Source organism: Elephas maximus, chromosome 17, assembly GCF_024166365.1.
Source record: "Elephas maximus indicus isolate mEleMax1 chromosome 17, mEleMax1 primary haplotype, whole genome shotgun sequence".
Classification (NCBI taxonomy): Eukaryota; Metazoa; Chordata; class Mammalia; order Proboscidea; family Elephantidae; genus Elephas; species Elephas maximus.
In genome coordinates, this window is record NC_064835.1 from 12091557 (window position 1) to 12233686 (window position 142130).

The 142130-nt window shown below is 52.3% G+C and overlaps 1 protein-coding gene and 1 pseudogene across 1 annotated transcript; both read right to left on the reverse strand.

The window, feature by feature from the left end:
• Window positions 1-32347: 32347 nt before the first annotated feature.
• NECTIN1 (nectin cell adhesion molecule 1) lies at window positions 32348-112137 on the reverse strand. Its single transcript, XM_049856930.1, has 6 exons — window positions 111613-112137; window positions 49413-49763; window positions 48583-48885; window positions 48050-48167; window positions 46433-46584; window positions 32348-36748 (listed from the first exon to the last, which is right to left on the reverse strand). The coding sequence occupies exons 1-6, from the start codon at window positions 111689-111691 to the stop codon at window positions 36201-36203; spliced, it is 1551 nt and encodes a 516-aa protein (XP_049712887.1). The 5' UTR covers window positions 111692-112137; the 3' UTR covers window positions 32348-36200.
• On the reverse strand, window positions 103059-107488 carry LOC126060708 (40S ribosomal protein SA-like; annotated as a pseudogene).
• Window positions 112138-142130: the final 29993 nt, after the last annotated feature.

The window sequence follows — 142130 nt, forward strand, 5'->3', positions numbered from 1 at the left end:
TGCTGAGTTTCGGGAAGCTGGGGGTAGGGGCTTTGAAATGGCCACTATAACTTGGAGAAGCCCAGGTCCAGGGAACAAGCTACAGATGGAGCTGTGTGGAGTTGCTCCTTTGGGGCCCAGAACTGGGGGTGTTCAGAATTCCGCCCTTACTCCCTGCACTTAAGCTGTCCGCTCCGTATCTTCCCATCCCTGGGTGACTTTGTGACAGCAGTAATGTTAAGAGCGACCGTTTACTGAGCACCTGCTATATGACAGGCATATCAGTTGCTGTCAAGTGGACTCGGACTGGTGGCAGTGCCGTGTGTCAGAGAACAACTGTGCACCACAAGGCTTTCAATGGCTGTGACCTTTTGGAAGCAGTCAGCCAGGCCTTTTTGCCAAAGTGTCTCTGGGTGGACTCCAACCTCCAACCTTTTGGTTAACAGCTGAGCATTTTAACCATTTATACCTCTAGGGACTCCTTCCTTTCAGGCAGAGCACTAGATATTTTACCTACATTTTCTTCTTTAATCCACTCAACAATCTTCTAAGGCAGACTTAAAAATGAAACAGACTCGTTGCTGCTGAGTCGATTCTGACTCATGGTGACCTTGTGTGTTGCAGAGGAGAACTGCTCTGTAGGATTTTCAAGGCTCTGGCCTTTCAGAGGCAGATCACCAGCCTTCCCCATTAGTAGTCAAGTGCTTGACTATTCACACCACCCAGGGAACCCTGGTGGTGTAGTGGCAGGTACTATGGCTGCTGGCCAAAAGGTCGGCAGTTCAAATCCACCAGGTGCTCCTTGGAAACTCCATGGGGCAGTTCCGCTCTGTCCTATAAGGTTGCTATGTGTTGGAGTTGACTCGACAGCAATGGGTTTGGTTTTTTTTTTTTTAGGGACTCCAAAGGAGACAACATTGTTGTTAGGTGCCCTCGAGTAAATTTTCGACTCATAGCAACCACATGTGACAGTAGAACTGCTCCACAGGGTTTTCTTGGCTGCAATCTTTACAGAAGCAGATCACCAAGCCTTTCTCTCACGGAGCCACTGGATGGGTTTCAACCACCGGCCTTTCGGTTAGCAGCCAAGGGCTTAACATTTGTGCCATCAGGGCTCCTGAGGTAAATAATAATACCCGCTGCCTTTTTGTTGATTCTGACTCACAGCAGCTCTAGCGGACAGAGTAGAATTGCCCCATAGGGTTTCCAAGGCTGTAATCTTTAAGGAGGCAGACTGCCACATCTTTCTCCCACAGAGCACCTAGTAGGTTCGAACCACCGACCTTTCGGTTAGCAGCCAAGCTCTTAACCACTGTGTCATCAGGGCTCCTCGAGGTAGATAATAGTCCCATTTAAAACATCTGGTAAGTATGGGTCACAGAGGCTCAGTGACTTGCCTGAGGTCACACAACCAGTAAGGGGCTGGCTGTATCAGGTTTCTAGTCAGTTCTTTTAATCCGAAATGCAGGGAGCCTTCCACCAAACACAGTGGCCTTTCCAGTGCCTGTGCTCTGGTTGAGAATATGCTTACAGTCCGGTGGGGGGGGGGGGGGGGTGCTCCTGGCAGAGCCTGATCTTTGATGGGGGAGTCCAACTTTGATCTCCTTTTGAAGTCCTGGCCTCTGGAATTGCCAACTTCAATGGGGAGAGTGCTAGGGAAGGGGTGGTGGGGGTGGCGGGGGTGGGTGGGGGGGTAGGGAGGAGATGAAAGGGCAGAAGCCAGAATGGGAGAGAGAAGGCGGGTGTACAGCGGGGTGGAACAGATGTGTGAATGAGAACAGGGAAGCAGGGCAGCTGGTGTGAGGGAGAGTGAGGGGCTGGTGGAAAAGGAGCTGGGGCCAATGGAAGAGACGGGAAAAAGTGCTGAGTGTGCCCTGGAGGGTGGGGGGCGAGGAGGTGTGGGAGAGACAGGCCTGGGGGAAACGGCAGGCCTGTGGGGCCCGGCTTCCAGCCTCTTCTGCTCAGAAATCTGGGCCCTGGGGTAAGCCTGCCCCTGGAATCCCCTCAGCCTTACTCCTCCCTCCCTCCCCCCAAGGCAGACTCTCTCCCTGGCTTGCTCTTCCAGGGCTGGTTGTTGGTGTCTCAGGGTCCAGTGGCACCGACACCTTTCTGGCCAAGGCCTCCTTGGAGGCTTCAAACAGCCTGAAGGGTGGGGGTGGGGCGGGATGGGAGACCAGGCACTCACATCTGGGACTCTCTGAGGACCCTGGACTTGGCCCGCACCCCAGTCCAGGAGGCAAGGTGAAGGGATGAGGGAAGGGGTCTGCCGAGTGGTCTGCACCTGCTCCTGTCTGACATCCATGTTCCTCCGCTGGGGCTGGACTAGCCCTAAGCATGCGAAAACACCCGGTGGGAACGGGCTGGCAGGCTGGGGCCGGGCTAATTCCCTGCCTCCCTCCTCCCGCACCAGACTGGAGTGCTGTGGGGCGGGCCCTCTCCAGCTCCCACTGAGCTCCAGGTGGAGCCCTACCCAGCCCCACCCCCACCCCACCCCTGTGCTTGCTTGGTGCCCTGCCCCTCAAGCCCCCAGGCTTCTGGCATCCGGTCCTTGCAGCTTCTCCCCAGTCCTGGGCACCCTGGCCTAGCACCTTCCAGATCCTGGACCCAAACACAGGCCTCCCTGGGCCCCAGGATGGCATCTCCTAGATCTGCTACAGATAGGAAGGTTTGCAAGGCGGGGGAGGAGTCCTGTGAAAGGCGAGGAGGGAGGCAGCAGAGCCCCTCCCTTCCTTGGATGTCTGCCAGGGGGGCCCAGGATGACACCCATCCCAACTCCGTGTACTTCAGACAGCCTGGGAGTGTACTTCAGACAGCCTGGGAGGGCTTCCAAATTAGAGTTTATGAGATTAAGGCTTTTTTTCTGGACCCCCAGCCTGGCTCCTCTACTCCAAGCCCGACACCCTCTTCCTGCTGGGCCTCCAGGGCCCAGACCTCACAAGAAGGCTGTGCAGTAGTTGGGCAGGCTCCCCCTGGCTTACTGGGCTGAGGAGTGAGGCACTGGAGCGAGCCTGTCAGCCAGCCCCTTCCTCATGCCCACAGCACTCCTCACCTCCAAGGTGAAGGGCAGGTCGGAGTCAGGAGACAGCCTGGGTTCCAGGCCAGGCTATCTGGTCACTGGCTGGGTGACCTTGGGGGAGTCTCTGTGTCCCATGGGCCTTTGGTTCCTCCACACCTAACAGGGGTTGGAGGCTCAGATGAAACTCTCTTAGTAGAAGTGGTTGGGGATGACAGGTTTCAGAGTCCACGAGGTTGCTGAAATGCAGTGGTGGTGGAGAGCAAGCGTGGGATGCAGGTGGGCACAGAGTCCTGGCCCTTCTCAGGTCCAGGGGCCTGACGCTCCGCTGGTGCCATGGGGCAGCCCCTGGGGGTCCTCCCATCTACACCAGCCCTCATGGGCCCTGTGGGGCTTTTTTTGTACTCTAAAACTAATTAAATGCTTTAGCAGCTGTCTCCCATGGCTGGCTGTACCTTCTCCATCCTGCCTTTTCTCTATACTTCCCCCCCCTGCTCCCGAACCAGCTCAGGCCCAAGAGCTTTGATATCAGACCCCTCATCTGTACCCGGAGGGGTGGACCCTATGGCCTGAGTGGCTGGCCCCATCATTCCTGACTCTGACTTGGAGGGTTTGTAGCTTTATTTAACCCTTTGGAAGCTCACAGTTTTGCGAGACTCCTCTGATCTCACCCTCCTTGAGTCAACACCTGTATTCTCTGCTCTGTGGCTTCCATACAGCTTGAATTATCTTCCAGGAACCCAGCCTGCAGAGAGAACCCTGCTCACCACCCCTGCAGAGCCGGCCAGGTCTCCTTTCAGTCCTGGGGCTTAGGGGCCCTGAGCCATCCACTCTAGTGGCCCTAAGGGCTTAACACCGAGCCCTCAGCACAATGCCTGGACAGAGCAAACGTTCAATAAAGATCTACTGAGTTAAAACCTCTTAAGTCAAGGAGGGCCAAGTGGAAGTGTGGTGTAGCAGCCTGGGCTTTTGGGGCTCCTTGGTATTAAGAAGATGAAGTGGAGCTCCCAGGTGTCAGGTGGGGTAAGGTAGCTTGTGGGGAGAGGCGTATGCCCATTGGGAGCCATGGAAGCACAAATGAGGACTGTCAGAGCAAGAAGATGCCCTAGAGATCACTGGGCCATTTCACAAACGGAGAAAACTGAGGTTCAGGTATTAAGTTGGTGGCAGAAGTGGGATGACTTTCCAGATCTCTTGCCTCCTGGTCCAGGTTCCTTCTCTGAACCTGCCTAGCCCCTGCCCTCCTCCCTTACCCTTTCCATTGCCGTGGCCCCCCAGCTCCACATCCTTCCAAGCCTCAATGCATTTGGGGTACATGCACTGCCAGGACAGGGGAGGAGGGGAGCAGGCAGAACAGGAGGTAGCGGGCAAGGTGTACCTGTAGTCCAGAAGCAGGGAGTGTGTCTAGGGGGTCATGTGTTGGGGAGGCTCAACTGGATGGTGGCATATTCCACAACCTCTCCTGGCCCCAGCACGGTGGTCCGTGGCCCTGGCGTGGGTTCCAGGGCTGAGGTGTCCAGTTCTGTGTAGTGGACATCAGTGTCCTTTAGGCTAGAGCCCTAGAGATGAATCAGAGTGGAGAGATGGCAGGAGGGGTTTGGGGGTAATGTGCAGAGCAGATAAGGACCGGGATGCAGCACACCAGGGTGAGGGGTTAGGATGAGATGGGGAGGTGTGGGGATGACGTGGGTGCATGAGGGAGAAAAGGGAACCATAGGGGGTTGCCGGGCGGTGGGGGGTGAGGTGCGGGGAGAAGAGAAAGAACCAACCAATCAGTGACAACAGAGGAAACAGGTTTGGAAAAGGTGTTTACAAAAATTGGCTGTAAGCATTCATATGCTCTGCTAAGCTCTGTCTCCTTGGGCCACTGGGGGCCTAGGCCTGGGGTGGGCAGAGGCAGGGTGGGTCCCACTTCTGGCTCCTATGTACTTGGTTCCCAGAAGTTACTTAGGCCAAATTTCCCATTTTGCAGAAGGAAGAAACAGGTCTAGAGAGGGGAGGTGACTTGCCTGGGGCCACAGCAGAAGTTGTTAGAAAAGCAGAAGTGGCATAAAATGGAACTCAGAGTCTAGAATGTGACCTTTAGGCTGACAGGCAGATCAGCCTCCCCACAGAGCAGGGGCTGAGGAGAGGTGGGCTGTACGGGACCAGGAGGGCAGGAGAGAGGGCTGTTGGAGGCAGACTGCCATAGGACCTGGGCTGTTACCCTCTTTTAGCCCTTGACGGGGTCACCTGGGCTGCAGGGAAGGCCAAGTGTCCTGATTTCGGTTGCCCTCCAGCAACGCCCATCTCGTGCCCATCAGCGACTGCAGGCAGGGACACATCCCAGGGCTAAGATTGGAGCAATTAACTCCTGATTTCTCAGAAGTGAAAATCACACTCTGACACCTTCTCCTCACTCAACCCCCAGTGCCTGGGGATGAGGATGGGGGTGGGGGTGGAGGAAATGCCTCTTTTCCAGAAGGAAGGAACGCTGGGGAGGACATTATGGGTACAGGAGACCAGACGTAGAAGGAAGGAAAAGGAGGCTGGAGGAAGTCTAAGTTCCAGCCCACAAGCCTGAGGGTCCATAGGGAAGGCAGAGGGGTGGGGATGGGGGGTTGAGGCATGCAGAGCAGTGCGAGTAGCAGCTGCTGAGAGGAAAGGACCCCCAGGAGGCAGCCCAGCCTTGCTTTGTCTTTGAGGGCTCTAGAGTTTGGGAAGAGTGGCTGCCACTATGGAATGGCATGAAGACCATCCTGTGGAGGCAGGGGGATGGATGCATTAACAGTGTCCTCATTCCACACACCAATGGTGTGGTAGGACCTAATGCCTCCATTTATTGTTCTTCCAATCATCAAGAGGATGCCTGGGAACAGGTGCTTCAGATGCATGGGAGGTCAGGAGGGTCCTTGGGCTGCCCAGACCCCACAGGTTCCCACTGAGGCTGCATGCTGGTAGACCATCAGTGTCCAGATAACTTTTCCACATAGGCCTTCCCAATCTGAGAGCCATCTGTTTCAAGTAACTTGGTTCTGACCCTCAGGGAGGCCAAGGAGATTGGGGAGTAGTGGCAAAAGGTGGTTTGGGAACATCTTGCCCAGGTATATGGAGGGGAGTTCTCTAGTTCATTCTATAAGTTGCCAGGGTGGGGGGCTGTCCAGAGATCACTGGGTACTTTGCCTTCAGCCTTAATAGCCATCTGTCTTGAAGATGGCAAGAGAGCAGTGACTTGAGACTCCTGCTTGAAGTGGGGGATGGCTTGGAGATGGGTCGGGTAGCCAGCACTTTGTAGACCAGGTGTAACCCACTTACCACAACTCCCAGTGACCCAATAGGGAATTACGTTCTTCCCGTCCCCCAATCCTGGGCTCTATGGGGCAGAAGATTCTGTTGAACTGTACGTTAGGCCTGCCAGCAGGGAAGAAGATGAGCTACTACCTTGGCAGGGGCAATTCACCCTGATCAGCAGGAGGAGGTCGGGCTGAGGGTTGGGAGAAATATGTGTAGAACTCAGGTGATCTACTTGGGTGTCTCGTCCATTTTAACTGTGAATGGACACGTGCAGCAACCTTGGCTTGAGAGTGGTCTGATTATCAAGGGTCAGAGCACCAGGTAAACTACCAAGACTGGCTGCGATGATAGCTGAAGATGAGGGACTATAGAATGGACAGGGAAAGGAGAAGATGAGCACCAGTTGTGGCTTTAAGACCAACTGAAGCAACAGGGCCTGCAGTTCAGTCCACTAGCCAACCCTTCTAAGTCTCTCCTCAGTAAGAGAGGTCCACCAGAGTTGTGGAGGAGCTGCTCCCTGAGCCTGGTTGAAGAAGAAGATCCACGTGGGGCAGGCACTGCTCTCTCCTGCTGTGAGGAGCACAGTTAATGGACAGCCCCAGCTGCCACCCCTCTGGGTCTACCACACCTTGTACAGAGCCCACACCTTCCCCAGGCTGCTCCCAGACAAGGACTGAGCGTGACAGTTCTGCTCAGTGGAATGCGGGACTTCTCTAAGAGGCAACAGTGGCTCAAGGACTCCTCAGTGGCCTGGGGAAAACTTTTAGAACTGAGCTGTAGGCTGAGACTCTTCCTTTTCAACCCTCCTTCCTTCCCCAGGTATCAGACCTATTACTGCTCCCTCCTATAGCCTTCACAGGGGTTTTCCCCCAGTGACTGACTTACTTCTTGGAGGACCTAAACTGACACAATAGCTTCAGAACTCCATCCCTCCAAAGGCCACTGTGTTCAGTCTTTTGCTGATAGCCTGTGCTGTCTGTCCTCACAAGGCTGAGGAGTTGGGAGCCCCTGTGCTTAAAAGTAAGGCAATGTCTCCTCCTTTTTCCTCTTCAAGACATCTACTTTGGACCCTCTGGAAGCCCTCTCTGAGATCTAGCCTAGATCCACCTGGCTGTCCAAATGGTACCTGCCACCAGAATTGACTTCCAGGCCAGAAAACTTGGCAGAGACGGAGGGGAGTGCCATGACCTTAGTTAGTGTTCTTGGGTGTGGGTGCAGCATGGGTCTGGCCCATCCACTTAGGCTGGGTACACTGAGCTTGGAGGAGCTTCTAGTTGTTGGCCACTGCCAGCTGCCTGTAGCCTTCCTGCCCCCTCCAGAGCCCTGCCACAGTGAACAGTGCTTGCTCGCTGCCTGGCTCCCTCTCATTCCTTGTTGGGAAGGAGAATTGATGACAACATCAATAATGTGACTTATACACAAACTGCACTGCCAACAAACCTGAGTGTTGGGAATAAATCCTTTCCTGGCCCAGTAATTACTCTGTAAGCCAAAAGGAATTACACTTTTTTTTGGCAACAACACCAGAGCCTCCCCTGGACGCCAGAGTTTCCTTTCTTCTGATTCCCGCCCTCTGGTGACCTCCACACACCACCCCTACAGCTATTCTTACACAGGGTGCCCTAGTGACTTGGCCCCTGAGTTCAGGACAGAGTGGTGCCCTAGTAACTTGGCCCCTGAGTTCAGGACTGAGTGCCATGCTCTCCTGGCCCTAATCAGCTAGCCCTCCTGCCCATGGCTGGTGGGTAGAGGTAGGCTCATTCTGCTCTTTGTCCGTAGTGGCTCTTGTTGTTCCCGAGACAAGACAAGCTCATTTGGGGTTTCTGTCAATCTACATAAGTAGAGCCTGGGGAGAGAAGGCTGTTAGGGAGAAGAAAGGGCTGGAGCTATGTGCTTTTACACTGAGGAGGGAGGGTTGGAGTGTGTATGGGGAGGGGAGCTGAGGAGGTGGTGAATGGCCTGGAGCTGGAGCTGCCAGGCTTGTCCTGGCTCCTTCTGGGGCCCCCAGGGAGGGCTGTGCATGCCAGGCCGAGGGGGCAGCAGTCAGAGCAGGAGGAGAAGTCGTTAGTGGGGATTAGGGCCAGCTGCAGCTGTCCCGTTACATCACTGTGATTTTTATGCTGAGCCTGGGCCACTCTACAGAGAATCCCACTGGAGTCTTCCACAACTTTCCAAATTGCTAATATCCATCATCCTACCTTACTGTCAGTGCCTCCTGCCCTCAGGTAGGAAGGAGAATGGTACAGGGGCTGCCCAGCTGCTGTCTGTGGAATGGGCTTTGCGTCCACAGTGAGTTCCAACTCACTTTCAAGTCTCTAGGTTGGTTGAAGAATAACAAATAACTGGTGGCCTTCTTGCCCCCTGGATAGAATCAGATAGTAGGAGGCTAGGCTGATCTTCTGGGCTCAGCACCCTGGAAAAGGAATGCTACCTCCCTGGGGGGCAGGATTTGGCAACTCCAGATGGGCCCATGTTGACATATCCAGCCAAGAGGGAGGACGGCTGTGCTGTGGAGACAAAGCCTATTTTTCCCACTAATGCCAGGAGAAGGTGTGTTATCTTTGGGCCCAGGTGGTCTTGCCTGGGTCTCTGGGCTGGTACCACATGGGTGCCGCCCCCATGTCTGATGAAAGGAATGGGCTATGGGTAGAGGTGGCAGCCATTCAAACGGACGCTGGCCCTCTAGGCGGCTGGGCGTGGGGCCAGGAGGAGGGGCTGTGGCTGGCTTTCTGGTGGTCTTTGGCAGGACTGGGGACTGGGATGCCAGGAACAGATCTGGGGAGTGGGACTTGGGGAGGGAGACCTGGGCATCAGGTGGGGCTCAGCCTTACTGGAAATGCCACCCATCCTCACTGGTCTGTCCATTGTCCAATACCTCCTTTGAACTGAAGACCCACAGTAGCACAGCAATGAAGGGCGGGGCCTCCTCTCTCCTTCCCCTCAGCCTCCCCTTGCTGGGTCCCTCTGGCCTCTGTGCACCCTCCCTGCTCTTGTCTTCTCATCCTCCTTTGTCCTCTTTCCCTCTAAAGCAGCTGGGCACATGGCCAGGCTGGGTGGCCTGGATTGGGGACACTGTCCTGAAGGTTCAGTCATCCTTACCAAGGGGAGGTAGGAGAGGGAGGCACCCAGGTCATAGTAGGGGGTCTGCAGGGGTAGCTTCTGCAATTCCCAGTCTTCCTGCTGCAGCTGCTGCTTCCTTGGATCCAGGTGGAGAATCTGCAAGAGAAGGAGGTGAGCGGCTGCTTGGACTTTTCCATGCCCCCCATTCCAGGCAGCCTTCTTGGACCCCCAGCTTGATTGGGATTCTCCTAGTATTCACCACACTGGTGGCTCTCTGGGAAGGCTCAAATGCAGCCTGACCCTTTAGCTTTGCCAGCTCTGCCAGTGGTCAGCACTGGGCCAGCCACCCCAGAGATGCTCAATGGTGTGATTTTTTTTTTTTTAATGAATGAATGGGCTGAGGTGGAGAAAGAAATTCCCCTGGGGGCACTGGGTGGGGAGGGTCCTAGTTTGTCATTTTCCAGAATGGGGGCATCAAGGAAGCCTGGACCTAGGCCTCTACCTTGGACCTGGCCTTGTGGGAACTGGCCAGGGCTAGGGGTGTGCTGGGTGCTGTTCAGGGACCCATGGAGGTGGGAGGGCCCTGTCTTCAGGTTAAGCTTCCTCCCTGGGGCCATCTCCCGTTTTTTTTCTCCCCAGTTTGCAGTCTAGGGACCTTGTGCTCTGCTGTACCAGACACACCTGGATGTCCTCAGGTGCAAGGTGGCTCTGTCTGTCCGGAGGAGGCTCCAGCTTCTGGGAGGGGGTCGGGTCAGTCCTGGGGGAAGAGGATGGCAGTTACTGGGTCCCTGAGCCCCACGCAGTATGACAGCCTCCTGAGTGGCCAGAACCTGGGATGTGGAGACTCAGCAAAAACGGGTGGAGGCTGAGAGGGCCCCCCTCTTCTTTTCCAGGTATTTTTTTTCTATCCCCAGCCCAGCCCAGCTCCCCCTCCCTCTAGCCTGGGTCTCAGGCTTCCTAGAGTGAAAAAAAAAGAAGGACAGAGGGAAATCTAGGCCATGCCCAGCAGGGCCTCATCCAGGACCAGGACTATGTGAGGCCAGTGAGGCCTCAGGTGCGAGGTTTAAGGGGCACCAAAAACCTTGGCAATCAAGATAAATGATATTTCAATGCAATATTAAAAAAAAATTAAAATTCATGCAAAAAAAAAATCTGCCATAAACAAATTTTTAAATAAAGACAGTGTCAGTTCCTTGTCGAGCCGCACTGGAACCTGAGGCAAACGGAAAAATCAGTAATACTGACCCTGTCTTTACTTAAAATTTTGATTTTAAGCACTCTTAAGGTTTTTTTTTAAGGGTTCACTATTCCTGCAGAAAGAGTTCAAGCCCCTCCCACCTCACAGGGGCAGGAGGAGCCAGTGAGGCCCTGGGAGAAGACCTAGGAGGGCCCTGAGGCTTTGACAAGCCAGGCATTTCGGGCGTGTTCCTGTTGGGGAGCCTGTGGGCAGGAGCAGAGGAGGGGATGTGGGGGTGGGCAGAGGGATAGGCTTGTCCACACTCACCAGTCACTGCCTATCTCTAGTCCGTTCTTCTGCCGCTGGTGATACAAAAAAAAGACAGCAAGGGTCACGCCAAGGATGAGGGCCACAGCAACAGTGCTGCCCAAGATCCTGGCTGCACTTTCAGGGCCCTCCTGGGGAAGGGGCTTTTCTGGAACCAAGACCGAGGCAGAAAATCAGAGAGAAGGACACACAGGCAGATTGATAGATACAGCCAGGGAGAAGTTGGGTCAGAGAGGTGGCAGAAAAGCGAGAGCATGAGACCCTGTGTCAGTGTCCTCAACACCCCTCTCTCACCTCTCCATCACGCTCCAGCTTTGGGAGAGGCTGTCCCTGTTAGGGTAGGTCAGACCCTCACACTGGCTCCCTCAGGCCTTGTGGTCCCAAACCCTGGTCTGATGCCAGGGTCTGGGACTCGGAGGCAGGGGTGGGGTGGGGAGGTGGGGTACAACTGGGGGGGGATGGGGAACACTGGGCAGGAGGAGGGGTGCTCAGAGATGGGTGTCCCCACCCCTCTATGCCATGTCTAGTCCTACAGGGAAGATTCCTGTCGAGGAGTTTAATTTCCTTCTCCTCCCTACCCAATTAAATAAGCAAATGAACTAATTGGTGCTTTGCCCTCCTGGCTCTGGAAAGAGGCTGAGGATCAGAGAAGAGGAAGATGGGAACTGCAAGAGTGGAATGCGGGCGGAGGGCTCCTCAGGGAACCACGTCTCTCCCGCAGGGATAGCACACAGCCTAAGGGGAGGAGGGGCTGTGAGCCCTCTGTCCTGACCCACTGTCCCTGGCCACAGGAGCCTTCGCCCCATGGGAGCGAAGTGGGGCTGGGGTGTCCAGCAGCCCCTCTCCTTTTTTAAAGCCTTATGGTGGGGCATTCTACTTGCTTTCTCTAGGCCTCGGAAACAAAAGGACCTGAGAGGCTGCGAGGGCTTGTGGAGCTATTTCTCCATCTGAGCAGGAACCCCTGTCCTGCCCCTGCAGACAGGAACACTACAGGCTGCTGCGACTGAGCCTGCAGCCAGGGGTCCACGCTGCTTGCTGGCTGCCCTGCTGGCCCGGGCTTTGCTCGAGCTTGGACGGTGCAGACCCTTTGTTGCCCTCCCCCTGCTGGGCTCCACTTCTCACCTCTGACCCTTATAACACCCAGGGAGGAAGGGACCAGGGACCGAGCTGAAAATCACATCTAGCCCTTTTCCTTCCCTCCCCACAGCCATATTATATATACTTAAACACGTAGAGCACCTGAATAGAGATGCTCAGTTGCAGTTTGCAGTAAACATCATGGAGCCAACTTCCTAACAGCGGGATTGACAAGCGCCGGCCTCTCTCTCAGGTCCGTCCTGGTGCCCTAGAGGAGGGGATGTCTGGCAGAGACCTCAGCCAAGCCTGGCTCCCAGTGAGTCTAGTGCCCCTCTCTGGTCCCAGCCTCTCTGCAAAGCTCTGGCCCTGCATCCATCCACGGGTCCCCAGCTGGTTGCTGGCGGGCTGTGTCCCTGGGGAGGGTGGTGTCTGGCGGGAGGGGCCTGAGTGGACTCCAGGGCCTGAGCTCTGTGTATATCACGTTGTTGCCGTTGAGTCAACTCATGGTGACTCCAGGGACAACGGTGCAAAATGCTGCCTGGTCCCATGCCACTCCCACGATCAGTTGCGGATGGAACCATTGTGATCCATAGGGCTTTTCACTGGCTGATTTTTCAGAAGTAGATTGCCAGGCCTTTCTCCCTAGTCTGTCTCAGTCTGGAAGCTTCTTTGAAACCCACTCAGCCTCGTAGCATCACTCAAGCCTCCACTCAGGGACAGGTGGTGGCTGTGCTCGAGGTGCATTGTCTGAGGATTGCGTGGAAGGTGAGAATTCTACCTCTGAACTGCCGCTGCCCCATGTATATCAGAGGGACTCCTCCTTGGACCCTCTACCCCAGCATTGTCTCTCTTTCCTCGTTTCTCAGACCTCTGGGGCTGGAATACTGCAATCAGTTAAGCAAACCTTATTCCTTTTTCTCTAAGCCTTTGCACCTACCATAACTTTCTTTAGCAAAATCCATTGAGTGTGTGCTGTGCTCCAGGCACTGTTCTGGGCACTGGGCAACAGTGATGCCTAAGGCACACTCCTTATTCTCCTTGCTTCTACCTCCTGAACAGCTTTCCAGTATGGCTGCTTCCCCTCCTCTCCAGTCCTCACCCTGGTCCACGCCACCATCATCACCATCGCTGCCGCAGCAGTCCACTTAGCCTCCCTGACTCCAGTCTTGTCCTCTCCAAGCCCTTCTTCACCCTTGAGCCCGAGTGATCTTTTTCAAATAGAAATTTGATCAGGCCATGTTCCTCCTCAAAATCCTCCACGAGCTCCTTGGGGGCCCTCAGTGAAATGCCCAAGCTCCAAGGCTTATGAGTTCATTCGATACCCGGCCCCTGCTCATTCTGGAGGCAGTGTCTCAACAAGTTCCCCTGCCTGCCCTGCCGCAGCCGGCCTGGACCACTTGCAGGTCCCTGAGAGTGGGTCCCTGGTTCCTCTCATCTGCAGGTTTTAGTAGGAGCTGCTGTCTCTGCAAGGGTCTCCTTCCTACACCATCTTCGCCAGGCCAACCCATCCTCCAGATTTAAGCTAGACACGCTTCCTCCAGGGAGCCCTCCCTACCTCCTCTATTGGCACCATGAGAAAAGATTTAATGTCTTTGCTCTAGACTGCAAGTTCATGTCTGACTTGCTTGTCTCTGTCTCCCTAGCCCCTGCCGTGGCACGGTGCTGAGTATGCAGGAAGTACACAATAAGCATTTGATGAGTGAATGAATGTGGAATGGACAGTTCTGGTAGAGGGTTCCCCTGTCCCCTGGAATCTCACCTTCCACCAGGGGGTGCTCTCACCTCGAGTCCCCAGACCTCAGAGTTGGAAGCTGGGGGCTCTGTTTCTCTATAAAGGCTTGGATACAACCCAAACCTATATCCCCGCTTCCTCTCGGCACAGCTGAGGCAGGCTGGCATTTTCGAAGGACTGGGGGAGGGGAGCCGTAGGGGACTGAACAAAGAAGCACAGCGCACATACCCTGTCTGGCTCACGGAGTTGGAGTTCAGGTTTCTCTCCTGCCACAGCCAACTTTGGCTAGGCGGGCCCGGCCCACGTGGGATCCACCCGGGGGGAAAAGAAGGTTTCAGGACAAAGGGCTGGGACTCAGCGCCTGCCTAACTCCCTACTTCCAGAAGCTCTCTCTCAAGGGCTTCCACCCAGCACACCCGAGGGTCTTGGGGGCCATTTTAGCAAGAGAGGGAGGCAGCTGTCCTTATAAGGGGTGGTTAAGCCCTTGGCTACAAACCAAAATGTTGGCAGTTCCAACCCACTAGCCGCTAGAAGTGGTAGACTGCTTCTGTAAAGATTATAGCCTTGGAAACCCTATGAGGCAGTTCTACTATGTTGTTAGTGTCTCTGTGAGTCAGAATTGACTCGATGACAATGAGCTTTAAAAAAAAAAAATACATTGCTCTTGGGTGGTGCAAACAGTTAATGTGCTCGGTTGCTAACCAAAAGGTTGACAGTTTGACTCCATCAGGAGGAGCCTTGGAAGAAAGGCCTGGTGATCCACTTCCAAAAAAATCAGCCCATTGAAAACCTGATGGAGTACAGTTCTGTTCTGACACACACGGGGTCTGCATGAGTCAGAAACGGCTCCACGGCACTGGTTTTTATATCATCCTTACAGCAAAAATGATTATATGTGACAAATGAGTGGTGGATGCACCCACGTGGCATTAGGTTAACCCTCTCTGGTTTTGCTCACCTCAAACTCCCCTTTCTCCATGTCCCACCCCTTCTCTGCACAAATATAAGTGCGAGTTGCCTTGGAGCCCCCGGGCCCTGCCTAGTCCACCTGGAGGTCCCATCCTAGTGAAGGAAACACTGTTGTTGTTGTGTGCCGTTGGTTCCAACTCACGGTGACTCTAGTGGAGGGAAAATGAGAAAGGGGACCAGACAAGGGAAGGAAAGACACATGAGAAAGAGGAGGAAGTGGCTTTGAGCCTGAGGCTTGCCAGGCACTGCACTAGGTGCCTCTGCTGATCCCCTGGGACCCGTTTGAGCCTCACAGGGAGATGCAAAGTTAGATAATGCTATCCTCATGAGCGAAGTGAGACTCAGAGGTTAGGTCACCAGGCTAGTTGATGGCAGAGCAGGCCCTGGAGCCCGTGTCTGTGTGCTTTCTCTGCCTCATGCTGCTGGGTCCCTCATGGAACCCCCCGTCCTTACCTCTCATCCCTTACCAGACACATCCCTAATCTACCTCTTCCCCCCTCCTCCTGCTCGGAGTTGGGGGCTCCTGATTGCTTTGTCTCTGAGGCTCCCCTTGACAGCTGTGAGGAGAGGGCCTGGCGCTAGCCCCAGCTGGAGCCCCGGTGTCAAGCCCCCAGCTACTCTCTGGTTTCACCGTGACGAATCTCTTCCCCCAAGTCCCAGCTTCACAGGCTATAGAGCAGGACCAGTCACCTGCAGGGGGAGCTGCAGGGACTATGGGCATCTCCTCTCCCCTTGCCTGGACATGGACATGTTCCTCTCCTTCCCGAGTTCAGCCCATACAGGAGGGACCAACCTAGAGGCTGGAATTGGAGGCTGTCATAGAGATCTTTCCTTGGCCTGATGCAGCCAGTGCCTGCCTGGCCAGCCTCACTCAGACTCAGCCTGCACCCAGGTTGTATGGCTCAGAAGCCTGACCCCTGGTCTATAGCATGAGGGAACCCTGGGCTGCCAGAAAGCTAGGCCCCTCCCAGAGCCCTCTGCCTGGATGGGCTCCTGGCCTGGGCTGGGCTGCACTTTAGCCCTAGCCTGCCCTGGTGGGTCCCTTGTTGTAAAAAACCACTTTGGTCACAGAATTTGCTCTGGTTCTGAACTCATTTGGGGCTCATCTTGCAGTAACCTTCTTCAGACCTCCTGGGTGGAAGTCAGAGGCAGAGGCTCCCGGCTCTGTAGCCCTGGGCTCTTTTCTCTTTTGCTCCTGGCTTCCCTTCCATTTGCCTGGAGCAAATGTAAATTATGTAAAGTGTTTAGTATAGTATGTGGCACGTAGTTAATATGTCATAAACGGTTGCTGTTTTTGTTATTAGCTACTCAATAAACAGAAATTGATGGTGGTGATGAAGGTGATGATGATGGTGGTGGTGGTAGTGATGATGGTGATGATGTTGGTACTTCCTCCCTCCCTGGGAGCTTGGCTTCTGCACTTAAGCTAGCACTCTGGGTCAAATTGTACCTGTGTCCACATTACAATAATATCTATTGTATCTTACACGTGCTTTTACTCAAATTATCTCATTTGATCCCCACCCCCGTTTGCCTTTGTTAACAGATGAGTAACTGTAGAGTCAGAGAGAATTAGTGAAACGCACAAAGTCATCAGCTCACTGATGCATGTTAGAGCCCTTAGCAGTGTCTGATACATAGTCAGTGTTTAGAAAGCAATAGTTCTAACAGGGCTTGTTTCTTAGGCAACTCTGCCAGGAAGTTGGGGCTGGGACCCGCTACTCTAATCCTGCCTTTTGGCCCCTCCCACTCCTGCCCTTAGCTTCTCCAAGTCCCTTAATCTTTACCGTCTGAAACCCCAACTTGTCTAGGCCAGAGTGGGCCTCAGGACAAGGGGGCAGGGCATTCTAGTGTGTGAGTGCTTGTGTGTGACCATGATACCCCTCCAAGAGGGTTGAGGGCCGTCACTTCCAACTTTGTGCACATGTTCCCTCTACCTGGAATGTGGTTTCCAATGTCACCATGCCTTCCCACCCAACCCTTCACACCTTGGGTTGTAATTAGGAGAAAAAAAGGGAATATGACTGACACTAACTTTCCCAGACACAAGCCCCTCACCACGGGGCTTATTCTTGGCGCCCCCTCCAAGGTCAGGCCCAGCTGGAGAGAGTTACTGGGATTTCACGCACATTCCTGGTAGGAGAGGGGCTGTCTCCCTGTTGGGGACTCTGCCAGGCAGGAGCTGAACCTCAGGCCTCTGGGAGGGGGGAGGGGGACGATGGGGGAACCAGGAACCTCCCAGCCAGTTGGGGCAAGGGTGGGGTGCATGGGGGAAACCTTTAGTCCAAACCACATTCTGTGGGCCAGCCTTACTCTCTCCTGGTGGGCACTCCCACCAATCCTACTGGGTGCCCTCGTCCCTCTCCAGCTCCTTCTAGCTCTTTCCTCCCCATCTCCTCAAGAAGCACTGCTTTGAAGGAGGGAAAGAAGCACCAAATACGAGAAGGTGTGTAATGTGGTGGGAAGAACAATGGCCTGGATTCTCCACTTTTTAGCAATGAGATTTAACTGTTCCAATCCTCAGTTTTCTCGGCTGTGAGATGGAGAAACGGTAGAAATAATTGAGACAACGCATGTGAGGTGCCTGGCACAGAGCGGCCCCTTAAATGGTAGCAACAGCAGCAGTGGCAGTCCTTAGAGTTATTAGAAGTCCCAGTGTCGGTAGGAGAGGGACGTTCTCCCTCATTTGCCTGAGTGGTGGTGGGGCCCACACTTCCACATGAATCCAGATTCTTCCAGCACCAGTCGGATTCTCCCCTTCTCCCCTGTTGCTGCCCCCTTGAGCCACTGTCCAGCACCCAGCAGGAGAGTTGGGCAGAGCAAGGAGCCTGAGACTCCGTTCTTGCAGAAACCAAACATGACTGACTTCTGGTCAGTGTCACCCTAGGAGCCAGGTTCTAGGGTCCCAGAGTCCCTGGGTGGAGCAAACAATTAACACACTAAGCCGGAGCTCTGGGTCTAAGATAATGTGTGTGTTGGGGTGGGGGGAGGGCGGAGGGTTGAGGCCTATTACTCTGGAGGGAGCTGAAAACTCAAGGTTGGCTGGCATGAAGAAACCTGGGGCTTTTTGGGCAACTGTGAGAAAGCACAAAGGAACTTCAGGACCTGAACACGTCTGGGGAGGTGTTGAGGAATGGGGTGGTTTAATTCTGGCAAGTTCCATGGGCAGCACCATGGGAAGCCTCGGAGAGAAGGTTTGATTAATTTGTTTTCCCCTCTCAAGTTGAGGGCAAACAATTTGAGAAAAAAATGGGGACAGCTGGCCTGTGGCTCTTCTTGGGAGAAAAGCTGGAAGAGGTCTGATCTGGACTAGAACTGGGCGTGGGACTAGGCGGGAACGGGGTGTGTGTGGAGGTGATATTTACTGTGCGCGGGCATGTGCTTTGCGTCTCTCTTGCCTCCCACTGCATCCGCAGAAGTAGGCGTTATTGCCTCCATTTCACAAGATGTAAGTGGAGGTTCAGGGAAGTTAAACTTGCCCTAAGTCACCAGGCTAATAAGAGACAGAGTTGGTGACTGAGCCTAGGCCTGTATAACGCTAAAACTGGTGCCTGCAATGTTTGCTTCGAGATTCCAGAACGCTATCTCAACTGGGGAAAACCTGGCAGCACAGTGGTTAAGAGTTTGGCTGCTAACCCAAAGGTCAGCAGTTCAAATCCCACCAGGCGCTCCTTGGAAACTCTATGGGGCAGTTCTGCTCTGTCCTATAGGGTTACTATGAGTCAGTCAGAATAGACTTGATGGCAATGGGTATCTCAAATGGGGAGTCCCTGGGTGGTACAAACGGTTAAGTGGTCTACCACTAACCAAAAGGTTGGTGGTTGGAACCCATGCAGAGGCACCTCAGAAGAAAGGCCTGGCAACTTACTTCCAAAAAACTAGCCATTGAAAATCCTATGGAGCACAGTTTTACTCGGACACAATGGGGTCTCCATGAGTCGGAATCGACTCCACAGCAGCTGGTTTGGTTTTGATTTTTTTTATCTCAAATGGGACCACACATTGTTCAATGCATTTAGTAATCTGTAAGCCAACGTAAAAATTCAAGCCATGGTGGTGTTTTGTTTCTTTTTAACGGGAATTCAGTGCAAACAGCACTGGGCTTGGAGTCATAAGCTGGATCCAAGTTATGAGTCACCTGTGTGACTTTGGGTGAGGCATCGCTGAGCCTCAGGGTGATTATCACTAAATAGGGTTAGGAAGACCTGCCTTGCTCAGCCCCCAGGTGGTTGGAAGATCCTAGGATGCTGAGGTCCCTGTCCTGCAGCCCAAGGGTCCTGGTCTAGTCTAGTTGATTCTTGCCTCTAACACATCCCCAGGTCTGTGTATTCTACACATTTTCCAGGTCCCTTTCATTTTACAAAGTCATCTCCGATACCATCTTTTCCAGGAAATCGTTCCCATGAGCCTCGCCTCCCTCTGATGACTTTACTTGATAACAAATGTGGTTCCCACAAGCTCAGTTTGTATCCGCCTGGGGCGCTTGCTGCGTTGTGGGTGTACTGAAGCTCATCTGTGACCCAGGATCCCCCAGGGGTTAGGGTGCTGCAGCCCTCTTCCCCTGGATCTCCTGCCGTATGGCCCTGCTGTCAGCACACGACTCTGCCCTTTAGATTCTCTCTACAGTGGGAGGAGGGAACGTTGGTGTTTCAGTGTCAGAATTCTTGCCTTTCTTTCGGGAGACAGGATCGGCCAATGCGCTCATAAGCAGCCACCACCCGTCTGTCAGTGGAGGTTTGCTATGTGGTGAACAGGTTTCAGAGGAGCTTCCAGACTAAAGACAGACTAGAAAAATCAGCCAATGAAAACTCTATGGATCGCAACAGTCAGATTTGAAAATGATCATGGAGATGGCACAGAATTGGGCAGCATTTCCTTCCGTTGAACATGGAGTCGCCATTAATTGGGAAGGACCTGATGACAGCTAACAACAACAAACAGTAGGGGGCAGTGGTCAGAGTGATTGGAGGCAGGAGGCATGGTCCCTGAAGCCAGATCGCCTGCGTTCGAAGCCCAGCTCCCCCTGGCTAACTCTGCGACCTTAGGCAACTCTGTTCATTTCCCTGGGTCCTGGGAGACAATGGTAGTGATGGTTTCTACCTTCTAGGGTTGAGGTGAGGGTTTAATTTTGTGAAGTACTTAGAACAGTGCATGGCACTTAGTGAGTGATATTATATGCCTTAACTATTACTAAGATATCTTGAGTCACTTTGTCACTTCCAAACATTATATAAATGTAAAGAGTTCTTACTGTTGTTAGTCCCCTGGGACTCGATTTCCCCATTTGAGGGCTGGGAAAAATGATCTCTGAGGCTCCATCTGGTTCTAACCATCTGTAATTCCGAAACAGGCAGTTAGAGCTCTTGCTTGGCACCTGCATGTGTTGAGCTGTGGGCACAGGAGAAGAGAGGATGGGCGGGAGCCCCCATGGGCCCAGTTTTGGAAGGGAGAACCTGATCTCTGGGAAGTGATGGCAGAAAACACCCCAGAGGAAGCAGTGGTTGTTGGTGGGGCAAACGTTACCAATCAGAGAGGACCTGGGCATCATCTTTATCCCAGAGTCTGTATCAACCATGGGGGCTCCAGTTCCATAGGGACCTGAGGATGTCCCTGAAAGGGCCACATGTGAAGGTCCTACACTTTCACTGATTAAAACCCTAAATCTCTCTAGGGTGAACAGATCCTTTTCTGGAGGATGCTCTGGAGACATGTATCAGGCACACTCTTTCTTGGGGCTCCAGCCTCCCCATTGGCACTCCTTTAGTGGGCTGGGAGAGGAGACACGTGGAGCCCACATCTACCATGCCTTCCCTGGGGAGACCCTTCTGTCAGCTGTTTGTTTTGTTAGCAGGGTGGGTCCTTCCTTCTCTGCAGGGGAGGGCCAAGCAGGGTGCTCTCCCCAGTGTAGAGGTGGGGTGGTGAGAATGGCTGACAGAGGGCTGCTGTCCACCTTCCCCACACGCCCACTGCTGCTGCTGCTAACTAGACTCCACTGGAAGCTGCCAGGCACTATCACCCAGGCACCAGGTCTCAGGATCAATTGTGGTAGATAAAGGAGATGGAGTGAAGTTGGTGATCCATCACTGTCAGGACTGGCCGAGGAGGCTTCATGGACCCACCACCACATCCTGCTCAGTGTCTGGCCACTCTGTTTCCGGAGCAGCTCAGGAGAGACCAACCAGCTCCCCCTCCCATCTCCCAGGCCCTTTGTTCCCTGTGTAGGGAGGGGCTATGCCCCAGGCCTTCAGTCATGGAGTCAGAGGGGCAAAGGGCATACTAAAATATCACCTAGTGCAAAGTGGCCAAGCTGGAGGCACAGACCAGACCCCCCGCCACCCGGATCCCAGTCCAGGGCCCTTTCCAGTACATTGGCCTGCCTCTCCTCCTGCCGTCCAGCCTAGACCACCTGCCTGCCCCCTCCAAAACAGTGCAGTCATCAGTGAAGGCTGGATTTGGGTGTAGCTCTCTGCTCCCTGCCCTTCTTGTGAAACTGCTGTGCTCTGCTAGGGATCAATCCTGGAAGCAGAGGAAGGCGTCCCAGCTCACCGCTCCTGGTGTGGTCACCCATGACACCTCAACACCTCACCCAGCCACAGGGCAGTGTTCCGTGTTGGGAGTCGGGATTCCTGTTTGCTAATTGCTAATGCTTCCCTCCTTCCTGCTCATCTGGGGTCCCTGAGGGCGCACACCGCCCCTCCTCCTCTGGCTCTACCCATCCTGCCCTCCTCCCCGGTGCCTCCTAGACCTGTGGGACCACAGCTTGGCTGGATGGACTGCATGCCAGTGTTTCCTGTCTCCAGAGCTCCAGGGAATGTATGACTATGATTTTTCAAACTTTTTTTAAAGTGTACCGATTACCAGTCGCCATGGAATTGACTCTGGCTCACGGTGTCCCCATATGTGTAAGAGTGGAACTGTGCTCCGTAAGGTTTTCAATGGCTGATTTTTTGGGAAATAGATTGCCAAGCTTTTCTTCTGAGGCTCCTCTGGGTGGCCTCGAACCTCCAACCTTTCAGTTAGCAGCCAAACACCTTAACCACTTGCATGGCCATGTCCTTTTAAAGTGTAGGACCCTTATAAAAACCAAAAATCTCTGATACTCATATGAAAATTGCTCATCATCATTAGTCATCAGGGAAATGCAAATCAAAATCACGAGATACCACTACACCCCTGTCAGAGTAGCTATAACTAAAATGACAGATGATACCAAGTGTGGGCAAGGAAGTGGTGCGATTAGAACACTCATGCCCTGCTGGTGGGAACATAAATTGGCACAACCACTTCAGAAAACTGTCTGGCTGTATCTCCTAACCCTAATTCCACTCCTAGGTATATACTCAACAGAAATGAGTGCTTATGTGCTCCAAAGTCACACACAAGAAGACTTGTGGCAGCTTTGTTCATAATTGCTCCAAACTGGAAACCACCCACATAACCCTGAGAACTCCATTGAGGCATGTCTACACAATGGAATATTACACAGCAATGAAAAAAGAATCCCTGTGGATGAATCTCACACACCCAATACTAAGTGAAAGAAGTCAGACTCCAAAGAGTATACTTTATATGGTTCTATTTATGTGAAGTTCCAAAAGGGGGTGCTAGCTGGAAGAGTATGAGTGTACCTTCTGTGTCTTGATCTGGGGGGTGGTGATAGGAGTGTATACATATAGAGCTCCATTTTTAGGATTTGCGCACTTTGCTGTTTGTATAGAATTCCCCGGGTGGTGCCAAAGGTTCACATGCTTAGCTGCTAACTGAAAGGTTGGAGGTTCAAGTCCACCCAGAGGCACCTTGAAAGAAAGGCTTGACTGTCTGTTCTGAAAAACCAGCCATTGAAAACCCTATGGAACTCAGTTCTGTTCTGATGCACGTAGGGCCGCCGTGAGCTGGAGTTGACTTCATGGCAGATGGTTTGGTTTTTATTTATTTTTTACTGTTTATATGGTATTCCTCAATCGAACCGTTAAAAAACTAAAATCTAACAAAATACCAAAACCTTACCCAGAATTCTGGAAAGTAAAACAGACAAAAGCTGAGCCCCTGCCTTTGGCTCCCTACCTAAGGTGACTCTTGGGGCATCTCTGTGGATGAAACTTTGGAGGACATGCTGAAAGCCTTTGCCCATGGCCTCATGTTCCTGCAGCTGGCCCCAGTCCTAGTACCTTGAACGGACACATTCCAGGTCCTCCATGCATGTGCCCCTACCCCCAGCTGAGGGGTTGCAGTGTGAGGAGATGCAAACCAAGGAGGAAGAAACTGGGGGATGGTGGTCACCACACAGCCAGGAAGGCACAGCACAGGGGTACCACCAAGAGCTTGGTAAGTGTCCTAATTCCTGATACCCTTTCCATGGCAGTCTCAGTTTCTGTGGGGCAGTTTGCTCCTTAGAGTAGATGCACAGTGGTGAGAATAGTAAGAGATAATACTATCCTAGCTCAACTTGACTGAGCACCACTCTGTTCCAGGCATTGTGCTAAGTACTACAAAGAGCCGATTCTCCTTTAATCCTCACAACAGCCCTCTGTGGTAGGCGCCACTATTATCTGCTTTACAAATAGCTGTCTCTATATTCGAACTATCTTTATTCGCCCCAGCAGTCTGTTCACATAGATTAAGAAATAAAGCCCAGAGAAGGCAAGCAACTCACCTAAAGCCTACACAGCTGGCAAGTGGTGGAACTAGGGATTGAATCAAGGTCAATCTGACTTCAAAACTCTGCCTCTCTCCTCTCACCAGGCATTCAATAAATGTCTGCTGTGAACTGAACTGGTGATAGAATCAGCATCTAAAAGGACTGCAAGAGGCTGAAATGCTGACCCCCTGATCATTAAGATGAAACAGCAGAGATAAATGAAAAGCACCGCATTTAGGGGGGAAAACAGCTGCTTTTCAGGTACAGAGTGAGGGAGGCTTACTTAGAGGTAGCACATGTGAAAAAACCCAGAGGTTTACTTGCCCAATCCATCCATCATCCATCCTGCCACCCACCCACCCACCCTCCCACCCATCCATCCATCCATCCATCCACCCCTCTCTTCGTCCACAAATTTAACCACCAGGATTGATCCCTCTCCATTCCATGCCACCACTATGAGATCAGCTAGGTTGGCTGTGTCCATGGTGTAAGAGGATGTAGGGCCAGGCTCAGGGAGGACAAGAAGATAGCCTCCTCACATTTCCTGCTGGTCAGATCAGTTCCAGGAACAGTATTTCATCCCCGGTTCTCACAGTGGGAGGAAGCTGGTAATATGCTTCTTTCAGAAACAGCTGGGGGGATTGTCCGCTGGAGTGTCTGTGCTGTGGTGGGCATTGTGATAATATTTTCCCACAGCTGCTGGTCAACTAAACCAAAACTTGAACCCAGGTTTGCCTGACTCCAAAGCACAAGCTCCTAACAGCTATATTGCTAAGTGGCATGTTAACTTTAGCAGGTTGTTGTTGTTGTTAGGTGCTGTCGAGTTGGTTCCAACTCATAGCCACCCTATGTACAACCGAACAAAACACTGCCCGGTCTGGCACCATCCTCACAATCATTCCTATGTTTGAGCCCATTGTTGCAGCCACTGTGTCAGTCCAGCTCATCAAGGGTCTTCCTCTTCTTTGCTGACCCTCTACTTATCAAGCATGCTGTCCTTCTCCAGGGACTGGTCCCTCCTGATAATACATCCGAAGTACATAGGACGAAGTCTTGCCATCCTCACTTCTAAGGAGCATCCTGGCTGTACTTCTTCCAAAACAGATTTGTTCGTTCTTCTGGCAGTCCATGGTAGATTCAATATTCTTCACCAACACCATAATTCAAGGCATCAGTTCTTCTTTGGTCTTTCTTATTCATTGCCCAGCTTTTGCATGCATATGAGGTGATTGAAAATATCATGGCTTTTCAATCATGGGTCATATGCACCTTAGTCCTCAAAGTGATATCTTTGCTTTTTAACACTTTAAAGAGGTTCTTTTGCAGCAGATTTGCCCAATGCATGTTGTTGTTAGGTGCCGTTGAGTCAGCTTCGACTCATAGCAACCCTATGCACAACAGAACGAAACACTGCCTGGTCCTGAGCCATCCTTACAATTGTTGTTATGCTTGAGCTCATTGTTGCAGCCACTGTGTCAATCCACCTCCTTGAAGGTCTTCCTTTCTGCTGACTCTGTACTCTGTCAAGCATAACGTCCTTCTCCAGGGACTGATCCCTCCTGACAACATGTCCAAAGTATATAAGATGCAGTCTCACCAGCCTTGCCTCTAAGGAGCATTCTGGCTATACTTCTCCTAAGACGGATTTGTTCGTTCTTTTGGCAGTCCATGGTGCATTCAATATTCTTTGCCAACACCACAATTCAAAGTCATCAATTCTTCTTCGGTCTTCCTTATTCATTGTCCAGCTTTCACATGCATATGATGCGATTGAAAATACCATAGCTTGGGTCAGGCGCACCTTAGTCTTCAAGGTGACATCTTTGCTCTTCAACACTTTCAAGAGGTCCTTTGCAGCAGATTTACCCAATGCAATGTGCTTTTTGATTTCTTGACTGCTGTTTCCATGGCTGTTGACTGCGGATCCAAGTAAAATGAAATCCTTGACAACTTCAATCTTTTCTCCATTTATCATGATGTTGCTCATTGGTCCAGTTGTGAGGATTTTTGTTTTCTTTATGTTGAGGTGCAATCCATACTGAAGGCTGTGGTCTTTGATCTTCATTAGTAAGTGCTTCAAGTCCTCTTCACTTTCAGCAAGCAAGGTTGTGTCATCTGCATAATGCAGGTTGTTAATGAGTCTTCCTCCAATCCTGATGCCCCGTTCTTCTTCATATAGTCCAGCTTCTCAGATTATTTGCTCAGCATACAGATTGAATAGGTATGGTGAAAGAATACAACCCTGACGCACACCTTTCCTGACTTCAAGCCAATCAGTATCCCCTTGTTCTGTCCAAACAACTGCCTCTCGATCTATGTAAAGGTTCCTCATGAGCACAATTAAGTGTTCTGGAATTCCCATTCTTCGCAACGTTATCCATAATTTATTATGATCCACACAGTCAAATGCCTTTGCATAGTCAATACAACACAGGTAAACATCCTTCTGGTATTCTCTGCTTTCAGCCAGGATCCATCTGACATCAGCAATGATATCCCTGGTTCCACGTCCTCTTCTGAAACCGGCCTGAATTGCTGGCAGTTCCCTGTCGATACACTGCTGCAGCCATTTTTGAATGATCTTCCACAAAATTTTGCTTGCTTGTGATATTAATGATATTGTTCTATAATTTCCACATTCTGTTGAATCACCTTTCTTGGGAATAGGCATAAATATAGATCTTTTCCAGTCAGTTGGCCAGGAAGCTGCCTTCCATATTTCTCGGCATAGATGAGTGAGCACCTCCAGCGCTGCATCTGTTTGTTGAAACATCTCAGTTGATATTCCATCAATTCCTGGAGCCTTGTGTTTCACTAAAGCCTTCAGAGCAGCTTGGACTTCTTCCTCCAGTACCATCGGTTCCTGATCACATGCTACCTCTTGAAATGGTTGAACATCGACTAATTCTTTTTGGTATAACGACTCTGTGTATTCCTTCCATCTTCTTTTGATGGTTCCTGCATTGTTTAATATTTTCCCCATAGAATCCTTCACTATTGCAACACAAGGCTTGAAATTTTTCTTCAGTTCTTTCAGCTTGAGAAACGCCGAGTGTGTTCTTCCCTTTTGGTTTTCCATTTCCAGCTCTTCACGCATGTCATTATAATACTTTGTCTTCTCGAGACGCCCTTTGAAATCTTCTGTTCAGTTCTTTTACTTCATGCATTCTTCCTTTTGCTTTAGCAGCTCGATGTTCGAGAGCAACTTTCAGAGTCTCCTCTGACATCCATCTTGGTCTTTTCTTTCTTTCCTGTCTTTTCAATGACCTCTTGCTTTCTTCATCTATGATGTCCTTGATGTCATTCCACAACTCCTCTGGTCTTCGGTCACTAGTGTTCAATGCTTCAAATCTATTCTTCAGATGGCCTCTAAATTCAGGTGGGATATACTCAAGGTCATATTTTGGCTTTCGTGGACTTGCTCTGATTTTCTCCAGTTTCAGCTTGAACTTGCATATGAGCAATTGATGGTCTGTTCCACAGTGGGCCCCTGGCCTTGTTCTGACTGATGATATCGAGGTTTTCCATTGTCTCTTTCCACAGATGTAGTCAGTCTGATTTCTGTGTGTTCCATCTGGTGAGGTCCATGTGTATAGTTGCCGTTTATGTAGGTGAAAGAAATATTTGCAATGAAGAAGTCGTTGCTCTTGCAAAATTCTATCATTTGATCTCCGGCATTATTTCTATCTCCAAGGCCATATTTTCCAACTACTGATCCTTCTTCTTTGTTTCCAGCTTTCACATTCCAATCACCAGTAATTATCAATGTATCTTGATTGCATGTTCGATCAATTTGAGACTGCAGCAGCTGATAAAAATCTTCTATTTCTTCATCTTTGGCCCTAGTGGTTGGTGCGTTAATTTGAATAATAGTCGTATTAACTGGTCTTCCCTGTAGGCATATTGATATTATCCTATCACTGACAGCGTTGTACTTCAGGGTAGATCTTGAAACGTTCTTTTTGATGATGAATGCAACACCATTCCTCTTTGAATTATCATTCCCAGAATAGGAGACCATTTGATTGTCCGATTCAAAATGGCCAATACCAGTCCATTTCGGCTCACTAATGCCTAGGATGTTGACATTTAGCCCAACGCATACATCATTTGATTTCTTGACTGGTGGTTCCATGGGCATTGATTATGGATCCAAGTAAAATGAAATCCTTGACAACTTCAGTATTTTCTCTTTATCACGACGCTGCTTATTGGTCAGGCTGTGAGGATTTCTGTTGTCTTTATGTTAAGGTGTAATTCATACTGAAGGCTGTAGTCTTTGGTCTTCATTGGTAAGTGCTTCAAGTCCTCTTCACTTTCAGCAAGCAAGGTTGTGTCATCTGCATAATGCAGGTTGTTAATGAGTCTTCCTCCAATCCTGCTGCCCGTTCTTTATCATATACTCCAGCTATTTCAATTATTTGCTCAGCATACTGATTGAATAGGTATAATGAAAGGATATGACCCTGAGGCACACCTTTCCTGATTTTAAACCACACAGCATCCACTTGTTCTGTCCGAATGACTGCCTCTTGGTCTGTGTACAGGTTCTGCATGAGAACAATTAAGTGTTTCGGAATTCCCATTCTTGGCAATGTTATCCATAATTTGTTATGATCCACACAGTTGAATGCCTTTGTCTAGTCAATAAAACACAGGTAAACATCTTTTTAGTATTCTCTGCTTTCAACCAACATCTGACATCAGCAACGATATCCCTTATTCTGCCTATTCATCACTTGAATTTCTGGCATTTCCTGTTGATGTGCTCCTGCAACCATTTTTGAATTATCTTCAGCAAAATTTTACTTGTGTGTGATACTAATGATAACTCTAGCATAAAACCAAAGAACGTGTTTTCGTCGAGTCTATTCTGACTCATATCGACCCTGTAGGACAGAGTAAAATTGCCCCACAGGGTTTCCAAAGAGTGGCTGGTGGATTCGAACTGCCAACCTTTTGGTTAATAGCTGAGTTCTTAACCACTGCACCACCAGGGCTCCAACTCTAGCATACCAAAAACCCATTGCCATCAAGTCTATTCCGAGTCATAGTGATCATACAGGACAGAGTAGAACTGCCCCATAGGGTTTCCAGGGAGACGCTGGTGGATTAGAAAGGCTGACCTTTTGGTTAAGAGCCGATCTCCTAACCACTGTGCCACCAGAGCTCCAACTCTAGCACAGGGTTCCAAAAAAAAAAAAAACAAACCTGTTTTCATCTAGCTGACTCTGTTTCATAGCAACCCTATAGGACAGAGTAGAACTGTCCCATAGGGTTTCCAAAGCTGTAATCTTCATGGAAGCAGACTGCCACATCTCTCTCCAGTAGAGTGGCTGGTTCGTTGGAACCGCCGGCCTGTCAGTCAGCAGCTGAGTGCTTAACCACTATGCCACCAGGATTCCTTAGCTAGGGTTAAGTGTATGAAAACAAGATTTGGTGAGTATGTGTAATGATCTCCAAATAGCTGAACAACTGTTTTGGGAAGAGAGTTTGTCTAGCCATGTCTAGGGAAATGCCTAGACCAATGGGTGAAATGTAAAAACACCCAAAACCCAAACCCATTGCCCTTGAGTCGATCCTGACTCATAAAGACCCTAAAGGACAGAGTAGAACTGCCCCATAGGGTTTCCAAAGAGCAGCTGGTGGGTTCGAACTGCTGACCTTCTGGTTACCAGTCATAGCTCTTAACCACTACACCGCCAGGGTTTTGGGGTAAAACGTAGAGGAGGGAAATTTTGCCTGAAGATAAGAGAATGATGGTAGGGCTTTAGCTCCAGAGGAGTTGGTGGTGGGGATAAAGAATGGGACAGCAGCCCCCATGCAGGAGGAGCTGGCTGGCTCTGCCATCATACATGTAAACCAAGGGAGGAAATAGGGTCTGTGGGGCGCCACAGAAGCCAGAAGCAAGGCAGAGTCCAAAGATTGCACCCCAGAAGTGTCTGGCATGGGGCCAGGTGTAGAGGGAATTCAAGGAGCCGGGTCTCAATGGTGTTCTCCTCAGGGTTTCAGAGGCCTTTCCTCCTCCAACTTTTCCCATTCCCCTCCACGTTTTCCAGGAAGTCTTCCTCAATGAGCCCCACATGACTCTGATGGCTCCACCCAACAAGTGGGCTCCTGCAAACCCAGTTAAAACCCCAATGGGGATTCTTGCTGCTCTGTGGGTGAACTGAACCACTATCAGGTTTAGTATCACCCCAGGCCTTAGGCAGGCCCCACTCCTTCCCCTCCATCCCTTCCCCCTCCATCCCTTCCCCCTCCCCCTGTTCTCAGGTCATGGCCCTACCCTTGAGCACATCAAGGGCAAGTTTTCTAACGGTCTGGTTGGCAAAACCTTACTTTTCCCTCTAGGCTTCTCCTCTCCCTGCCCAAAATGAGAGTGCCGGCCTAGGGTGGTCTCTATGGGTCCTTTTAGACAACCTACCTTAAAATGTTCTATTATCAAATTTGCCTGGAATACTTTAATACTTTTTTAAAAAAATGTAATTATTTTATTGTGGTAAAAAACAACAAAAAGTTTGCCATTTTAACCATTTTTAAGTGTGCGGTTTAGCAACATTATTTTCACCATATTGTGCAACTACCACCACTATCCATTTCCCAAAGTTTTACATCACCCCAAACAGAAACTCAGTGCCCCTTCAGCACTAACTCCCATTTCCTCCCCTCCCCAGAATCTGGCAACCATGAATAAACTTTGCTCTCTACGCACTTACCTATCCCAGGTATTTCATGTAAGTGGGATCATACAATATTTGTCCTTTTGTCTTGGACTTTTTTCACTCTGGATAATGTTTTCAAGGTTCATCCATGTTGTAGCATGTATCAGCATTTCACTTCTATTTATGGCTGAATAATACTCCATTCCATGTATATACCATATTTTGTTTATTCATGGATATATATGGGTTGTTTCCACCTTTTGGCTGCTGTGAATAATGCTGCAATGAGCATTGATATACAAGTATCTGTTTGAATCCCTGCTTTCAAGTCTTGTGGGTATATACCTAGGAGTGGAATTGCTGGGTACTTGGGGGAAAGCCTGGTGGCATAGTGGTTAAGTGCTACAGGTGCTCACCAAAGAGTCAGCAGTTTGAATCTGCCAGGCGCTCCTCGGAAACTGTATGGGGCAGTTCTACTCTGTCCTACAGGGTCGCTATGAGTCGGAATCGACTCGACAGCCCTGGGTTTGGTTTTTTTAGTTTTGGGAATACTCTTAACTGACCCCTGTCTGGTGAGCTCCTATACACATCCTTCAAGGCCCAGCTGACGTACTGCTTCATCTGCCAAGTCCTGAAGGCCCTCCTAAACAAAATTAGTCACTCCCAAGCTGTGCTACTGCAGCCCTTTACCCACACCTCTGCTACGGCCTGTGGCCAGCATGGTATTGGCTGTTTTGGAATCTGGGGCTCCTAGGGGCTCTGTGGTCCTCGAAGGCAGGGACAGTGTGTGGGACTATCACAGTATTACCAGCTCTGAGCACAGTGCCTGGCCCAGGGTGGCTAAAAATAGAATCTAAATGAATGAATAAATGAATGATTGCATGAGTAAATGAATCCCTCAATTCATCAAGTTTACCTCCTTAGTCATGTGCACCCAGAAGAGGGTAGCACAAGGGGAGACAGCCAGGATGTCAGCAAGGGGAGGTGAGGCATCCCGGCACGTGGGCCTGGGTGAGGGCTTGGGACTGCCTTCTCCAGCCCAAAGCTCCGCCCAGAGAGGCTTTGGCTGGGACTAATTGGCCTGCCCTCCTCCCTCCACCAGAGAAAGTCGTGGCTAATTTGCTAGAACGCTCTAGTTAAATGCCAATTAGGACGCTCTGTCCACTGCACTCTTCCAATATATTAATAACGTACTTAAGCGTTTATTGCCTGCATGAATTAAAAATTAACTTAAACGGACAGCCTGGAAAACTGAGGAAGTGACCGCTTAAACGAGCAATTTGCATCTAATTCGAATACCAACCTCTAAACACAGCCCCGGTCTAGCCTGTGGGTTGGTTTGTCCTGTCAGTGGCAGGCCCAAGCCAGCTGCTAACAGCTGTGGCCTTCTCCCTGCTCCCGCCCCTCCATCCTGTCCCAATCCTAGGCCTGAAAAAAAAGGCACCTTGCCCCAGAAGGGCAGGAGAGCTTTCTGCTAAGCAGCCCCCTTGGCTTCCAGCCTCCCTACCCCCTTCCCCAGGGGTCTGTGGTATGGATTTCAGTGAAAAGAGATGCTAGCGGGGGCGACTGGGAAGGGGCAGCCACTGAACCCCCTGCCACTCCCACCCCCGGGATCAATTTGTCCTGCATTCCAGCCCAGGAGATGAGAAGCAGATGGTGCTGATGTGGGGAGGGGGGCATAACCGAGGGACAGTGAGACCCTCCCTCCAGCCAGCCCCCTGGAGAGAGATGGGGGGAGGATCTCAGAGAGAGCTTGCCAGGGGCGGGGGCCGAAGCATACTAGAAAAATAAGATGAAAGGATAAAGCTCCCACTCTTCTGTCCCCAGGGATCTGTCTAACACGACAAGTGTGACACTGCTGGTTTTCTTCTCCAAACACCACAGGAGGGGACTTGGAGGGGGGGTGGCAGACAGCAGGGTGTGGGGTGACAAGGGGAGTCAGGGAGGAGACTGAGAAGGACCTCAGCTCTGAGCTCCAGGAGAGTAGGGACACCTTCCCAGCCAGGCACAGTGCCCTGCCCCCACTCTTGTTCCACAGCCTTTTCCTCTTCTCTGCCTTTTCCCAACTCAGCCCTCTCTTCCTTGAAGCCCTCCCTGACTGCCTGCAGACACCAACAAAGATATCTCCATCCATGTCTCCCTATTGGTGTAGAAGGGGCTCAGGGGCAGCCTCTGAGCTGTGAGTGGTCTCAGGTGGGGCGCCCCGTTCTCCCTCGGGGCTCCTGCAAGATGGTGGCATGGGGTTCTTTGTCACTGTCAGAGCCATGGGACCTGACACAGAGGCGCAGGGACCCTTCCCTTCATGGTCCTGCTGTGAGGGCTCTGCCCATCGTAGCCAGCTTTACCTGTCCCAGTCCTCAGTGCCATGGAGAAGCGCCACAGCTGGGGAATGACAGGCATGACACGCAGGTTTGTTTTAAACACTTTATTTATAAAAAAGTACATTTTTTCCTCAGTACATCTTTAACCCAGAATCTTTTTTATACAAGTAAAAGGGGGCGATGCAAACACCCCTTGGGTCAGAACCAGGAGAATCTGCTGGGCAGGCCCCAGGACCAAAGACAAAACCATGACGAAGAAACTGAAGCAAAGGGTCACACTCAGAGGTGAGGACTGGCAGCTTCTCCTTGATTTTGTTTCCATTTATACAAAAAGGGATCCCCTTCCTCACAGCAGCGTCAGAAAGGCAGCAGCACCTGTGCGGGAGGGCCTCCTCTGGCCTTTCGATCAGGGCAGTGGCAGCAAGGCCCAGGGGCCCTCAGTGTGGGCACAGCAGAGGCCTGCTTCCCTTGCATTCCTGGCACGCATCCCTGGCACGGGGTGGTTGTGTGCCTGCACGCGGCCACAGCAGGTCTCCCTTAGGTGTGGGGGGTCTGGGAGGGGGTTACTGTTGGCAGTCAGGCTTTGACAATCTCTTGCCTGGACCCCTGGAGGTCTTGGGCCCCTCTCCTGCACCGTTAGCTCAGGCGAGCTGCCCACATTCACGTGGTCCTCGCCTATGCCTAACACAATTCCCGATTCCTCTGCTCTGAGGATGGCAGAGGAATTATTGTACAAGTGACTTGGGTACATGGGGGGTGGCTGGCAGAGGGGGTGCATGGCCCAGGGAAGCAGCCTGAGCACTGGGGCATCAAGGGTTCTCCTCAAGGGCTTTCAGCAGGATCAAGCCTGTCCCTATGTACGTGTGTGTCTGCGCAGGCCGCGCTCCGTCTGCATGTGCCGGGCTTGTACAGGGTGACTGTGCCCGGGTCTGTCTCAGTGTGTGCCCACTGTGTGCAGAGGTGCATGTGAGGGGCTGCCTCTGCTGGTGTGTGAGTATGGACTCATGCTGCCGCTTCCAGATCCTTCTGGAAAAAGGGGACTCGGATGGTCCCGTTACACTTTACAACAGTATCAAAATTTGTCAGGAAACAGGGGTATGGGCCGAGGGGGGCAGGGGCAGGGGCAGGGGCAGGGACAGGGAGGGCAACAAGAGGCAGGATAACAACTGAGGAGGCCTTGGCACAACTAGTACCAAGTTCACCTCATTTCCAGCAGAGGCAGAAGCTCAGCTCGTGCTGTGGGCACGGAGGAGAAGCCATGTGTCCTCATCTCTCTGCCAGGCCAGGCTTCCCCTTCGCTGCTCGGTAGGCCTCTGGCTGTATCTGTGGGCCCAGCAGCAGTGTCCATCCTCCTATGAACTTGGGGCACAAAAAACCCCATCTCTCTAGGCCCAAGTGCCAACCCTACCCTGTGCCCACCTGCAGCCCAGGGTAGCAGCTGTCTGGGGTGCGGATGCTGCTGCTAGGCTCCTCGGGAGGCAGGAGCTACCAGCACAGCCTATTCTATGTGAGCCCCGCAATTTGTGCTTTGCTTGAGGGGTGGGTGAGGAGGTGCTTAAGGGGGACTCAGTGCTTTGGCTGGGCCCGGGGGCCTCCTAAGTCCGTCATATAATTAGGAGTAGGGATGGCAGTGCAGGATAAGGAAGGGGAGACACAGAAGGAGAAGTCCTTTCAGTCTCTTGGTTTCAAGGGGATATGGAGGGCCTCTATCAGGCAGGCCCCTGAGACTGCCTCCTGCCTGGAGGCAAGGGACCAAGCACAAGGACCAGAAGAAGTGACATGAGGTGGTATGCAGCAGTGATGTAACATGGAAAAGGTCCTTTGCCCTAGGAAGGGGGCACTAATACTGTTGGGAGAAGCAGCCCAGGGGGTTCTCTGGATCCAGCTCCTCCACTTCCCTCTGCCCTGTGGCTAGAAAGACTCCAGAATTTTCTCCCCCAACTCTAACCCAACCAGTACCCCCAATGCCAAGAGGGGAGAGCCACCCCGGGGCTGGCATGGCTTCTGACTTCTGCTACTTGGCTACTGGGCGGCCTGGTTGGGGCTAGGGCAATGGGAGCTGGGCAAGGGTGGCCCAGCAGGTGGGACCAGAGTTGCTAGGGCAGAGATAGAGCTGGCTGGGGTTCAAATAGCAGCACCAGGGAGGGAGGAGTAGGGTGGGAGGCTGGGCAGCTCCCTTGGGAAGCCTATGGTAGGGCAAGGCAGTGCCCGTGGGGCACAAAGTGTTCTGCCTTCCTCTCCCCCAACACTTGCCATCCCACAGAGCTCTTGATGCTCTGGGCTGAGTTAACTGGAATCCTAGTAACAGGCATGAGAGGGTCCTTGGAGCCTGCCTCTCCCATCCCAGGGGTCTTCCCCACTAATATGCCTGTCTAGAGTGCTGGGGGGACCTGGTGGGCAGATGGAGGAATGGAGGCACTTTGAGCTGAGGGTACAGAAAGGGCTAGGAGGCAGCCTTCCTCCATTGTACAGATGGGAGGCCCGAGTCATGGGTGACTGACAGGGTACCCAATATCCCATCCAAGGAAGGGAGTCTGCATTAAAAGGGAGAGCTTCTCCAAGGTCCTCCCCTTTATCCCAGAATGGGGACCAGGGGCATCCGTGCAGAGAATGGACTGTGGGTGAGTAGAAGGTTCTGACTCAGGATCCCTGGCTTCCCCTGCCCTTGCACCTTCTGGTAAGCCCATGACATCTTCTACATTGGCCTGTGTGTGAGAGGCGTTAGTCTGTTATCATCGGAGCCTATCAGACTGCCTCTGAAGGCTGCCAGAGAGGTTCTCCCCTGTGGCTCCCCTCTCTGTGACACCTCTTCCTCTCCGTCTCCTGGAGGTCCTTGCCTTTTGCGGTCCCAGTCCTTACTCCCCTCTTCCCCAGGAGAATCAAGAGTTTTAGCACTTGATAAACAAGGGAGAAATTCTAGAAACTTTTGTGCTGTGAGAGGCAGTTTTGGACCAGATCTGAGATCCTACAGCAGAGGCACCAGGGGGCCTAATCTCAGCTGCCCTAGAAGCTTCTACCAGCTGCCCCCATTCTCAGCTGGGAAGGGGGAAGAGGTGGTGAGAGAGGCTGAGCCTTGGCCAGTGTCAGCCTGGGTAAGGCATGTGACCTCAGGGGAGGGCAGGGCAGCCACAAGTGGGGTGTGCATGTCTGTATGTGTGTGTGTGGTGAAGGCAGATAGGAAGTGCAGGGAGAACACACTCTGCAGTCCCACTATGTATGGGGGCAGGTTGGGGGGGCAGTGAAAAATGAGGGACACAACAGAGCTGGCTCAACTGAACTTTCTGTAGGCCAATGAGGAAAAAAATGTAAACCCAAGCTCACCAGCAAACACACCGCCCAAAGACCCGAGTGGAGGCCTCAACTTGATTCACTTAGCAAAGGAGACTCCCCTGGGTGCTTTGGAGAAGCCACACCCCCACCCCCACCTCTGGGGAACAATAGCTGTCTAGACAAGGGGTCCAACCTTGTCTGTGACAGCATGTGGTGGGGGCACAGTTCCCTCTCCCTGGGGAAGGAGGAGCAGCATCTGGGGGCAGGGCGGGGGTTTCCCTCCTGGAGCCCCTTTCGCCTTCCACCCCCAATGAAGAGAACACAAACAAATTCCAGTGTTGGGGGGCGGGGAGGGCTGGCTCCCCAAACCCTGGAGGGACGCCCAGGAACACAAGAGGAGAACGGGGCTCCCTGCACAGAGGGCAGGCGGGTGGCGACAGTAAAGGAGAGGTACAGCAACACCAAAGCCACAGGCGAACACAACACCATGGGGAAGGGCCTGGAGGGGGAGGAAATAAAAAACAAAGCCAAGTCCTGTCTGCCCTGGCCTCCCCTTGCTCCCCAGGAGTTTGGGGCTGGCTCTGGACAGCTTGGTGAGTCTGTTGAACTCTCGAGGAGTGGGCTGTGGGGGGCGGGCAGGGGGCGTGCGGGTGGAGGCTGGGGAGAAGTGGGTGCAGACAAGAGGCTCTGGGGAGGGGGCTACACGTACCACTCCTTCTTGGAAATGAAAGACCCGTCATTCTGAGAAACCATGTTCTCAGCCAAGTCCAGCTGCTCAGGGTCATACTGGTAGCCCAGAGTCCGGTCCCCATAGCCGTCCTGACGGGCTTCTGCCTCATCCACTGTGTAGTAGGGCCGTTTGGCATCCTCGTCGTATTTCGGGTGGGGGCCGCCCACCTTGCGCTCGCCCCCACCCCCGCCCTCCTCCTCCTCTTCCTCCTCGTAGCTGCTGCCCCCCAGCGGGCCGACCTTCTTCTCGTCATCCGAGTCATCCGGGTACTGCAGGTTCTGGGCCATGGGTGGGTGGTGCTGGGGGATGCCCGCCTTGCTGTAGCCGTTGCCGTACACGTGCTTCTTGGTGCTGTAGTCGCCTTTGAAGGTGTGGCGGCGCCTGCGCAGGGCGACCACGATCCCGCCGACCACAATCAGCACCAGCAGGACGCTCCCCGCCACGCCCCCGATGATGGCTGTGGGCACAGGCCCGGTGCGCCGCCCGTGTTCGGGAGGAGACGGGGTGTAGGGGAATTCTGGATGAGGAAAAGAGGTGGAGGGGGACAGAGTCAGTGTCTGCTTCTGGGGTAGGCGGCAGGAAGGCAGGGGAGGGAAAGGCCAGGAACCGGGCAGGTGGTGTGAAGACAGGCTATGAGCAGGCACCCCAGGTCTGAGCAGCTCCATACCAGAAGCCCTGGGTACCCCACCCCTCCAGGAACCCCACCGGACTGCGGCATTGGTAGTTGGAGCGAGAGACAGGCGAGAAGAGAGAGGCGAAGATAGTTTTCCACCCCGACTTTCTCCCTGGATGCGTGCCAGCTAGGCTCAGCCCACCAGGGGTCCAGGAGGGACATATGCCAGTGCTGCCCGGCGCCATGCCCTGCATAACACTGCAGCTTATGAATCGTCCCAGCATCCTTGGAGGTAGGCATGCCACCAACTTCATTTAATGAGGACTTGAGGTTTAGAGAGGTTAAGTAACTCGCCCAAGGCCACACGTCCAATGAGGCAGAGCTGGCTGTCTTGCATGTATTCACCGCTGTGCCCCCCAAATTGGCTTTAGTTTCTGGCTTCCTAGAGTCAGTTCAAACCTGGAGGCTGGGTGCTCTACACCTGATTTTGTCTGCCCCCTCGGCACAGGGAGAAGAATGGGTTCCCAGGTACTGGCCCAGCAAGCAGGTGTGCCATAAGCGCCAATCAGATGCCAAGAAATGAGGGCTGTGTGTGGTCTGGCCCTGCAAGGCAAAGTGGGGCCAGGGATGCTGCCTGCAGAAAACACCCAGCATCGGGGGGTGCAGGCAGAGCAGGCAGGGCAGAAAGGGGGAGTGAAGGCTTATGTGCACCCAGCAAAGACAGCATACACAAGTACACGTAGGAGGGCAAGGTAGGGGCTCACAGCCTGGTCATTGTGTGATGAATGTATGTGTACAAATATGTGTACACTGACGACAGAGTGGAGCCAAGAAGGCAGGAAAGGTGAAAAAGAAGTGAAAGGAAGCAGGTGGGAAGGCAGAGAAAGCTGGGTGGGCAATTTTCTTTGCTAGTGGGTCTGGCCAGAGTACTGTTCTGGCCTGAGAAGGTGGGTGAAACCATGCCAGAGGCCAAAGGGGTCCTGAGGCAAAGCTAGGGGAGGCGGTTCCCAGCACCACCACAGGGTGGCACCGGAGACCATGGCTGGCCTTGGAGGCCAGGTCAGCGGGTTGTCAGGGCAAGCCCAGAAGGCTGATCTGGGCTTCTCCCCCCTCCTCTCTTTAGGCCAAGGTAAAAGGGTTAGTTGGGGCATATGTTCCGGCCCCTAGGAGCCTGTTCCCGCCAGCTCATTCCTGTCTCAGCATCACTCACTCCACCAGAATCCAGCTCCTCCTAGGAGCCCATCCCTCCTCCCAGCGGTGGAGCCAGCGTGTGTGTGTGTGTGTGTGTGTGTGTGTGTGTCTGTCTGTCTGTCTGTCTCTGTGTGTGTCTGTGTGTGTGCCTCATCTGCAGCAGGCAGGGGCTGGGTAGAGATTCTAGAAGAGAAGAGGAAAGGCCTCCCTGGAGTTCAGGCTGGAAGTGCTAATGCCTCTAAAACCCTGGGGCCCAATTTGTCCAAGGTCACAAGGCTGAGTTGGGACCACCCAGATACTCTGTGCCTGGCCTCTCCACATGCAGGAGTTGGCAAGAGAGAAACACAACCACTGAAGACTCGGCTCCCCAGTTGTCATCCATGTGTCCTCAGTGCAGGTCACTGAGTCCTGAATCGGCTCCTTGGAACCTCAAGTCTCTCCTGGCTCATCAGGTCCCCATCTGTTTACCGTCTGTAATAGGGCTGCACACCTGCTCCCCATGGGGTGGGAGCCGCCTTCTCAAGGGTTGTTCCAGAGGCAGCTGGCAGGAACCTAGCCTCTTCTGCACTTTTACCCTGCCTGCCCCCTCTTCAGTTCTTGCTTCAAATCTGAATCATCTCTCCTCTTTACACCTGCCTTCATCCATCCATCCAATCAGCAAACATGTACTGAGCATATTATGCCAATCATAGCCTGAGGACCCAAATGCCACTCTTAAAGACAAATCATCGTGCAAACATCAAGGGAATGGGCAGTGAAGTGCCATAGCAGTGAAGAGGAAGAACACTGTGATCTGGAGTTGGAAAAGGCTTCTGGGAGGAGAGGTGAGTGAAGCCAAGCCTTGAAGGATGGCAAGGACTTGGAGAGGCCAAAAGAACAACAAAGGTGGCCAGGTGGAGGGAACCAGCCTTTCTTTTCTGAAATGTTTCCCCTGCCATCCAAGACAAGGATTTCTTGGTCGTTGGCTTTCATCTCAGTGTTGTCTCTGGACACATTGCTGGGCTTGCTTGGTGCTCTAGTTGCCTCATTAGGGGCCCTGTCTCTAGGCTTTCAGCCTTTACCCTAGGCTGTCTTTCTTAGTGACAGATCTGGTCTCAGTTTCATGAGCTACCTTTATCACCGAGTCTCCAAAGCATCTCAGGTTTGGATTCTTACCCAAATCTGGGACTTTATGTCTAAAGGCCTCATGGAGAGCATTTCCCAAATTGTGGCCTATGGAACCTCAAGCCATTGGTTCAGAGGATCAACAAAAATGTTAGGGTCAAGTACATTTGGGAACTGTTGGTTTCAACACAGCCTCAGAGCCCTTAGTCAGCTCATGCACACTGAACCTGTGAAAGGGACATGCAAGATGCAGTCTCCCAACTGCTTTGAGCATGAGCCCCACTCCCTGTCCTGTCTCCAGGACCACCTTACATGACAAATATTCAGGGGTACTCTGAAAAGCTCTTCTCTAGCTCATCCTCATTTGGAATTCTCACCACCACCTCAAAACCCATCTGTTCTGACCTGCTTCACTATCTTCTCTCTAAACCTTCCCGTTCAACACCACAGCTCCCCTGTTTCCACCAGTGACTGACACCAACTCAGTCTTCCAACTCAGACTCTCGTTTAACTCTTCCTTCTTCATCTTCTGGGTCAAAATCTGCTAAGTTTTGCTAACTCTTCATATTCAATATCTCATTGCTTTATGCCTAGTTTCACAGTTGTAATAGATTCCTGAATCTCCCACCTTCATTTGGCCTCTGACCCTGCTCCCCCCCTTAGTCATCCCATTTACAGTGACCAGGTTAATTTTCACTATGTAGACACTGCTACTGCCTTTGACCATCAATGACTCCTCACTGCCTGTTGGACCAGGCCAGTATGGCTTTCAAAGCTTCCCATCAGACAACTTGAACTTGAGCTCTGCCAGCTCGCTTTCCCTGCTATCGAAGTTCATTCCTTATTGCCTTTGCTTACGCTCTTCACCTTGCCAAGAATGCCTTTCCTCTTGCCCCTTGCCTATGCCAATTCTTCAGTCCCTTCTTCACACAGCCTCCAGCTCACACGTATCTTTTTAGATTTTGTTTTCATACTAATGGTCTGCACCTCTTAATGGTTTAAGCAACTGTCAATACTATTCCATCAATCATATACTGATGTATTACAGCAAAGCCTGTGATAAGAATAAAAAAAAAAAACACAAATGCAAACTAGGATCTACCATGATTGGATTTGCCCCTTCTGCCCATTTTCAAATGGGGGCAGGTGAAAGTTCTTGCCTTCCACAGGAATGATGAGAGGGGTTTAGAAGTGGCAGCCTCATGACCATTTCGGATGGACTCAATTCACTGTGTTGTAGTTGTGTACAATAGAAGTCCCACTATATTTACTTTTGTGCTTTTTGTGGCAGCAGAGACCAAATGAAAATTAATGCTGTCCTATGACTGGAATGAGTATTTTGGATGCCACCAATAACAGCATGGTAGAGTTTATTACCTGTTTCACCCATATGGCTTGTGTTCCAAACTACCCTGTACATTTTAGTTCAAAACGAATCTAGAACCCATCTCCATTACTACCACCCTGGTCCAAGCTACCATCATCTGAATTATTACAAATCAGCCTAACTGGCTTCCCTGGTTCCCCTCTTTTCTTCTATAGCCTGTTTTCAATACAAAGAGATCCTGTTAAAATATAAGTCACATCACATCGCATCTCTGCTCAGAGCCCTCCAATGGCTCTCCCTGTTTCACTCAGAGTAAAAGCCCACATCTGTAGAGCTTAAAATATACTCCATGACCTATTGCCCCTGTCCCCACCTCTGACCTCATCTCCTGCTTTTCTCCTGGCTCCCTCCACTCCAAGCACACTTCCACCTCAGGGCCTTTGCACTGGCTGCCCCTCCCCCTGTAGATGGTTCCCCAGGTGTCCCCTGTCTCACTCCCTCACTTCCTTCAGGATTTGACTCAAATGTCATGGAGACTTTCCCTGACTACCCTGTTTAAAATGGCAGCTGGTGACACCCCCCCTTACCCTGCTCTTCTCTTCTCCATAGCACTTATTACCTTTAAAATTACTGCATGATTTTTAAAACATACTTTATCTATTGTTTGTCTGCCCCCCTGTGCTAAAATGTAAGCTACAAAAGGACAGGAACTTTGTTTTGTTCCTTGTTGTATTCCAAGCACCTAGGTTGCCTGGCACATGGCAGGAATTCAAGAACTATTTGTTGGATAAAAGAACAAATTCTATAAAGACAAGGCTGTGTCTTAGAGGGGAGCCCTGTTCTATGCAGAACAAGTATTCAGGAGACACTCAATAAATGGAACACATAGGTGAAACCAAGAACAACCCCATTTCCCTGGAGCTGGTGATTGCAGGACTAGAGCGGGGGCTTGAGGCCAGATTAGACCGCGTCTCTTTCACTCCGGGCCCTGCTGTTTAACTTTTTAAAAAGTCTTAAGGATGTTCACTCTTCCCTGGGGATCTTTCAGGACCAAAGGGAACCCTGGTATGTTTTGGGTACTTTAAAGGCAGGCCTGTTGAGAGGCAGAAGAATGACTAAGATGACCTTCTGGCCTTGTAGACTTCGGAGTAAGGATGCTAAGTGTAGGCTTGAAAGAAAGTAGGTATGGGGGCCTGATTTATTCACAGACAGAGGGGGCTGTTGGTGTGGGATGGAGCATTCTCCCTTACCCCTCCACCCCACTAGCTGTCACATTCAGCCAGTAGTTCCTGTCTCTGTGCCAGGAGTGGAGCCTCAGAGCCGCAGCTGGGAGAAGAGCTGGGTAGTGGGGTCCTTGGCACTGCTGGCAGGAGCCCAGCCTGGCTCCTGTCTCTGAAGGGTTGCAGCCTCCCCTCTGGGATTCCAGGCTGGTCAGGGCCATGGGGCAGAGGGGGCTCTGTATTCCTTGGGATCTTGGCTCTCTGATGGAGGTTGGTGGGCTGGTGCAGGGCTTTGCAAGGATCTGAGGTGGAGTTGAAGGGTTAGGGTGTAAAGTCTCAACCTAGGAACGGCAGCTTTGGGGTCAAGAGAACGTTTGAGCTTGCTTCCAAAACCAATCCCTGGCGCTTCCCTCAAGCAGGAAATGCTCAGGCATCCAAGGATCAGGCTGGGAGCTGTGAGAACTACACCTCCCAGTGTGCAGTGTGGCTAGGCGATGGAGACAGTGGGAAGGCATGAGGTCAAACCCTGGAAGCCCTCTCCTTGGCTGTTCTGCAGCTGCAGCAGCTGTGCTTGGCGTCAGACCATCGGGGGAGGGCAGGGCCTCCTCAGGCTGGGGGAGAACAGAATCCTCCCTGAGGCACAGCTGTAGCTGTGCTTTTGGACTCACCACACTCTCATTTGCCTGTTAGAAGGGCACACTCACCCACAGCACAGCTGCAGGCTCCTGTTTGCACACTTGGTCCTGTTTACACGCTTAGAGGCACGCACACTCTCAGGCTAACATATCTCTTCCAGAGGGATGCTGTCCTTGAAAGGCCCACCACAACAGACCCTGTCACCTTCCCTCCAGTGAGAACAGACGGGTCCTGAGGCTTCACTGGGAAATGGGCAACAGGTCAGACACCCTACGTCCCAGTGCCTCCCGGCCCTGCTTCTGTGGGGCCTGCGGGTGGTGGGAGGCTGGGTCCTAGCCAGGGAGGCCTGGATGCACTTCTCTTGACACCCTCAGTCTCAGACATAGATGCTGCCTCATTTGGCCTCTTTAGTCTGGTCAAGGCCAACCCCTGGGTATCCCTCTTTTCGTGACTTCCCCCACCCTGCACAAGAAAGAAGCTCCACTGGTTTGTTTTGTGACCTGGGCCAAACTACTTCTCAGTATCAAGGCTGTTGAAATGGTTTTTTTGGAGAGCCCTGGGCACCTTGGAAATATAAACCTGAATTCCATGGGGTTTGTCTCCCCTCTCCTCTTGTCCCCACAGCCTGGGCCTGGATCACTTGCTGTGACAGCCCGGGATGGTCTCTCAGTGTCTGGTTGGGCCCTTTTTACCCACACAGCCTCACGATTGCTCTTCTTTGCTAAAAACCCTTTAGAGGCTCTCCTTTGCCCACAGAACAAATGCTACGCTCCTTATATGGCTGCCCACTCGGCTCTAGCCATCTTCCTTCCACGTGGTTCCCTGCCTGGGAACCCCAACCTTCCATCTTTGCCCCCTCACTCATCTTTGTGGGAAGAACTCAAGTGCCTCCTCCTCTAAAGCTGGCCTGGATCCTCTCAGCCAGAGCAAAGCCTGCTGCCCCCACCCTGCCCGGTGTTCGTGCTGGCTCAGGAGGCTGAGAACTCGGCCCTGGTGTCCACCTGTACCATCTGTATGGTGCTTTGGAGCGAGCCCAGGGGCCTGGAGAAGTCGGAGCCAAAGTGCGTCTGTGCACTGGAGTGGTTGGCTCTGCACACTGCCCCGCTCAGCTGTTTGTTTCTTATGTGAGGGCCTGCTGCACCCCATCTCTGCCTCTGCCCTAGTTGCTCTTCATTTCCCTCCTCGAATATGCCCAGGGCAAACCTATTACCCGAATGGATGGCCAGAATGAAAAATTAAATTTCCACTTATCCTTCTCGCTCATGCATTCCCTGCGGATGAAGGGGGCTTGGAGCTCAGGACATGGCCGTGCCCCATGGGGTGGGCCCCCCCCAGAGAATGTGGCGGGCACTAGCCCACGTGGGATGAAGGCTTATGAGCTTGGCTGCTGCTCAGAAATTGCCTGTAAGCACAGAACAAACAGCCCTGAGGAGAACTCAGCTGGCTGAGTCCTCCTGAGGGGGCTGGGAGACCCTCCCTTGGGAGGGCAGCTAACAACTCTGGGCCCATCAATGAGTCAGTGAGAGCTAGGCTTCTTTGGCTCCTCCCTACCTAGGCTGTCAACAAAGTCACCCCATTAAAAGGCGCTTCTAACCACCCAGAGTATGTGTGTCTTTGATTACCACCCCATCCCACCCCTGCCTTCAAGGAGCCCAGGAGGGGATTTTTACCCCTTTCCCAGCGTGGGCCCTCGGCGGCCCCTGGGCCATCTGCTCTCCTGCTCGCACCACTATCGTGATGTCGGCTGCAGGCACCGCGGCACATCCTACCACCTGGCCCTGACCACAGGCACTGCCGAGGAGACAGCCCTCCCCACAGCTGGCTTCTCTTCCTCCTTCTGTTCTCTGTCACCTGAGCTGGGGAACTGCCCCCTTCCCTTTCTCCCTCCTGGATCTGGTGTGACTCCCTGATGAGCTGCCCTGCACTCACCGCTGTCCTGTATCCTCCTGATCTTTGGGGAAGGGAGATCCTGGCTCTCCTGCCCCAGCCCTGCCTCTGGGCAGCATGACAGCCCCATAAACCTGGCAGGGCCTATGCCCATCCTCTCATGCTGGGAGTCGGATGAACAGGAGAAAGTTGCTCTTGGGTTTCTAGGTCTCCTCCCTGATTTCCCATCGGTAGTTCCCTAGAGAGCGTCAGTGACAGAGGGGGATGTGTGCTGGTGTTGGTGGTCCACCTTTAAAAAAAAACCAAACCAAACCCCATAGGGCTTCCAAGGAATGCCTGGTGGATTCGAACTGCTGACCTTTTGGTTAGCAGCCATAGCTCTTAACCACTATGACACCAGGGTTTCCTGTCCACCATTAGGGGGATGGTATCACCGTGCAGCGGGAGGGCTCACTACGTGCTAAGCAGTGAATAGGTATTTCGTGTACATATGTTCTTGCACGATCACAAGAAGCCTGAGATAAGTATAATTATCTTCAGATTACGGGTTAGGAAGCTGAGGCTCAGAGAGGTGAAGGGCCTGCTCAAGGCCACACAGCTAGACAAACCAATTTGTGCACACACTCAGGCCAAGTCTATGCCGGCTGTGTTGTGACACTGCCTCCCTGTGGGGCGATCAGACTCTCTTCTGACTTCTCCTAATAGGACAACTGCCCCGCCCTGCCCTCCTCACCCGCATCTGCCTCCTGACCCCAGTGTCAGAGCTCAGGCCCCTGTGAGGCTCTTGCTTGAGTTTCACTCAAACTTCCTTCAGGAAGGGAGAAGTGTGCGATTCTACCCCCTAACAACCGCTTGCCAACCTGTGGGAACCCCCAAACCCCAGCCCGGGGGAGGGGCTGCTCAGTTTTATCCAGGCCCCAAGCCTGACACTTCCACTCCCTTAAATAGTCCCAGAGCCAAGGGCAGGGAGGCAAATAAAGCAGCAAGTGACTCCCCCCAGGCGAGACAGGTGACAGAGTGGCCCTGAGGACAGGTAGGCGCAGCCCCTGGACAGCTTTGGGCTGCTCTTTCTGTAGCTATGCCTTGAATGTACCCACAAACAAGACAGTCTCAGTGCTAACGAATCCCCCAGGCTTGCCCAAGCCCTGCGGTTGGAGCCTGGTAACCACCACCCAAGTTCTTGTACCCTTGAGCCCGACCAACACCTCCCTGAGGTCAGCCCCTGTGCATTACAGGGACCCTCCGATGTTCCTTCCTGTCCTCAGCACCACGATGGCACTTCCTGTTCTCGGAGGCTCTTTCGGTCCCTTTTTCACTCTGCATGTCACTCCGTGTGACCATGTTCAAGTCATTCTCTCTTCTGGTTGTGAAGTTGTGGTCGCAGTTACCCCTCTATTGGTCTGTTTTGATCCTGCCATTAGTAGTAATGATAATGATAGAGGTCATGATCCTAATAACAGAGCACCAGCCATTCACTGACAGGCAGGTATGTGCTAGGTATGTGACCTATATTCTGTATAATTTTGACAACAACCCTTCAAGACAGGTCATGTCATGCCCACGGTGCAGAAGGGGGCTTGTGCAGGGTCACCTGTGTCTGACACGGAAGCCCACGCTCCTTTCACATGCCTCGTGAAGTCTCTTCCCGGGATATCCCAGCCCTCGTTCTCCCTATGCCTTGAAATCAGGTGATGGAACTTGCTCGTCTGTGCTGACAGGGAGAAAGATGCTGGGAAAACAGCAGTTCAGGCACCATGACTTTGGGCTCTGTCCTTGCTTTCCCCCCAGCATCCCTGCTTCAGGTAAGCCTTACAATCTGGCCCATGCAGGGTTCCTGAACCCCAAGTGCAGACCTTAGAGAGAAGGGACTCCCCATGCAAACCCACACATGCCAAGCCACCCTCAGGTGGTGCTTTCTGTTGACAGATCATGGCTAGGCTCCACCCCCCGAACAGCACTGCCACACACAGCAATGACTTCCTCCCCTCCTTCTGACTGGGGGGCGCCCTGACTGTCTTGCCCATGCCTTAAACACACAGAGCCTTAAATGGAGAAAAGAGAAAAGCAACGCCAAGGCCTGCCAATGGCCAGCACTCAAGGGAGAAACAGAGAAGCAGAAAGAGAAGAAATAAACTTCCTGCAACAACACTACCCAAAGGTAGGGGCCCAGGCAGCGGAGGAACCAGTGGGTGGGAAGAGACAGGGAAGGGTGCAGCTTCCTACCTGTGATATTGACCTCCACCTGGCCCGAGCGTGTGCCAATGGGGTTGGTGGCCTCGCAGATGTAGGTCCCTGCCAGGCTATAGTTGATGGGACCCCTGAAGAAGAGGGTTCTGTTCTGGGCCTCCACGCCCTTGGGGAGAGAACCATTCAGCCTGCAGGGACCGGGGGACACGGCACAGGGTTATTGCCTTGGCCCTTCTACCTGGGTGTGGCTCCCAGGATCAGTGTGCCCACCTCCCTCAGGGGAATCTCCATCCTCTCCAGCCCTAGGAAACCTCCCTTGTGTCCCCTACTTGGCTACAAGCCCACCAGCCCTTGCTGAGGTAATAAGTAGGGTCTTTTTGGAAGGAGGAAAAGCAATAACAAATATAATAATCCCTTCCATGTGGTAGTTTCATATTATTTGGTGTTTTCACATGTGGTCATTATAACACTGAAATGTAGGCAGGACAGGTAGGGACTGGTCCCACTTAACAGATGAGGAAGCTGAGATTCAAGGCCCAGGACACACAGCTAGCAAGTGGCAGAACTGGAGCTTTCGCCAGATCACTGGACTCCTGGCTCAGTGTTCTTTCTGCCACTCAGGGTGCTGGTTGTTGGCCCTTGGACTGGTGCTGGGCTAAATGCATAAGAATCTTCTGAGTAGCTGGTTAACGATGCAGATGCCTGGGTCCCAACGACAGAGCTACTGAACCAGAACCTTCGAGCCAAGGCCTGGGAATCTGTATTTTAACAAGGTACTTGGGCAACAGACTGTGTTTAGTAACGGTTGTGTTCCACCTCACTATCTGGATTCTCGCTGGGGCTATTGCAGACTTTTTCACATGGGGAGCGTCCTGGGAGTTTCCTTAGGACAGGGCACCTTCTTCCTTCCTCCTGCTCCCCAGTGCCGCAAAGCTATTACACTGCTCAATGAGCAGGCCCTCGGTCCACAGCACTGAAATTGGCAAGCAGGCCCTGCCCATTGCATCCTTGGAAGCAGATTGGGTCCGGGAAGTAGAAAATAATAGGCAGGGTGGGCTAGTGCCCTCTACTTCCTCGAAAAAGAGTGTAGATGCATCCTAGGCAGCCACTTTCTGGCCACCATGTCGACCTTCTTCCTGGTTTCCCCCTATATGTTCCCCCGACTCTTCTCTGGGGAGAACTTGGCCCAGGCCATCAGAGCTGGCTGGAGGGGAGACAGGACTCTCTGAGGGCCAGGCTCAGAGACATGAATCCAAGGGTGGGCTGATGGGAGGTGGGGAGAACACTCCATGAGCGCATATATCTGGGCTGACTGCTTCCCCCTCCCCGAGAATCTGGGGGTGCTGAAGAGAATAGGAACAAAGAGAGATCTGGGATGTTCCAGAAAGCCAGCTTCCCTGGGGACACCTCGATAAAAATAAATACTGGGGGCTGGGGTGGGAGTGACTCAGGCTGAATCACCAAACGGAATGGATACAATTCTTTATTAGGGAGAGGAAGAGTGGCAGATCACGAGGGAACCCCCTCTGGCACCCACCGACCCTGCTATGTCAGACACGGGGGTGTGGGTAGGGGGTCTCACATGCACCCAGACCCTGCCAAGGGCTCCTGAGGTGGGTGGCTGGGTCTCACTGTGACCTGTGTGGCACTCACGTGGTCCAGTGGTACTCAGTGGCTGGGGGGTTGGCATCTGCTCTGCACGTGAGCTTCACATCCATCCGCTGCAGGTACCAGTTCCCATCAAACCCCTCAATGGTCACCTCAGGCTCATCTGTGGGGCAAGGGATGAGGATGTTTGAAGAGGGTGAGGACAGGAGAACAGGGCTTAGAGGGAGGGGGACTCTGAGGAGGAACAGATGGAAGGAAGCAGGGACGTGGAAACAATCAGGAAGAGTGAGAGGGAGGGGGAGGGAAGGGAAGCTCAGAGCAGAAGTGAGAACAAGAAAGGAGGAGAGAAAGAATGAGGAAAGGGAGGAGACCCGGGAAGAGCATAGGGGCATTTCAGGGAAGAAGAGTGTAAGGTGGGCAATAGGGGTAGAGAAGGAAGGGAGGAGAGAGCCGCAGGAGAGGAATGCAAAGGAGGAGGGGAGGAATGACAGGGTGGGTGGAGGGAAGAAAGACACACGGTGGGAAAGGATGGGGGCACCCCCCCAGGGACCCGCCCAGCTGGCTTCTTGCCCGCTCACACTGCACGTTGAGGGTGAGGCTCTCCCTGAAGCGGTCCATGTGGTAGTTGACAATGCAGGCCAGCGACTGCTGGTGGGCTTCCCGGCTGGGCACCAGGCGGTAACGGCTGATGACAGTCACTGTGCCGTTGGGGTTCCGGATCTCCTGGTACTCAGCCTCGCCCTTTAGCCGCGTTTCCCAGGTCACCACACTGGGAGGCTTCCCATTGGCCGAGGTGCAGGTGGCCACCAGGACCTTGTGCTCTTGCCCCTTCTTGGCTCGAAGCATTGCCTGGGTGCCCTCGATCCAGTTGGTGGGTTTGGCTGTGGGGAACCAGACAGAGCCATGGGACCAGCTCTACTGCCCTCTAGGCCACCTTGGCCAACCCTGTCTCTCAGCTGTGCTTCACCAAAGCTTCTTCCCAGAAATTCTCACAGGGAATTCTTCATGTCTAACCTGTCCTTCCAGCTCTACTATTTGTATCCCCTTTTGTCAAACAGGTCTTCTTGGCGTGCTCACGCCATCGTTTGCTGTGGCTCCTTTCCTTACATTGGTGTCTGATGCCTCTGCCTGCTTCCTGGCTACACACAAAGTGCCCCATGCATGGAGGGCTCCAACCTGAATACTGATCCTCTGCTTTGTCCAGACCCCAACTCCTGGTGAGCTGTGACTAGAAGGGACTGGAAGCACCATGCCTGGAACTATGGAACCATGCCTACCTAAGGAGAATGTTTGGGGCCAGCAAGGCACACGCTGAAATGGCCAAGCCCCCCATTGCTAGAGAACACAGTGGACTCTCACGTGGGCTGCTGGCCCAAGGGTCCATCCTAAGGGGTTCAGGCCAGCTTACCCATGACAGTGAGATTGAGCTGGCTCTCACGATTGCCCTTCGGGAAGGTGGCAAACTCGCAGATGTAGACACCCTCGTCCTCCAGCTCCAGGCGGGAGAGGCGGATGGTACCATCAGTGAAAGAGGGCTGCAGGAATTGCACACGTTTTTGGTAGGGAGGCAGCACGGAGATACCCAAGGCTGGATTGTAGATGGCCACGTTCTGCTTGGAGCCATTAGTGGCCTTCTGCCATGTGACCTGGGTGATCTTCACACTGGGCAGTGGGTTGGCAAAGCTGCAGTGCAGGACCACGTCGGTGCCAATGAAGCCGTACATGGAGTCGTTCACCTGGACCACCTGGGTGTGTGCACCTGGATGGGCAGACAGGAGGGAACGGTCAGCACAGGTATAGTCCCCACCCCCAGCTTCCTGTGCTCTTTTCTTTTACAGCAGTCATTATTCTTTTTATTCTCCTTATAAAAATAGTAATTGCCTGTTGTAAAAAATGTAGACACTCTGGGCAATAATGAAAAATACTGAGAGGAAATGACAACAACCCATGATCCCACCACTCTGAAATAGCACTAATAATCTTGTAGGCTCTTCCCTTTTTTTGCTCACTCTATACAATCATCCCCCCACTCATCTGTCAGGTTGTCAGCAGCCTGTATGTTTCTATGATGCTGGAAGCCCTGCCACTGGTATTTCAAATACCAGCCGGGTCACCGTGGTGAACAGGTGTCAGCAGAGCTTCTGGGCTAAGACAAACTAGGAAGAAAGGCCTGGCGATCTGCTTCTGAAAATCAACCAACGAAAGCCGTGTTGTCTGATACGGTGCTGGAAGCTGAGCTGCCTAGGTTGGAAGGCACTACACAACAGCGGCAACAAAGAAGTCAAGAATACCAGTGACCGTGGAGATGGTGCAGGAATGGGCAACGATTTACTCTGTTGTACGTAAAGTTGCCGTGAGCTGGAGCTGACTCATGGCAACTAATAATGAAAACATATAACCATCTAGTTTTTTTTTTTTTTCCACAAAATCATAATCGTACTATGTACACTGTTTCATAAGCTGCTTCCTCGTTGGTGCTATGTTATAAATGTTTCTCCATGTCAGCAAACACATACCCACAGCCTCGTTTGGAATGAGTACGGGTGCTTTTCAAGTAGAGCCAGCCTGGGGTTTGGGGCCTGCTTTACCTCTCTGGGCCTCAGTGCCCTCATCTGATAAATGGGGGAGATAAGCAGTCCTCTCTGCCTCACCAGGCTGCTGGGGGAACCAAAAGGCCTAATGGATAAGAAAGTATGTCAGGAGGCAGAAAGCTCTGGGTGGGGGACAGGCCCACGGTGACAGTTATTATGGCCATTCCCACTATATTCCTGTGACCCCCGGGAGGTGCATGGGCTTGGACCCTCTTACCCAGCCAGGCAGGGAGAAGAAGGTGCTGCACAAAGCTTGGCCTTTGCTGACTCCCCACCAGCCTTCACAATCAAGTCTAAATGCCTTAACTCTCGCCCATCTGGGCCCTGCCTTTTTGTCCACATCTCCCCATACACCCTGTTTTCCAACCATGTCAGCCTATCCCCAGAGCATCTCATGTTCCTGTGTTTCCTTCCTCCCTCCACCGCTCTTCCCATTTATTTAAACACCACTTTCTGAGTAACTGTATTCCAGGTCCTATTCTAGGTACCTGGGTCAGATCAATGAATAACTCAGTCCTGGCCCCTAAGGAGCACAGAGCCTGTTGGGGCAGCACTTCTGGGTTCTTTCTGTACTCTGAGCCTAGTAGGCTCCTTCTCCATCTGCGGATATCCCACTTAGTCGCACCTCCTTCGGGAAGCTTCCCCAACCCTTCCAGCCGTCTCTTTTACCTCCCACCCCGCCACCTCTATTCTGGCTCTTTTCTGCCTTGGATGTGGTTGTTTACAGGTCTGACTTCCCCACCAGTGCAGGGTCTGTGTTTTTTCCTTCTCTGGAGCCTCAGTGCCCAGCACATCTGGCACACAATAGGCGTTCAGTAAATATTTGCTGCCAGACAAATTGCAATGGAAAAGCCAAGAGAGTATTTGCAAGAAGGAGGAAGTGGTCAGTGGCACTGAGTAAATGAATGAATGAATTCCCTCCAGTCTCCCCATCAGCTGTCTTATTCCATCTAGAAGGTCTTTTGTTTGAGCTCCCAAGGGCCTGAGCTTCCTGAACTTAGCTCAGCTCCCTAACTTGAGGCAGCCACCCTGGCAGTAGGCTCTGCCTTCCAGCACAGTCTTCCAGCTCTGTCCTGGCGAGCTCACCCCAGAGCTCTGGGAGCTTCCCGCAAGCTGTGTCCTTGGCCACGCATTTGGACAATGCATGTCCTTGCATCCTTACTTCACCCTCCCAGTTTGTTGAGCACCATCAATCATATCAATAATGCCAGGCCCTGTACTGACCTCGAGGCAAGAGAGTGGCCTAAATGGCCCCCAAAGGGAGCCTGGTATTAGAATGGGACTTGGGCTCACACTCGCCTTCTCTAAGTGATGGCAGTCTGGTAGCAGGGCAGGCTGCTCAGAGGACTTCAAAGCCCGGGGTCAGTGAGTCCCCCAGGAAGGCACAGGCCTGGTCTGTTCTGGTCACTGGTAGTCGCTGTGCCCAGCACGCAGTAGGAACTCAATGCTTGCTGAATAAATATATCTTTGCCCCACTGAGCCAGTCCCTGGCTATACTCTGAAAGCTTTCCACCTGTCCCCAATGCTCCGCCTTATCTACACCTGTTCACATCCACACAAGCTGGCCAGGGCGCCATCTGACATCTCCACGTGCAGGGTGCAGCTGGCTGGGAGGGGTACAGTGGAAGAAGCCCCCCCTGGCAGTCACGAGAGCTGGTTTCTAGACTGGCTCCACTTTAGCTTGCCCAACACCAAGGAAGGGACTCTGGCCAGTCGCTTCCCCTTTCTGAGTCCCATTCTCCTTCTCTCTCAAATGAGCAGGCTGGACATCCCGGTCTCACTGGGCACTTCTGCTCTAACTGTCCAAGTTCCTGACTGCAGCCCAGCTGTGCCCCACCCCAGATACAATCCCATGGTGAGGTCAGTGGGCCAGACAGCCCAGCACTCTTGGTGACTGGCCAGTGGTGAACAGCTAACCCTAGGTCCCCCCTAGCAGGATAAACGGGTGCTCTCTGCCCCTCTGCAAACCTGCTGGAGGCTGCCCGGGGCTGAGATAATGTGGGTATAATTGGGGAACTTTCGACACACAAAGCCAAAACAGGAAAAGCCAGTTGGGAGGGCTTGGGCCACAGGTGAGAGTGGGGTGGGGGAAGGGTGTGGGTTCCCAGGAGCCATTTGGGGTTGGTGCCAGGCACGGTGGGCCTATGGCAGGACATGGCCCACCAGGCCCACTGGGACCCCATCTCCTTCCCTTATGCCCTGGCAGGTATGGGGACAGGCAGGGCTCATCATCTGGCTCACAGACCAATAACCCATTTGCTGCATCTTCACCAGCGACCTCACCCTCAGAGCATCAGTGCCAGGAGGGGAGATTGCTGAGAGCAGCCTGGTGTGGGGCGGCGGGGGAGGGGTGCTTTTCCCAGCTGCAAGGACTGAGGCACCCCAAAGGCCCCTCCCATCTACCAGTCCTCATCCGGTCAGCCACCCGTGTCTGCTTTAAGGTTGAGGCTGCTCTCTCTCCAGGGTGACCTCCTCATGCCCTCCCAGAAGCGACCCCACGGCGGCAGTGAGGAAAGTGGCTGGTGTCCCCCCTCACTTTGCAAAAAGTGGGTGGCCCCTGGCTCCTAGCCTTTTGCCCCAGTGATGGGCAGAGCAGACAGCTGGGAGGACCTGTAAGCAGTAGGCCTGGACTCACTCCTGCTGTTTCCCTCTGCCCATGGCTGACTGTGTTAGCAGGGCCAGGGGAGGTGGGCCTGGGGGTGGGCATAGGGAGCTCTTGGAGTATGGGACTTGGGGTCCTTGAGAGTGGGGATCCCAGAGTTCTGGAGCTTGGGGGGGTCTGGGAAGACTGGCAAGGCCTGAAGACCCACTCTGTCCCCACTTCCAGGCCTAGGGTCCTGGAACCCAGGCCTGGGCCTGGTCTGGATGCAGAATGGGGAGAATGTCCCTAGTTCTTTAGAGGGTAGATTGAAAGGCTTTCAGAAGGGGCTGGGTGGGGGGAAGAACCCAGGAACAGGGCCCTCCCTGGTGTAGGAAGGGGTGGAGTGTGCCCCCTCTTGTAAGCCTTTATCTGGAAGGTCTAGGAAAAGGACCAGGATTGAGAGAGGTCTGCTCCAGGGTGGGCAGCAGGGGAGGAGGCCCCTCAGACTACACAGCTCCTCTACACAGTCCCTCTCCATCCACCACTTCTGCCCTGATAACCCCAAGACTGACATTTGTGCCTCCCCCGCATTGCTTGAGCTCCTCTTACCCTCTAAGGGCTGTGCGATCACCATCCCCTTCACAAAGCATAATGGGGTTTTTAGAGTCAGACAGTGTGGCTTTGCATTCCACCTCTGCCCTCAGTAGCTAATGACTTAACCCTTCTGTGCCTCAGTTTGTACACCTGTAAGATGGGCATAGGTATACCTAGCCCATAAAATTTCTGAGGACTAAATGAGTAAATACATGTGAAACTTGAGAGAACAGCATTTAACACCAGTTAAATGCTCCATAAATGTTAGTTGCTATCATCATCGTCACCTTTTATCTAAGAAAGAGTGGGCTTCCCTTCTTGGAACTTCATTCAGCAAGTATTAATTGAGCACCTACCATGTACTAGGGGTCCCTGGGTAGTGCCAATGGTTTTGGGCTTGGCTGCTAACTGAAAGGTTGGAGGTTCAAGTCCACCCAAAAGCTCCTTGGAAGAAAGGCCTGGAGATCTACTTTTGAAAAAAATCAGTCATTGAAAACCCTATGGAGCACAGTTCCACTCCGATACACATGGGGTCGCCATGAGTCACAAATGACGTGACAGCAACTGATTTTTTGTTGTTGTTATTTTTAGCAGGTACTGGGAGTTCCTATGTCCCCCTCTTCCAGGAAGCCCTTGCTGACTCTCATCCCTTCCTACTCAGCTGATACTTTTGATACCCCAGCCTCAAACAGCATCTCACAGTAACCTCTGGCCTTCTATTTCCTGGCCTGTGTGTCGTGTCTATTTCCAGCTGGACATGCTGTACTGCCCGTAACAGATTGCAAGTCCCCTGTGGGAGTGGAATAGAGCAGGCTTGGCCTTGTTGTGGGGTTACCTTGTCACACCCAATGCTGGCAGGGTTCAAGGCTTGCAGAGCGCCCTGCCGACTCCCCAGGCAGCTAGGGTTGGTCCACAGAAGGCACCGTCTCTCCTCCCCCAGGCCCCTCGGACATGGGAAGCAAAGGCTGTCCCAGATGTGGGAACTGGGACCACTAAAATGGGAGCACATTGGAGCCCAATGGACCAGACAATCCATCATTTTGCAGAGGAGGAGACCAGGGTCCAGAGCATGGGCATCACTTGCCCAGGGACACAGACCAGCAGCACCCAGCCTTGGGCTCCTCTCGCCTGCCTCATAAACAGAATCGGGCTCTCCATCTAACTCCCCAGGGCCTTGTGCTGGGTGGGTCCCTCGAATGTAATCTCTCAGTGCCCATTGTCCCTTTTGAGAAATGGCATGAATACCAGTTACTATACTGTGGCCCCACTCCCACAGGCCATCCTGCACTGGGCTTGGTGCAGTGCACTTGGGCTCAGCATGTGGGTGGGTCAAGCGGCTGGGGGTCATGAATTGGCCCCAGCTAAGCCCAGTGACTGCAGCTCAGTGTTGCTGTCCCCAGTCTGTCTGTCTCTAGGGGAGAGTGGCTAGGTGCCAGGTGGTGGGTCAGAAACAGGGACCTTTGGAAGCCCAGGTGAGGGGGCGCCTACAGGAGGCTGCTAAGTATGAGCAGGAAGGGGCCAGAGTGGTGGGAGAGTGAAGGGTGGAGGCACCCATGGGAACCTGAGCCCTGGGCAGGGGGTTCTTGCATCCCAGGGGTATGAAGAGAATGAGGCTCTTTTCCTGACCTCAGGAACTGCCTATATTCTCCCTGACCACCCTCTGAGCTCCAGGGTCTAGGACCCAGGGCCCTAGACCCTGTGCTCAAGTGCCTCAGTTTCCCTACATGTGCTTGGGTTGGGTGGTTCAGGCTGCCTGGGTTCCCAGAAGTGCTGAGCCAGCAAGACAGGCGTCAGGCCAGCCCCCCCGAGACGTCATGGACCTGCAAAAGCCCAACTCAGCAACAAAACACAAAGGCTCTTCAGTTGTGGCAGACAAACCTGCTCCCAAGGCCCTGCCCACCTGCCCTGCCCACCATCGAGCTAATCCGCCAGCCAGTGCCACAGGTTCCCACGCAGTGGGGTGTGGCAGAGTGTGGGGGACATGCTGCTCCCCTCAGACCTACCCGGAGCATTTTCTCTTCCTGCCCCTCTAAACCTCAGACCCTTCTCTCCCCAGACAAGCAGGCTGGGTGGGACTGGGCACGTGTGGGTGGGTGAAAGGGTGCACCCAAGTGAGGTGAAGGGGCTCCAGGGATTTCTGGCAGGGGGTTCTTTCATCCCAGGGATGACCCCAGGCACTGACCACCCTCCGAGCTCCAGGGTGGCCTGCCTATGTGGTGTGGACCACCTTTTGCTCTGTCCTGGCTGTGCCAGCCCTTGCTCCTTCCCTCTTTCCTCACACCCTGCCTGGGTGTCCTCGGGCTGGGGGCTGCAGTGGCAGGGTTGGTCTGGAATAAAGTGGAACCACATCAGGAAGTGTGTGCATGGGTGGGGGGGAAGGGGCACTGGGCTCCCCAACAAGGGCCTCTCCAAAACCAACATCCTCTGGGATCCATCTCTAGGGCTTTCCAGGGATGTGCCCCAAACCTCCCAGGAACTGGCAGAAAGGAGCAGGACGTCCGGTGAGAAACCGGCTAAGTGGTAAGTGGGAATGACTCATCCCCTGGGGGGCCTCTAGCCGAAACTCTGCTGACTCAGCGTAGTGACTGAAAGGTTAGAGCCCCCCCCCTCCAGGCACAGCCACTTCCCCATGGCAACTCCCAGGGCTGGCTGGCTCCTCACTTTCTGGTGCCAAGGCCAGATCCACCTGGGAGGAAGAGGGTGAGATCAGGAGGGAATCCCCTTGCTAGGGTCCCCCGCTGTGGAAAGGTTTTGCTAAGTGGTGTCACCTGGACCTAAGCACCCCACCAACCAGAACCCACACAGGCGCGGTTCTCGCTAAAGTCCTTTGAACTTGTCCTGTCTCATGTCTATGCCCCAGGCATGTCTCCCCATTAGTCCAGGGGCTCCCCGAGTGCCAAGGTTGTGTCTTCTCTATCTCCAGACTCCCTTCCACACTCAGGATGGGGTCCAGAGTGACCAAGGCCGGGGGCTCAGTGAGACGAGAAGCACCAGCTGACCCAGGCCTGTCCCAGCGCTCCCAGGAAGATGGCCTGAGGGATGAGTTTGCGCTGGAGCACGCCCTGGACCAGATCCAATGTTAGGCCAGCCTCGAAGCATCCCCTGCCTCCTGCAGTGTGGTCTTGAGCTGATGGGAGGTGGGCCCTGGGACCTCTCTCTGGATTCATTGCTTGCTGGGACAGTGCCAGTTGTCCTGGGGCCTTGGGCCCCCTCCGCATTCTCCTTGCCGGGCAGAAGTGATAACATCCCATGATCCCACAGTCAGGGGCTAATTGCTACTGTCCGAGCCCAGACGCCTCCGCCCCTCATTTGGGGTCACAGAAACTGCCGATGTTTTCCTCTTGGCTGGTGCCCCTCCCCTCAGCTCCCCACATGGAGCTGGTTAATGATGGGCTAGGGGGCTGGCGCCTTGGGCAGAGTGCGTGGGGGGGGGGGCGGCAGCCTGGGAAAAGCCCCAGAGAAGGAGATGGAGCTGGAGCCTAGGAGCTTTCAGGAGGCTGGGCCGCCCTGCTCTCCCAGTGGTGTGGAAGCCCTGGGTGGAGGGGGGGATGGGGTGTGGTGGGGGGTGCTCTGTCAAGTCCATCTCTCCCTGAAACCCAGAAGGACAGGTTGGGGGACAGGGATGAATCAGGGAGCTGAGTTTGGCTTCTCCCACTGGAGGACAAGTTGTCAAGGATACCTGGACTGCTACCTGCAGCCCTGCTTCATGCTGGCTGCCCAAGCCCCAAGGCAGCCCTTGGGAGCGCCAGGAACATGGGGCCTCTCTCAGTCCTGCCCCTTGGTTTTCTCTTTCCTGTTCATCTTTTACCTGACACCTCTACTTTAGTCAGGTAGAGGAGGGGAAGGGTAAACTAAAAAACCAAACCCATTGCTGTCAAGTGGATTCTGACACTTAGCGACCGACTGGAAAATGGGAGAGGCAGGCTCTGATCCCCAGTACTTGGTCCCTGTTTTCCGTATGGTCTTGGGTAGTATAGGTCCCCTCTCTGGCCTCAGTTTCCTTTTCTGTAAAATGAGAGTGTTGAACTCAACTCCAGAGGATTGCACTTGGGTCATCACCTGTCCAGCTTTCTCTCTGCCCCAGCTTTGTACCTTCCCTGGTCAATTTTTAGGGGTTTGTCTACTGAGTGGGTGCTCCACTTTATATACTCCTCCAGGAAGACCTCCTGGATTAAGTGGAGTGCCTGGAGTCCCTGGGTGGTGCTGAGGTTCAAGTTGGTGGTTGGAGGTTCAAGTCTACCCAGAGGTGCCTCGGAAGAAAGGCCTGATGATCTTCTTCTGAAACATCAACCATTGAAAACCCTGTGGAGCACAGTCCTTCTCTGACACATATGGGGGGGCCACGAGTCCAAATCAACAACTGGTGGTTGATGTGGGGGGGGGCGGGGGGGCGGGGGTTGGTGGTGGTTCCATGTGGTCTTCTATCTATCTGTCTTCCAGGAAAATGCAGGCTCCACATGGCAAAGCTGGGCACACAGGGTTCTTCTACAGCCAAGCAATCACCAAGTCCAGCTGATTCTAACTCTAACCCATCTTTGTTCTCCACTCCCGGTGGCCCCAATCCAAACACCTTCCAAGCCCCCTCCCACCAGCTCACCCTCCCTCCCCACCTCCAGCAGAGTCTCACTTCCTTATTTTCTCAACACTCCTGGCTGGGACTCCAAGCAGTGAGGGTAATCCCAGCCCCTTTCCTTTGAACTTTAGCACCCACCATATCATCCCTCCCACCCTCTCCCCTACTTCTGCCCAAGCCTTACCCTTCATCAGGCTACTATCCTCTCTCACCTACCCTACACTGGTGCCCTCCTAGCTCTGTAGTCTCCCCGGCTCCAGGCTCCCCCTCTAACCCATTCTCCACTCAGCAGCCTGAGTGAGCTCTCTAAAATGTAAATTACTCTCCACTTAATAAAACTTTGGTGATCCTATCATTTTCCCCTTTGAATTTTTTTGGATACTCTGTGTTTTCACTGGAAACCCTGTGCGTAGTGGTTAAGTGCTACGGCTGCTAACCAAAGGGTTGGCAGTTCAAATCTGCCAGGTGCTCCTTGGAAACTCTATAGGGCAGTTCCACACTGTCTTATAGGGTCGCTATGAGTTGGAATTGACTCGACGGCACCGGGTTTTTTTTTTTTTTTTTTTTTTTAGGTGTTTTCATTAATGGAAGTATGCTGAATCACAGGTGTGTTTAAATTTCTGGTTGATAATATGGATTTTGAGAAATATTATCTGGGACTACGTGGTTACCACTGAACTTTGTGTTCTCACACCTCCCAATTCATGGGTGACTGTCTGTCCCAATGAACCTTGGTTGCTGAAAGTATGGTGGGGTGCCTTCCGTTAGGTTATATGGGGAACTTCTGGTTTTCCAAATATGACACAAAAAACCCCAAATCAAGCCCACCACTGTTTCCAAACTATCACAAAGGAAACCATAAATATGCTTACAAGGCCTATCTAGGGGCACAAAAGGCAAAAGAGGCAAAATTTTTACCCAATCACACTTCCTGGTTGCACTACCTTACTTGCAAGTCAATTTCATACTCCAGGTGTTTTGCTTCAATGAACGTTTATTTTGCCTTTCACCATTACACAAGTTCCCACTGAAGGGCAGCAAATACTTTCAGTGGGAAACATACACTCCCAAAGAAGCCCAGAGGCATAAAAATGGCTGGGACACCGTACGTCCATGGATCACCAAAACCTGTGGCCATTGAGTCGATTCAGGCTCATAATGACCCTATAGGATAGAGAACTGCCCCATACGGTTTCCAAGAAGCAGCTGCTGGATTCAAACTGCCGACCTTTTTGGTTAGCAGCCATAGCTCTTAACCACTGTGCCACCAGGGCTCCTAAGGGTTATTAAAATCCTTCAGTGGCTTCCTGTAGCTCTTAGGATGGAGTCCAAAGTCCTTTTAGGCCCTGGGCCTCATTTCAGGCATCCCCAGTCTCCAAAGCCTTCTTCCCTACTCTCTCTCTCCCCTTCTGTCCCACTAAAGGATACTGTCGATTCCCTGCCATGTTATTCCTGCCACTAAAAAACGCACAGCCTGTCTTACCTGCCCAGGTCCTCTTATTCTTCCGGTATCACCTTAGCCTTGACTTTTTTTTTTTTAAATTGTGGTGAAAAAATATATAACAAAACCCTTGCTATTTCAACATTTTTTACGTGTACAATTCAGTGATATTAATTACGTTCTTCACGGTGCGCAACCATTGCCAGTTTTTTCCATCACCCTTACCAGAAGCTCAGTGCCCCCTAAGCAATGACCTCTTTGCCCTCTCTGTCCCACCCCTGGATAATCAAAAAACTTTGTCTCTACACATTTGCCTATTCTGGATATTTCACGTAAAGGGGATCGTACAATATCGGCTCTTTAGTGACTGACCTATTTCACTCAGCATAATGTTTGCAATGTTGTTCTTGTTAGCTGCTGTTGAGTTGGCCCCCCACTCACAGTTACCCCCTGCACAATGGAACAACATGCTACGTGGTCCTGTGCCATCCCCATGATTGGTAGTGGAGCAGGCCGTTATGATCCATAGGGTTTTCACTGGCTGATTGATTCAACGGAAGCAGGTTGATTACAGGGCCTTTCTTCCCAGTCTGTCTCAGCCTGGAATCTCTGCTGAAAGCCGTCCAGCATCAGAGCAACGCACGAGCCTCCATCGACAGACAGCTGGTGGCCGCACATGAGGTACTAATATTAGCCTGGAATTGAACCTGGGTCTCCTTCATGGAAGGCTAGAACCCTACTGCTGAACCGCAATTGCCCCTGGAATGTTCTCGTAGCCTTGATTTCTCAGGCTTCCTGGCACGTTCCCCACTAATGGATTACATGTCTTGCACCCTGTGGTCCCCAGGGCCTGTGCATGCTTCTGCCACAGTGTTTCTCCCGTTGTTGAGGGGATAGGCCAAGACCTCATCATAGGTGGGCCCCCAGCCCAGCACCTGGCATTTGGTAAGCATAAGGGGGCCCCAAGTGGTAGGTGGAGGAGGCTGTGAACCAGCTGGGGCCCTGGGTGAGGGTGAGCCATTTCTCAGGCCTGGCTGCAGCTTTCTGGGAAGTTCCCATTAGCCAAGGGCAGAGGTAGATTATCCAATAGTCAAGGTAAGCACTGTGCTTACCTTGCTTACCAGATCATCTGTAGTGAACAATTTCACATTTTTTCACCACATCAAAGATCCTGCTTCTAGGTATGGCTGCGATCTACCTCTCTTCCAACCCCACAGTACCTTCCTGTAGAATCAAAGCCTCTTTTCAAAGCTACAATCCCTGACACGGGCGGATGACCCAGTAAGCGTGAAATTATTCACTAGATTAGTAAGTAAGCGCAAGTAAGCCTCTGCTTACCTTGCCTATTGGATAATCTCCCCCTGGCCAAGGGGCAGTGCTCATACTGGGAGGATTTAGCAGTGTCCGCAGGTAGGGTGAGATGACAGAGGTGGAGGGTGAGGCCTCCTACCCGTACAGAAGGGAAGAAGGTCAGGGTCTGAATTTTCTTCCTTGGACTGAACCAGACAGCTGCCCAGACCCAAACCAGCTGTAGTTCTGCCTGACCTCTGGCCAACCCTCCGACCCCATAGCCTCCTCTTGCTTCCCAGCGGCCACTTCTTGAATCCTTTTTCCCCTCTCTGCCCCAGTTCCTAGCATCCAGTCCCCATCCCCTCCTCACTCTAGGCCATAGGGTAAAAAATATTTTTCTCACCCAAGCAGGCTGCAGCCTCGAGTCCCCGCTCCCAAGATCTCAGCCCTGCAAAGTCTGCCTGCTCTCCAGCTCCAAGGACAGCCTGGGTTCTCCTGCCCGGCCCTCCATGGCCTCTCAGGCCTAAAACCACAGATCTCACCACAGGCTGTGCAGGCAGGCCCCTGCTCTCAGCAGCCGATACCAGCCCTCTCCACCCAGCTGCAGCAAACACTGTCTCATAGCAGACATTTCAACCTGGATTTCCCTCTGCAAATCGTGCATTTTTAATGACACATTTTGGGGAGTGTAGGCAGCAGCCTCTTCAGAAGGCTAATGCAGGGGTGGGAGAGGCTGGGGGCTGCCAGGAAGGAGGGAGACTTTCCCGGGTTTCCCCAGGAGAACGTTTTGAAAGCTCAGTATTGACAGACGCATTGTCTCAGCCCTGTGGGTTCTGCACTGATGTTCTACACCTGTTTGGAAGTGGGGATCTCCTGCTCGGCCTCAAAACAGGAGGGACCTGGCAGACCACCCCAATACCCGTCTCTGCTGTTGCCCTGTCCTGCTATGGGCAGCTGCCTGCACTAGGCTGCAGGAGCTGAGGGTAGGCAGTCAGGTGAGTACATGGGCCTGCCTTCAGGGAAGGCTCCTCCTAAGAAGGGAGGGATGAGGAGAGCCCTAGGGATTGGGTGGGAGACAGGAGAGGGAAGGGGATAAGAGGAATATGAAGTCCCTGGGTGGTGCCAACATCCTCGGTTGCTAACTGAAAGGTTGGAGATTCAAGTCCACCCAGAGACACCTCAGAAGAAAGGCCTGGCAAAAATCCCACGGAACACAGTACCACTCTGACCTACGTGGGGCCGCCATGAGTTGTAACTGATTCGATGGCACTTGGTTTGGTTTGGGTTTTTGTCCTGAGACAGGGGGTCCAGCAGCAGGCGAGAGCAAGGCTCTAGGGAAGAAGGGCAGTGGGGTGTGTGTTTAGGGGAGACAGGTGGCAAGAACAGGAAGGATCCAACTGCCACTTGTTAACGGAACATGGGTTATGGAGTGTCTTGCACGTCCTCGGAAGAATGGAATCATAGGGAGAAGGGGCAGCCAGGGGAAGAGACGCAGGCAGGGACACAGACGGTGGAGTCCTCCCCGGGGGGCAGCAGGCCGCGAAGGCAGGGGGTGGGCTGTGTTTCTGAGCGGAAATGAGGGTGGGCAGCATCTTCCCTCGGCTGGTAAACTGCTATCATTTTGGAAGGATTTTCACCTCATTTGGTTCCTGCTTAAGTGAAATCCACAACATGTGTTCTCTGCATTAGTGGAGTGTTTGTGCTTAATTAGTGGCAAATTCTTTCATATTAAAGTCATTAAGTTTTGCCGTTTGCTCTTCTCACTCTAGGCCTGGCCTCTGAATTCGGGCGGGTGGATCTGCACACGTACAGGTTGTTCCAGCCTTGTGGTCTGAGGTGGCATCACACGCGCTGCCCTCTGCCTGTGGCATTCGGACACTCCAGCACCTACCTGCCCTCCCTTGAGTCCCTCCCTGGGCTGGCATCTGTGGCTCCTGGCACCTCTGTCCATAGGCCGGCCCTGCCACCCCTGTCTTGAGGGGCTTCCTCTGAGGCTAGGCTTTATGGTCAGATCCTTCCTGCCCAGAGGGCCTTTAGGACTGGAGTGGGAGGGCCAGCCCGGCCTCTGGGTGTAGGCTGGGCACCACTGCTGGAGGGCAGTGAGGATGATGAGACTTCATAGCTCACATATGCCAACAAGGCATTGGGACTTTGAGCATGGATCTCATGGTTGGGGCAGTGTTGAAGGCCGCTGCAGTGACACTGGGACCAGGCGTGGCTCTCAACTCTACCCCCTTAGGAAGGCCTTGGTCTCCCCAGGCCCTAAGGCTGAAATGCAGCTATCTCTGGGGCGATGATTCGCAGCCACAGCACAGTGGTGACCCCAAACTCTTCGACAGGGAGGGAGTCAGTGACTAGGGTCTTAAGGCAATCTCTTCCTCTCCACCTGCCTCGGAAGCAGCTTAAGAAGCACAAGATGCCTGGGAGGGGGAGGTGTCTGCTGCAGGCACCAAACCTATATTTCATTTTTGTGCAGGACTCATTTTGGTCCAGACCAAACAAGTGATAGTGTTGTCAAACTGCCGCACGAGGTTTGGAGTAGACACAATATTCCCAGGCAGGGCTGGGAGGACTAGGTCTTCTGGCTGAGCCCCTCATTGCCCAGATAACACCACAACTGCCCAGACAACACCAGACTGCATCAGACCTTGGGGCTTAGCTCCTGGGATGCAGGGTGCTGCAGTTCTCTCTGCAGAAGCTCTGCAGGACGCACTGGAATAGGGTGCTTGGGGCCTGCTGAGGGGCCTCCTTTGTACCTGGACTCATGTGAGACGGGGAGAGGGAGCACCCTGCCCAAGCAGGGACTGCTCGTCCTGCCCAGCCCTCCTTAATGGCACTCTGCCCTGGACCTAGCGTGGACCTAGCCTCCTGCAGGGCCGCTCCCTTTCCACATCTAAAACAAGCCTTCCTTGCCACCCTATGAAGTTTCCTGGACCAGGGACTTCAGGCTAGAGGATAGCAGACTTGACGTGAGGACCTCCAGAAGGTATTAAACCTTATTAACAAGCAGGATCTAGGGAACAGTGTTGTTAAGTGCTGTCGAGTCAATTCTGACTCATGACGACCCCATGTGACAGGGTAGAACTGCCCCATAGGGTTTTCTAGGCTGTAATCTTTATGGGAGAACTTTCCCCTACAGAACTGTAGGGTGAGTCTGAACCACCAACCCTTTGGTTAGCAGCTGAGCTCTTAACTGTTGTACCACCAGGGTTTCTTATAGCCCCAGTAGCCTTCCCTAAAAAGGGTCTCCAGCAGGGTGCTGGTGGTAGGCTAGGAGGAAATAGCTCCAGGCCCCAGCACATCCGGGCCTCAGGACTGCTGGGGTAGAGAGGAGGAGGAGGCAAAATCCTCTAGTCCTTGTGCCCCCTTGGCTGATGAGGACTCCCAGACCCCACAGAGGAGAGACCTCCCAGTACCTCACTGAAAGTGATTATGAGGCCATTCAGGCTTACGTCTAGAGAGCATCGGAGTGGGACCTGGGGTGGACATCACAGAATGCAATCCAGGAGGCTTCCCAGAGGAGGTGAGCCTCCAGCAGAACTCAGGGGAAGGGGAGTGAGCGTCTTGGTGGAGGAGAGGGGGAGACACTCCCAGAGATGTGTGTGAGCAGGTCCTGAGAGGGGGTTGGGGCACAGGCAAGCAGAGGCAGCTCTTAGACCGAGGAGGGAAGGAAGGGAGGGTTAGTAGGAACCATATTTGAGCAGGGGTTCAGCCAAAGTCAGAAAGCTCCTCTCTAGAAACCCAGCCCCCCTTGGAGATGCTACGGATGCCCCTAGAGGCAGCCCTGAGGGGTTCCCACCAACTATGCACTTTGCCAAGCTCCCAGCAGCAGAGCTCCACAACCCGCAGCCTGGTACACAGCCTTTTCACCAGGTGAATGGGCCACCCAAGACACTGTGCAGCCAGCCAGGCTCGCCCATACCTACAAAGCCCAGGAAACTTAGAACAGATAGGGTGAGAAGATTCTAGCTCAGCCTGTGCCCACCTTCGATAAGCAGGGAGAATGGGCACCGGCAAGGCTGGTACCATGTGTGGGGCAGCCACACAGCCATGTCCAACTCCACGGCCTCATGGTTCCTTCATCACATTCAGGCTCCCCCTATTTTTCAACCCCTCACACTCTGTGGCTCAGCTACCACCCCCAGCCCCAATTCTTTCCCTGGTGCAAGGCTCGAGTGAAGGTGAACATTTCTCCCCCAGATGTAAGCGATGGCCCCTAGTTCAGCTGGTTCCAGGCCCCCCAAAGTCACTCCGCTTCTGGAATTCCAGCCTCAGCTGGAATATCCAACTCCCTGTACCCACCCCAAAGCATCACTCCCCCATCTCCGGTGTAAACCCCAATACTAGCCCCAGTCCAGGTCTCAATAATGCTCACCATGTTCTTAATAAAGTCAATTAAGATCCCAACAAAAACCTGGGTCATGACCCTACCCTGAATGCTAACTTCCTAGTGTTAACCACAGAATGAGGCAGAACCTTAAGCGTGACCACCGCTTCTTCAACAGCACTAATCTCAGCTCCTGTGGCACCCCAGAAGGAGAAGAGGCGTGATTCAATTTTCTTCCTTCTCGAGAGTCCCCCCCCAATGTGGGGTGGGCAGAGAAAGTGGGACCTTCAGAGGGTCCTGATAATGGTCTTTGTGGGAGAGGCTGGATGAACTTGAAGGCCACCCAGCATGTGGGTGCGTTTCCCTGGCTGGGGCCTTCTGCACCCCACGCTCTGTCCTGCTCTCTTCCCCACCACAGCAGGGCCCTGTGGAAATGTCCAGGTCCTGGAAAGCTTTCCCTGGGCTGTCCCTTTCCCTGGCACCCAGGGGACTAAAAGGGGTGGTGGTGGTGGCACAGAATTTCCAGTTTGTCCTGGGTTCTAATTTCAGCACTTAGCAGGAGGACCCATAACCAAGTCCCACGATCTTCTGAAACCTACCCTTTTTGCCTGTAAAATGGGCCCACTCACGTCCTCCTCACTCTGTTGGGCTGTGAGGATGAAGTGAGGCCATCTGTTCAAAATAACCTCCACAGTTCTGGAATTAACAGTCCCAGGGAGGCACTGGGGGGTCTTCTGGGAGCCCTTCTGCCGGCCTCATTCTGCTCCCAGCATTGGGCCAGCATCCTCCCTCCCCTCCTGCTCCCTCTGTGTTCTCTATCTCAGCAGCACTGAAATCATTACCCACTTCTGGGCAAAATGTTGAGAGGGTACAGCCCTGCTGTTGTCACAGCCTGTCCTCTTTCCGCCCCGCCAGGCAGGGGCATGTGGGGTGAGGGCTCCTAGAAGCTGGAGGCCAAAAGCCCCATCGCCAGCCACTTCCCCCCACCACTGCCCACTCTCTCCCAGCTTCCCCTGTAGCAAGAGGGGTCAGTTTTGAGAGGGATCTTTCCTGCCTTCCACACCCTCCCCCCCCACCACCCTCTGCCCAACGTGAATCCATCAGGAGCCTCGCCCATCCCGCTTCCAGCTCAGACTTGTCGGGGTTTCAGGAGTCACTGGGTGGGGGCCTGGCATGCTAGGACTTGCTTCTCATCCTGCCTCGAGGAGGAAGCCAGCAGCAGCACGTACGCAACAGGGCATGGCGCTCTGCAGAGAAGCATCCCAACCTCTGTGGCCACCTGCTTCCCTTCCCTTCCCTTCCCTTCCCTCCCCTCTGGTCCCATCTCTCCCCATTCCCATGGCCTCCCAGTCCTGCCCACCACACTGCCTGGAGTGGCCCTGAGAGCCCTGAGAGGCCCATGGCAGGGATGGGGGCCGAGGCACAGGTCCCCACGTTCTGCCAAGCCTGGGAAGGGTGTTGCCCATCACCTTCAACTGCCCCCTACCTCAAAATTGGGCCCATTCCCTTAGCAGCCAAAGCCAAGCATCTCAGATGCTCCCTCCCTCCCTAGGAGAGAAAGCACAAAAGGATCCCATTCTTTGCCAGGCCCCTGCAGCGGACAGCAAGAACAGTCAGCACGTGTATAGCACTTATTTGTGCCCTGCCCTGGTCTGAAGGTCTACACCTATTAATTCATTTAATCCTCACAACAACTCTGAGCTAGGTACCATTGTTATTTCCATCTTAAACAGATGAGGAAACTCAGAGAGGTCAACTAACGTGCCCAAGGACACACAGCCAGTGAAGCAGATTCTAATCCAGGCAGTCTGGCCCCAGAGTCCAAGCTTTTTACCACCCCACTTGCTGCCCCATTGCCTCCTGTCTCTGCTTCCTGGGGAGAGGAGTGGCTGGCACCCTCCAAGCCCAGAGACGTGGGTGAGGGTGCAGAAGTTACTGGGGTGCCTTGTCTGTTGGCAGTCCTGGCCTGGGTCTAATGGTGGGGTTGGTGAGGGTTCCCTGTAGGGAGGGCAGATACTAACTACCCCCTCTCCACCTCTCATCCTTGGCTCTGGGGCAAGGCTGAGCCCCTTCCTCACTCCATCACTCCCATCATGGCTACAGGGTCTAGCAAGCTCGAGGCATGGCATGGCCGAATCCCAGGGAGCCCCAGCTACAAAGGGGTATTACTGAGCACTTCAAACAGGAAACCTCCACTTCTCCCCTGCTCCCTTTTCCTCCTGGTCTGGGAGCTGAGACTTGACTTCCATTCCATACTCCACCATGCCCTGCCTGTGGTCATCATATCTCCCTCCCTTGCCTCCTGGGCTGTGAGGACCAGATGCAACACTATGTGGAAGCACTTCTGGAAACTGTCAGGGGCTAATGATGGCCACCATTTATTAAGCCCCCATGATGGGTCCGGCATTTACACTTGTCATCTTATTTAACTTTCCCAGCTGTTTGAAGGGAGCCCCCTCAGCAGCCTTAGGCCCAACCTCTGTCCTTGCCCACGGCCCCAGAAACGTGAGGCTCTGTCATTTTATCGTCTTACTTATTTTTATTTTCTGCTATTCTTTTCCTTCTCGTTGGTCATCTCTGTTCCTCCCTCCTGATATGCAGCACCCCGACTCTCACCCCCAGCCCCAGCCAGGCCCCCACTCAGGGTTATTTAGCTGCCCTGAAGCCCAGGAAGTGGGCAGCAGGTACTGATGAAAAAGGACAGGGGCTCTTCACGGCCCTCCCTGAGCAGGGTCTCCAGGTGGAGAGGGGGTACTTCGAGGCCTGGCTCAGCCCCCAAGGTGGGCAGGGGGCTCAGGTACATCTCCAGGCCACCGGTGAGCGCTGCCCAGCTCCACAGTTGCGCTTCCCACCAAAGGCTGCTGGGATAGGCTGTCAAATTAGCTTCATAAGTGAGGCCCCCACCTTAACTGGGGCCCTCTGATTTGCAGCACCGGCCCCTGCTTTCATTTTTAATGCTGGGAAATGGTGGCTTTCCTCGTTCCTGTTCATTTTCACCACGGCTAATAATGGCTCCTCTCTCAGAAGGGCAACTGCTAACTGGATGTAATGACTGGGGTAATTAATGATTCAACTGGAAAACTGAAACGTTGTGGGTGCGTTTTGTGTATAAGTAGTTAGGAAAGACAAAGGGACAGAGAAGCCAGAATGGGACCAGGGCGGGAGGTAACGAGGGGTGGGGGGACAGACGGTCCTTCAGCTAGCTGGGCCCCCAGATGGTGGCCAGCTGGCCTAAGCTCCCTGTTTTATAGATGAGGAAACTGAGGTGCAGAGAAAAGCAATTTGTGCAAGGTTGCACAGAAAGTCAGTGGGAACCCGGGGAGGGAGGGGCCGGCACAGTTGGGCCCTAGAAGAACAGGGTAGGCAGGTGTGACTTTACCCTGTGACGGCTCAGTAATGCAATCACAGACTTGGAAGCACCTGGGGACCAGTTATCAGCCAGACGCCAGCCCTCAGAAACGTATTGCAGTTGTTTCTCTTGTTCTGGTTACAGAGGCCACCTCTCCTCTGGGTCAGTAGATAAGCAAATAGCTCATCAAATCAGGAGGCAGCAGCCAGGTGTCAGAGGCGGAGCAGTGGGCGGGAGTCAGGAGGCCTGGGTCCTGCTAGAAGTGCCACCTCCACATCACTTCCCACCACCTCTAGCTGCAGACCTTTCTCCTCTCTGTGCCCCCTTTTCCTGGCCTATAGGGAAGGGGCTGGATAAGGCCATCTCTTAGCTTTCTCTGGCTCATACCCACCAGCTGCAGCCTGAAGTGATGGGTGCATACACATTTGTGCCTTGAACTTTATGGTGATCTATAGGTTTGGTACTATTCTGAGGAGGGAGGAGATTGGGGGAAGGAATATGAGATGAGAAGGGGATGGATGTTTGGTCCATTCCAGGGTAGGTGACATACTAACCCCCTCTGCTGGCCTCCATGCTGAGGGCCCTGAACCCATGTGTCCACCTGGGTACCTGGGCATCTCCACCTTCCCACAATAAACTCTTCTCTCTAGCTGCTCCCTCACCCCCACCCCTCCCAGGGCCCAATGACGTCAGTCACCTCTTTATGGCCATTTGACTGTCCTGTAGCTGAACTTCTAAAATACGGCTTCTGCTCTCCCTGTCCTCACTGCAGCTCACCCTGGGACAATGGTACTGCTGACACGAAGAACAGCTAAGCTTTATTGGGCACACATGGTCTAACAGGTATCATGTTAAGCACTGAATCTCATTTCATCATCCCTAAATCCTGTAAGATAAGTTCTACTGTTACCCCTATTTTATAGTGGGAGGGAAACTGAGGCTCATGCTGGCAAAGTGATTTGTCCAAGTCATACTGCTAATAACTGGATGTGATACAAATCAGATCTTGTCACTCTGATTTAAAGTCCCTTGTTCCACTGTCAGAAACCCTGGCGGTGTATTGGTTAAGTGCTATGGCTGCTAACCAAGAGGTCGGCAGTTCAAATCCTCCAGGCCCTCCTTGGAAACTCTATGGGGTAGTTCTACTCTGTCCTATAGGGTTGCCATGAGTCAGAAACGACTCAACGGCAGTGGGTTTGGGTTTTGTCCCACTGTCCGGTCTTCACCATCTGTCCTTGCCTGTTTTCTCAGCTTCTCTACCTGCCCCTCCTATGTCTCCACCCTCCTCCTCACCAGCCACGCCCAACTTCTCACAGGTACATACACTGCCCCCTTCTCCTTGGCTGGAAACCCTGGTGGCATAGTGGTTAAGAGCTATGGCTGCTAACCAAAAGGTCAGCAGTTTGAATCCACCAGGCGCTTCTTGGAAACTCTATGGGGCAGCTCTACTCTGTCCTATGGGGTCACTCAAGGGCAAAAGATTTGGTTTTTTGGTTCTCCTTTGCCAGGAAAACTCCTACCCACCCCTCAACACTCAGCTTGGACACTGCCACCAGCTCTGTCCTCAAAATTCCCACAGTACCGGCCTGCTGGCTCCAATAGTTCTCACCATAATGCCATGCGTGGCTCTGCCAGGAATGGAGAAACGGTCATCTCTGAAGCTCCAGCACCCGGCCCAGCACCTGGCACATGGGAGGAGTTCAGTCTGTGTTTGCCCAGTGATTGGTGAGCCAGGCTGAGAGTCAAATTACAGAGAGCAGATTTGGGAACTGTGGGACTCCTCATGCTTCTCAGGCACTGAGATCTTTTCATCAAGACTTCTTAGGAAGCTGAATGACCCAAGGAGGAGCAGACTCCCTGGCGAAGGCCATCATTATTTGAGAAAACAAAGGATTCTCTATAAGAGAAAGGATAAGGGGCCACATATGTGGGGGGTGCATTCAACTCGAGCCCTAATGGGAGGTGGGGGGCACCCCTTCCTTTGCAACCCAGTCAAGCCTGCCAAGGCTAATCCCATCACTGTCCCCCCCAAGCCTCATTTACTGTGGTGATACCGGATTCTGGAATGGTCAAGAGGAAGGTTCTCCCTCATATTGTAGATGCCGGCACTGAGATCCAGAAAGGTGAGGGAATTTATTCAACGTTACACAATAAACGAGTTGAAAAGCCAAGGAGCGAATCCAAGTCCCTTGACTCTTTTACTTTCCTTGTCCTAAATGGATGAGGAAGAGGAGCTGGGTAGAAATAGCCCCTGGCTGAGTGAAGGCTTTTGGGTAAGATTCTCTGGAGTGCAGGTGGGTGTCCCAGCCCAGCGCACAGAGTGAGCATGGGCAGCACCCCCCTCCCCACTAGGACTCAGCAGCCCCAGGCTGGTTCTCTTTGGTATAATCAGGAGGTGCTCTGGAGTTCAACCCCAGCCCTGTCCCCTTGGGGTAGGGGTGGAAGAGGGAGGGAGGGAGAGGAGAGAAGGATGGAGCCTGAAGAAGCAGGTCAAAGCAAATCCTCCCCACCCACCCCACCCCCACCCCCACCCCTACCCCCACCGAGAGAGCGGGCAGCCGGAGCTGCAGGACCAGAACCCACACCCTGTCCTGACATGTCCCAGAGATACTGCTTGAGAGAGCGGGAAGTGAGTCAGGGCTGGGAGGTGGGGGTGAGAGAGGGACAGGCAGGGCTGCAGGGGGTTGGGGGAGGATGTCCCACCTCATAGTACATGGGGACCCAGACAGGCAGGAACCAGGAGCAGGGTGGGTTCCCAGGGTAGGGGTACAACAGTGTTAACTTGGCGTGTCTCTGGCCCCAGGCCCCCACCCCCTGGGTACAGGCTCAGACAGGCCCCATAAAGCAGGGCTGCTGGCTCAGATAAGGCAAAGTGGGAAGCAGTATCTTCCTCCATTGTTCAGGGGTAAGCCCTAGCTGAGGCTTGAGAATAGTGAGAATCGCTGCCACTTCACCCTGACAGCGCCACAATCAATAGGAGGTGGGGAGAGCATCCTTTGTCTAGAGGACCTTTCTCTGCCTCCCAGCCCCTGAATGGGGCTCCCACCTCAGCGGACAGAGGCTGGCCCAGGGGATGCAGAGGGTGGGAAGGCTGGGGTGAGGATTAGGGCGGGGAGACGCTTTGAACCCCAGAAAGACTGGTGGGAACTGGTTCTTGACTCATGGCAGAGAAGAGGGGGCAGCTGGGAAGGGCTTGTGCCTTATTATTATTTTTCTTTTATGAGATGTGAACTTAAGCAATTAAAATTATGCATTTCATTTTACAAAATCTGCCCTGGTGTGCCTCTTCATCGTTGCTCCGGCCCTGGACCCATCAGAATAGGGGGTATTTCACAGTAGCGTCTCATCTTCAGGGTGAATAGACAGATTGAGTGTGCGCCTAAGTTTTTACAAGGCTCAGGCCCCCTCCTTTGTAGGCTCCCTCGCCCCTAAAAATAAACAGTGGTGGATAGCATCTGTGCTCCCAGAATTCTAGCAGCAAGTTTTTTGTTTCCTCTAATATTGGCTGGACACCTTCTACGTATCAGGCATTAGGGTCTCATTTTCACTTCTATCTTCTGGAGCAAGTACTGACATTCCTATTTTACAGAGGAGGAAAGTGAGACTCGGCAAGGGGGAAATCTGTCATGTTGCCTAGCTGAAATGTGGTGGACCCAGAACTTGAGCCTGAGTCTTCTGGCTCCTGTGTACTGTGCCCTCTGTTTTTCTGTCTGCTCAATCCGAACTCTTCTAGGGCCAGATTCCAACTTTCTAGACAGGCATGTCCTAACTCACTGGCTTGCTCATCGTAGAATCTCACCAGGTTTGCTGAAGTGAATGGGGTGGATTTCCCAAGAAAACAGCATGGACTTCAGAGGCCAAAGCCGTTGGTGACCTGTCTAGCCAGGTCTCCCAGCTCCTTTCTGGGGGCAGGACAGCGAAAGGGAGCAAAGGCTGGAGTTTTGGAGGGGACAAGTTCTCAATTCAGAGCCAGCTGGTACTGGGACAGGGTAGTTGGGAACCACACCTGCCCAGGCCCTGCCCTGCCCAACATGCTGCCCCAGGCACCAGCTGGCAGAGGCTCTCAAGTGGCCTTGGGCAAGGAAGGTTGTCCTTGGATAGGTGACACCTGTGCCTGACCCTCTTGGCCAGGTGGTGGCAGATGGCAGGCATGCCCCAGCCAGAGCTGGGGGTCCGATCCTCTGGAACTGTCCATTCAGAGGTTGGGGAGAAGGGCTGTTATACACTACCCTCTGCCTCTGGCAAGGCTTCACCCCAAACAACTCCACCTAGGTGTCTAAATAAATAAACCCCTTCCTCTTCTTTCAAGGTCTTTATGGCAGGAGAGTTGACCATTTCCCCTGGGAAATGGCTAAAATGTTCTACTTCCTTTGCTGGCGGAGAAGTTCTTCCTGATGTCTGTCCTCGATTCCTCTTGCTGCAATGGAAGCACGCTCTGTCCCGCGGTGTGGGTAGGCCTGTTGGATCAGGTCCCAGAGCTGGAGATCAGGCAGTTCCTCCCCGTAAGGAGGGAACAGTGGGGGAAGGGAGGGACCGTGGATGGCGGATAGACCTCTGGCTGGGCTCTTCTACTTACTGGCAAGTTGCGTTACCCCTGTGAGCCTCAGTTTCCTCATCCGCAAAATGGACTTAATATTTTATCAGAAAGTTGCTGTAAAGATTCAATAAACTAATGTATGTACACAGTTACCGAAATGCCTGGCAGAGTATTTATTCAGAAGGCGGTGGGTGGTATATAGGTACTTTGGGGTCATGGGAGAAGCCAACAAGCTGAGACGTCCCTCGGAGTTGGAGGAGGGCCCTTCCTAGCACTCCAAAGTGGGCTCCAGGCCCTCCCCAATGCCCAAGGCTACTTTAATTTGTCTGGATTCTCTAAGCTGCCCTGCACCCTCCTGCAGAATGGGCCACCTCAAAGCTCCACATGGGTCTCAACCAGCTCAACTGTTTTTCCCTAAAAGTCTGCACCCTCCTTCTGGCCTGTGGTGCCTGGCTTGGTCTGGGAGCCCCATGGCAAGTGGGCAGTGGGCTGAGGAGAGCTCTGCCAACCACCAGGGCGTCCTTCCTCAGAGGGTAAGGGGCAGTGCCTGTGAGTCTCTCTCTGCTGGCCTCTGGGGTGGGCACGGGCACAGACCTATGCTCACGTGGCATGCAATGGGCCCTGAGGAGGAGGAGCAGAGAAGGGTCGGGGTGCCGGGGGCTTGCTGTGGGCCGAGGGGTCTTTCCCCAATCTCCTCTCCCATTCCTGGAGTCTAAGAAAGTTACTAGCGTCCTCAAGGGAACTCTGGGACTCTTTCCCAAGTCCAGCCAGCAGACACCAACTATACCAGTTCCTTCCACTCCCTGTGTCCTTCTCCCCCTCACCCCTAGGCTGGTCACACCCAGGGCTCTCAGTGCCAGCCCCAAGTCCCGCAGAGCAGAAGCCCCATCCCCACGGTCACCACACCCCTGCCCTCTGGCACTTCAGGCGGGGCAGGTGTGGCCAGCCTCTGGGCCTGGCTGGAAGGGCCCCATCCTAGCATCTCTCGCTGCCTCCCTCATCACCCACAAACATGTGAGAGAGAGTGGCAGGAGCCCGGGATGGGGTCTTCTGAGAGACACCGGTAGATCACTAAGCACTAGGTACTTGCACTGACCTGGAGGTTGCACACACCTATCTCATATTACATCCTCATAACAACCTTCCAAAGCAAGCATTACTGAGACAGCTGAGACACTGCAGCCCCGAGGCACTCCAGGAGAGCCAAAGTCACGTTAGCAGCCGAGCCAGGAAGGAAACCCAGGTCTGCCTGACTCAAGTCCAGTGGCTCCTCACTGGCCCTCCTCCCTCTCCAAGGCCTCCAGAATTAGCAGACTGCTTTCCAGGACCTCTCCAACGCTTCCGGTCACTGAAGACAGGAAGACACACAACCTCTCTGGGTCTGTTTCCCATCTGTAACATGGGAATGACAGCCACCACCCTACACCTGCCCGAGCAGGTTTGTCGGGGAGGGGGGCATCAGATGAGATAAGCTCTGAAAAGGGAACTCTGTTATCTGAGAATAGGTGCTGTAGTGATTATCGCTCTCATTATTTGCCGCAGTGGAACAGCCCTGACCGTCCCCTGGTGGGGGAGGGGTGAAGTCCTGCCTGAGGTCTGCCAGGAGGCCTGTGGGAGAATATGTACTCGCATTTCACGGGAGGCAGGAAGAAGGTGGACGGACACTGAGCCCCTGGACACGGGTCTTGTGGTCTGGCCTCACTGGGCACATGTCCCAGGGAGGTGGCACTATCCTCCCTTCACCCCCAGCACATTCTTGGCCCTGAGGGTTCTTGGTGTAACACATTCATATCCTTACAATGCCATTCATCAAGCACTAGAATCTAGTTTGGAGCCCTGGTGGTGCAGTGGTTAAGAGCTTGCTAAGGAAGAGGTTGGCAGTTCTAATCCACCAGCCGCTCCTTGGAAACCCTATGGGGCAGTTCTACTCTGTCCTATAGGGTCGCTGTGAGTCGGAATCGACTCTATGGCAATGGGTTTGGTTCTGGGTTTTAGAACCTAGTTCATGAAAGGGGCCTGGACTGGAAGTGAGGAGACCCAGGTTCCAGTCCTGATGCTGCCATGAACCAATGATCTTCGTGGCTTGGCCAGTTGGGAGTCTCTGCTCTGTAGCCAGCCACCAACAGGTTCCGGGTATGGAAGGTCACAAGCTCTCAGGCTTCAGAGTGTGCTGCTGGGGCTGGGGTTTCCAACTCCGTGTGTTCCATGTGGCTGGGGACTACTGGTTGGCAGAAACGTAACCTCTAGGACATATCAGGAGCCCTGGTGGTGCAGTGGTTAAGAACTTGGCTGCTAACCAAAAGTTCGGCAGTTCAAATCCACCAGCTGCTCCTTGGAAACCCTATAGGTCAGTTCTACTCTGTCCTATAGGGTCGCTACGAGTTGGAATCAATATGACGGCAATGGGTTGGGTTTAGTTTAGGGCATATCACAGCCCAGCGGGATATAAAACAAACTGGAGATTTTGCAACCCTCTGAGGCTTTGGAAGCAAGGTGTGCCTGGCTGTGGAAAGGTGTTTCTCAGAGTTGGTGATTCTCTGAAATGGCAGGGTTGGGCCCTGTTCTGAGATGGGGGTGAATAGGGGAAGACACCCGCTCTACAAAACAAATCCAGGCTTTTGGGCTGGGAGACCTTGAACTCACACCCAGGAAGTGAGGTGTCTGTTAGCAAGTGAAGACTCCCAGCAGTTGAGTCAGGCCTCTGCCAGGGCCCAGGGAGCAGGGGAGGAGGTGTCAGCAGGACTGGCCAGAGCAGAGCACTGGCTCAGCCGAGTTCTAATCTTGTCTCTGCCACTGATTTGCTGCGTGACCTTGATGAAGCACTTAACCACCCTGTGCTCCAGTTTTGTCATCTGAGACCTGGGAATATTAATTGCTCCTCCTTACACCTCCTGAGATTGCTGCTAGGGTCGAACCAAAGTGGCCTTGTGAGTATGAAGGAATCTGACAAGTTTACAGTGCTTTGCTTGAGCTCTGTCTCCCCAGTATTGAGAGCTTACTTCACACCAAGCAGGTACTTGTCCCTCCCCTCCCCCGCCACCACAATTACCATATCTGTGTTTTTTCTATTGTGGTAAATACATATGTGACAAAATGTGACATTTCAACCATCTTCGCAGGTACAGTTCAGTGACGTGAATTACGTTTATCATGTTGTTCCACCATCACCCTTTCCGTTCTCAGATCATACATAGCATCACTCTGCAGAGAAGCTCAGTGTCCCCCGAGCAGGCACTTGTTCCTTGACGTCCTCCCCACCACCCCGAGGGAGACAGGCACTGTTACTCTGTTCACTGGTGACCTGCGGAGGCTCAGAGAGGTCAAGCAACTGAGGCTTGTTGCTATGGGTTTTCTGGGCTCTACCCCGATGTGTCTCACCCCATGGTGGGACCCAGCACACCAGGTCAGTAGACAAGGTGACCTTGTGGGGTCCCCCTTTGTTTTGTTTTCTTTTTTCTTTTATTTGACTTTGCCAAGAGGGTAGAGTGTACTCTTTAGGGAGAGAACTGGACTAGGAAATAGAAGACCTGAATTCCAACTCAACTTTTGCCACGAACATTATCGCTAACAAATCTGTTCGTCTCTCTGAGCTTCAGGTCTCTCACTGGGTTAATTCTGATGTCTAGTGTTGTTATTTCAACTTAGTTCCTCTTAGAGGCAACTTTAACAAGGTGTTTATCCTTTTTTTAAAATAATTTTTATTGAGCTTTAAGTGAACGTTTACAAATCAAGTCAGTCTGTCACATATAAGCTTATATACACCTTACTCCACACTCCCACTTCCTGTCCCCCAATGAGTCAGCCCGCTCCCTCCTTCCAGTCTCTCCTTTCATGACATTTTTGCCAGTTTCTAACCCTCTGTACCCTTCTATCTCCCCTCCAGACAAGAGATGCCAACACAGTCTCAAGTGTCCACCTGATACAAGTAGCTCACTCCTCATCAGCATCTCTCTCCAACCCATTGTCCAGTCCCTTCCATGTCTGATGAGTTGTCTTTGGGAATGGTTCCTGTCCTGGGCCAACAGAAGGTTTGGGGACCATGACCGCCGGGATCCCTCTAGTCTCAGTCAGACCATTAAGTCTGGTCTTTTTATGAGAATTTGGGGTCTGTATCCCACTGATCTCCTGCTCCCTCAGGGGTTCTCTGTTGTGCTCCCTGTGGGGTCCCCCTTTGAGTGACACCTCTTCTGTCCTTCCCCATCCTGGGGCTGGGGATGCTGGGTAGAGACCAGGGCGGGGATCTTGAGGCCCAAATCTGGCCACTTCCAGACTCCTCCCTTCCTCCTGGCTTAGGGGGGCATCTGGAGAGGAGAGGAATCTAGGGGAGATGTTAATTCGTTCTGACAAATTAATAAAGAAAGCCTAATTTATTCTCCAGATCTAATTTCCTTCCCCATGCTTTATTTTCCTGCCCAACAAGCTGCTGCTAGGGAAAGGGAGGGGAAAGGCAGTGGTGGTGGTGGGGACGGGGGCAGGGTCAGCGTGAAGACAGACACAGGCCAAGTCAACCAGCTTCCTCCTCACTGCTTGCTTGCTCCCCTCCATCCCACCCCACTCTGCCACTGCTCCAGGAAGCCAACCCCATTCACGAAGCTGTCAAACCACTCCCAATTATGTCCCTCTATGCCCGCCGGCTCCAGGGGAGACAGTTGTAGCAAGCTGGCATTGACTCACTCTGTCACCAGCCTGCCCTGTTCTGGGAAAATGCAATTTAATGAAGTCTGGGGGCAGGGCCAGGGCAGACAGGGTCCCAGGAAGTCGGGGGCACCAGCTTAGGGATGGCTGATGGGTTTTCCTTTTTGGAGGACAGTGTCTTTGGTTTGTTTGACATGATCGCACCTTCAATGCCGAGTTAGAGACTCCAGGGGTGGAGCAGGGGATGGCAGGTCACTTTGCCTCCCCCTGCCTCCACTCACCTCCTCGGCAACTCTGAGCAACAGGCATTAACCTTCTGCACGAAGGCCTCCACCTCCCCTGGCTGCCTGTTTTAATGGTGTACGGCTTGACAGCGGGGAAATTCTTCCTGCTGCTTAATCTTGATCTCTTTCACTGAAGAGAAAGCCTGATTCCCCATGCCTTTTGATACAGAGCCCGGGAGAGGGTCAGCCACAACCAGACACCATCCTGGCCAGCGCTGGGTTAGGGAGGAGGCTGTTTGTGACTGCCAAGCCAGCTCCCATGCTCCCTTTTGATTTTGGCTGGACCTGGGCCTGGGCCTGCCACTTGCATTTGCTGGAGACCCACGTTCATTCTCTTTCCAGTTATAGTGTAGAGTGAGGATGAACGTGGTCTCTGGAGCTAGGCTCCTGGGTTCAAATCCCATCTCCAGCAGTTGCTAACTGTGTGACTTTAAATCTTCTGTGCCCTTTTCCTCATCTATAAAAACAGAGAAGTAACAGTAACTTCCTCACAGGTTGCTGGGAAGATGAAATGAATTTATATAAGCAAAGCACCGAGAGCAGAACCTGGCACCATGGAAGTGGGCGATAAACGTTAGCCGTTGCCTGCTGCTGGCCATCATGTGTTCCTGGTCCTCTCTGGAGCAGGGCCTTCACAAGTGCTTTTCCCGTTTCTCTTTCTCCAGTCAGGTCTTGGTTAAACCCCCTTGCTCTCTGCTCCAATCAAACCCAGGCTCTGGACACATCTGTAAGAATGCGTTTAATGCCTGATTCCTCACTGGCTCTTAAGCTCCACGAGGACACAAATGGCATCCGCCTTACTCAAACCTGGGCATAGGAGGTGATCATGAACTAAGAGTTGATTGATGGAGGGCATGATCAGAGGTCAACAATCAGGCCAGAGGCTAAGGGTCAAGAGGCAAAAGTGCTTCAAGGCTTTTCCCTGCTCCAGCGGCAAGTGTCTGGGACCCAGGTGAGTTTGGGAGATGAAAGGCCAGTTCCTACCAGAAGCTTCTCCTGCCAGGCTCCCCTCTGTGTCCCCCATGCTGGAGGCCCAAAGAAGACAGGAAGGGCCTTTGTGTTGGGCACCAAAGGGACAGATAAATGTCACACAGGAAGCAGCAGAGCCATCTCCAGAGCCCGGAAATCAGCTTGCCCCTCATGGCTTCACACTCTCTTTTACCCTTCTTGGTCTTTGAGTGACTTGGACACCAGGCAGTGTACACAGCCATTAGCCCCACAGATGCTCACTGTGCACCTAGGATGTGCCAGCCCAGAAGACACCAAGGGCTCCACAGGAGCAACCAGCCCAACCCTCTGTACAGATGGAGAAACTGAGGCCAGAGAATACCTAGGGGGGTTCAGGTGGCAAGTGGTCCTACCTCTAAGGCCGATGCTCTTTCCAAAACAGCTTGCTTGGCGCATGTTGCCAAGCCTGACTCCCACACTGGATTCCAGTCACTTTGGATCACTGTTAAAGTATTCCCCGCCCCCCGCCCCATAATGCTCTAAGTGAGATCAATCATGTCAACAGTGCGATGGCTTATTGCCGGGTGGTGGCCAGCCCTTCCAGACAGCCAACTTCACTTCACCACCCGCGCCCAGCTCAGGAAATGTTTTCCATGGGAATGAATGGCCTTCATCACGCCTGTCCTTCCACACCAGCTCGGAGCGCGTGTTTAATGTGCCTTCCTGCCGCCTCTTCTCCAAGACTCCTCCCAGTCTCCCCACTCAGCTCCTTCAGGAACCCTGCTCAGTGAGCTCCACCAGCTCCCGGCTCAGGAACCTGCCAGAGCACCAGGAACATGCGTCTTGGGGCTACAAAGAGCTGCCGTGGTGGCTTCCCCGGGGCCACACAGCTGGTGCCTATTTGTGTTTCCTCATTGGGATCATTTTTCTGAATTTGCACCTGTGGGCAAGGGCTTCTCCCTCCTTCCTCTAGGCCTTTTCCTGGGACTACCCCCTGTGTTTCATAGACAGGTTGGAGCTGGGAGAGAAGGGCTCCCTGGATGGAGAGCCCACCTGAGCCAGAGGTTTTGAGTCACATGACAGAGTCCAGGAAGAGGTCCCTTGGGCTCTCCCAGCTTCCACCTCCCTGTCTGTCAATTGATTTACTGGGCGTTGTGAGGGCTGAGAGCCAGGCTCTGTCTCTTTCCTCCTGACGTTAATGGGTAGCCTTGAAGGCACTGAGAGAGCCCTGGTGTACCTCAGGGGGTTCCCTCCTGCCTGATAGGTAGATGCAGATAAAGGGCTAAGGACCAGCTGTGTCTGTGAGCATAAAGGGCAGTGGGGAGGGGTGTGGCAGGAGGGTGGACAGCATGGGAGAGGACCCAGGTGAGTTGGAACGCTGGGCAGCAAGTGGTCAGCAGGAGCCAGGTGAGTCCCAGCCCTGGAGGGGGTACATCTCATCAACAGCCAGGATTAGGAGGGTCATCTGGCCTGCTGCCTCCACTTCCCCACTTGAACTCCCTGCAGCCCAAGGAGAAGACAGCAGGCAACCCAGGCCAGGGCCCAGAGCCCACGGCTGAGCCCAGAGCTCCTCCCTGGGGTGGAGGGCTGCTGCTATCTCATTCATTAGGTTCCAGGGTGAAGATTCAAGCAACTAAGTGAGCTTTCGTGGAAAATGCAAAACTCAGGTGAAGACTCGAGTTTGAGTCTTGACCATATATGTGTTGTGGCATTCTCAGGGGAGTCATTAACCTCCTTGAGCTTTCTTTCCTCAAATGTGAAACAGGAACAACACCCGGACCTCAGAGCATGGCGATGAAGATGAGATGAGAGTCCTCTGTGGGTGGCAGAAAGCCCTGCATGTCGGCAGCCCACATAACACACTGGAGGGAGCCCTGGGGCTGCACTGGTCATGGAGGGCCTTGTAGAGCAGGCCACAGGAGCAGGGGTTTTAAGGAGACAGTGTACATGTGTGCACATGCGCTGGAGACACTGGAACAGGGTATGCAAGGGTGGGAGACAGCTGGCTGTCCATTTGGGTATTTAACCATGAAAGTACTGCTGAGCATCTATTAGGAGCTGGGGATATAGCACTGAACAAAACAGTCAAAACCCCTGTACTCAGGGAGCTTACGAGATGACAATAAGTAAGATAAAGACTGTGTGCGTGTGTATGTGTGTGTGTAAAACTCTTTGCCGGTCGAGTTGATTCCGACTCAAAACGACCCTGTGGGACAGAGTAGAACTGCCCCATAGTTTCCAAGGAGCAGCTGGTGGATTGAACTGTGACATTTTGATTAGCAGCAGTAGCCCTTAACCACTGTGTAGGGTTCTTTAATTTTAGATTGAGGGTGGCCCGGGAAAGCCTCACTGAGAAAGGGGACATCTGAGTAAAGAACCAAAGGAGGCGAGCAAGTCAACCGTGTGGCTACTTGGGAGAACATTCTAGAAGGAAGGAATAGAAAGTGCAAAGGCCCCGAGGCGGGAGTGCGCCTGGCAAGCTGGGCCCATGTAGATGGAGGGGAGAAACGCAGGGCTCAGATGATGTAGGGCTTTCTTTGGTATTGTACAGATCCAGACTCTTCCTCCAAATCAGGAGGCAGCCTTGAAGGGTGTGAGCAGGGGACAGACGTGATGCTGACAGCTGTTGAGAATAAAGTGTAGGGTGGCAAAGATGGAGGCAGGGAGACTCGTTGGGGGCAGCTTGGCAGCCTCTGCAGAGTTGGGCAGGGAGTGCCAAGGCCAGAGCTGGGGCCGGGTAGCCCCGTCGGAACGCCCTTTCCAGCTCGGCCCAGGTGAGACAGCTGGCAGCCCGTTCCCTCTCCTGAAGACAAGCTGTCTTTCCCATCTCAGGCCTGAAAGGGAGGAGGGAGGGCAGGGCGGGAGGAAACCCTGCACAAAAAACAATGGCCTTGAGCCAGGACATGAGAGATGCTTGTTTCCCTTTATTTACGATTGTTACTGAGAGAAATAAAGGACTCTGCGGCGAGCCTCCTCTTGGGCCGGGAGCCAGGCCCTTGCTCCTCTCTCCTTCCACCTTCCCCTTCCGTCCCCACCTCTTCTGGAGCACAGCTGGGCACAGGCTTCCCTCCGACACACAGAGATCAAATAACTTTTCACTCAAAGGGAAAGATATTATCTCCCCTCACAACTCAGCACCAACACCAGCGGACCGACACCCCCAGATTAAAAGGCAATTAAGAGAGCCTTGCTTTTGTAGGGGCAGAAGGTCTCCTTGGCACCCTTCTTGGGAACTGGATCCCACTGTGGGGAGGACTGGTGGCTCCAGTAACTCCCATGGGGAAGGCTGCTGGCTCACCCCGGCCCACACTGCAGCACCACCAAGCCCTCCCAACCCCTGCCACCCCACTAGCAGCGCGGAGAACTGTCAGGTGCTCAGGAAAAGAGAGGGAACCCCCAACCGCACCTCCGTATCTTTTCTCTGCACACCCTAGGAGTAAGTGTGGGGGCTAAATTTTTTACCCCACCCCCTGGAAAATACAGTACTGATTGTTTTCGAATCTATTTCAAATACACAGCACGGGATTGCCCCATCAGGGCTTCTAGTCCTGTGGAAACGGCATAGAAGACAAGAAGAGAGAGACAGCCTTAGAGATTCCTTCCAAGTCAAGATCCTGGGCCTCTGCCTCCTTCGCTCAGTTAATTTGTGCTAACAGTGCACCAGGAGGATAGAGACTGGGACAGCCCTTTCAAAGCATTTGTATCCACCATTTCATTCAATCTTCATTGAAAGCCCTGTGTCATAGGTATTATTATCCCCCTTTCATAATCACTGGCCATTATTTATAGAAGAAGAAGCTGAAGGTCAGAGAGGTAAAGTAGGTTGCCCAAGGACACAAAGCTAGTATGTGGTGGGGAAACCAAATCCATTGGTCCCTCGACTGTTCTTCCTCACAAGTCTTCCATGCATCCCTGCCATGGAAACTGAGTGAGGAGGGAGAGGGGTTTAAAATCATTGCTTGTCTTCTATTAGTTCTCCATTTGGCAAGGGCAGCAGGACGCGCCTACTGGTATAGGCTCCACTGGCAAGTGGGCAAAAACCTAAAGCTGGCGGGGGTTGGCAGATCCTCTGGTGGCTGGGGTGGTCAGGGAAAAGTGACCCTTCAAGGATGGGGAGGTTTTCAACAGACACCCGTGGAAAGGCCACTGTCCTTACTGTGACATACAGTTCCTGGACCAATAGGCTCCTGCTCTCTCTGCCACCCTAGCCTCTCCCTCTCCCATTCTGGACTCTACTCCAGGCACTCTCAAGCACTGGCTCCCACTGGCCTCTGGGCCTTTGCACAAGCTGTTCTGCTGCTGGGAGCACCCTCCCCTGTGCCCACTGCTTGTTCGTCTGGCTATGGTCATCTCCACCCTCGCTTTTACTGCCCTTCCCCATTCCCCATCCTGCTCTCTCCCCTGCCACTTCCATGGCCAACGCTTCCGCCCACCACTCATGCTCATGACCACCTGGATGCCCCAGGAAGGCTGTCTAACCAGAGGAACGACCCCTCCCCACCTTCTCGCACCTCTGAGCATCCATAGAGGCAGTTCTCAGACCTAGTCACACCCCTCGTTGTCTCTGCTTTGACAGGTTGGTGAACCCTCCCCTCCTTCCAGCTCCCTCTCCAGGGCCACCTCGCCGAGATTAACACCATTTACTCTGGCTCTGCTCTTTCCCCTGCTCTTATTCAAAACGCATTACTGAGTGTCTACTACGTGTCAAGCACTGTGCAAGCTTCTTTTGGGTTGAGGTCATGTTGGTAGTGACAAGAGGTGGGAAGGCAGAGGGATAAGAAAGAATAAGACATTTTCTTTTTCTTCAGAAGCTCCATCTAGCAAGGGACCCAGACAGGAAAACAAATAATTATTGAGTGATAAGTGCCGTTTTTTGTTTGTTTTTTAAAGTACAAACCAAAAGCTGTGGGAGGCCAGAGGGAGGAGTGATTAATTCTATTGAGGGTGATGGGGATGTCACAGAAAAGGTGGTATTTTTAGCTGGGCCTTGAAGAAAAGTAGGCGCCCTTCAGAGAGAGAGAAGAGGGAAGAGGAAGCAGAGAGTATCATCAAAAGCCTGGATATGGCTAAAGCATTGTATATTAGGCGCAGAGGAGAGGGGAATAGAGGGGGATAGAAAGGGAAGTCAGGATCAGTTGGAAAAGGGCTTTGTACCAGCCAAGTATCTGAACTTCATCCTGTAGGCAACTGGAACCATTGACACCCTTGAGCCAGGCGATGGTGACGTGGTCACATCTATGCTATAGAAAGAGGCACATGGAACGCTGAGTGAAAGATGCCAGATGCAAAGGGCCACATATTGTTCGATCCCCTTTATATGAAATGTTCGGAATATGCAAATCCATAGACACAGAAAGTAGATGAGTGGTTGCCAGGGGCTGGGCAGAAGGGGAATGCCAGCTAATGGGTACGAGGTTTCTTTTGGGGTAGTGAAAATGTTGTGGAAGTCGATAGCGGTCATGGTGGTACCACTCGGTGAATATACTAAAACCCACTGCACTGTACACTTTAAAAGGGTGAATTTTATGGCATGTGAATTATATCTCAGTAAAAAAAAAAAAAAAAAAGAGGCCCAAGAAGAAGGATGGATGGTAGGGAGCTAGATGGGAGGCAGGGAGACCATTAGGAGGCCTCTGCAAAGCTGTTGCGCCCCCAAAATGTGGGAGGTCTTCCAGCTCTGCACAGCTGCTATGAGCAATGACTTTCTGAGGCCTGAGATTGTCATCTTGCTCCCCCCCTCCCCGTTGCCCAGAATTGATGCTGCAGGGAGGGTGGGCACTTGAGAGACCCTGAGCTCCCCACTTCTGGACAGGACCCCCCTAGTCAGCATATGCAGGAAGTGTGCTAGCAGGCATGCTATGCCTGTGACCAGAGTGACAGACAGATCACCTGACAAGCCACACCACTTATTTTTGAAGACAGTTGGTCCCCTAGTAATAGAGAAGGCACGGAAGAGGCTTTGCCACAAATGGGGAAATTAGGGCAGAAAATAACGCCATGAAAACAGAACCTCTGTCCAGAAATAAGAGAGTGAAAATCTCCCTCAGGTGCCTGAGTGACAGGGCCTGTCTGAGCTCCTGGGATGCTGGGACCATCCAGCTGCTATGTCCAGAGTCCTTCCTTCTGCCACACACTGGCTGGAGCTCAATCTGCTTATGACGGGGTAGCAGGATGGTGGTGATACCCAGCCAGGGAAGGAGCTCAGAGAGAAGCAGAGGTCACAGTGACCACTCTCGAAAGACAGGTGACTTTTGTGGGGCCCTGAACATCTACCACAAGGCTTCGAGGGAGCACCTGTTTTCCAGGGAAGAGAAAGCACAGGACCCCACTCTCAAAGCCCTACAATCTGGGAATCCCATGGGGGTAGGGCAGTCCATTGAAAACTCTATGTTGAAAAGGCAAACAATGATACATATGTATTTACCACACTGAGGAAAAAAAGAAAAGAACCCTATCTACTCTGACACACACTGGGTCGCCATGAGTTGGAGTCAACTCATCGGCGTCTGGCCAGGATGGGCGTATCCTGGGTACTGGCTGGCGGGGGTGGGGGGCGGCGGGGGGGTTGAACCACCACATGTAAAGAATGAACTTTCTGATGCTTATAAAGTAGGGGATGGAGGTGAGATCTCTGGTTGAACAGGATTTTGAGATTCCTGGGGAGTGCTCTGGAGGTGGGGTAGACAAGGCTCAAATAAAGCAGAGGTGAAAACCCAGCTTTGATTCCCCCCAGGTTTTCCTCATCCCAGGTGGGTAGGTAGAAGGGCAGGGCTGTGCCTGTGCTGGTCTGTGAGGGTGGACAGTACTATGAATGGATGGGGAAGAAGGAGGGAGTCGCGTGTGTGGGAAGACCAAAATGAGGTCTGGGGACTAAGATGTGGGAGTGATGCTGGAGGAACTCCCTAGCTGTCTGGAAAGGAACAGCTTTATTTTTACTCCAGGTTTGGGGGCGAGGGCAGGGCAGAGAGAAAGCGAGGCGGAGCAGGTTTGAGGGGGTGGACTAGCTATTTTTTCCCAGCATTCCCCAGGCCACTTCTCTCTCCACAAACCTCAGTCTCAAGCCACTTGGTTGTCATGACAACAGGCCGACTAGAACAGATGGTCTCCACTAGCCAAATTCCAATTAAACAGGGCAGAGATGGATAGGGAAACAGGTGTGATGTGACTGGGCCACCGAGGGTTTGAACCCCCAGCCTAACCGCCCACCTTGGGCTACTCCTGGATGGATAGGAAACCCCGGTCACTCTCAGCAGACCAAGAACTCTAAGGAAACTCTGAGAGAGGGATTCAGTTGGTTGGAGAAAGCTGGGCACCACCCAGTCACGCCTACCCTCACCCCTTATTTCACAAAGGTGGGTGGTTGTGGAGGCTAAGGGAATGCCAGCTTGGGGAGGGGTAGCCTTGGGGACAAGCAATTACATCTGCAGGGACAGGTGAACACACACACGCATACATATGTGTGTACCCAAGCACACGCGTGGAACTAAGCATGCTGTTATGTATGCGTACCTTTCCACAGGCACAGGAACGCACGCAGGCACAAGGACACAGGTAGAAAGGTGAAACAAACTCACTGCACAGAGGCACACTTTTAAGAAATGCTTTGAATAAGCAATTTATTTGGATAAGGAATGTGCCAGCAATTACCACACACCTGCAGCTAGAGCTATAAACACACACACAGACGCACACACACATGATATGGGCCCTGGCCTCAAGGACAGAGGATAAGTTAACTAAAACACGATCATTTGCTATGGTAGGAATGTTTACAAAGTGCGATGATGATACCAGTGACACACACACGATACCAGTGAGGATACGATGAATTTGGGGGGGCGGTTTGGAGGAGAAAGGACCATGTCCCAAAGGAGGTAACATTTCCCCGGACCTTGAAGGATGAGTGGGAGTCTCCCAGGCAGGGAAGGAGGGTCCTCCGAGCAGAGGGGAGAGCAAGAGCAGAGATCTGGCTGAACGAAAGGTCATCTCGTGAGGAAGGAATCCACCCCGTGTGAACGGGGCTGGCGGTATACACTACTTAGTTGATGAGAGGACCCCAAAGCGCACACTGGCTGGATGGTAACATTGCTGACTCCAACATCACCACTCACCCCACAGAAATGCCCCATCCTCCACCACCTGCCTGCAAACCCACACATCCACGGCCCCCTTTACACACACACACACACACACACCCCTACAGAGCCTCCTGTTCCCCAGGGCTCGGTGTATAGGAGATGCTTAATAAATGCTGAATAAATGGAAAAAAGATGATTTCGTTTGCTGTAAACAAAATGAGGTGGGGATGGGAGGTGTCAGGAGAAAGGGAAGTGTCAGAAGTTTTCATAGCTTGGCCACCGGGAATAAACAATGCGCCAAGAAAAACACAGAGGGAGGTGCACAGAAGAAGGGGGAAGCCAGCTAGCTCCGTCTGTGTACTGTACATTTATATATACAACACCTACTGTGTACAAGGCACTGAGATAGAGCCGCAAGAGGTCTTCAGCTGGTCCTTTTCAAAGAATTCGGAGTTTGGGGTAAGGGGAGAAGAGAAAGTAAGTACTAAACAACAATGCCAGGAATGGAGGGGGACAGCCTCATGGGAGAGATGCCTTTGGAGACCAGAGATCACACGGGTGGTGTACCGGGGCCCCAGGCTCAGAGATCAGCAGGAGCCAAGCCCAGGCGGCAGGAACGCACAGGAGAAGCCGAGGGTAGGTAATTTTGACTGAAACTTAGAATTAAAAAACAAAACCACAGTTGTCTTTGAGGGCATTCCAACTCATGGCAACCCCACGTACGTCAGAGTAGAACTGTGCTCCATAGGGTTTTCAATGGCTGATTTTTTGCAAATAGACTGCCAGGCCTTTCTTCTGAGGCGCTTCTGGGTGGACTTGAACTCCCAACCTAAAATACATGCATGTGTAGGAGTGAGAGGTATCTTTGGAAAAGTAGGTTCTGGTCACAGTGAAAGCCTAGACCAGTGGTTCTCAATCAGGGTCACTTTACTGCCCAGGGGACATTCAGCAATGTCTAAAGACATATTTTTTTATTGTCACACAGTGTGGAAGGGCTACTGGCACCTACTGGTTAGAGGCCAGGGATGCTGTTAAACATCCTACAATACATGGAACAGCTCCACACTACAAAGAATTGTTGTTGTTAGGTGCCGTCAAGTTGGTTCCAACTCATAGCGACCCTATGCACAACAGAACGAAACACTGCCCGGTCCTGAGCCATCTTTACAATCATTACGCTTGAGCACATTGTTGCAGCCACTGTGTCAATCCACCTCATTGAGGGTCTTCCTCTTTTCCGCTGACCTTGTACTCTGCCAAGCATAATGTCCTTCTCCAGGGACTGCGCCCTCCTGACAACATGTCCAAAGTATGCAAGATGCAGTCTCGCCATTCTTGCCTCTAAGGAGCATTCTGGCTGTACTTCTTCCAAGACAGACTCGTTCTTTCTTTTGGCAGTCCATGGTATATTCAATATTCTTTGCCAACACCACAATTCAAAGGTGTCAGTTCTTCTTCGGTCTTCCTTATTCATTGTCCAGCTTTCACATGCATATGATGCCATTGAAAATACCATGGCTTGGGTCAGGCGCACCTTAGTCTTCAAGGTGACATCTTTGCTCTTCAACACTTTCAAGAGGTCCTTTGCAGCAGATTTACCCAATGCAATGCGTCTTTTGATTTCTTGACTGCTGCTTCCATGGCTGTTGATTGCAGATCCAAGTAAAATGAAATCCTTGACAATGTCGATCTTTTCTCCATTTATCATGATGTTGCTCATTGGTCCAGTTGTGAGGATTTTTGTTTTCTTTTTGTTGAGGTGCAATCCATACTGAAGGCTGTGGTCTTTGATCTTCATTAGTAAGTGCTTCAAGTCCTCTTCACTTTCAGCAAGCAAGGTTGTGTCGTCTGCATAATGCAGATTGTTAATGAGTCTTCCTCCAATCCTGATGCCCCGTTCTTCTTCATATAGTCCAGCTTCTTGGATTATTTGCTCAGCATACAGATTGAATAGGTATGGTGAAAGAATACAACCCTGACGCACACCTTTCCTGACTTCAAACCAATCAGTACCCCCTTGTTCTGTCCAAACAACTGCCTCTTGATCTATGTAAAGGTTCCTCATGAGCACAATTAAGTCTTCTGGAATTTCCATTCTTAGCAACGTTATCCATAATTTGTTATGATCCACACAGTCGAATGCCTTTGCATAGTCAATACAACACAGGTAAACATCCTTCTGGTATTCTCTGCTTTCAGCCAGGATCCATCTGACATCAGCAATGATATCCCTGGTTCCATGGCCTCTTCTGAAACCGGCCTGAATTGCTGGCAGTTCCCTGTTGATACACTGCTGCAGCCGCTTTGGAATGATCTTCAGCAAAACTTTGCTTGCGTGTGATATTAATGATATTATTCTATAATTTCCACATTCGGTTGGATCACCTTTCTTGGGAATAGGCATAAATATGGATCTCTTCCAGTCAGTTGGCCAGGAAGCTGTCTTCCATGTTTCTTGGCATAGATGAGTGAGCACCTCCAGCGCTGCATCCGTTTGTTGAAACATCTCAATTGATATTCCATCAATTCCTGGAGCCTTGTTTTTCGCCAGTGCCTTCAGAGCAGCTTGGACTTTTTCTTCGGTACCATCGGTTCCTGATCATATGCCACCTCTTGAAATGGTTGAACATTGACTAACTCTTTTTGGTACAATAACTCTGTATTCCTTCCATCTTCTTTTGATGCTTCCTGCGTTGTTTAATATTTTCCCCATGGAATCCTTCACTGTTGCAACTTGAGGCTTGAATTTTTTCACATGTTCGTCAGTTTGTAGTACTGTGGGGGCTTGTGTGTTGCTGTGATGCTGGAAGCTATGCCACTGGTATTCAGATACCAGCAGGGTCACCCATGGAGGACAGGTTTCATCTGAGCTTCCAGACTAAGACAGAGTAGGAAGAAGGACCCCGCAGTCTACTTCTGAAAAGCATTAGCCAGTGAAAACCTTATGAATAGCAGCAGAACATTGTCTGACATAGTGCTGGAAGATGAGCCCTCTGGGTTGGAAGGCACTCAAAAGATGACTGGGGAAGAGCTGCCTCCTCAAAATAGAGTCGACCTTAATGACGTGGATGGAGTAAAGCTTTCGGGACCTTCATTTGCTGATGCGGCATGACTCAAAATGAGAAGAAACAGCTGCAAACATCCATTAATAATCAGAATCTGGAATGTATGATGTCTGAATCTAGGAAAATTGGAAATTGTCAAAAATGAAATGGAACGCATCAACATTGATATCCTGGGCGTTAGTGAGCTGAAGTGGACTGGTATTGGCCATTTTGAATCAGACAATCATATAGTCTACTATGCTGGGAATGACAACTCAAAGAGGAATGGTGTTGCGTTCATCGTCAAAAAGAATGTTTCAAGATCTATCCTGAAGTATAATGCTGTCAGTGATAGGACAATATCCATACGCCTACAAGGAAGACCAGTTAATACAACTATTATTCAAATTTACGCCCCAACCACTAGGGCCAAAGATGAAGAGATAGATTTCTATCAGCTGCTGCAGTCTGAAAGTGATCGAATATGCAATCAAGACGCAGTGATAATTACTGGCGATTGGAAGTGAAAGCTGGAAACAAAGAAGAAGGATCAGTAGTTGGAAAATATGGCCTTGGTAATAGAAACAATGCCAGAGATCGAGTGATAGAATTTTGCAAGACCAACGACTTCTTCATTGCAAATACCTTCTTTCACCGACATAAATGGCAACTATACACATGGATCTCGCCAGATGGAACACACAGAAATCAAATTGACTGCATCTGTGGAAAGAGACGATTGAAAAGCTCAATATCATCAGTCAGAACAAGGCCAGGGGCCGACTCTGGAACAGGCCATCAATTGCTCATATGCAAGTTCAAGCTGAAACTGGAGAAAATCAGAGCAAGTCCATGAGAGCCAAAATATGACCTTGAGTATATCCCACCTGAATTTAGAGACCATCTGAAGAACAGATTTGATGCATTGAACACTAGTGACCGAAGACCAGATGAGTTGTGGAATGACATCAAGGACATCATAGATGAAGAAAGCAAGAGGTCATTGAAAAGACAGGAAAGAAAGAAAAGACCAAGACGGATGTCAGAGGAGACTCTGAAAGTTGCTCTTGAACGTCGAGCAGCTAAAGCAAAAGGAAGAATGGATGAAGTAAAGGAACTGAACAGAAGATTTCAAAGGGCGTCTCGAGAAGGCAAAGTATTATAATGACATGTGCAAAGAGCTGGAGATGGAAAACCAAAAGGGAAGAACACACTTGGCGTTTCTCAAGCTGAAAGAACCGAAGAAAAAATTCAAGCCTCGAGTTGCAATAGTGAAGGACAAAGAGTTACCTGGCTCCAAATGTCAACAGTGCTGGCGCTGAGAAACCCTGACCTAGATCATGGAGTCTGTACTTAAGTCAGCAGCACTGGGGGCCCTCTGAGGGCTTTGGAGCAGGAGTGCGACATGCTCAGAACTTCTTAGGATTGCTCTTCCAGAGATATACGGGGTCTACAGGGATGGGAGGGACGTCTTGGAGCCAATGGTACCCAAGTTCAGAGGGTGGTGGTGGGACTGGGTATGGCAGCTGGAGTGGGTCCTGCAGAAATGGTACCAATAAGCATGGGCAACAAACCAGACACAGGGAGGGGGAAGGAGGAGACACAGCTCCAGTGGGTGGCAGAATTGGGGTTCTGATCACAGAAATGGGAGCAGCAGGGGAGGAGGCTGTGTCAGGAGGAAGAGGATGAGGGTGGCTTTGGAATTATAGGGCTTGGGGTACAGGCTGGGTATGCAGGGGAAATGCCCAGCTGGCAGCCAGGAAAGCTGGCCTGGGGCATAGGTCAGGCTGAAATTAGAACAGATTGGGGGATTGTTCTCTTAAATCCAAAATCCTCTCAGTCCCTTCCACAGCCACGCCCTCTCCCCCCTCCATAGTCTCCTGCCGTGCTGGTCTTCTTCCCGGTGTCCCCATGTCTGGGCCTCCCTCAGGCTGCCCCCTGCCCTGCTCACTCTCCTCTGCTGCCTACTTCAGCCCACTCCTGTGCAACAGGCAGGCCTCAGGACTAAGGTCACTTCCCCCCACCACTCCAAAGCCTCCCCTGGCCTACCCCCCAGTAGGTCCCCCAGTGTCTCCTATAGAGTCCTGTGCATATTTTAACTACCCAAATACTGCTCTGCGACACTTTGTCATTACCCTATGAGAGCAGGCACCATGCCTGTTCTGAGTCCAGTATATCACTACTGTACTTAGCCACTAGCAAAGGTGAAGGATTAAAGCAGGCACTAGAGACAGCCTCGATTCTCCTTGATTCAACCCTTGCTTCCGTTCCCTTTTTCCCTTCCCCCTCCCCTTGCTGTGGCCCCTTCCCTGACCACAGGCTCTAGAAAGCAGGGCTTCACACAGGTTTGTTTCTGGTTCAAACCCCTAATGAGAATTTGCATTTCCATCCCAGATATACTGAATCAGAATCTACATTTTAACAACTCCCCAGGTGATTCTTATGTATGATAAATTTTGAAAACCACTTCTCTACTAGATCCCAAAACCCATTGCTGTCGAGTTGATTCCAACTCATAGTGACCCTATAGGACAGAGCAGAACTGCCTGATAGAGTTTCCAAGGAGTGCCTGGCAGATCTGAATTGCTGACCTTTTGGTTGGCAGCCGTAGCACTTAACCACTATACCACCAGGGCTCTAGTAGGGGTTCTCAGAATTGGTCCCAGACTAGTAGCATTAGCATCACCTGGGAAATTGTTGGAAAGGCAAATTCTCAGCAGGGGTTGGAACTGGAACTGATTCGAAGTCCTGTTAGAAAGAACTTTTCTGACAGTTATCGGGATGGGGTGGCACCAAGGATCCCGAGTAAGAGGGCTGGAAACTGAACTACCTCCAACCAGTGGGTCCACAGCAGCTAGAAAGAAGAAATGCTACCAAACTGCCAAACCACAAGGACACGCACCCTTCTTCTCACCCCTCCATTCCTGCTTCAATTTAGGGGTTACCTGGTCTTTGGGTGCTCCTGATGCACATCTGCCAAATAAAGGCTTTAATCTCAATCTGAGTCACTTCAAATATTTGTTCTTGATACACAGCACCCAGTACATAGTAGATGCTCCGAGAACATGTGTTGACTAACGGACCTCAGCAGAAGAATTAGAGATGTTACGAACAGGGTCGGCCATGACACCACCTGGCCAGCAGAAAGGGCCCGCAGCCAAGAATCGTTGAGGGAAGAGGGGCACAAAGCATCACTGCCAAGGAGGGGCACCTGGAGACGGTCTCTGGGGTGGCCATGGATGCCTGCCCTTCCAGCAGGAAATATCTAGGGTTGTCCAAAGAGCATGTGGGGGAGGGCACCGAAAGCAGGTCACTAATCTCTCTTGGAGATTAAACACCACGCTGGCTCTGGAGACCAGAAACCAGCTGGGAGGTGGGCAGATGGAGAAGGCAATGGGGGGGGGGGGGGTGAGGGTTTCTTTTCTGAGGCTTGGGCAGGGTACTAGAAGGGTCTATAGGATTGCGGGCAGGGAACCTGAAATTGGGGAAAAAAACCCAATGATTTATTAACCAGGGCTACTAATTATTAACCAGCTAAACTCCTGGACTTGAGGGCCCAATTCTGGCTTCACCTCTTCACCAGGATTGAATCCCAAGCTCCTCTACAACACCCCACCCCCACCCCCACCCCTGCCTCCCTCCCTCTCCACTCCTCCCTCAAAGACTATCTCCAGCCTGGCCTTGCTCTTTATCTTCTGGCCACAGTGGCTGCTGCTATTGACTATCAAGCCCTATTCCCAGCCCTGGGATTCAGGGAAGAATTGGATGGCAACGACTGAGATTGATTTGAGGCATGTCCTGGTGCTTGGTCCTGGTGACCTGGGAGGCAGCCCCGTCCTCTGCACTTTCACCCCTCACCCCACACGCTCTCCACAGATATTTCAGCTCCGCATCATTTCCCCAGCCTCAGGGCTTGGCAAGGGCAGGCCGGAAGTGCCTGTAGGAGGGAAGCAGGAGGCGCTGAGGGTGCTGCCAGCACTCCCTGCTAGGGAAGAGTCTGACACCAGGAAGGGTTATGCAGAGGGTGTGAAAGAGTGGCCAACCTGGGGGAGGAGGAGAGGGCTCCAAACCTGGGCCTCCTAGGCTTTGGGAGTGAGGGGAGCTAGAGCTGAGTGGAGAGGAGGTGCAAGGCGTTGGGGAGGTGTTAGGAGGCAGATCCTGCGTGACCCTCTCTCTTGGAGTTCAGGGTTACTCTTTGATAAAATGAAAGCTCAGACCCAGTCATTGCCCACGTGCATCCAGGTGTGCCAGTGTTTGGCTGTGATTAAGTTGGCCTCACTAAAGAAGCAAAGCCAGAGACAAGGCATCCTCTGGTAGCCAGCGAGGATCTGCCTAGGGGTTATTTAGTGTCTGGAAGGTACTGATAACTCTCCATGGGTTAGTAGCCTCTGGACTGCAGAATTTACTTCTTTATCATGATTCCAAAAAGTAGAGTGCCTCCACTGTTACTCAACATTGTACTGGAAGTGGCAGCCAGAGCAATCAGGCAAGAAAAAGCAAAAAAAGACACCCAAATCAGAGAGGAAGAAGTGAAACTATCTCTGTTTGCAGATGGCATGGTCCTGTAAATAGAAAATCACAAAGAACGCACAAGAAAGCTACTAGAGCTAATAAATGAATCTAACAAAGTTGCAGGGCACAAGATCAACACCCAAAAAATCAGGTGTTTCTATACACCTGCAATGAACAATGTGAAATGAAAATGAAAAAAAAAAAAAAACAATTCCATTTACAAAAGCATCTAAAAGGACAAATATCTAGGATTAAATTTAACCAAGGAGGTAAAAGACATGTTTACTGAAAACTACCAAACATTGCTGAAAGAGATTAAAGGCGATCGAAATAAATGGAAAGACAGCCTATGTTCATGAATTGGAAAATTGGATATGGTTAAGATGACAATCCTACTCAGGGTGATCTACAGACTCAGTGCAATCCTAATCAAGATTCCAAAACCCTTTTTGCAGAAATAGAAAAGCCAACACTCAAATTCATACGGAACAGCAAGCAGCCCTGAACAGCCAAAATAATCTTTAAAAAGAACAAAGTAGGAGTACTCATATTTGCCAATTTCAAAATGTACTATAAAGATACAGTATTCCTAACAGTGTGGTACCAGTATAAGGATAGACATATAGACGAATGGAATAAAGCTGAGAATTCAGAAATAAACCTATACATCTATGGCTAATTGTTTTTTGACTAGGGTGTCAAGCCCACTCAATGAGGAAAGAAAAGTATCTCCAATAAATGGTGCTGAGACAACTGGAGCCCCATGCGCAAAGGAATGAAGTTAGATCCATACCTCACACCTTACATGGAAATTAACTCAAAAAGAATTAATGGCCTAAAGAAAAGAACGAAAACTGTAAAACTCTTGGAAGTAAACACAGTAGTGATACTTGAAGACCTTGTTTTAGACAATGGCTCCTGAGATGTGATACTAAAACCATGAATAACAGAAGGAAAAACAGACGAATTGGACTTCACCAAAATGAAAAATTTTTGTGCATCCAAAGACTTCACCAAGAAAGTGAAGAGACAACATACAGAATGGGAGAAAATAATTGGGAACCATATATTTGATAAGGGTTTAATATCCAAAATATATAAAGAACTCCTACAACTCATCAACAAAAGGACAATTCAATTTAAAAAAAGGGTAAAGAACTTGAAAAAAAAAAAAAAAAAAACCATTGCCATCAAGTCGATTCCGATGCATAGTGACCCTATAGGACGGAGTAGAACTGCCCCATTGGGTTTCCAAGGAGCATCTGGTGGATTCGAACTGCCAATCTTTTGGTTAGCAGCTGTAGCTCTTAACCACTATGCCACCGGGGTTTCCATTGGTTACTAGGAAAATGCAAATCCAAACCACAATGAGATAGCACCTCGTACCCACTAGGATGGCTACTATCAGAAAAATGGAAAATAACAAGTGTTGAGGATGTGGGGAAATTGGAACCCTCATCTATTCCTGGTGGAAATATAAAATGGTAGCAGTCATTGCAGAAAACGGTTTGGTGGTTTTTCCAAAAAGCTAAAATTACCTTACCAAAAAAACCAAACCTACCGCCATTGAGTGGATTCCGACTCATAGAGAACCTACTGGACAGAGTAGAACGGCCCCAAATGGTTTCCAAGGAGCGCCTGGTAGATTCGAACCGGCGACCTTTTGGTTAGCAGCCGTAGCTCTTAACCATTATACCACTAGGGTTTCCAAAATTACCTTATGACCCAGCAATCCAGCAATTCCATCCCTGGGTATATACCCAAGAGGCTTAAAAGCAGGGATGCAAACAGATACTTGTACCAATGTTCACTGCAGCATTATTCACAATGGTCAAAAGGTGGAAACAACCCAAGTGTCCACCAACAGATAAATAGATAAACAAAATGTGGTATATCCACACAGTGGAATATTATTCAACCGTAAAGAGGAATGAAGCTCGGTACAGGCTATGACATGGACAAACCTTGAGAGCATTATGCTGAGTGAGATAAGTCGGCCACAAAAGGACCAATACTGCATGATCCCACTTATATAAAATATCTAGAAGAGGCAAATGCAGAGACAAATGTAGATTCGTGGTTACCAGGGGCCGGGGGCAGGAGGGTACAGGAGTCATTGCTGAAGGGGTACTGAGCTTCTGTTTGGGAGGACGAGGACATTTTGGAAATGGACAGTGGTGATGGCAGCACAACATGGTGAATGTGATTGATGTCACCGAATTGTATACTTAAAAATAGCTAAAACAGCAAACTTCTAGTTATATATGTTTTACCACACACACAAACACACACACACACACACACACACACACACACACGGAGTGCCCCACCCTGCCACATGCCCTGGCTCGCTCTCCCAGCACCATGACATGCCACAGAGGCGCTGCTCCAGGTCATGAAGTGATACGCCACCTTCCACTGAGTCACCACGCCACCCCAAACCCAGCCCCTAACCCGTGCCCATGAGGGCACCAGGAGGTGGAAGGTGAAGACACTGCAGGTGGAGGGTGCCTGCCCCCTACTTCTCCTTTCACCCCCCTGTGCCCTGATCCTCAGCAATATGCTCCCTTCTCCGGTCCCCTCCCTCCCCATCGCCAACTTAATTCCTTAATTCCCCCTGGAGATAAGCAGCTCTTTCACTGCAATTTATCGTTAATCCAAAGGAAAACAGGGTTTGGAAGGGCTGAGGTGGAGGTGGGGAGGCGGAGAGGTGTGAAGACAGCCAGCTCAGCTCTGGCAGGTGTGGCCGCTGGGGACTAGGCTGAAACCCCTGGCGTGCAGTTCCCATTTGGAGCCCTGGGTTGGATTTTGAGAACCACACTTGGTACTGGGGATCTAGTGAAGCTGTTTCTGAGGACAGCAGCTGAGAGGGTGAGGTGTGTGAGACTTGTCCAATGAGCCCTTAGAAGCCTTGGAAGCTGAGCCCTTCTTTAAGTGCCTGAAGAAATACTATGTGCAAGCTCAGAGATGCTCCACGTGATTTCAAGGGGGGTAGGAATAGGACTGGAGTCCCCAGGTGGCGCAAATGGTTGAGTGCTCAACTACTAACTGAAAGGTTGGTGGTTCAAACGCACACAGTGGCACCAGGTGATCTGCTATAATCAATACAGCCAAGAAAACCCAATGGAGCAGTTCTTCTCTGCAACACATGGGGTCGCCATGAATCAGAATCGATTCGATGGCAACTGTTTGTTTTTGTTGGTTTTAGAACAGGACTGATGAATGGAAGCTTTCGGAACACTTTCAGTTCAGTACAAGAAAAAATTGGAGGCAGCCAGAGCTGCACAGGCTTTTAGGGAGGGTGATGAGTTCCCCATTACCGGAGGTATTCATGCTGAAGCTGGATGATTGGCCAGTTGGCAGGGCTGTTATTCAGGGGTTTTAGAAAGTGAATGGGGTGTTACTTTTGACCTCCCTTCCAATGCTGAGATTCTAGGATTCTCTGACTTACCTTCCCTGTCCTCTCCGCCCTCTCCTACAGGGCAGGGAGGCACCTTCAGCTGTGGGCCCAACTGGGAGGCTCCCCTGGACCTGGGAGGGGAACAAGTGGACGCAGGTGTTTAATCCACATGGCGGGGGGCGGGGGGCGGGGGGCGGGAGGGGGTGAAGGAGAATGCACTATCTAGCCATACCTGCCCCTCCTATCCAAGCAGGGAGGGCTTAGGCAGAGTGATGGGGTCACCCATGTTGCCCCAAAAGGTCTCCTTCTCTTCATTTCCCAGCTAGGCTGCTGTACCCTCGGGTGTCACTGGCTGTGTATGAGGTCAGAGGATCGATGCTGTCCAAGCCTGGACTGGAAGCTCCAGGCAGGCAGGGGCATTATGCTTACTGCCGTATCCACCCCCAGCTCCCACCCCAGTGCCTGGCATCCAGGGAGCTCTCAATATACAGTTGTTGAATAAATGCACAAACATGCCAATCCCTTCACCACACACACCCAGGGCAGCAGGGTTCCACACCACTGGCAAGGAGAGTGGGGGTCTCCCACCGGGGGGCAGTCAGACTCTTGTGCCTGGGATCCCTGGTAGAGGGTATGTAACTCTTGCTTCTAACTATCCTTTAAGAATAAGGCACAGAGTGGCTTCAAAGAGCCATCAGGTACTGTGCCAGGTGAACATCTCGGGGTGGGAGAGTTTTCCAGGAGCCCAGGGCCCCATCCCCCCAGTACTCCTGGCCTCTGTTGACCACCTTGGACAGGTCACAGGAGCCCAGCTGAGGGACACCCCCCACAGTGTTGGGCACCATGCATTGCAGGGAAGTCTCCTGGGCCTGGCTTCCCAGCCCCCCGCCCCCCACCAACTGCCTCTCCTTCCTTAGCCAGGGTCCTGGGATGAGCAGTAGCTAATAATAGCTGCGTGGTGTGAAGACTTGCTGTGTACCAGGCACCATGCTAATCATACCACATACAGTGTTTACCTCTCCTTAAGCTTACATTATCTCAACCACTTTACAGCCAAGGGAGCCAAGGTCTAGCAGAGTCAGATACAGGAGAAATCTTGTGTGTACAAGCTGACACATGCAAGTGATCAAAGGCTGAGACCACGTGGCTCCAAACTAACCACTGGGCTCAGACAATCCAGCGGGGACAAACAGTTAAACCAGTCATTTGTGATCCTATAGACAAAACAATTATTGAAGATGAACCTTCTCCCATTCTCTAACTGGTGGCTGGGGGGCAGTGTAGATACTGCCTTGGTCAGTCACCAGCTTTGATCGCCTGCCTCCCCACCCTCGCCAGACCCCCAATATCCAGGCTCTGCCCTCTTCCCCAGGGGCTGGGTGAGAGACCTGGTCCTGCGACAGAAGATGACGATCAGGGTCTAATCAGGAGGCGCGCACACACACACACACACACGCCCCCCACAACAGTGACCTCAAACGTCTCACACACTCACACAAACCATAAACCTCTCTCATACACACACAAAGGACATAAAAACACTTGTAAAGAAACACATATACCAGCACAAATTATCATTACAGCCGAAAACTGTGTACACAAGCGCCGAGGGGATAGGGGTAATGGAGTGACTGTAGGCGGGGGATAGTGCCTGGGAACGGTGTTGCGCAGGAGAGCTTGGGGGGGGGGGGTACCCAGAGAAGCTGTCGGTGGCCCTGCCTGTCCCCTTTCCTCAGGCTCCTGCAGGGGTGGGGGTGGCCATAGAGATCCTTCCCAGCGATCCCTGCGGCAGCATTGGCAGAGCCAAGGGGGGCGCCAAGGCCGCCGCTGCTCCCCTCCTCCACTGGCCACCTTCAGTTCTGACCCGGAGGTCCATGATCTGACTCGTCGTCGGAGGCGGGGAGGGTTAAGAGGGTGCTGCCTGGGGTGGAGGCAGGCACAGGGAGAGGGGGCTGTGTCCCATAAGTCCCCCAAAGGCCCATCGATCAACCCAGTGGAAATAATCAGCGTGCTCAGCCGGCCCAGGCCACTGATTACTCTCTGGACACCATAAACACAGAGAATAAATCTGCAAAGGGGCCAGATAGGAGGGTGTCTCCATAGCAGGGCCAGCCACGCTGCCTGGCCAGGGACAGGCAGCCCATCCATCATTGTGAGAGATGCAGCAATCTAGGCCAATGAGATCAGGACAGTTTGGGGGGTGGGGGAGGTGGGGAATGGCAATAAAATCAGCCAGTGCAGTGTGTGCTGCTCCGCTTAGATCTCATTTACACTTCGGGAAGCCTGGCCAATTTATGCCCAGGAGCCGCTGCAGAAAGCCTTGCCACTGACTCAAAACTCTCAACAGAGGCCTGGCCCCATGAGGCAGAAAAGAGGTCCTAGTCTCTCTTCCCCTCCACTCTCATGGAAGTGGCTTAGCTCAGGATGGGCAGAGCTGGTCCCTTTGTTCTCACCAGGCAACCCTTGGTTTTGGACAGGAGCTGAGTGGGTCCTAGCCCTTCCTTCCTCCTATCTCTTTCCAGCATTTCCTGGGTGCAGTGCACATTCCAGTCCCAGGAGCTGATCGCATGGCTCTGGTTTGTGTCTGGGCCACAGAGGCCGAGCGATAATTCAAGCTAACGGAGCATGGATAATCTAGAACAGCAGAGGGTCTAGGAGGAATTTCTCTTTGGCGTCGAAACGTATCAGATGACTGTTCTGCAGCTGAGCTACCACCCTAATTAAGCCAGTGAGTTTGAGAGGAGGCTTGAGTCCACGTGGTGACCTGTGGGGCACTCTGGGAAGAGCTTTGCCCTGGGACCCCCGAGAGGACTTTCTGGTGTCCACTATTGGTCCTTAGCTATGACATTGGGAGGAAGTTTGGTTTTTTCTGCTCCCATTTTCCTCTCTTCTGGGGCAGTTTTCCACCCCAGCTGGGGAGCTGAGGGCACACAGATCCAGCCTCTGGTCTCTAGCTCCCTGTTCTGAACCTGCCTGGGGCAGAGGAAGCACCAGCCCTTTCATCCCAGGAGATCAAAGCAGGTAGCACAGGTGAACACCCCCACTCTCTAGGTTGGGGCCCCTCCCTTGCCATCTTTTGGGGTCTCTCTCCAGAGGCTTAGGACCATCCCTGGCATAGGATCAGCTTGCTGAGCCCTGGATCCACCCAAAATCTGGGACCAGCTTGGGAACACCCCGCTGGGGGCAGTTCCGGGTGGCGTCTCTGGGAGAAGCAATTGCAGCTGCCTCTAGTCTCACAATGAAACAAGGTAGGAGGTCCCCCAAATGTCATCAGTGATCCCCAAAGACTCAGGGGATAAAGAGTGATAATATCAAGATATGTCACTCTAGCATAGCCATATCAATACTGCCAAGACACGTATTTCCAAGGTATCCAAAGGATACAATAGTTATACCAAGACACTCTGAAGATACAGCACTAATGACTCCCCAAATGCTCCAGGGATACACAGCAACAGCACCAGGTTATTTCCTGCACAGTCAGGGGAGCAGGAGTGGAAGCCATACAGTGCTACCTAGGGGAGTAGGCGATTCTGGAAGCAGGATCTTGTGAGCTACCCCAGGCTCAGTACGCTGTCCACTTCCATCACCTACCCACCTACCCGGAGACAGGTAGCTTAGTGCAGTGGTATGCACATGGACCTGGAGCCAGACTCCCTGACTCCGTGATCTCAGGCCAGTGTCCTAACCTCCGCCTGGGCCTCGTTTTTCCACATGCAAAATGGAGAGAATAGAAAGTACCTTCCATCTAAAGTGGTTATGAAGAGTAAAAACATTATGACATTAAGATGTTTACAACCATGCCTGGCACGTGAGAACTCTCAATAAAAGTTTGCTATCATCATCATCATCACCATCATCAATATCAATTGTCCAAACAAGCAACCGTCTAACCACCCAGCATGTTCACCAATGACCGGTCTTGTGCTAGGCCCTGGGGCTGTGAGGCCCCATCAGCAACACAGCTCTTAGTCTTACGGAGAAAATAAGTCCCAGGCCCAATAACTAAGCAGCAAGATGGAAAGCAGTTAGCACGAGGTGTGCTGGGGGCCTTTGCAGATGAGAGGGGTTATTCCGACTGGGGTTTCGTGAAGTCTCCATGGAAGAAATGGCTCTTGGCTTTAGGTTTTGGACATGGGAAGTGAGGGAGAAATGCGGAGAAATAGTATGTGCAAAGGCACTGAGGTGGGAAGGCACAGGGCATGTACAGTGCAGTGTGTGGATGAGTAGGTCTGGCATGCAGGGAAGGGCGGTGAGAGAAGAACCAGGGTTGGAGCAGACATCAAATGCTTCTGGGCCTGCGAGCACACCTTCCTAGGCATGCTTTAGGTATCATTCAGCCAAGAGGCAATGTGGGCAGGTTAGAGCCGGAGAGTCAGGGAGATAGATAAGCCAGGGGCTATGCTGCAACAGCCCCACAGTTGAAGATGCTGCTACCTGCTTTCCTCAGCAGTGGGGCCAAGTGAAGTGGCAACAGGGTTGGCTTGGCCCTGGGGCACCTTCTCTATTCCCCTTGTCCTAGCAGCTGACAGCATTTCTCCCCAGGACACCAGGACTGAGGGAGTAGGGCTTCTGGGGCACCACTCAGGAGCACAGAGAATGGAGCTTATGGTTCGAGCTGTGCACTCCCACTTGCCTGCAGGCAAGGGCCTTCTGGGGAGCAACCTGGGCCTGAAGAGTTTCCCAGTGCCCTTTTCTCACGTCTGCCCAAACAGATCGGCGCTCCCGTCTCCACTGACTCATTTGGCCGGAACACCTGCTTCCATGCCAAAGCGTGGGCTGACCTGCCTAACCCCCCTGCCCACCCCCCCACCCTGGCACTGGAGTATACTAAGTGAGCCCTTGTGCACTGAGGTGTTTGGGCCTGGCGTTTATTTTCCTCCACAAGATGAAGGCACCAAGGAGGAACAAGCTTTCCTTTGCCCTCATCTTGTTTTCTACGTTTTTTTTTTTTTTTTTAAGAAACTTGATGTTTATTTTCTGTCGACTTTATTTCCATTTTCTTAGGGACTGTGGAAGAACAGCTTAAGATTACTCCATGGTTGTTCCTCCCCACTCAGTGGCCTGGGCAGTGGGGACTGCAGCCCAGTCTTCAGCTGCAGGCTGAGCACTCCAGCCTTCAGCAGGGAACTGCTGAATAGACACGGAAGGCACCTGCATGCCTTCAGACCAGTCTGCAACCTGGGGCTGAGCAGCGGTAAATTCAGGAGCGTGAGCAGTCTGTTCACCTGAAATTCTTCCTTGGTCACAGCTTTTTCAGCAGTAGCCTGCTCTTCCTTTTCAGTCTTTTCCAGATCTCTGCAGAAGTAGAGATCAGGCATGACCTCCCATGGGTGCCCCCCAGAGATGGTGCCACGCATGTGCAGAACTTCCTGGGCTAGCATCCGCCACATCAGACCCACCGAGTGAGCTCCCTTGTTACATGGGCTGGCAATGCACACGTAGCACAGAGGAGAATCTGTATCCCACAGAACAATGGTGGGCAGGGTCACATAAGACGCTCTGTGAGAGGTTGGTCGTCAGCCCTGGGATCAGTAAGCACCAGAAGACGCAGGTTCTGGAAGGCTGCTTGGATCTGGTTAGTGAAGGTTCCAGGAGTGAAGCACCCAGCAATAGGAGTGGCTCCAGGGGTGGCAGCAAACTTCAGCACAGCCCGTTGGCTGATATTCCTGGAGGACATGGCACTGACATCCACTGGGTTTTCAATGGCAACGATGGCCCAAGCTGCCAACAGAAGCTTCTCCTAGGTCCTCTTCAGGTTTACAATGTAGATGCCATCACTTTTCCTTTTGTGGATATACTGTTCCACTTGGAAGTTAAGGTTGGTGCAACCTAAGTGGGCTCCTGCAGCAAGGAATTTAAGGGCATCCTCCTCCTTTATCTGCAGGACATCAAGGGCTGCGGACATTGTGGCAGTTTCCCCTTTAAGTTGCAGTGGGAACCCCGGACAACACTGTAAAGGCTGCCCTCATAAAGTTTTGTATGTAAACATCCAAGGAGTAATTGTAGTCTTCTGGGTGACCAGCAGAGAGGGGAGGGTACGGGCGGACAGGGGGCTGGGCAGAGTATTTTGGAACTTGTCAACAAGCTCTAGAATTTGCAAGAAAAAAAGAATCCCATCAATGGTGGGAAGAGCCCTGACATGGAATCCAAGGTCCCATCACAGCCCAGCTGGGTGATGTGGACCAGTTACTCAGCCGCATGACTGTTACTACCATTTTCCTTTGCAGTGAGGGCTGTTTTTGGGGGGAAGGAGTGGCACCAGGAAGCCCCTGTCAATGCTACCAGCAGGCTCTGGCATCCTGAGTGGGGGTCTTGGGTGAAACTCTATCTGCAGGTGAGGGAAAATGCTCCCGTCTAGGGTCATCAGACTCCTAGCCCCATCTTTTGGCCTGAAAGATGGGTCAAGATTCAGGCCAAGGGTACTATGAGAACTCCAGACTGACTGCACTGCTAGGACATATCTCTCACTATGTCCAGACCTACAGTTCAGGAGGCGTGCTGTCTCTCATTCCCGCAGGCCCTCCTCCACCTGACCCCTCCTCCGTGTAATGATAATGACCCTATAGAACAGAGTAGCCATGGGTTTCCAAGGAGCAGCTGGTGGATTCAAACTTTTGGTTAGCAGCCAAGCTCTTAACCACTTCGCCACCAGGGCTCTAAATAGCCCCGAAGGAAATAAATGTCCTTCTCCCCTTCAGGTAGAGGGTAGAACTGAGGGTCCATGTGAGCAGGAGGGACCCCCACTCCGTGGTGTTTCCAGGTTTGGAGGCACACACTCTAGGCATGGGGGGCTCCATTTAAGCCCATAGATAGAACTTAAACTCCCTAGTCATACATCCTTGTGCCCATGGCCACTGGCCTGTTTTGCTGCCTGGACCATGCCTGGAGCTATGTCCCAATGGAGCCACCAGCCAGAGGAAGTAATGTCCTCTAATGAGATCCGGGGCCAGAGTGGCCAGGCGGGTTTTATTGTCTGTGGGTTGGTAATGAGACTCCTCATAAAATGAGAATGAAATTGGGGTCTGCGCAGACCAGAGAGGGTAGGGGACGGCCCAGGAGAGTCGACTTTGCCAAATCTCATCCCTCTCCCCCTCTCTGCTGCTCCACTCAGTCCATAATGGTTTCTGAGCACCCACGCTCTGCTCCTGGGCCAGGCCACACCCTGACCCCATGTCTGCCTGTGCCCTGGGGCTCCAGGCTCACATCTCAGAGGCCCTGCCCAGGTCTCTGTTCAGATCCCCAGGAGGTGATGTCACTGCCTTTGGCCCACCTAGCTGTTCTGTTGTTAGGTGTCCCGTGCACTCTGCCAACCTAGGCTGCATGGTCAGCTCCAGCTGGGCCACCCTCCAGCCTGTATCCTTAAAGTATCTCTCACTTCCCTAGGGAGTCACCAAGCTGTATGAAGGCAACACCTGGCACCGTGGTTGTTGAGGGGAAAGTGTAAGCTGATGGTGGCTGAAGGGACGGCCATCTCACTAGACACATTCCACTCTGGTGTGGCTCAGCCTCTTCTCTGTCTGCCCGTCCTACCCCATTTCATCTTCCTGATCTACTGGATTCGGAGGCAGAAGACCTGGCATCTAATTAGGCCACACTGGCATGAGATAATCAGCAAGCTACTAAACCTAAGTCTCAGTTTCCTCATTTGTAAAATGGAAGCAATACTAACGCCCATTCACAGGGGATTATTGGCAGGATCAGCTGAAATTATGACAGGATGCTGTAAGCTGTAAAGAGTGCCACAAACGTGATTATTATCATTGAGGGAAGGTACAATCTGCAACAGGAGAAACTGAAAGAAGGGCTTTCTGCCAGTGAGAAGGGGGTGCCTCCAGAGAGGATTTGCCACCTATTTGGCTGGATGGGTGGACCCCCAGAAAGAGGATCTTGTTGCCCAACCCCCTCCTCGCCCAACGTGGAATTCCGAAGGAAGGCAAGGGTGAATCCCAGGCCCTGCCTGCCAGCCCCAGGCTGCTGCCCCAGTGAGGGCTCCAGATGGGCAATGGTGCCCAGCTGGGCTGCAGCCAGGGAGCGAGGTGGGGGGCAGGTGGCAGGAGATCCCTTGGTGACATGCTGAAGGACAAAAGGCGACATGCTGAAGGACAAATGGCACGACCACCCAGGCTGGACCCAGGCAGGTGCCAGGAGGTCAGCCCAGCTACCTGAGCCTCCTGGGGCTGCTTGCATCCACAGCCATCATTTCCAGTGGGGGAGGGGTAGCTCCTTGTTGGAGACAAAGGAAGTGAGGCCAGCCAGGAAGCGGGCAGGCAGCTGAGTGGCTTTCTTAAGAGAGAGGAAAGTTGGCACTTCCCAAGCAGCAGACTCAGAGAGAACCAGGACCACTCAGAAGAAATGTAGAGTGAATAGTAGGAATTACCACTTCATTGCATGTTTATTACATGCAGGGCAATGTGTTAAGCACTTGTCATACATTATTCTCAAACTAATTTCCACAAACCTCCTTTGAAATCTGTATTAACAGAAACCCATTTTACAGATGGGAAACAGAGGCCTCCAAAGTGACCGAACCAAATTCACTCGGCCAGCAATTGGTAGAGCTGGGATTCAAACCCAGTCACCTGGCCCCACTTTGCTTTCTCACTATGATAAGGCCAGGGCTGTCCCCAGAAAATCTGGGGCCTGGGACCACTGCTGCTCTGCCCTGCCTGGAAGACTGTGAAAGGCACAGATCCCACAAACCCCAAAGAATACACATCTGTTGCCCACCCCCCTGCTCCCAGGGTAAACCAAACCTGGATTTTCCATTGCCCTTAAGAGCCTACAGTCTGCTGTCAGAAAGTCTTTCTTTGTGTCCTTCCTGAGTCTCGCCTGCTACAATGAGTCCATTTCTCCTTGTGGGAGGGGTCAGAGTTGCAATCTTAGGTTCAATGGGTTTTCTCCTGTCTCTCCCCTCTCCCTTCTCCCAGCCTCAAACAGCACAAGAGAATCCAGGGCTTCAGGAGTTAACTGGACTAAGGGGTGTTATCTCCAGCTCAGGGCCCTCCCTTTGCAAGGTGATCCCTAGTCAGATCTTAAGTTACCTTCTGTCCCAGCCAGCACATCTGCTGCTGGATCTGCAGACCTTGTCTCCGTGGAGAGGGGCAGGCATCGTGCAGGAGAAATCCTTTCCAGCTGGGCTTGGGCACAGGGTGCTGGGCTCCCAGAGCTGTCCTCTTTCCCACTCTCTGCCCGCCTCATTCCCACTTGCCTTTCCAACAAGGGGGCTCGGCCCCTGCTTTCTGCTGTATGAGCCCAGATGTTTCCAGGCACACATAGGTCACTGACCTGGGCACACAAGGCTCCGCAGGGTTGCTCATGGAAGACCAAAGCCCATACTTATGCCCAGAATATGCCATCTTTTACCCCCCAGATGATCCCTTTTCCCCAAGTACTCCCGCAGGAAGCGAAGATGCCAAATTCATAGCTAAAAACCTGTCTCCCACAGCCCCTCCCAGCCATTCAGGAATCATGAGAACTTGTGGGGCAAGCCGGGCTCCAGTTAATACTGAGTTCTGGTGATGCTGTTTGCCAGGGAAACAGAAGGCTGACAAGAGGAGAAAGCCTCTCCAGGTGTTGTCAAGGTCTTGGGCATCCTCCTCCGAGGATCGAGAGGCCAGTCTAAAGCCAAGGGCAGAGCAGAAAAAGAAAGCAGTGTCTAGGCTTCCCATCCCTAAAGGACTGGGCACAGCACATCTTGGAGGGAGCCTGCCAAGGGCAAATCCTAGGTCTCTGAGGAGTTCCAAGATCTCCTCCCAAAGTCACCCTCAGCGACACTCTGACATACACACAGACATTAGTAAGGCTCAGAACCACTCACAAAATCCTAGCTGGAAAGCCAAACACAATTAGTTATGTGTGAACATACATTTGGCATCTATTTATGGACACAGTCCCAGGCTGACCCACAGATACCAGCGTACACACCTTATCCCAGTTCTCCATGGGTCTGCAGGTACACTTTGAATCATAGCTAACCAACACGAACACGCGGAACCCTGAGCCTGTGTGTGCCCGTAGCCACTCTACACCGAAGGTGAGGCTCGACGCAGTGGGTCAGAAACATTGTAGCCCAAGTTTCCCCACTGGCTACTGCTTATTCCAGCCTGGCACACTGGCTGACATTCAAGGTTAAAAAAAAAAAAAAAAAAAAATCATCACAACAGGCGAATAAAAAGACACCCTCTCCTTCTGCCCCTCCCCCAGGTAGAAGTCTTTCAATTTACCAGGTTAACCAGGAAAGACACAATCGGGAAATCAAAGGTACGTTCACACCTCCCTGGGGTGTTTTCTGTTTGTACTGAACAATGAACGTTAGTCAGCTGCTAAACAATGGCAGTATCGCAGGCACAGCGACTGGGACCGACCCTCTGCCCCAGCGGCCTGGCCCACCTGCTCAGCCCTCAGCTCTAGGGTCCTGGCAGCACACACTGGGTCCAGGGGTCAGCAGTGGCCAATGAGGTGGAGTCATTGTGCAAAGCTGAGTGGTTGGGAAGGGAACTGATATCACAGTCCTGGTCTCAGCCAGTGTTGGGCTCCAAGAGGCCAGCTGTCTCAAATGTGCAGCAGTTCAGGCTCGGAGACACGTTCTAGGGCCCTCCACCTCCATCCAGCCAGGCTGCTGGGCCTTGGCCCTGCAGTCTTTCTCCCCTCTAGTCCTGGCTCTCGGGCCTTGGGTTTGATTGTGAGATACACTCCACTGCGCTGCCTCTTAACAGGCACTGAGATTCCCGTTTGCACGTACGTAAACCCCAGGCCAGCAGGATTGGTTTTGCCATAACGTCTGGCCCAGCGAGGCCTATCACATCACTGTCGTGAGAACTGAGGAGAATAACTCCACAGTCCTGACACTCGAGTTTCAAAGGAAACCACCATAGCAGCGAGTTCTGTGCAGGCTGCAGAGAAGGGGTGTGTGGTGGCCCGACAGGTCTTGAAACTAATTCTGAGGGTGTGCATGACACCTGGGGTGTGTGTTCTCTTTCCAGACAAGGTTTGGGGAAGCCAATTAGGGAGGGTGCGGCGTAGGTGGGACACCAGCGCAGTACACCTGCTTCTCAGGCAGGTTCTGGGCCTCCTCACTGGGGCTCCCTCCCTGCCCTCTTTGGGAGGCAGCCCCGTACCTCCCTTGCCCTCTCCTCTGAGTTAACAGGAGGGAACAGCAGACTGCCATCCCAGGAAACAAACAGGCTCACAGGGCTTCACCATCCTGCCTGGGAGTCTGTGTCGCTGAAAACATATTTCTGTGTTTACATTTCAATAGCCAGAGTGGGAGTCTTTCAAAGTCGGGGACCATCGGGCACACTGGGGGCTCTCCCCTCACCTCCCATCTCCGGCCATAGCCCAGGGACAGCCCAGAAAAGAACATCAGGCTGGCAGGTCCCCAGAGAAAAGCAGTAGCCAGCAATCGGGAAGAAGGCTGCAGGGAGATGAAAAATAGGGTGTGAGCTGGCAACTTCAGGGCCTACTGGCCTCTGTCCAAGTGTCCTACTGGGCACAGCCATACCCACCTGCCTCTCCTGCAAGCAGACCAAGGAGAGTAAGCAGAGGAGCCTCCAGGACCACAGGTACTGGTTAGAAAGGAGCTGGGCAAGTCCGGGAACTTTGGCTGTGCTGACGCTATCCATCCATTGCTTACAATCAATGGAAGAGCACTTATTAAGTGCCTGTCTGAACTGTGGTTCCTTCTCTGCACCCCCCATCTAGATTTGCAGTGGGGGGAGTGTCCATATTTAAGCCAGGTGAGAATGTCACCTCCCCACCCCCACTGAAAGGAGCAGAGCCAGCTTCCAGCTCCCCTAAGAAGGAATTAACCACGCGCACACAACGTGTCAGGGGAGGGCGCTGGGTCATGCCCTTTTTAAGTGGACAGTGCCACCTGTGCCCTGGAATTCCAAGACGCTGAAGAAATGACCCCCCCCACACACACCTAGCAGGGCAGCACCTCAGGGGCTGGGGGCCGGGGCACCCCGGTGCAGGTTTCCACAAGCTGACTTCATGCCATCGCGGTTCAGCGAGATCTGCGGGGCGCTCAGCAGTGAGCAGGCAGCAGGAGAAGAGGCACCAAAGTGAGTGAGGCAAAGCTCCTGCCTTCCACGAGGGCACACCCCCATCCCCTATCAACTTGGCAGCCAGGCTGGCCCCTCCTCACAAACTGCACGGCCAGTCTGCGACACCGTAGGCACCCCTCCTGATCGCTGCCAGCGGCGCCTTCGATGTAATAATATTTTTGCCCCACACAGGGCTGGTCTCCTTACTCCCCTATTCTGCCACCCCAAGGTGAGGGCCACGTGCTTCAGCCAAGCCCTTCTTCCTAAAAAACCCGTCTTGCTAGGGCGGGAGGTCGTCTCAGGTTTCTTTCTAGGGGGCTGGAGTAAGCCCCCTTCCCCCCCCCCGCCCCCACGCCAGTATCATCAGCCAAGGCGGGAGCTGGAGAACTTCCCCAGGGACACAAAGAGTTAAATCCAGGCCAGGGGACTCGGTCGGATTTGCCTCCTAAACGCATTTTCCAGTTCGTTCCCCAGCACAATGCGCCCGGGCCGGTCCCAGCCTCCGCCCCCACACCAACCGTCAGAGTGGGCCACAACCGGCCACCTTTTGGGGCCACCCTACGGTCGGGCGCTGAGTTAACCCCTCCGCCGCCGGCAGCCTGCACCTCGAGGAAGGACACATGGGACTCCTCGGAGCCCCTTGGGAAAGTGGGTCATGCAACCACCTGGCTGACACGAAGCCTGCGGCTTTTCCTCGGGGGACAGCCACCCAAACAGCGAGCGGAGTTCCGAGGCGGAGCCCAGCTCTGCGCAAGGCCGGCCGGATGCGATCCCCGCGGCCTCGGCCTCACCCTCCAGGAAAGAAACCGCAGGTGAGCTAAAAGCCGCCTCTGCTGCAGGAGCGGACTCTCCGCGCCCGCTGTGGGGCGACTTGGGGCCGGAGCGGCCCGAGCGCCCGGAGCATCTGACCGAGGGATCGGAGAGACACGCAGCCCCCCGCCATCCTTCAAACCCACAGCCCCCCAGCTCCGAGACTGATGCCCTCCCCCTGGGGCTGTTGTCTGCATACGCCGAGACGGTGATTATTTATTTTGCATTTATGTAACATACGGTGTTTCCAAGCTGCTTCTCGAGCTGAGAGCTGGTTATTAAATAAATAGAACGCTATTACATATTATTTTTGTGAAAAACTGAGCCCAGAAAGTGCTTTCTTGCTACAGAGAGACGTGCATCCGACTGCTTCCCTGCACCGCAGGCTGCTCTCTTCTCAACCTCCTTTCCTCTGCTGCGCGCCCCCCCCCCGCCCCCTTATCTAAGCCGTGACCCAACTTTTCTGGCTCTTTTCACTCCCTACAACCCAAACGTCCCCGCCATCCATCTCCCAGCCCCGGGGAGGCAATGGATGGAAAAGACGAGGTAGAAGCCGAACACACTTACTTGGGAGGAAGAATGCGGTCAAGCCGAGAGCGAGTCCCCACCAGCGTCCAGCGGCGCCCGCAAGCCCCATCCGAGCCATCGGGGTCCAGGGGTCCAGCGAGAGGGGCGACAGGGAGAGCGCTCCTGGCTCTCCAGAAACCAGCCCGGAAGACGAGGGTGGATCACTGCCGGCGGGCGATCGCTTGGATGATCCAGGTCAGCCCGCAGCCGTCGGCCGAGGCGGGTGGGCTGGGCTGGGCTCCGCGCGGCCGCAATCGGGCCCGGGCCTCCGCCGGCTCAGAGGCTCGGCAGATGCCCGCCGCGAGTTGCAGGAGTCATGCCCCGGTCCCCTCCTCTGCTCTCCGCCCCACGCTGGTCCCCGCCCTTTTCTTCCACGCAGAGCCGGCCTGGGAGAAGGGACCCACCCCCGGCGCGCCCGGCTGCCCGGCGCGCTCAAACGCAGCCGCTCGGCTCCAACTTGCAGGCGTCCATGGCCGGCCGTCCTCCGGGGGCGGCGGGACGAGCCCGGGCGGCGGGCGGCGGGCGGGCGGGCGGCGGGGTGGGCTCGGGGCCCAGGCGGCGGGCGCGCAGCGAGCTGTCCCGGCGGCTCCGGCGGTGCGGCTCGGCGAGGCCGCGGGAGCAGAGCGAGCCCCTGGCGCGGCGCGTCCCCGCCCGTGCTGCTGTGCTCGCTGGGCCGGGCCGGCGATCCGCCACAATGTGCAGCTTCCAGCGCCGAGTCCGCCGCGCTCGCTCAGCTCCCTCTCTTTCTCTCACTCGCACAGCTCAGCCTCTCACCCGCTCTCGCTGTGATGTCAGACCCAGGGGAGGGGTTAGCGTTAACCCCCTCCCGGCTCCGAGGCGCGCCGGCCCGGGCCCGGCCTCCGCCCGGCCGCGCACACCTTCCTGGCCGGAGGCGAGACTCGGAGCCCGCGTGAGGGCCGTGGGGGTCACGCTCAGGCCCACTCGCTCGTGAGATGCCCCTTCGGTCTCCTTTCAGCCCCGGAGAGGGCGGGAGGCCAAGCCGCCCTCCTCCGTGGCTGGCAAAGGGAGGCAGTGACCCCTAGCGGCCAGCGTCGGGGACAGGCTGTCGGTGGGGGTGGAGTTAAGATGGGGGGCTGTGGAGGGGCGTGCTGTACCGCGCGGGGTCGAAGCTGAAAGGGCTTCTACAGACCTCTTTCCAACCCTGCCCCCGTTTGACAGATGAGAAAACAAAGGCAAGTAGGGCGACTTGCCGACGGACACAAGGGCAGACAGTGACAGAGCTGGGACTAGAACCCAGCGGCCAGAGGCTGCCTCTGCATCACCTGGGCGCTCACTGGAGGGGCAGCTAAGCCAGGGACCGGAAGCTGCCGGAGAAGTCCGTAGTGGGCATTCGTGAATGAGCTCGGAGCCACTGAGGTTTCTAGTAGCATTTCTTTTCTAATCCCCACTCCCCTCGGGGGTTCTTCTTCCAAATATTGCAGCCCTCCACCTCAAACAGAACATGAACTAGCCCTCTGCTCCCTTTGTGGCACTTTTGTTTTTAGCGATTTGCAGCATTCCGGCGAAAGTGCCCCATCCAGTCAGCGGCCCGGCAGGGCAGGGACTCTCCGCCCCATCCCGTTCACCACCCGCCACATCCGGGTGGGGTTGGCTCCCTGCCAAGGCAACTGGGCCCCCGGGCCCTTGGCAGCCTGAAGCCTGCCCTCTCCTCCTCCTTTCTGAACCTCCTACCCCCTTCCCCTCGCCCAAGACGAGGCCGACAGGCAGGAGTTCCCATCAAGCTCTCCCCAGGCGCCTGACCAGACAGTGCTCCTTTTGGCCTTTGCCCACCCTCCAAGCAGGGAGCAAAGGGGAAGTGGTCAGTTCCTGATAAAATGTAAATTCTAGTTCCTGGGAAGAAGAGCAGCTGGAGGGGGAGGGGCAAGGAGGGCACCACAGGCCCACCATCTGGGATTACCCCCAGCCCCAGTCTCTTGGTTTCAGGCTGAAGCAAGTGGTCTCATTTGTCACACAGAGTACACTCGTAGATTCACACTTTATACCAAAGATTGTGCCAGGCTTGGGGATACAGAGACATCCTCATTGCCCTGAAGGCATTCAGTCTAGTTGGGGGTGGCAGACATAGATTGAAACCAATGTTATAAACAAGCATTCAGTGTGGTGTGTGTCCAAGGTGTGCCCACACAGTTCGGTCGGTGGGTCACAGAGAAAGTGCCTAGTTCAATTCAGCCCGGGGTGGATTAGGGGTTAGCAAAGGCTTCAGGGGCAGGGGACACAGGCGCAAAGTGAGTCATTTATCAACCAAGCTATGTGGGAATGAGGCATTCAGGAGACTGGATTTAAAGAAGAAAAGTCAGCATGTGTGAGGAAGGGCTGAAGACAAACAACTGGGTGAGGAAAAACCAAAACCTATTGCTTTTGGGTCGGTTTGGATTGATAATGACCCTACAGGACCCTGCAGGACAGAGTAGAACTGCCCCATAGGGCTGCCAAGGCTGCCAAGGCTGTAATGTTTATGGAAGCAGATTGCCACATCTTTCTCCCATGGAGCGGCTGGTGGATTTGAACCACCAACTTTTCAGCTAGCAGCCGAGTACTTAAGCACTACACCACCAGGGCTCCTTGCTGGGTGAGTAGGGGCCCACACATGGATGTGGCTTGAGTATCAGACTTGAGCTTAAATGCAGGGAAGCCCCTGGCGAGTTTTAAGTTGGCGAATGTCCTATCAAAGTTGAGTGTGTGGTAGCTCCCCCAGGCAGCCAGGAACCTCTCCTCTAACTGCTAATGCTTGAAGGGCCAGGGCTGTGTTGGGTTCATTGCTGCAGCCCCGGACCCTGCTCCTGGCAGGCTGAAAGAGCTGGATGGATGGATTTGTGAGGACAATTCCAGATTCCCTGATGCTTACTGGTTCCCTGCTCAAGTTCTCTTACTGTCTCCAACCTTGGCTAAGGCTTTTTTGATCTTCTGCTCTTACCTGGGCTTCTAGACAGCGTGTGTCTGGGGCTGGTGGGTGGGTTGTTGCTGCCTGGAGATGGGCTGGATGGAAAAGGTTGATGAGAGTAAATGAGATAGTGTGGACATTCAGTCATCATCTTTAAACAGTCCCCTAAAACATGCAAAGCACTGAAGCATAGGGTGTGTATTTGTGAGAGTGTCTGTGTAGTGGGTTTCAGAGGATGGAAAAAGAGAGCCAGGGAGGGGGCAAAGGAAAATAAGATAGAACTTGTGTGCTCAGAGAGCTGATTCACTCAACAACAAAAAAATTGTTTTAATGTTATTGTGCTTTAGATGAAATTTCACAGCACAAATTAGTTTCTCACTCAAAAATTTATATGCAAATTGTTTCGTGACATTGGTTGTAGTCCCCAAAATGTGTCACCATTCTCTCCCTTTCTCTTTCCACCACGGTTCCCTGTGTCCATTCCTCCAATTTTCCTGTCCCTTCTTGCCTCCTTGTCTTTGCTTTTGGGCAGGTGTTACCCATTTGGTCTCGTATACTTGGTTGAGCTAAGAAGCACGTTCTTCTCGTGTGCTATTGTTGGTATTAAGGGTGTCTAATCTTTGGCTGAAAGGTAGACTTCGGGAGTGGCTTCAGTTCTGAGTTAGCAGGGTATCCGAGGGCCATAGTCTTGGGGGTTCTTTCAGTCTCTGTCAGACCAGAAAGTCTGCTCTTTGTTTTTTTTTTTTTCTTTTTGATGAATTTGAATTTTGTTCTACATTTTTCTCCTGCTGTGTCGGGGACCCTCAACTGTGATCCTTGTCAGAGCAGTTGGTGGTGGTAGCTGGGCATCATCTAGTTCTTCTGGGCTCAGACTGGCGGAGGCTCTGGTTCGTGTGGTCCCTTAGTCCTTTGAGCTAATATTTTCCTTGTATCTTTGGCTTTCTTCATTCTTTGCCCCGGACGGGATGGGACCAAAGTGTGTGTCTTAGATGGTCGCTTGCAAGCTTTTAAGATGCTACTCACCAAATTAGGACATAGAACATTTTCTTTATGAACTATGTTATGCCAGTTGACCAAGATGTCCCCCGAGATCATGGTTCCCAGCCCTCAGCCCCAGTAACTTGGTCCTTTAAGGTGTTCGGATGTGTCTGGAAAGCTTCTATGATTTTACCTTAATCAAGTTGTGCTGACTTCCCCTATATTGTGTGTTTTCTTTTGTAACAATGGTATGGTATGTGGGTGGTGTCTGATCTCCTCTAACTTCACAAGGAGGAAGGAGAATCAAGATCAACAGCCCAAGGCTGATTCCTATGAGGTAGAGGTCAGACATGCCTCTTGCCTCCACCATGTTTACCAATTCTGACACCAACCGTCCCTCCCACGGCACTCTCTACTTCTCTACTGGGTTTGATAATTCATTGCAATGGCCACTCAGAACTCACAGACAATACTCATGATTATGAGGTTTATTACGGAAGTAACAGGTTATAATTTGGGTTCAAGACTGCTCGAGGTACAGTTCTTCCATCAGGACAGCCTCTTCCCAGCCAGGCCTCTCCCTGCCTCTCTGCCTCTGCCCAAAGGCACTCAGCTTTCTCACTCTATGGACTGGGAAGCCCACTGCACGGTCTCTCCTGCCGCCACTTCTCTGCCACCATTTCACACCATCTCCAGGGTTACAGCTGGCCCTCTGTCTCGGTCTCCTCATTCCCAGAGCTTCTCAGCTCAGGAATCCTGGGTTGAAAGTTCATGCTCTCCACTCCCGGCTGTTCTTCCTTGGTGATGGAGGGATCCTCTCTTTCCTGCATCTGGGGTGGCTCATTTCAAGCCCAACAGGATGACAAAACTGACCAATCCCTTTGGTGGGCCTCAGTTACCCTATCACGCAGTCCCGCCCATTCGCTCGGGTGGGAATTACAAGACCATGTCTAGAAAGGCCACGCAAAAGTGGTTCATCACACCGCATCTTTCCCTTCACCAGAGTTACCACTTGTCTACTGTCTAGTTAGTGATTTCCCCTCCTCACCCCTCCCCTCCCTCATAACCATCAAAGATTGTTTTTTTCTGTGTGTAAACAATATTTATCGTTTTGTCATTAATTTATTTCACATAGCAAAATGCCCTCCAGATTCATCCATGCTGTGAGATGTTTCATGGATTCATCATTGTTCTTTATCACTGTGTAGTATTCCACTGTGTGTATGTACCATAGTTTATCCATTCATCTGTTGATGGGCACTTACATTGTTTCCATCTTTTTGCTATTGTGAATAATTAACAAATGCTTTTTTGAGTACCTACTATGTCAGGTACTGAGGCAGCAAAGACCCTACTCAAATCTCACCCATATTACAGGATCGAAGTTGTTAGCTGCCCAAAGAGAGGCCCCCCCCAACCAAAAAAAAAAAAAGAGGGAAAAAAAGAAAAGAAAAAAGCTGGCACCCAAAGGAAAGAGCAAGAGCTTCTCATTGTGGAAAGCAAGGAAGGCTTCTGGAAGAGGTGATGTTTGACCGAGGCCCTGAAGGATGGATTAAGTTTGGACTAGGGGAGGTGGGGGACAGAATTTCCGGTGGAGGGAACAGCTTGTGCAAGGACATGGAGGTGGGAAATGTTGGAGCCTGTGTGGAAACAGCTGGTGGACCAGTTTGCTTTGCATTCTGGCTACGTGTCAGAGAAAGGGACAGGTAGGTGCAGCCAGATTACAAAAGATCTTGAAGGTTTCTTTCAGTGACAGGAGGAAGCATAGAACCAAGCATCAGGAGACTAGACTCAGGCCAGTAGTCTTAAGCTGGAAACCCAGGAGTCATTCTCGCTTCTGTCTTCTTCTTCAACCACCATATTCCAATTCAAACACAAATCCAGTTGATGCTGTCTTCAGTATAGATCTTAAATCAAGTGACATTGCTTCATTTTCACAGTTCACTTCCTAGTTCATTCCTTGATAATCCCCTCCAGAGAGGAAAAAGTACAATGCAATGTTGTAGTCAATCCCACAAGACTCTGGAGCCAGATTGCCAAGGTCTGAATCCTTAAATTTCAGCTCTGCCGCTCAGTCGCTGTGTTTTCTTAGGCAAATGACTTAACCTCTCTGTGTTCAGGTTCCTCATCTGTAAAATGGGAGAAAAAGAGTACTTACCTCAGGGGGTTGAGAGGATTAAATGAGTTAAACACGTGAAATCCTTGGAGCCATTACTGGTGTACAGGAAGTTACCATTTTTATTGTCATCTGTCTCCCCACATCCAGTTTTGCTTTCCTCTGCCACAGTGCCAGAGGGATAGATGTATTTTTTAAAATGTTTATTTTGAAATAATATTGGATTTTAAAGAAGAGTAGCAAAGATGATAGAGTTCCCTATGCCCTTCACCCAGCTTCTCCTAAAGTCAGTACCTTACAGTAACCATGGTGCATTTATCAAAATTAAGAAATGAACATTGGCATACTACTGTTAACTGAAGTACAGAATTTGTTCAGATTTTCCCAGTTTTTCTACAAATGTCCTTCTTCTGTTCCAGGATCTCATCCAGGATACCACATTGCATTTAGTAGTGGGATATTTTTATAATGGGAATAATCAGGTCCCAACCCCTGAGGGGCCCTCCTTGGCCTGCCTGACTCTGAGGCCAGTATCAAATCCTCAACAAGGCCTCTAGGGCACTTGCTTGCTTCTACAGCCTTGTCTCGTCCTACCCAGGGCTTTGAGTAGGAGCCACTGGGGCTTACTCGGGGTTCCAGCCACCAAACTCACCTCCTCAGCTTTCGTCCAAGCTGTTGCATCTGCACCCAAACTCTTCCCCTTCTTTTTTGTCAGCTACTTACGTTTTAGGGCTCAGATTAAGTGTGCCACCTTCTTAGGTGGCCCGCTGTGCCCTCCAGGCCAGCTGAGTCGCCTCCTATATGCTTGCCCAGCTCCCTTGCAGACTTGCAACTACTTCAGTAATTGTTTATGAGGCTCGGCTCACTCCCCACCAGGCTGTCAGCTCCCCGAGCTTTGCATGTCCACGTTGTTCCCTGCTGTGGCCTTAGCACCTAGAATGTACCTGGCACAAGGTAGGCACTTAATGAAAATGTGCTGACTAACTAACTCACATTCTGATTCACTTTCTGCCAAATCTTTTCCCTTCTCTGGGCTTCAGTTTTCTCATCTGCAGACTGAGGAATTTAACTGGTTTAGTGGTTTTCACGTTGTGTTTTGAGAGCCCTAGAATTTCCTGCGTTCCCTACTCCTTGCTTCAACTGGAGCCATTTTTTCTTTTTCTTTTTTTCACTTTAAACATTGGGCTTCTGAGAAAGAGCCTTCTTAATGGGTCCTGCTGTTTAAAAAAAGTTTGAAAACCCCTGATAGATTATTGCATTACATATGATATATTGCGTATAGTTGCATTCTTTTACAAATTCATGATTTATTTATTTATTTTTTTGTAGGCAGTGGTGAGCCATTGAAGGTTTCTGAACAGAGAAGTGCTTGTTGGGAGCTGTTGGAGCTGTGCTTTCAGGAGGCGCCTCTGGCAGCAACGTGGGTAGGATGGACACAAGAGGATTGGTCCGTAAGGGAGGAGGGCAACGAGGAGAGAGGGTTGTCATGGAAGCCAAGTGAGGAGAGAAATGAATGGAGGAGGAGGTTACCAGCGGTGTCTGATGCTGCAGAAATCTGGTGAGAATCAGAAGGGGTCTTTGGGAAAGAGTGGTATTGGTGGCAGAACAGGGGCAGAACGTGGATCAAAGGGGGACAAGGAGCAAATGGAATGTGAAAAAGCAGAGGCAGCAGGTGTCTACTCCGCTTTTGAGAAGTTTGGTCGTGGGCTGAATGAGCCAAATGAATCAGAAGCTTGAGGAAGGTTAGCGTGACGGAGGCCAAGGGGCTTATTTTCCCCTTTCTGATGAGAAGGTCTGAGCATCCTGTAGCCAGAGGGAAAAGACCTAGTGGAGAGGAAGGGATTGGGATAGCAAGTGCAAGAAGCGAGACAGATAGACGAACAGACAGATAGACAGATGATAGGTCGCTGCTGTTGAGTCAGCCCTGACTCACTGCAACCTTGCGTATAACATAATAAAGCACTGCGCAGGCCTGCGTCATCTTCATGGTTGCTGACAGCCTCAAGTCCATCATTGTGGCTACTGCACCAGTCCAGCTCACCGAGGATCTCCCTTTCCCTCACAGGCCCTTTACTTCACCAAACACGACATCCTCCTTAGTGACTGATCCCTTCTGATAACATGTCCAAAGCAAGCAAGTCAGACAATGTCTGTTCTGATCCGTAAGATTTTCACTGACCAATTTTCGGAAATAAATTGCTAGACCCTTCTTCCTACTCTGTCTTAGTGTGGAAGCTCTGCTGAGACCTGTCTACCATGGGTGACCCTGTTGGTATTTGAAATACCGGTGGCATAGCTTCCAGCATCATAGCAACATGCAAGCCACCACAGTATGACAAACTGACAGACGGGTGGTGAGAAAGAAGTGAAAGAATGTGTAATTCATGGAGTAGACCCAGGGGTGGGTGGGCGATGGGACTGAGAGGGAAGGAGGTGTCATACTTGGAGAGGAGAGGACACTTCTTTCTTTGAACCTGGAAGGAAGGCGAAGAGGGCTGTACAGATGGAAGTTTTGAGGTGGAAAGCAGAGAAGTTGATAATAAGGTCATCCCAATAGAGTAGAGTTGAAGCTACCTGCAGAGAAAGGATGGAAGGTGGCTACAGACTTAATAAAGGAGAAGGCCAAAGGGGATGGAGGAGAAGTGTGGTTAGCTATCTTCCAAAACCTGAAAGGAAAAAAGAACAAGTATAATCTGTGTGCTTTCACGGGGAAGAACCAGGGCCAATGGGCATACATTTCAGGGCAGTAGATTTCACTTTAACATCAGGAAGACTGCTTAGGGATCTGAGATGAGCAGCAATGGAATGGACTGCCTGTCCCTTTCAGACTGAGGCCACAGGTCCATTTATCAGGGATGCTGTAGATGGGATGCTTGCCCTGGCGTGGAGAGCAAACCAGTAGCTCTGTGCTCCCTCCTGGCTCTGAGATGAGGGCTGCAGGAATGGCAGTCCTTTGAAAAGTGGGCACTTGGGCTCCCCTTCGTCACCTACCTCAGGGCTGGGGGTAGCAAGGAGGGTGATCAGACAGAGATCAGCCCCGAAAGGCACCCCCAGGAAATTCTCCCAAAGCCCTCCCTTGGCTTGCACAGGCTCTTTTAGAGAGGCAGCTGTTGGCTTGGAAAAGGCCCAAAATTGATACAATAATGACTTCCCCTCCCAGCCGTATCCCAGGCCCCTCTGTGTCATTCAGCAATTAGCTAATAAAGCTCACTTTGATGTGAGAAAAACCCTATTAAGAAGTCCCCAGCCCCCTGAAATCTATTGAAAGGAGAAGGTAGACTTGAACCTCTGTTGGGAATGGTATGCCAAGTGGGGGGTCACCCCCTCCTGTGTCCCCAGTCCATTCTCTGAGGTCAGTTGATGCTGACAGCAAGGGGGGAGGAGAGGAGGAGGAGGAAGCCTATGGAGGAAGTTGGGTCAAAGCTGCAAACTACCCCAGAGAAGAGCCACCCGCCATGGGTGCCCCTTCCTTAATTTGTGCTCCTGGGGGGTAATTGGGAAACCACGGCACCTGTTATTATCACCCTGGTAGCTGTGGCGATTATGCTGGTGCCTCTGGATCCCACAGTGCTTAACCACGCTTAATTACTGTTATTCTTACAGGGACCACTGCAGAGTCTCCCTATTGCCATGGCTGCCATTACTCTTGGGAATGGATCAACTGAACACACTTGTCCTCTCCCCCTACCTCTGGTCAATGCTCTGTAGTGTCAAAGTGGTACCCAGACAGAGGAGAAGTATCCAGCCTTTCCCTGGTGGGCCACCGTGTCCCAGGGGTCTCCATGGCTGCTGGGGCTGGAGCTGTGAGGAATGATGGAAAGGCCCATTCCATCTTGAACCACCCAATTCTCCAGAAAGAAGGGACTCCAGAAGATAAGTTAGTTTACACCCTGCCCCTGGTGAGAAGGTGCTCCACATATCCCTGTGAATCACTCATCCAAGAACTCCGGGCATGAGCGGAGGCAGCATTCCTGATTTGTTGTTGTTAGCTGCCATCAAATTGGCCCCCAGCCCATGCACAACAGAACGAAATACTACTCAGTCCTGTGCCATCGCCGTGATCAGATAGGGATGGGACCGTTGTGACCCATCGGATTTTCACTGGCTGATCTTCCCAGTCCATATTAGTCTGGAAGATCTGCCAATTTGGGGGGACGAGCACTTAGAACTCAAGAGCAGTAGTGACCAGTGATTTCCAGTGATGGTTATCATGGACCAGGGGCTTAGACAAAAAGGATGAGAAAGGACTGGGTACAGCTTCAGCCTGGAGAATACCTGATGGAGAAAGAGGCAAAAGGGAAAGGGACTTCAAGAGAGAAAGAAGACACTCAACCTCTCCCCCACACTCCTTTACCTTACATGGTGCCTTTATATTCAGGGGGGGTGGGTGCTGTGGTCAGGATAATTATTAGGAGGGACTTCCATCTAGAGGAGCCAGATTTTTTGAGAGCTGGATGGAGGCCAAGAAATGGAATCGATTGTAAGGAAAGAGCAGAATTCCTGGGTCAGCCCAAACCCAGTGGAGAAAGCACGTGGTGGACACCTGTCCTGGGAGCAGGGAGATGAGATGTCCTTCTTTCTGGGGGGTGTTGCAGCACTGTGAGTCTTAACCTTTTAGGACCTCATACCTTTTCAGGATCTGATGGAAGCTACGTCCCTCTGCCCCGAAAAACCACACACTGGCACACGAAGTGTTTGCATGGCAACACACAAAAGCCCAGCTGGGGCCCTGGGTTATGAATCCCCCGCTGAGGAGATCCCTTTGGGAAGGAGGCAGCCCTGAGCCCGCAAGTGATCTGAGCTAATGAGGGATGTTAGTGACACAGAGACTCTCGAGTGAGGGAAATCCAAACCAGAGTTCTATAATGTGAAGTGGAAAGAAGAACAAGTATTGTACACACACTGCATTACAATTCTGTAAAACTATGCACCTATGGGAGAAATGGGAAATCACCATGGAGAAATGAAAACAATTTGTGGGTGAAGGTTTTTTTTTAATTTTGAAATTTACTTTAAGATCTTTATGGAGTTACTTTAATAATAGATTTACTTTTTTTTTCTATATTATGTAAGGTTCTTTTCCTCCAGAAATGAGCTTCTAAATTATATTTGATTTAGGTTAATATTAATGTCTGCACTCCTTGAGCTCATGGTACTGCAGAGAGGTGCTCAAGGAAGGTGCCAGGTGGCCCGGAGCTGACATTCAAAGGGCCGACAATCCCTGTGCAGCTAATTGAATGTTGAGGCACCTGAGACCTCCTACTGCTGGCGAGGCAGCCGAGCAGGGAGAGAGCATATCATCTGGGGTCGGGAGGACTAGCTTTTGAGCCCTTGTCTGCCATTTACTAACCATGAGACCTTGGACTAGGACGATGACCAACCAGCTGCGTGGTTCACCTGGGACTGATGGAGTTCCTAGGACCGGGGAAGTCCCTGGCAAACCTAGATGGGTTGGTCACCCTATTAAACCAAAAACCCACTGCAGTGGAGTTGTTTCCAATGCATAGCAATGCTATAGGACAGAAAACTGCCCCATAGGGTTTCCAAGGCAGCAGACCTTTATGAAAGCAGTCTGCCACACCTTTCTCATGTGGAGCAACTGGTGTGTTCAAAATGCTGACTTTTTGGTTAGCAGCCAAGCCCTTACATCACTAGGGCTCCTCCATCGCCCTGTTAATGAGCCACATTACCTCTCTGAACCTCAGTCTCTGCGTTTGTAAAATGTTGTTGATGACTCCCAGGACCTTTGTGATAGCACTTTGTCAATTGTAGCATCTCCACACCTGTTGGGGGTGATGGTTATTACTGGTGAGGTGAGATGGAGGAAGAGGGGTGGGGGAAAGGGAAGTTCTCCCCAGCCTTGAGATCTAAGAGACTGGAGCCTGCCCAGGTGAACACCGTGATATCTACATGGAATGCATAGGGCAACCAGTCTCCCACAACAGGCTTTCGACAATAATTCATTCAACAAATATTTGTGGACCACCTTCGAGCAGTACTTTGCTAGGCATAGATCCACCAACAATGAGACAGCCTTCCTTCCTGGGGTCAAAGTCTACTGGGGAAGACAAGGCTCTATAGGAAGTGGTATAGTCAGGAAATCTAGGGGCCTCTCCAGGGGAATGTCAGGTGTGTGGGCACCCTTCTTTAGCTGAGGGGGTCAGGGAGGTTCAGGGAAGGTACCTGCAGAGGTGAACTGAGCCCCAAGAGGTGAGACTGCCGAGCACAAAGTGTGATGTTGTGGAGGAATCAGGCAGAGGTAATGGCAACAAGAAGGTCCAGAGGGCTAGAGGCATTGAAGGATGAGAACAGTTCAGTCTGGTTGTGCAGTGCAAGAGGAGAAGGTGGGAGAGGAGGCTGGGAGGCACGTACCCAGGTTGTATTGGCCTTGTACATTGCTCTATGGTGTCTGGACTTAATCCTGAGGGCTGTGAGGAGCCACGGTAGGGCTTTAGCGGAGCAGGGGTGATTTCTACCTGGTCACTGCAGCCCCAGTCCATATTGTGCTAAGATGGAGCCTCTGAGCCAGGCACAGGGTTTAGTCTGTTGTGTTCAGGTCCCCTGGACCTGAAGATGCCAGCTCTGTCTGTCCTGCTCTGAAGGCCCCTGAGCCTGGCCCATCTGCTGAGCGCTCCTATGGCTCCAAGCCTGGCATCATCAATCTGTCCCTTCCCCTGGCAGGGTCTTGCTGCCAGGCACAGACTGGGGCTCCAGAGAGTAGAGTGGCAGTCCCCTCCCAGGCATGCTGCTGTCACCGCAATGTGTCTGTGTGGGCTTGATGGCTGTGTGGCAGCGGTGCTCAGGGCACACAGAGGGCTGGTGCAGCCCAGGCAGCTGATAAATAATGAACAGTTTTACTAATGGGCCTGGGAACAGGAGGTGGATGTAAGCTCATATGCACGTGCGTGCACACACAGGCACGCACACATATACATACACTCAGATTCGTGGACGTTTATGCCTGTACTTCCATTGATACTTCAGCACACAGAGACATTTCTGCTCCCTGGATGAGATGAATAGGCACACCTTACCTCCATCCAAGACAAGCCCCTTCTGACACTGACACGCACATGTTGCAAATGGCCTATACACAGCCTCGTGTAGATGCCTGCGTTGGCCCACACCCTTTCTCCTGCCCTTATAAACATGTCATGGGGATGGAACAGGAGCATTCATATCATGGGCTTAGCACAATGCCTGGCACATAGTGTTATTATATTAAGATACCATATATTGTTATATTTGAATATGGAATTGTTAGATTATTATATGAAAACACTCAGATGTGTGAACGTGTCCCCACACACTCAGAGCTGCACATACATTGCCCCCTACGCTCCCGTAAAGGCAGGTGCCCACGTAAGGACTCCATCCTTCCATGAAGCTGGTACACGTGCCCCCATGTACACAAACAAGCTCGCTCTCTCTCACACACCCAGGTTGCCATAATTTGCTCTCACGGTTGCACCTACACACAATCACAACAGTAATCATACTAACAGCAAAACCAGGCTGGGTGGTTGTTTTATATTTTTCAAAGGGCTTTTGGGTTTATAATCTCATTTGATCCCCACAGCAGCCTGTGAGGTATGTGGGTGGACCAGGCACTATTAGCCCAGGTTTACGGTTGAGGAAGCAGGAGCCAGAGAGGTGCAGCTGAACCCAGATCTGACTTCTTGGTAGTGAACTCCCCGTGGTTCTTGGAGGCCAGTTTAACAACTTTCAGTGCTCACTGAAAAGCAATAACCAGGGCAGATTCTTGATTCCTGGTCAAAACATTTCCCGGAGTCAACCCGGGAGTCAACCCCGGCTAAGAAGTGGGAATTGGAGGCTGAGAAAGGGAAATCGCCATCATTAGAAATCCCATAAAGTCTCATTTATGACTCCCTGCCAGATGAAAGCAGCAATTGACTGTGTTGGAGGGAAAAACAAACACTGATTTCCTTTAGGACTGCCCAGCCTCAGACGGCCAGATCCTGGGAGGGCCCGGGAGGTTCTAGGGGGTCCTGTTCCATCTTGACTCTCCCCCACTCGGTGCACTTCCTCTGCCATCTGTTAGGCTGGCCTGTGGGACCTTAAACTCTGGTTGGAGGAGATGGGGAGCAGAAAAGGACAAAGATGGTGCCGTCTCCTCCAGGGCCCCTCTATCGCCCCACACCCACAGCGGGAGGCTTTAGTACACACTCAGCACCCTGTCTCCCACCTGGATGGGGCAGCAAGTGGGGAGCAGGCTGGAAGGCCCCTGACTCCTGGCCTGCCAAACCCACAGAGGCCAGGCCCTTAGAAAGAGTGTCCCAACAACTCTGAAAGGTGATGAGGGCAGCTTCCTTCAAAGGCCTGCGCTCGGGATGGGAGGTGGCCTGAGGGTGTAGGTCAGGCAGAGCAATTGTCTCTTGCTTCTGCGCTGCTGCCGCTTCACTCTGGTTTCATCATCAGTGTGTGCCTTAGTTTCTGCATCTGCAAAATGGGGATAGTGAGACCACCCTTCCAGTGCTGCTGTGAGGATGAGCTGAGGTGAGCTGTATCAGGCTCCTGGCACAGTGCCTGTCACACTGCTGGGCTCCAAGGTGTCAGGCCCGATCCCCAGCCAGGCAGCTTCCTGAGGAGTGCCGGTACTGCCAGGGCTGCAGGGGAGTCCTGGAAGGAAGAGCTTCCCCGGCCTCCTGGGTGTGCCGTCTCGGCCTTGGGGGGGAGCAAGGGAGGGACTGGGAGGGGACATCTGTTTGACACTCTTGTCAGCATCCGTTACCTGGTGTGTATTTTCCCAGGAGCTGATTACATTACAGCATGTGTTGATAAACATTTGGAGTTGGAGCAGAGAAGGAACTGAGCGGAATGTTAAGTGGGAGGTGGTTTGGCCAGGAGCTGCTGTGGCAAGCTGGAGCTGGAGGTGGTGACAAGGGTCCCAATCTAGTGGCTTCGTAGCCTGCCCTGTCCCCCTCTCTTCCTGTTCCCTACCCCCCCCCCCCCAGGCTCCCTGCTTTGGCCCACAGCCGGGCATCCAGACCTGGTCCGGAGACAGTGTTACAGCACAAGAGGTGTGGTCCTTGGACTCTGGTGGTTATGGGTCCCAACCCTGCCTCTGCCACAGACCAGCTCTTGGCACATTGGGCCAGTCCCTTGACCTCCCTGAGCCTCAGTCCCCTCCTCCCTAAAGTGGGGTCAACAGCCACTCCACAGGATGGAGTGAAGATTAAATGAGACAATGTCAATCATGCCTGACACATATAAGTAGGCATTCAACAACTGGACTAAACCAAAAGCAAAGAAGTTTCCTGAAAAAACCGAATGCTTCCAAGGCCAGAGTAGCAGAGGTTGGGGTCTGGGGACCATGGTTTCAGGGGCTATCTAGGTCAATTGGCGTAATAAAATCTATTAAGAAAACATTCTGCATCCCACTTTGGTGAGTGGCGTCTGGGGGTCTTAAACGCTAGCAAGCGGCCATCTAAGATGTTGGTCTCAACACACCTGGAGCAAAGGAGAATGAAGAACACCAAAGACCCAAGGTAATTATGACCCCAAGAGACAGAAAGGGCCATATAAATCAGGGACTACACCAGCCTGAGACCAGAAGAACTAGATGGTGCCTGGCTACAACCAATGGCGGCCATGACAGGGAACACTACAGAGAATCCCTGATGGAGCAGGTGAGCAGTGGGATGCAGACCTCAAATTCTTGTAAAAAGGCCCGACTTAATGGTCTGACTGAGACTAGAAGGATCCTGGAGGTCTTGGTTCCCAGACCTTCCATTAGCCCAAGACTGGAACCATTCGCAAAGCCAACTCTTCAGACAGGGATTGGACTGGACTATAAGATAGAAGATGATACTGGTGAGGAGTGAGCTTCTTGGCTCAAGTAGACACATGAGACTATGTGGGCAGCTCCTGTCTGAAGGGGAGATGAGAAGGCACAGGGGGACAGAACCCAGCTGGATGGACACAGGGAATACAGGGTGGAGAGAAGGAGTGTGCTGTCTCATTAGGGGGAGAGCAACTAGGAGTACATAGCAAAACAAAACAAAAAAAAACATAGCAAGGTGTATATAAATTTTTGTATGAGAGACTGACTTGATTTATAAACTTTCACTTAAAGCACAAAAAAAAAAAAAAAAAGAAAAGAAAAAGAAGTAGGTGCTCAGTAAACATCGATTCCCTTCCTTCTGTCCCTGTTTCACCTGGAGGAAAATGTCACCCTAGCCTTGCTTGTTCTTTGGGTGTTAAATAGCTGTTTCTTATTTCTCCTCTGAACTAAATAGGAAGTAGGCTCATGTTCTTCATACTGAAAACTCCCCCACTTCCACTCATGGAATCATTCTCTTAAGTCTTTGTGTATCTGTGCACTTATCACAACTGGAGTTAATTATTTGCATGGCTTTCTGTCTGATGGCTTACTCCCTCACTGTAAGCCCTCGAGGACAGGGACTGTGTCTGACTGGTCACAACTGAATGCCCAGGCCCGGCCCAGAGCCTGGCACTGGAGTGAATGAATGGCTGTCACCCATCTAACTAGTTTAAGACAGCCCATCTCAGAGTTCTGCGCTGTCTTATTCCATGGTTGCTGCTGAACTCAGAGTACTGGCTACATCCCTCACATGGCCTTTAAAACAGATTACTGTGGATTAAATTTTTCTGAGTGTATCTCTTTCCTCCCTGAGGTTGTTGGCTTCCCAGGGACTAGCTAGGGCATTTACATCTTCAAGAAGTAAGGATGCAACTGAGTGCTGAGGACTTAGTAGGAACTCAGTAGGCATGAATAAATGAATGAGTAGGTGAGTGAGTCGATGCTGTTCTTATCTCCTTCCCTTACTTCTGCAGGTCCTTGACAAAGCACCTGCCCACCCCAGCCCACCTCCAGGTTCACTGGGCGCCTCCAAAGCTGTGGAGCGGCCTGGAGGTAGGACGAGCGCAACGGCCCAGCGCCACCTAGCGGGCATGGGGCCTGGGGCGAGTGCGTCCGCGTCTTCCCAGGATCCTGGGACAGGAGACTGCCCCATAGCGCAGAGTCGGGGAGGCTCCACCACTGCTCCCGTCAACCCCATCCTCTACGTCCAGAGAGCGTGGACACCCCCCGAGGGGCGCATTTCTCCTGGGCTCCGGGGAGCCCTAGCCCTCGACGGCAATAGAGTCAAGGTCGGCGCGCACGGGTGCTTAGGAGGCGCCTCCCACCGGGCCGCGCGGCTCCCCACCCCTCCCCCTGCGGGCCCTGTCGTCGTTCCTGTCCCTCTTCAGCCACAAAGGGGTCATTGATTGAGAAGAGTAGCCGGGTTGTGGTAGGGAAGCTGAGGAGACACGCGCGCGCGCGCGCGCGCGCACACACACACACGCACTGCCTCCTGCAGCGCCCACCTCTCTGCAGGGGGCGAGGGGGGAAGGAGGCGGGGAGGGGGAGGAAGGGGGGGAGGGAGGAGGGGCGGCGGGAAAGGGGGAGGGGGTGCCAGGCCGCGCTGGGCCCTGTGCACCGTCCTGGAGAAAGCTCGGCCTCCTGGCTCTTGTCCCTCTTCCCACTCCCCCTACCCCTATTCGACCCTCTTAGGAATTTTTGCAAGTAGATCGTCCACCTTTTGGATAAATCTGCAGCAAGTAAGTAGTTCATCCCAGGCGGGCCTACCGCCCCATCCCCCAGCCCAGTATGGGCACCTGTCCCCAGCAAAGATGGGCCCTGCACTTAGGGGCCCTCTTTAATACCAGGCGAAGCCAATATTGTTCGGGAGGAAGAACTGCTGTCGCAGCTGCTGCAAAAACAAATAATATGTGGGAATGCATCCCTGGCTGATACCTGTAAAAAACCTGTAAGGCGGGAATGTGGGGCTGCTGTGGTTTATCAGCACACCGTCCTTCCCCTCCAGAGAACTGAGGAGAGGGCTGCGCAGCACCCGGAGAAAGGAGAGCTGCGGGGCTGTGAGTGAGGTGGGGAGAAAGCAGGGAAAGGAAGAGTTTGGGCAGCAAGGATTGCAAGCTTCTCTTTCAATCCTACCCACCCCTAAAAGAGAACTGCCTGGACCTAAGGGTAGAACTAGATTTGAGCCTTGGCTACAAGTGGGGCTTCTGATTCTTTTACAATTACGGCTTGATTCCCTCTAGATAGAAAATTCTTTATGGTGGCAGCTGGTTTCTGGGCACCCTGGCCCTTGAGAGGCAAGGACTGCCAGGATTGACCCAGGTTCCCTATCAGTCCAGTGACAGCAGAGGTAGAACAAATACTTTGCTACCTTGCCCTATTCCTGGTCCCCGCTCCCACCCTGCTCAGAGCAGGGCCTTTGATGGAGTGGGGAGTGGCTGGCAGTTGGTGCCCATAAAGGGAGAAATGGGAGTGGCAGGAAACAGGCTCCTTGAAGTCCCACCTGGTGCCTCCCTCTGAGCTCCTGCTTGCCACCTGGTTGCCTGTGTATACACAGTAGTTGGCTGGGTCCTGGGGAGGGGCTGGATGGGGTATTGGCTGTCTGGTTTAAAGTGCTCCTTCCTAGTCCCCAAAGCCATATGTACCTGTATGTTCCTAGTTGTGGGCAAGGTTGTGCCCATGTGTGTGCTTGGAGGTGTGGGTTTATTCAGTCTCTCAGGGTGGGAGAGACCTTGGAAGAGACCCCTCTCTCTGCCAACCAAAACCCATTGCCATCAAGTCAATTCCAACTCATAGAGACCCTATAGGACAGAGTAGAACTGCTCTGTAGGGTTTCCAAGGAATGGTTGGTGGATTTGAACATGCCTACCTTTTGGTTAGCAGCTGAGCTCTTAACCACAGCGCCACCAGAGTTCTCTCTCTCTGCCACACCATGTCAAATGCTCATCTGAACTCTACTTGATTGCTCCCAGTGACTGGAAGCTCACTACTTCCCAAAGCAACCTATTTTTGGTCTGTTGGAGCCGGAAACTGCTCTTTTAGCATTTGCTCATGGTCCTTCTGGCTGGCAGGCTGAGTAGTTGGTTTTATTAAAAATAAAGAGATGGGGGAGTCGGAAGCTTGGGAGGGGCTCAGTCCTAGATTTTAGCACCTTCTTGGGCTCTACCATTCTTGACCTCTGCTCTCCCCTCAGTTTCTCTTTCCACTGCAGAGATTCACCTTATTCTTTACCTCCAGTGTCCTTGCATCTTCATCGACCGTGCCTGTCTCATTTCTCTCTGCCACCATCTTGGTATACACTATCTCTGGGTTTCTGTGTATGCGGCTCCTTCCCTCCCAGCAACCTTTCCTGTCTCCATCTTGCTGTCTCAGCCACAATTGATTACCCCAAATAGAAGTCCGTTCATTCATTTATCTATTCCTTCAACAAATGTTTATTGAGCACATACAGTGGGGCAAGTGCCGTTCCCGGCACCGAGGATACAGCTGTGAACAACACAGACAAAACCCCTGTACTCGTGGTCCCTACATTCCAGGCAAGAGAGACAAACAAGAAACAAATAGTAAATCACAAATGTGAGGCCCTCCTAAGTGCTAAGGAGAAAGGCGAAATCAGGTAGGGGGAGAATGAGTGTGAGGTGGTCAGATTGCGATTTTCGATAGGATGTCCAGGATGGCCTGGGTGATGAGAAGTGTGAGCAAAGACAAGACTGGTGTGAAGGTCAAGTCAAGGGGATGCCTGGGGGAAGAGCATTCCATGCAGAGGGAACAGCAAGTGCAGAGGCTCTGAGCTGGAAGTATGCCTGGCATTTGGGAGGGACAACCAGGGGGCCAGGGTAGCTGGCATTGAGTGAAAGGGGAGGTGTAGTAGGAGGTGAGATCAGGGATCGCTGAGGCCAGATTGTGGAGGATCTTTGTGAGCTTTGCTGAGTGGGCTGGGAGCCAGTACAGGGAGCTGAGCAGTGCAGTGACAGGACCTGACTTAGATTTTAACAGGCTTGCTATGTGCCAGCTTGAGAGTACACAGCAGGGGACGAGGGCAGAAACAGGGAGACAGGTAGGAGACACCTGCAAATATCCAGTTCCCTGAATGTTGTTGGTTCCCAAAAAGGGTGTGTGTGGCCACTTTCCACTGTGTCCAGAACAGTGCCAGGCAGCCTAGACAATGGGTCCCTCCTGAGACAGCGACCGTGAGAAAACAGAACCAAGACATGGAGTCAAGAGACACCCTGAGATAATTATGGCCAACATTTTTTGAGTACCTGCTATCGGCCAGTCATCAGGGCAGGTATTGCACATATGTTCACTATCATAATCGTCATAAAACTCTGTGAGGTCATATTTGTTGTTACCCCCACTATATTGAGGAAGAAACTGAGGCGCTTGCCTGAAGTTTCACAGACAGAAGGTGGAAAAGCAGGGATTCAAAAGCAGGAGGTGTGGCCCTGCCTGAGCTTAATCACCATACTACGTTGCCATTCCCAGGGAGTTTTTTGGGAGCAGGCACCACCCAGAGAGTAGAAAGTGTGTGTGTGTGTGCGTGTGCGTGTGCACGCATAGACATAGGTGTGTGTATCTTCACAGTTATGCCTGGGAAGCAGAGTGCAGTAGTATTATAAACATCTGGGGACCCTGGATTAGAAATTACGACATTGGGCATTGTTATCTTTTCTTCCTCCTCTTTCCTGTCTCTTTCTCCTCCTCTTCCTTCATCCTCTTTATCACCCTTGCCCTCACCTTCAACTTAATTAAAAGCCATCTCACCATTGTGTGTTCAGGGCTTCTCCTGAGGCAGGAGACTCCCTCTGGGAGTTTTCAGGCCAAGATAGACATGCCGATTGGACAGACATTTAGGGGATGTACTCACGACAAAGCAGCACAGGATAAATGTGGCTGGTAGATGGGAAGTTAGTGGGGAAGACCTGTATTTATGTTCCACACCAGCCAAGGGTTAGGTGGTACACGGTTCAGAGAATTTTATGTTCAATTTTACATCTAGACAGAGTTTGGGATGAGGTTATCACTTCTCTTCTAATTAACTCACAAAGGCAACCCCAGGCGCTGCTTTCAGGAGCTCTCCCTCTGTCTTGGCTTTGCCATCTGTACCCAAAATTGAGGTGTGAATTGAGTGGGTGAAGGATTGAGCACTGGATTGAGATTCAGCACTCCTGGGTCTTTGGCCTTCACCGGGTTGCTATGTCACGGTGGATACGTTACTCTTCCTTTCTAGGTCTCCACTGCCTCACCTGTAAAATGAGGTGTTAACACCAGATGGTCTATCAGGTCCCTTCAGTGGGTGCACTTCCCGGAATACATCAAACAGGGCTGCTGTGTGGGGGTGGGCAGGCTGTGCACGGTGCAAGGATGCCAAGAGGGTGGGTGGGGGCTGAAGCCCAGCCCCTGTTCTCCTTACCAGGCTATGTGCCCTGGTGTGGCCTGCACCTGCCTGGAGAAAGAATGGCTTTCTTGCAAGTGGTTTTGCCAGGTCTTGGAGATCCAGATTGGTCCCCAGTAGTTGGAATCTGAGAAGTGGGGAAGGGTATGGGAAGTTTCTAGATAAGAAAGTCAGATTGTAGCTGGGGGGGCAGTGGGGGTTTGAGGACAGAGGCCATGGATGGAGGAATGGGGAGAGAGAAGGAGAAAGCTGAGCAGGGCACTGTGGGGAAACACCAACTTAGAGCTAAGCTTTGGGTAGAAGGGGAAGTGGAGAGAGCATGAGGGAGGCAGAGCCAAGCTTAAAGTAGGCGACCCATTTGGGATGGGCCCTTTGGTTGAAGTCAGTGTACCTCAGGGAGCAGTGAGCCCTGGCCCAGCCCACTCCTGTGACCCCAAGCAGCTGGTCTCTTTGGAGTGGCTCTTTTTGGGGTGTCCTCTTTGCAGGAAGATGGGAAAGGGTTGTTTTTTTTCCAGGGCTCTGCGAGGGGAGGGTGTAGATTCTCTTAGAGGGTATTCCCTTATGCAACAAATGGTTCTGGAAGCTGCTCTGGCCCATGCCCCGTGGTGAAGAGATAGGTACCATCCCTGCCTTCAGGGAATTTACAGTCTAACTATGCTTTTATCCCAGGGCCTAAAGGGAAATGGCCCTTGTCTCCCGGGCAGGGCTCAAGGGTCATACTCTAGAATTGAGGACTATGAGAGGCTCCCAATATGGGCCTCATTGGGTTCTGAGAAGTAAATCTATCAGGGGACAGATTCCTGAGGCCCCGCCCACCCCCACTCAATACTCAGGGAGGACATGGGGGTCACCATAAAGAAAAACTTGGCATGAAGGGCTTCTGCAAGGGGGACAGGGGAGACAGGCAGGCTGGGTTCTGTGGAGGACAAACTTCACTGTCAGTTGGTCAGGGGGAGTGGTCGAGAACGAGGCGCTTGTGGTAGAGTGGGCATTGAGAGCAGGCATATTCCGGGAGGGTGACTGGTAGCTGGTCAGCCGGAACAGGGCCTCTGGGAAACATTTTGTCCTCTCCACTCTGCCCACTTCAGCACACAGCTGCCCAGAAGGAGAAGCAGCCCTTCCCGTTCCTTTGGCTCTTCTGAGTAAATTCTGCATTATTCGGCACAAGAGAAAGTCCCCCCTTCTGTCTGGCTCTAAGTGCTTCCTCCTGCAGGTCCTGCTCATTCCCCACATGACGCAGCAGTTACAAGCATTGGAAGGCAAACAGTTGGAACGGTCAAGACTTCCTCGGCCACTCTGATGTTTCCTGCGCAGTCCTAGTGGCGCGGGGGTGGGAAGGGGTGTGGTTCGCTCCAGGGCTGTCATCTCTGCAGTGACAACTACAGGAGTGTCATCCTGCCTGGGCCAGGCAGGTCCGCCCAAATCTCCCGGGGTGCCCACCACTCCTGCTGTTTAAAAGAAAGGGACCACAGGGAGACTGATCATCCGTCTCCGCTCTGTGTTCTGAGAGGTAGGTGGCTGTGCCGAGTGGTGACATTTTCTTTGGGGGCTGTTTCCTACCCCCTGACTGCCTTGCATTCGCTCCCCAATACCCCGTGAAGTGAGTTGGGGGCTCACATCAGAGAGGCAGCTGCCTGGGGGTGGAGGCAACAGTGTGCCTTCTACCCTGGAAAGTAACAGTGGCAACAAAAAAGCACTCACGTTTATTGAGCTCCTGCTAAGTGGCAGGCACTGTTTGAAGCGCTTATACAAAATGTATTATTTCCTATTGCTACTGTAACAAGTTACCACAAACTTAATGGCTTAAAATAACACACATTGATTATTTCACAGTTTTGTAGAAGTCCAGCATGGTTCTCCCCGGGCTAAGGTCAAGTGTCTGCAGGGCTACATTCCTTTCTGGAGATTCCGGGGGAAAATCCATTTCCTTGCTTTTTCCAGCTTCTAGAGGCTGTCCAAAGTCCCTGGGTGGCACAAATGGTTTGTGGTTGACTACTAACCTTAAGGTTGGTGGTTCAAAACCACCCAGCAGGGCCATGGAAGTAGGGCCTAGAGATTTGCTTTCATAAAGATTACAGCCAAGAAAACCCTATGGGGCAGCTCTACTCTGTAACATAAGAGGTCACCACGAGTCAGAATAGACTCAATGACTATGGGTTTGCCTGTGTGTTTTTAGAGGCTGCCTGCATTCTTTGGCTTGTGGTCCCTTCTTGCATCGTCAAAGCTACAATGCTGCATCTCTCTCATGCTTCTTTTGTCATCACATCTCCCTCTCTCTAACTCAGCCAGGAAAGGTTCTCCACTTTTAAGGACTCATGTGCTAGGGTGACCCACCTAGGTCATTCAGGATCATCTCCCCATCTCAAGGGCTGTGCTTTAAACACATCTGCAGAGTTCCTTTTGCCAGGTAAGGTGACATATTCACAGGTTCTGGGGTTCAGGGCATGGACATCTTTTTTTGTTGTTGAGTGCCACTGAGTTGATTCCTGTTCATAGCAGCCCTATAGGACAGAGCAGAACTGCCCCATAGGGCTTCTTAGGCTGTAATCTTTACAGAAGCAGACTGCTGCATCTTTCTCCCATGGAGCAGCTGGTGGGTTTGAACTGCCAAATTTATGATTAGCAGCTGAGCACTTAACAACTGCACCACCAGGGCTCCTATGTGGCCATCTTTGGGGGGCATTATTCTGCCTCCCACAACACACTTAAAATTTTTCTTATAATGGACCAATGAAGTAGTTATTATTATTGCCCCCAATTTAAAGATAAGGAAACTGAGCCCCAGAGAAGCTAAATAGTTTGCTCAAGATTAACTTGCCAGTAATAGTGCGTTTGGGATTCAAATCAAAGCAGCCGACACCAGAGTTGTACCCTTAACCACTGTGACAAAAGCAGAAACAGAGTGCAGGAGGCAGGTGCCCATGTTTCACGCAGTGTTCGGCCAAGTACCCCTAGTTCGCTGAAGCAGGGGAGCAACGTGCATTTATTGAGCACCTACTAAGTGCCAGGCCCCGGGAGGGCTCTCAGGAGGCTGTGGTAGAGATCCAACGTGAACCAGGTACTCTGCTTTGTGAAAGGGATGGGGAGGTGGGGTTCACCTACAGAGTTCAGCCCGGGAAACGATTGTGCTCTGGGGGTGCTCTGGGCCAGGGGCCTGGGTAGGTCCTGGTGGAGGAGGAGAGAGCTGATAGCCTTGGATCAGCCCGCAGGGGCTGGCTCACCAGGCCGACAACTCCTGCCCATCCATCACAATGGTGAACGGGCCTTCAGCAAGCCTGGGACCTGCAAATCATGGAAATTAAGACCAATTAGAGGGGGAACGGGGCAGCCCCTGGCAGCGCTTCCGGCCACAGAGGCAGTTCGGCAGGTTTATGGATGCTTCCTCCCATTTTGTGGTCCAGCTGGGAGGCAGAAACACACAAGCTCAGCACAAGGTCTCATCAAGATGCTTCGGGGCAACCTGGGGGGAGGATGCCACCTCAACAGCATCTTCAGCCCCTCTGCAGCCCCTCCCCAGCCTGCTGCCTGCTCTGCTTTCCCATCCACGGGACCCTAAACCAGCATTGAGTCCCTGGGCCCTTCTCAGCCACTGCCTCCTTTCTCTGTAAGCTCTGGCTCTGCCCTCCGCACGAGACCTCCAGAGAGCTGAGACCGTAACCGGAGGACGGAGTGCAATGCTCAAGAGTCACCTTGGCTGGCTCTGGGCTTCGGCTGGGCTGCCTCTGCTCTGGCCTTCTCTCCCCTCCGCTCTCATGCCACAGGCCAGCGGGAAGGGGCTTTCCACGTCCCTACCGGGGGCAACTCTATTTTTTAAAAATTGTGGTAAAATATATAGATAACAACACATTCACCATTTCAACCATTTTCCGTGTTCAGTTCGGTGACGTTAATTACCTTAACCCTATCGTGCAACCACCATCACCATCCGTTTCCGAGTTTTTCCATCACCTTTAAGAGAAACTCGGAGTCCCTGGGCGGTGCGAATGGTTAATGCGCTCAGCTGCTAAATGAGAGGTCGGAGGTTCGAGTCCACCCAGAGGCACCTCGGAAGATAGGCCTGGAGATCTACTTCCGAAAAATCAGCCACTGAAAGCCCTCTGGGGTCGCTGTGAGTCAGAGCTGAATCGAGGCCAACTGGGGAGAACAGAAACTCAGTGCTCCTTAGACAGTAACTCCCCCTCCAAGGGCAACTCCTGACCGAACCTTTCCCCTTATTCCCCTCATCCCCCACCCCTGGGGAAAAGGTGTGCCGACCAGAACTGTAGAGACCCTCCCATGCCTCTCTGCTGGTGGTGGCAGGATGGTGACAAAGGCTAAAAAGACAAGAGCAAAATAATTCTCCAGTTTCCCAGGTTGACCATCTTCAATCCTTGCCCCTTCACCCTTGTCTTTTACGCCATGCCCTCCTGGGTGAGAAAGACCCAGAAGTGGGGTGGTGGTGGGCGGTGGGTGAGGTGACGCAGACTCAGCCCTGCACTGATGGTGTCACAGACACACTGCTGTGACAAGACCCGCAAAGGGCACAGGCCCAGCTTCGTCCACAGCAGGCCTTGGTGACTTCGATGGCGCACTGTGGGCTCCAAAGAGCCTCCCCTGGCTGCAAAACGCACGTCCCCTATTGTGTGCTCAGAACTATCTCTGCTTTGTCGTTGCTATGGGCTGAGTTGTTCCCTCCCAAATATGTGTTGGAATACTAACCCCTTTACTTGTAGATATGGAAACCTTTCGAAATAGGTTTTTTTTTTTTTTTAAATGTTAACTAGATCATACTTGAGTAGGGTGAATTCTAAATCTAATCGCTTCTGAGTTACAAAAAGAACAGAACAGGCAGACAAACGCACAGAAAGACAGACACCATGTGAGGATCGCCAAGGGACCAAGAAATGCCCCGGACCACCTACAAGGAAGGAATCGGCACAGCTGGGACCCAATTTGGACTTTTAGCCTCCAGAACTGTGAGAAAATAAACTCCCCGTCTTTAAAACCACCCACCTGTGGTATTTCTGTCACAGCAGCATTAAGTATCTGAGACAGTTTTTATGGCTCTTATTACAGCTTGTCATTTGTAATTTTTCTGTGATTATTGAATGTTTGCCTCCCCCACTGAAGTGTAAACTCCAAGAGGGTAGAGGTCGCGTTGGGATGGTTCACCATGGAATCCCAGGGCCTGGGACAACACCTGGCACACACTCAGTGCTCAGTAGTTTTTTGGTGACTGGATGGATAATAAAAGTAGTTAATACTTGTCTAGTTTTTATTGTGTATCAGTTGTCATTCTAAGCACTTGGCATATATTAACTCACTTAAACCTTATAACACTCCTTTGAGGTAGCTCTTAATATTGTCACTTTTTTATAGATGAGGAAATGGAGGTACAGAGAGGTTAAGTAACTTGCCTGAGGTCACACAGCCATCAGTGTGTGGAGCTGGGACCCAAGCCAAGCAATTTGGCTTCAGTGCCCATGCTTTTAACAACTATGCTATCCTGCCCGTCTAAATGAGTGAAAAAATCACATTAGATATTTGTAATGTGTATTGCACTTGGACAAATGAATTTTGGGGGAGAGAGTGAATGGTGTGGCTCCTACAGTTTAGGCCACATGGTACCGATGAGTAGGGCACAACTGGCCCCTGTTTACCCAGAGAAGGACAGGGAGCCCATGAGGAACCTTTTGAGGGGTGTATCTTTCCCATTCCCTGCCCCCTCCTCAGTCAGCTGCTAAACGGTGGGAGGTGACCAGTACACTCAAGGGTCTCTGACTTGGGGATGGTTCCTGGCTCCCTCACTCTAGGATTAAGGAAAGGCAAGGAGACCAGGCATGGGAAGCTTTGAATTCCTTGTCCTGATCTCTGCCCACTGCCAGGCCACCTGTGTCCCTGGAGGCACCTGTGGGGTGGGGGTGGGGGTGGGGGGCTGGAGGAGGAAGGATGCCTGTCATTGCAGGAGGGCATTGAAGAAGATGAGCCTGGAAATGGTTCTAGTCATCTGGTCCCTCAGTTGGCCCCTCCTTGACTGTTACCCCTCCTCCCCCCTTGGTACTTCTCAGCTGCTGGCTTCCTGGCATGTCCGGCTCTCTCTTCGGGCCAGACCTCCCCCTGCAGCAGCCACCTCCTCCCAGGCACTAGCATCCTCTCCCAGAAGCGTTCCTATCCTGAATGAGGAACAAAGACCAGAAGCAACACACTCCCTGCCTGTAATCTCTCCATCCATCCTTAGCGATTCCCCTGGGATGCCTGGCCTCAAGGGATGGTCAGCTTACCTCACAGTCCTTAGCATTGTCATCCTGTTGGAGATGAATAAGGTGTGATAGCAGCAGAGCCAGACTTGGGGTCTGGAGAGATGGGTGGCTCCCTGGCACTGGTCTGTGCTGCAGAAATGTGAGGCGCAGAAGCCTGCAATGACTTGAGACTTTCAGGGAGTGTGCTGGGAGTGATTGGGAGAAATCCTTTGATCCGTTGCTAAGGGTGGGGACATGTGAGGCATGTGAGAGGGGCCACAGATGGGCACTAAACTGCCTTCCAAGTGGCAGGTGGAGGGAGTGGAAGGAGATCCAGTTCACTGTAGAGCTTCTGCTTCGCTAAGTGGAAATGCAAGTTTGGGGCCAGAGCTGAATTGCTTAGGACTCTGGAGAACTCTGTCCTGCACCATCCTTCATTTCTGGCCTTTGTCTCGGCCCACAGCCCACAGCCCACACCTACTTGGAGCTCAGTCTCGCCTCCAAGTCAATGTCGGACAAACCTTCAAACAATATCACCGTGAATATCATCTGGCTCTGGCTAAAGGCAGAAAGCACTGGGTTGTGAAGCAGGGAATCTCCATTCTGGCCTCAACTCCATTAGTAATACGAGTTACCCCTGCAAGAGCCCAGTGTTTTCATCTGTAGCATGGGCGTAACGTCTAGGGTTTTAGGATTTTCAAGAAGATGGTGTTACTTGGGAAGAATCTGGAGTTTTAAATGAAAACTTGACTCCTGGAAGAATGTACTAAACAGACTAAAAATGGGGTTACCTACTTCATGGTTGGCACATCGCCAGCGGCTTCATGTGTTATCTCATTTAATCTTCACAAGAACTCCTTTCTTTCTTTTCTCCCTCCCTCCCTCCTTCCTTCCTCCCTTCTTTCCTTCCCTTCCTCCTTCCTTCTCTCATTCTTTCCTTCCCTCCCTCCTTCCTTCTTTCCTTCCTCTCTTCCTGCTTTCCCTCCACCAAAGAAAGGCCTAGGTAACTTGCTCAAGGTGACACAGTGGTAAGAAGCAGACAAAACCTGAAGCAGGGCGGTGTGACTCAAGATCTGTGCTTGTTCCATCGCTCTGAGAGACTGAGTGAAGAGGAAGGGGCTGGAGTTGGAGCAGTTTTGGTGGTTACTGTTCAGACTGGTATACCATCCCTTGTCCCAGAGCAGAGAGGCTTGTCCCAGGGCTGAGGACTATTGTATTCCAGGGATATTTATCCCTGGGGAAGAGGAGGACACTCCCTAGCACAGGGGTGGGGTGGCAAGCGTGGGAGGCAAAGGCAAGAGAGGACCTGCACAGCTGAGGTGGCTCTCAGCAGCGGTCCCAGGCAGGGGGATGAGAGCAGGCCTGGGAGGGGTGTCCACGCCTGTGGGCTGCTCACTGCAGGAATGCCCATGGCCTGCCTGCCCTCCTCGTCTCTCTCCACATCCTTGGGGTGCTCACCTACACATACACGCACGCACAGATACTCTCTGCCATCCTGTCACACGCCCGCCACCACAGACACAAACAGCCTGCACCCAGCTCACTCTGACAGTGCTTCACCTCTTGGCACTCGCCTTGGCTCCCCAGTTCCCAGCCCCACCCTCATCCAGTCTGTGTGTGTGTCTCCCTCCATGGTCTGCAGACTGCTCTGCTGTCTGTTGGCCTGTTTGGGGCTTGTGCAAACACATATGCACAGTCTGAGAGTCTCTCTGCTGTGTCTCCCTTACACACACACACACACATACACCCCTCAGTCTATCCCTCCACTTCTCAACTGCCTGTCTGCTGGTCTTTCTTTCTCTCTAGTAACTGCACAGCCCTGAGTCCCAGAGAACCCCATTAATCTTTAAAGGGTCTGGGCAATTTCCTCCTTGTTTCTCTCCCCACTACCCGCTGCCTCCTGCTTTCCCACGGGCTTGCATTTGGAAGCGGCTCCACCATACCTGACATCACCTCTCTGTCTGTGTAACCCCCCGCACCCCCTTCATGCAGGCTCCCCCAGGGCTGGGCGGGGACCCTTCTCAGAAGTGGCATCCCCCGGAGCAGCTGGCCAGGGAACGACTGTGTGGGTGGGGACATGCAGGTTTGGGAAGGGACTTGTTTGCCTTGGATTACTTTTCTGTGAAAATGTTTGTCCTTTTGCCACGATGCACCATTGATTCCAGCTGACGTAATTGTGGTGGGTGGGCCAGAGCGACATCACATCATGCGGCGGACAGCGCAGTGGCCCGGGAGCAGGAAACCCCAGTTCTAGTTCTAGCGAAGCTGCAGTGTCCTTAGCAGTTATACGAGGGTTTAGAACTGATGATCTTTAATTCCAAAATTTTGACATCCTAGGAGACTTCTACTTTATTTAGAGTCTGTCTGTACCCTGATCAGTCCAGTTAAAACCTCTCTCTGTAACTTATTTGTAAACACAGAAGTCATACGTGCAAACTGCACACACACACACCCACCCACCCATACATGCACGCATGCACAAACACATGCGTGCATTCCCCCCTCCCAGATCCAGATACAGCTTAGCCACTCCACATTTTCCAGGAACTTCCCTAACTCAGCTGGACCCCAGGCCCCTCTTCAGGGCATCTCTGGGCAGGGGGGTGCTGTGTGCAGAGGAAAGTGTGTGTGTATGTGCTCAGACACAAGTGCCCCACCGCTTTGGGTACATCTCTGGGTTGACATGTACCTCTTGAATACAGTCTCCTGGGACCTCCCCAGCCTTTCTTCCTGGCTGGCCAACCCCCATGCCTGTACCCCCTCACCTGAGAGTAAAGACCCGAGGCCTGAGCCTTGGTCTTGCCATGCCCCCCTTGTCTGTGAAGCAGAAAAGGGAGGTAGGCGAGGCCAGGGAGGGGGTGGGAAATGACCCCAGGGTCAGGGACTGTCAGAGCTGGAAGGGACTTTCCTGATCAGCTAGTCTGATCAACAGCTTTCCAGACATTTCAAGTAAAGCAGGGAACCTTGGTTCTGACTACCTCTTACCTGGGCATACATACAAACAGAACACAGTAAAGCCAGGCTACCAGCGTCCCTCCCCCCCCCCCCCGCCCCCGCTCTCATCACCT

Coding starts and splice junctions, on each gene's coding strand:
- NECTIN1 (XM_049856930.1), bottom strand. CDS start 111,691: ATGGCTCGGATGGGGCTTGCGGGCGCCGCTGGACGCTGGTGGGGACTC. Junction 49,764..111,612: donor GACCGCATTCTTCCTCCCAA/GTAAGTGTGTTC, acceptor CTGCCCATCCAG/GTGCACACACCCAGGTGGTC. Junction 48,168..48,582: donor CCTCACCCTCAACGTGCAGT/GTGAGCGGGCAA, acceptor CTTGCCCCACAG/ATGAGCCTGAGGTGACCATT.